At 41.5% G+C, this 135,810-nt stretch overlaps 2 protein-coding genes across 4 annotated transcripts; one reads left to right on the forward strand and one right to left on the reverse strand.

The window, feature by feature from the left end:
• The first annotated feature begins 829 nt into the window (after positions 1 to 829).
• On the forward strand, positions 830 to 61,918 carry LOC129703565 (rho guanine nucleotide exchange factor 4-like). 2 transcript variants are annotated; one of them, XM_055646153.1, is made up of 9 exons: positions 830 to 1,412; positions 5,521 to 5,730; positions 18,346 to 18,525; positions 29,063 to 29,295; positions 31,782 to 31,911; positions 32,833 to 32,964; positions 35,111 to 35,357; positions 44,651 to 44,722; positions 59,272 to 61,918. In XM_055646153.1, the coding sequence occupies exons 1-9, from the start codon at positions 1,380 to 1,382 to the stop codon at positions 59,496 to 59,498; spliced, it is 1,464 nt and encodes a 487-aa protein (XP_055502128.1). In that variant the 5' UTR covers positions 830 to 1,379; the 3' UTR covers positions 59,499 to 61,918. The 2 variants fall into 2 exon arrangements, with proteins under 2 accessions (XP_055502128.1, XP_055502127.1); XM_055646152.1 differs by having other exon boundaries at positions 830 to 1,021.
• An 8,982-nt stretch (positions 61,919 to 70,900) lies between these two features.
• fam168b (family with sequence similarity 168 member B) lies at positions 70,901 to 111,742 on the reverse strand. Of its 2 annotated transcripts, none has more exons than XM_055646155.1 (7): positions 111,553 to 111,742; positions 90,694 to 90,778; positions 89,641 to 89,721; positions 85,834 to 85,976; positions 82,601 to 82,778; positions 79,043 to 79,174; positions 70,901 to 75,794 (listed from the first exon to the last, which is right to left on the reverse strand). In XM_055646155.1, the coding sequence occupies exons 2-6, from the start codon at positions 90,761 to 90,763 to the stop codon at positions 79,062 to 79,064; spliced, it is 585 nt and encodes a 194-aa protein (XP_055502130.1). In that variant the 5' UTR covers positions 90,764 to 90,778; positions 111,553 to 111,742; the 3' UTR covers positions 70,901 to 75,794; positions 79,043 to 79,061. The 2 variants fall into 2 exon arrangements, with proteins under 2 accessions (XP_055502130.1, XP_055502129.1); XM_055646154.1 differs by having other exon boundaries at positions 89,641 to 89,724.
• Positions 111,743 to 135,810: the final 24,068 nt, after the last annotated feature.

Consider the following 135,810-nt stretch of genomic DNA (forward strand, 5'->3'; position numbering starts at 1 on the left):
AGGACATTGGTTCAAGGTGAAGGAGAAGATATTTAATCGGAATCTGAGGGGTAACATTTTCACATAAAGGGTGGTAGGTATATGGAACAAGCTGCCAGAGGAGGTAGTTGAGGCTGGAACTATCCCAATGTTTAAGAAACAGTTAGACAGGTACATGGATAGAATAAGTTTGGAGGGATATGGATCAAATGCAGGAAGGTGGGACTAGTGTAGCTGGGACATGTTGGCTGGTGTGGCAAGATGGGCCAAACTGCCTGTTTCCACACTGCATCCCTCTATAAGAATGTAGCCCAGTAAATCTCTTGCTACCACTGAATTAAAAAAACACACTCGAAAAGTTGATATGAGAAACAAAAATACACCAGAGAGATGAAAAATCAAATTGCTTGGTCAGAACAAACAGACAATGTCAAAGCAAAACATCATACACTGTTGTCTATGACATCATTAGAATTTGACTATAGGAAATATGGTTTGCACTCTATTTCAGACTGTTGTGTGATTTATTGCATGCTACAGCTAAACAAACTATTTTTGGTATAATTCAGCTGATAAGCAAATAATTTTCTCAAGAAACTATCATAGGACAAAAAAACAGTTGTGTCATTATGCAAAATTAAATTCCTGTCCCCATCAAGAAACATTCTTGGTTTAATTGACTTGTTTAAAATGTGTGAAATATAACCATTGCTGAAGTATCTGTGCTATGATGATAAAATGTCCTACACCTGGTTACAGAAGTGACCTACCCACCAGTCATTGTATGGTACAATTATGACAACACAGGGTGGTATAAGTGCAACCCTGAGTGAATGATTTGCTGCTATAATGTATACTTACAGTCAGTGCTGGCATTAAGCAAAGCTAAAGCAAAGCTGTTTTGGTCATGTCAACTAGTTGGTCACTTGATTAACATCCAAGAGCCTAATGTGGGAAATTGGAGCCTTTTCAGTATTCATTCTGACCACCACTTAGAATGACCGGAGCTATAGGCTTTGTCAAGTCGAGGTTAAGTTCATTTGTAAGTACTCTTAATTGTGAAATGTGATTCTGGCTTGTGAACCTCTCTTTGTGATACGCTACAGGAGGCTCAGAATTCCCCAATTCTGCAGGAGGAAATATCATGTTAGCATTTGACAAAGCATAAAGGCTCTCAAAAGACAGCTTGGAGATACACTCACGTGTGTGGTTTCCTGTGGAAATTGGAAGCACGTTTTAGTGCCATAAATTACCTGGGTGGTTGGTCATAGTTGAAGGGGGCAGAGAGCCACAGCTTCCTAATTATTCCCTGGGCATCTTTGTCGTCCTGTGCCCCTCCTTGGTGCCAGTTGCCAACCAGCAAAAAAACAACTTTTGATAGACACCAGAGTGTGTGGACAATGGCAGCTTTGGAACAGAGGGGAGCTGGAAAGGTGAGGAGAATGAACATTCACTGGGCTCTGGCAAGTCCTTTGAGAAAAAATGTTTGCAATTTTTTGAGATATGTATAACAGTTTGTGCATGTCTATTAGTGGATAATAATGGAAGATATCAAACTGTAAGATTTTTGAGATCTGTTGCTTTCCCTTCTACACTTTAGAGCATAGAACATAGAATAGAGATCAGCACAGCACTGGTACCGGCCCTTTGGCCGAAAATGTCTGTGCTGGACATGAAGCCAAGACTAAATCTTACACGCCGCCACAAAATCCATATCCTTCCATTCTCTGCTTATTCAAAAGTCTCTTAAAAGCCACCATCATATCTGCCTAAACCAGCAGTGCCTTTCAGACATTCACCACCTTTTGTGTAAAAAAAATTACCCTGCATATCTCCTTTAAACGTTGCCTCTCTCACTAAGTTATGCCCACTTGTATTTGATTTTTCCATCCATGGAAAACATAAATGCAGCAAATCCAACAATTATCCATGTCCATCCATTTCCCCCCCTCCCCCCCCCTACCCCTCCCTTTTCCCAAAATTTAATTTGCTTTTCCCATTTCTTATCAATATTTTCACCTTTCCCTATTCCATTTTAGCGATAAACTATTTGAACTTTTTTTAAACGAAAAGACTGAGTATTGTGGAAACAAAAACAACAAATACTTAAAATGCTCAGTGGAACTCATAGTTTGAATGCAGAGAGAACAGAGTTAATATTTCAGATAGATTATATTTCATCAGAGCATTTATTTGCCTCCCTTCTGCTGAATTTCTTTTGTTCTCCCCATAACCTCTCATGCTTGAGAATAGTGGTCAATATGGGCACAATTTTCCCATTGATCTCCTCCCTTAACCCGAAGCACTTTCTTTTTTTACCAGTATCAGTCCTCTTAGGCTTGGAGAACTTTATAGGATTAAATTAAAGAATGTTTAAGATGCCTTTCATACTCAGGATGTCTCAAAACAATCATACAACTAATGAAGAACATTTGATGGTTTCCTACACTATTACAGCTTAAAAACACTTTAGAGCATTGAACTGGTATCGAATATGAAAGAGTGTTAAATAAAACATGGGTGAGAAATTATAAATGAAAGGAGAAAAGGGAGGGCCACCCACATGGTATTTTGGTATTTATTTTATTTATGTATTACGTTTTCAAAGGTTTGTCTATGTTCCCAGCAAACTTCATTATTTATTCTGCATTTAAAACAATTTATGACAAGCAATTCCATGCCTTTAAATTAAAATGCAAAACCTGTTATGGTCCACTGGCCTTGGTTGTTAATCCTGTCATGGTGAGTCTCCCATCATCTTCCTCCTCACTGAATGGTTTCACCAGTGTGCTTGCCATCCAACCTATTTGCCACCATATTCCACCTCCCCTTTCCCTTCTTTTTCACCCATTCTCTGCTCCCTCCGCTCATCTCACCTCTTCCTTCATCCCTTTTCTCCACTTGTCCAGCTCTTCTACTCCTCCTGCCCTCCATGCTATTCTAAATTCTCTTTCCTCACTGTACCTCCTGTGTTCCTCCTCAAGACACTTCCATCTCTCCATCTTTTCTCTTGGAAATTAGATAAATATTTATACAACAGAAGCAATTGTGGGTGAACTCCTAATAGAAAGGAGGGAGGTGGGTACATGCAGCGATGGGGCAGGGTTTGGAATTGTGAGAGCAGGTGTGATCGCAAAACACAGTCTTGAGTGATGGAGGCGGGGGGGGGGGGGGGGGGGGGGGGGGGCAGTAGACTATAATCAGGAGATACATTTTTGGAGGTGACTCACTTGTGCAGGTACTCGAGTCTCTAACCTGCTCCTGTGAACATTATATTTACCTGACAAAACCAGTTACGTTTCTAGTCAATGGTGGCCTTAAGATATTGACAGTTCAATTCCAATTCAATTCCATGCTCATGAAAGTTAAATGGACATTCTTACTGAAAGAAGAAAGGTCTCGGCTCAAAACGTCTCCTATTCCTTCGCTCCATAGATGCAGCCTCGCCCACTGAGTTTCTCCAGCTTTTTTGTCTACCTTTGATTTTCCCAGCATCTACAGTTCTTTCTTAAACATCCTTGCTGAAAATGGTAATTCCCTGACACTTTCACAGAACAATTTTAATGTTTAACATTCTATTATAGTTATTTTCGGTCATAGACAATAGGCTATAGACAATAGGTGCAGGAGTAGGCCATACGGCCCTTCAAGTCAACACTGCCATTCAATGTGATCATGGCTGATCAACCATAATCAGTACCCCATTCCTGCCTTCTCTCCATATCCCCTGACTCTGCAATCTTCAAGAGCCCTATCTAGCTCTCTCTTGAAAGTTTCCAGAATATGCCTGAATATTCTCTGGGTATTGCTGTGCGCAAGCATGTGCTGCTTTACTGTTCTCTTGCTTATTACCTTGTTACAATATGGAATTGCTTGGCACTAGAAGGTTCAACTTACAGGCAGGAACTTCACCTAAGTATGTCTATATAAATATATTTTATTGATGATTATTTTGTGTTAAGTGCAGGATAAGGTAGTGATATTACATTAATAGTACCTGTATATTAGTTTGTGGGTTTTTTTCTGGAGTATCAGAGTTTGAGGGCAATCCTGCTAGAAGGATATCAAATTATGAGAGACATACAGTAGTTAGGGTAGACGGCCAGAAACTTTCTCCTCCAGGTGGAAATGCCAAAGACTAGAGGGTGCAACTTTAAAGTCAGAGGGGGAAAGTTTAAAGGAGATGTGCAGGACGTTTTTACACAGAAAGTGGGATATTGCCGAGAACATGCTTCCAGGGGTGGTGTTGAAAGCAGATACTCACATGGTGTGTAAGAGGCTTTTAGACAGGCACATGGATGTGCAAAGATTGGAAAGAAATCAATCCACGTGCAAGCAGAGGAGATTAACTCGGCATTATGTTCGGCACAGACATTGTGGGTCGGAGAGCCTATTCCTGTGTTGTACTTTCCTTTACACTCTCTGTCAAGAAACAAGAGGAAATCAAGAGTCTTTAATTGTTATATCTACCAACAATAGAACAATTAAATTCTTACTTGCGGCAGCTTAATAGGCCTGCAAATGGAACATATGTAATAAACAAAACAATTCAATTAATTAATAACCACAGTACTACAAGAACTCAAAATCCTTAGTGCAACCAGAGAGTCCATAAAAGTTCATAGTTAAGGTTAGTGTTGTGCAGTGTGCAAAAGCCTAATGATAGTTAGGAAGAAGCTATTCTTGAAGCTAGTGGTCATGGTTTTTAGACTCCTGTATGTTCTTCCTGATGGTAAGAGACGAGATCATGGTCAGGTATATATGTTTCAACTTTAATTAAAGTGATGATCGAATGCCAGGTCTGAAATTAAACAGAATGTGAAACATTAAATTTCCTGATCTGACCCCTTGTTTATCTACTCAACTGAGGTGTAATGCTAAGACTTTATTTGGCACTGGTCAGACCGCATTTGGAATATCGTGAGCCCCATTTTGGCCTCATATCTGAGGAAGGATGTACTGGCTTTGGAGTGGTCCCAGGAGTTATTGGGTTAACATATGATGAGCGTCTGACCGCTCTGGGCTTGTATGAATTTGGAAGGATGAGGATGAGTTTCATTGAAACCTACCGAACAATGAAAGGCCTGGATAAGAGTGGATATTAAGAGGATGTTTCCACTAGTGAGAGAGTCTAGGACCAGAAGGTGCAGCCCCATAATAAAAGCTTGTGTCTTTAGGAAGGAGGTTCTTTATCCAGAAGGCGGCAATTCTGTGGAATTCATAGCCACAGACCAAGACTTTAGGTATTTTTAAAGTGGAGATTGATGGGGTCATGATTTGTAAAAGTGTCAAGTTTTACAGGGAGAAGGTAAGAGAATGGGTTAAGAGGGAAAGATAGATCTGCCATGATTGAATGGTGGAGTAGATGGGCTGAATAGGCTGGGCTGAATAGCCTAATTCCACTTCTGTAATCTTATGAACATGAGCTGGTGCAGGAAATAACATTATAATCGGTATGAGTGTATTCTTGTTATGGACTTGGTTTTTAGAAGATTTTGTTCATTTAAGATGTTAAAATAGTTTTATTTTATGTTCTTGAAGTTAGGATACGATGCAGAAAAGGACGACTACGTTTTCTACGGTGAATACAGTGAGAGCCAGTCTGTCGATGTAACACCTCCACCTCCAACTTCACAAAAGCAGCTGAGTACCACAGACCGTGAAAAGAAAAATCGTCTGAGAAGCAATGTCGTCAATGAGATCATAAACAGGGAACGAGACTACGTCAAGAACCTAAAGGACATCTATGAGGTATATGTGGGTGTGATGTGGATGGTGCTGGAGAGAGGGGAGGGGGGAAGGGGGACTATATTATCTTTGGGATTGTCCTCGTGAATTTTTCTTCCTGACAGATTTTCTGCCACAAAACAGTACTGGAATATTGTCCTGTTACTGTTTTAATAAAAAACCTAAATGGCTAAACATAAAAAAAATAATTGAAGGAATAACATAATTCTTGGTATTTGTTTATTATTGTCATATGTACCAAGATACAGTGAAAAAAATTTGCTTCACGTGCTATCCAGGCAATTATACATCACACATGTACATCAGGCAGTGCAAAAGAGATCAAAAAACAGAGTGCAGAAAATAGTACACAGCTACAGTAGAAAGTGCAGATAAGAAAAAGTGCAAGGGCAGCAACAAGGTAGAATAGAAGATCAGAAATTCATCCTCAGAATTCAGATGTCCATTCAACATTCTGATAACAGCAGGAAGAAGTTGTTCTTGAAACCGATGGTACTTGGTTTCAAGCTTTTGTATCTTCTGCCTAATGGCAGAGGGGTGAAGAGAGAATGATTGTGGTGTGAGTGGTCCTTGATTATGTTGGCTGTTTTCCTGAGACAGTGTGAAATATAGATGGAGTTGATTGGGCGAGGCTGGTTTGGGTGATGGACTGGGCTGCATCCAAAATGCTCTACAATTCCTTGTGTTCTTGCACAAAGGTGGTTATCACACCATGCATTAGATATCTACTCCCCACAACACCACGAGGACTAGCATTTGGATAGGATGCTCTCTATGGTGCCAGTAGAAATTTGTAAGTCATTGGAGACAAGCCAAATTTCCTGAGCCTTTTGAGTGCAGGTCTTGGCTGCAGCATCAATACGGTTGGATCAGGAGAAATTATTAGTGATCTTTACAGCAAGGAACTTGAAGCTCTCAACCATCTCCACTTCAGCACCACTGATGTAAACTGAGGCGGTTCCTACATTCTGCTTTACGAAGTCAATGACCCACTCTTTAATTTTGTTGACATTAAGGATAGAAGTTGTTGTCCTGATACCATGCTACTAATCTCTCTTCCCTCCCTATAGTATGTCTCATCATTGTTTGAGATCTGACCCACTAAGTTCGTATCATCTGCAAACATAAGTTAAATTACAGTAGAATTTGGCCACACAGCCTTGGGTATATAGAGAGTATAACAAGGGACTATGGCCGTAGTCTTGTGGGGCATTGTCAATTATCACGGAAGATGTTTTGACCCCTTAATGATTGCAATCTATGGGTCAGGTAGTCAAGGATCCAGTTACAGAGGTCTAGGTCTCAGAGTTTGCAGATGACTGTTTAAATCAGATTCCCAATGCAATTATAGTTTTAGTGCAAGTACCAGACTCAGTGGACAATTCTTCTCCATATTTCTGTGCATGTGACGTATTCATGTTTGTGGCAATATTTTATGCACATGGATGGTACCAACCCTGTAGGCAATACTCATATTAAGGCTCCATGCTGAAATTCTACCACATATATCTGTTTCTTGCACAATTTTAGCTACCAACAGGAATGGCGAATTTTACAGCACCATCAAACCCTGACTTTGGACTTTGGAAGCAATCAATCAGCCACTTGCACCTTTGAAAGGGAGTTGAATGCAGGTCAGCCCAAGGAATGTTGCTGTAAATGGTGTGAGGAATGTGGGTGAGACCTGAACAACACTCTGACCTTATTTCTTCTTTGCTATGGGCGCTTCAGTGATGATCCTTGGATTCCAGCACAATAATGTGCAGAAGTAAAGGGTCAAGAGTCAACTCAGACCTCCTGTAGGACATTGGAGAAGAGGGGAGAAGCAGGTGTACATAGGGAAACCCTATTCCTTGTATCTATATGTGGCCATTGCTTATATGGTCCTCTTGGCTGAATATACATCTAATCACATAACACTGAACATTTTATCAAATCGCCTTGTGTTTCCTGCTTCGTATTGCTGTTCCATTTGCTTTTGCCTGCCTCAGCATTTCTCCCTTATACACAAAGGCTCAGCTGAGTTGGTGGATAGTCGTGTATGAAGGAACCACAGATGCTGGTTTACACCAAAGGTAGACACAAAATGCTGGAATAATTCAGCGGGACAGGCAGCATCTCTGGAGCGAACGAATGGGTGATGTCTCGGGTCGAGACACTTCTTCATACATGTCAGGGGGAAGGGAGATACATAGATAAGGAAGTGTGAAGGTCAAAGGGAATGGAGATCAAGGAAAATGTAGAATAGATCATCATTAGCTGGGAGAAGGTAACAATAAAGCAAACAGATAAAATGTAATCGGAGACAGTAAAACTAGTTGGTGGATTGGGAAGTGGGGAGGGATGGAGAGAGAGGGAAAGCAAGGGTTACTAGAAGTTAAAGTCAATGTTCATACCGCTGGGGTGTAAGCTGCCCAAGCAAAATATGAGGTGCTGTTTCTCCAATTTGCGTAGTTGTGTCCTTGCAGTCATGGAGATTGCAGATGTTTGTGAAGGGAAACAAAGCTGTTCTGGGGCTAGACGGCCCTATTCAGACTGCATCATCTGTCGATGAATGTGTACAGATTGAGCTAGCTTGCTGAGGGGAAGAGTGCCAGTGGTGGGACATAAATGTTGTTGTCCTGAGAGAGACCATCTGATTATTCCTCCACAACTACTGGCACTCTCTAAGGCCAGGGAATCACACGATCTTGCAGTCTGCTGGAGAACGGATCATAACACTATTGTTCAAAATTTGAGACCACTGGCAACAGTGGAATGCAGGGACAATTTGGCAGTAGGCTGCACCCTGCTACAGAACACTGCGCTTAGCTGGCAATAAGCAACGACAGACTGGTGATAAGCCTTGCTTTGAAGGTAGCAATCTGAGATTCCATTGAGATGGGTGTTGGGCTTCAACTGTGCTGCAATGCCAGCTGAGTGTATCCAACAGCTGCCAGCTGGTATGTGTATGGAATCAGATAGAAAAGCTTACATCTTTGAATGTAACTAAACATTCATTGACCTCTACTGACTTATCAGTGTATATGAGTCCCCAATGAGAGTTACACTGTATAGTAAACCCTCATTATAACAGACCATGGGGGCATGTGGAATGGTATCGATTATTGCCGATAGACTGAATTGAATTTCCTTTATTGTCATTCAAACAAGTTTGAACAAAATTTCGTACAATGCAGTCATGACAGAAAAAAGCAACACAACACACAATGAACACAATTTAACACAAACATCCATTACAGTGAATCTGCTGGCACCTTCTCACTGTGATGGAAGGCAAAAAGTCTTATCTCTTCCTTGCTTGTTCTCCCGCGGTCGAGGCTTTGTTGAGGCTCCTGATATTGAAGCCCTCGCCGGGCGATGATAGATCCCATGGCGATATTGAGCACTGCGAACAGGCCGATCCAATCTCTGCATTTCGGGGTGGGTGAAGCTGCTGTTGCGGGAGCTCCTGAAAATCGGTCACCAACCAGCGACCTGCGAGCTCCCGATGTTACCGTCCACAGGGCTCGCGGCTGAAGCCTCCGAAGCTCCGAAGTCAGGTCGCAGCTACAGCGCCACCACAGCCTCCAAAGTCAGCCAGCTCCATGATGGTGAGACCACAGGCTCTGCGACCGGAGCCCTCAAGGTCGATTCCAGTTGGAGGCCGCCAGCTCCACGATGTTAGGCCTCAGCGTAGACATAGATACAAGGAAAAGGTTGCATCCCTGTTGAGGGAAGACATTTTTAAAAAGTTTCCCCCACCCCCCACATATACACAACTAAAAATAAGATAAAAAGAAAACAAAAAGAAAGACATGGACTGCAGGCGAGCCGCAGCTGCTTGGGCAGTACCGCCACTTCTTGGGATTACTGAGTAATAGAGTATCATTGTATCTGTATATCACTTACATATACACCTCACGCAGGCTGGACAAGGTCACAAGCATAAACAAGGGTGAGTCGCTCCCCGGCCACTTCCTCCCCTCGTCTCTCCAATCAGGCAAGAGGTATAGGAGTGTGAAAATGCACACCTCCAAATTCAGGGACTGGTTAGCACATGACAAAAGCTTTTCACTGTACATGAGATAATAAACTAAACTAAACCAAACCAAAAACCAAACAGTAATAGAAAAAGAACAGCAGCTGCTGGTTAATACACAAAAGGGCACAAACTGCTGAAATAATCCAACAGGTCAGGCAGCATCACTGGAGAACATGGATAGGTGACGTTTCTGGTTGAGACCCATCTTCAGACCTTCGGGATCTGTAACAGGGCCTGGAATCCAGGTGAGTTGAGGGCCCTGACCTGTTGGTGGCCGGGGGAGAAGTGATGATCGGCGGAGCCAATGGTCGTGGCCTGTGGCCGGATGGAGTGCAGGTGGCAGAGGTGGAAGAAGGCGCGACCTGTAAGTGGCCAAGGAAACTACGGGCCGGAGGTGACGGCTTCTTCTTCTTGCCTATGGCTTGCACAGCCTAAAGTTGTATGACAACTTGTTCTATTTGATCTTATTTGATTGTGCACGCCAGGTTGATTGCGAAGGTCAGTAGATCCATCAACTATAACCGAAATCCATTATAAAGAGCGCCATAATAACGAGGGTTTACGGTACTGTTCACTTCTTTCATGTTATAGAGAGATGCAGTGCAATGTATGTTCAATAGCTGTAAGGTTATGTTCCTTTAAGGACGGGGAAATTACAATATGTTACATGGTTCATTACTGAGAGATTGATAGTACATTGCTTGCAGATCTAGTTGGACACTAATTGATGAAACCGTTTTTAACTTGACACTTTGTGTGTGAGAGAGTGAATGAATTAACCCATTGTGGAACAGTTCAGAAGAACCCAGCACACAGTACAACTTTTGGGAACATGCGCATCTAATAAGGACACACTCTGCAGCCTAGAGAACCCGTGCACAATGTAAATAGCTGCAAGCAATGCATGGTGAAGAGGAAATTGAAAGTCACCAGAATGGATTAAGTTAGCTATGCAGAGATGAAAACAATGACAGCAAATGCTACCCTAACACTTTAAGATGTTATTTAATGAAGTAATCCATCCATTAGTTTAAACACCAACTATCTTCCAGTTTCTTACAAAGAGATATTGAGTTGGGTTGCATAAGTGTCAGCAGCATGAGGGGGCAGTTGAAAGATCAGGAGGTCAACCTAACTGAATTGGATTCTCAATAGACATCTGCTCAGCTATAAAATTAAACCTTGAAGTGAAGGTGATCTGACCTTGCCAGCTGAACCCGTCCCGAGCCTGATGGTTACAATGTTTCCCAGACCCAGCCTGACCACCATGTTAATATAAGAATCTTACAGATGATTTTCATTTAGCAGAATATCAAACAAATCATCCTCATGGGATGAAGTACTGAGCTGGACATTTAAGGAGCTCCCTAAACTGGCCTGAGACAAAGATGGCACATATGGCAAGTGACTGAAGTATCAGCATGGGAGCAGTTTGTGATCAGTGACTGTAATTCTATTAGTTTTATTGCTGTAGTTATGGAGTAGGAAAGGACTGGCCCACAAGTTAAGGTCCTAAATTGTGGCAGTGCTGATTTTGGAGGAATTAGACAGGAACTTACAGAGGTCAATTGGGAGAATCTGTTTGCAAGTAAGAGGACAGCCGGCAAGTAGGTGGCTTACAAAAATGAGATAGCAAGAGTACTGGGATAACATGTTCCTGTTAGGGTAAAGGGCAAGGTTGGCAACTTTAGGGGGGACCCTGGTTGAAGTGAGACGTTGGGCCTCTGGACAGAATTAAGAAGGAAGCTCACATCAGATTTAGGCTGCCTTGATCAGGCAAATTCATCTGTGAGAAAATGAAGTACATGAGGACACTTACGAAGGCAATGAGGAGGGGGAAAGAGGAAATACAATTAATCTGGTAGGCAAGATAAAGGGAAATTCTGAAAGATTATATGGCTATATTAAGATTAAAAGGAAGGCAAGGGAAAGGATCTCACTTTAAAGATCAGCATGGCCATCTTTGTGTAGAGGCACAAGATCGGGGTGTTATTAACTGAATATTATCATGTTTTAGCTAAGGAATGGAGATAAATAAGTTGTGATGTCTTAGACCATATACAAATGACCAATGGAGGGTATTGGTGGTTTTAATGTACATTAATGTGGATAAATCCACATGGCCTGACCAAATGCATCCTAAGGCCCAGTGGGAATAAAATACAATACAATACAATAATACTTCATTAGCCAATTGACTAATTGGGAGTATAAAGATGGAGGTAAAGGGGATGTGAGTACAGGAAATGTTACAAAAGACTCCCGAATTAATGGTAAGGAAAGTTCAAGAAGGGATAAGAGAGTAAGGTCAGGGCCAATAGTGACCGGTGTGAGAGGGGAGGTGTCAAAGTGTTGTATATGAATGCACAAAGTATAAGAAATAAAGTGGACGAGCTTGAGGCTCAGTTAGAAATGGGCAAGTATGATATTGTGGGATTTACAGAGACGTGGCTGCAAGAGGACCAGGGCTGGGAACTGAATATTCAAGGGTATACCTCCTATCGAAAAGGCAGACAGGTGGGCAGAGGGAGTGGGGTAGCTCTGATGGTGAGGAATGAAATTCAGTCCCTTGCAAGGGGTGACATAGAAACAGGAGATGTGGAGTCAGTATGGATAGAACTAAGGAATAGTAAGGGTAAATAGACCCTAATGGGAATTATCTACAGGCCCCCATACAGTAGCCTGGACATAGGGTGCAAGTTGAATCAAGCTAAAATTGACATATTGTAAAGGTAATGCTACGGTTGTTATGGGAGATTTCAACATGCAGGTGGACTAGGAAAATCAGGTTGATACTGGACTCCAAGAAAGGGAGTTTGTGGAATGCCTCTGTGATGGATTCTTAGAGCAGCTTGCACTGGAGCCTACCGGGGAAAAGGCAATTCTGGATTTAGTGTTGTGTAATGAATCAGAATTGATAAGGGAACTCAAGGTAAAGGAGTCATTAGGAGGTAGTGACCATAATATGATAAGTTTTAATCTACAATTTGCGAGGGAGAGAAGTGTAAATCGGAAAGTGTCAGTATTACAGTTGAACAAAGGGGACTATGCAGCCATGAGGGAGGAGCTGGCCAAAGTTGACTGGAAAGATACCCTAGCTGGGATGACAGTGGGACAACAATGGCAGGTATTTCGGGGAACAATATAGAAGGTGCAGGGTCAGTTAATTCCATTGAGGATGAAAGATTCCAAGGGGAGTAAGGGACCACCCTGGCAGACAAGGGAAGTCCAGGACAGTATAAAAATAAAATAAAGTATAACATAGCAAAGATGAGCAGAGAAAGCCAGAGGATTGGGCAACTTATAAAGAGCAACAGAAGATAACTTAAAAGGCAATATGGGGAGAAAAGATGAGGTATGAAGGTAAGTTAGCCAAGAATATAAACGAGGATAGTAAAAGCTTCTTTAGGTATGTGAAGCGGAAAAAAATAGTTAAGACCAAAATTGGATCCTTGAAGACTTGAAAAGGTGAATTTATTATGGGAACAAGGAAATGGCAGATGAGTTGAACAGGTACTTTGGATCTGTCTTCACTAAGGAGGACACAAACAATCTCCCTGTTGTACTAGTGGCCAGAGGATCCAGGGTGATGGAGGAACTGAAGGAAATTCACATTAGACAGGAAATGGTGTTGGGTAGACTGAAGGGAATGAAGACAGATAAATCCCCAGAGCCTGAGTTGTAGACGCATTGGTGATCATTTTCCAATTTTCTATAGATTCAGAATCAGTTCCTGTGGATTGGAGGGTAGCTAATGTTATCCCTTTTTTAAGAAAGGCGGGAGTGAGAAAAAAGGGAATTATAGACCAGTTAGCCTAACATTGGTGGTGGGGAAGATGCTGGAGTCAATTATAAAAGATGAAATAGCGACACACTTGGATAGTAGCAACAGGATCAGCCCGAGTCAGCATGGATTTAATATGGGAAAATCATGCTTGACTAATCTTCTGGAATTATTTGAGGATGTAACTAGGAAAATGGACAAGGGAGAGCCAATAGATGTAGTGTACCTGGACTTTCAGAAAGCATTTGTTAAGGTCCCACATAGGAGATTAGTGGGCAAAATTAGAGCACATGGTATATGGGTTTGGATGCTGACATGGATAGAAAATTGGTTGTCAGACTGGAAACAAAGTGTGGGGATTAACGGGTCCCTTTCAGAATGGCAGGCAGTAACTAGTGGGGTACCGCAAGGCTTGGTGCTGGGACCGCAGCTATTTACAATATACATTAATGATTCAGATGAAGGATTAAAAGTAACATTACCAAATTTGCAGATGACACAAAGCTGGGTGGCAGTGTGAACTGTGAAGAGGATGCTATGAGGATGCAGGGTGACTTGGAAAGTTTGGGTGAGTGTGCAGATGCATGGCAGATACAGTTTAATGTGGATAAATGTGAGGTTATCCACTTTGGTAGCAAAAACAGGAAGGCAGATTATTCTCTAAATGGAGTCACGTTGGGAATGGGAAAGTACAACGGGATCTGGGGGTTCTTGTTTATTAGTCACTGAAAGTAAGCATGCAGTAAGGAAAGCAAATGGCATGTTGGCCTTCATAACAAGAGGAGTTGAGTATAGGAGCAAAGAGGTCCGGCCTTCTGCAGTTGTACAGGGCCTATGTGAGACCACACCTGGACTATTGTGTGCAGTTTTGGTCCCGCAATTGAGGAAGGACATTCTTGCCCACTCCCCCAGATTGTGGATGATCAGCCATGATCACATTGAATGGTAGAAAGGGCAAAATAGCCTACTCCTGCACCTATTGTCTAATATGTTTTGCAACATACGAGGAATTTCATTTGCCAAGTCAGTCATACAAATAAAAAGCAACAGACCACACAAAATACATTTTAACATAAACATCCACCACAGTGACTCCTCCACATTCCTCACTGTGATGGAAGGCTTTTTTATATCCCTCCAGTGATATCTTACTGCCCGAGCCATTTTATTGGCACTATTTTCTGTCCAGTCCATGTTATTGGTTTTAATGGATTCAGCAATGGATTTGACCTTACATCCAAGATTTTGGCCAAATCAATTTGTTTCTGAAGGGTATTCGCAAGGTTAAAACAGCCTCTTCTCTTGCACTATTGTCTGCTATTATATTTGCTAGAGCTTTATGTGGCGGATGTCCTAGAATTGTTAAGAATCTGGTGTGTTCGGTTGGGGTCATTATTTGCTGGATCACTGCCCATAAATCTCGTGAGTCTGCGTGATATACGCGCATTGTAGTTCTTAGATGATCCACAAAGGAAGCAGGTGATTTTCTATGATCGGGTATTTGACTTAAAATGGCCATCATCTCATTGGGATTCCATGGGGTATCAACTCTTATTGTACGGGGATTATTTACACTCACTAGATTGGCTGGATCAAAGGAAGGATTAGGCATTTCCCTGACAGGGAACTGTCTACGGGTTGCTTGTTTTGTTTTTGTACTTTCTGCCATATCAAGATCTATCTCGGTATCTTCAATGTTGTCTCACCCCCAGACTTCACTATCTTCCCCTTCACTAGGGGGTTCACGGTACCTTCTAAATGACTCCCTTTCGTCTCTCGCTACTCGTCCAACTCATCTAGGTTTAAGCTCGCAGGAATACCCTGGTCTCTATACTCTTCCTCTACCTTCTTTGTCCTTGACTTCTTGAATTTTCTTTTTTGTTTTGCTTCTGGTAGCGTGAACTCTCGTATTATTTATTATTAATGGAGCGGTCGGGGTTAAAGAATTCTGTGCTGCAGAATCTGACTGACTATTTCATTCACAAGCTACACAATGCATATTTGAAGTGCTGGGAACGCAAGAAGAATAAGGTGGTGGCCGTGGATTTCTAGTTTTAACACTTTCCCAATCTTCTAAGTACTCATCATCGTCCCACCCAAAACTAATGCCAGCTGTCGGATCCTCATGCTCGAGACCTACTGATGCCAATTTCCCTTCCCCGCTTCTCTCTAATACATCCATGCTCCTCTCTCAAGATGTCTCGAAGGTCGGTACGCTTCAGTATCCTCCAATTCTATTCCGAGTTGCTTCCTTTCAACTTGCCATTCTTTCAGTTTCTCCACTCGCCTTCCGTTCCACACAATAATTTTTCAACAATCCAATTAACTTCTTTGCCTCCTCACTATCGCTACATTGCCAGATAATTTGCTCAATGTACTTCACTCCCTTCAATGTACCCATGCCTCCCTCGGGCCATAATTAATCCCCTAATTCTTTATTTAATCCCCCTGAAAGGGTTTTCAATTGTTCAGCTCTTTGTGAAAATTTGCTGCATTTTAATTGCAACAGACATTTGGAATCGGCAGTCATATCTTGTTCCACGTGATTTTGATTCCCCATGTTTCTAGACAAAGGATGCAACTCCTAAGCCACTCGCACCTTCTTAACAATTCAGTCCTGCAGCTCGTTTCCTATACCTAGAACAACCTTAATTCAGACACATGCAACTGAACTCCAAACATGCAAGCAAAATTGTACACAGACAAGAAATTATACTAATTATTATCATACACAACCACAATCCTATAAAAACCGCAAGCCTTTGTCTAATATCGCACTTGCTAACTGTACAGTTCCAAAAACAAATCACAGTATATTTTAATCCCTCCTCATTGTGTGCTCAACCAACGGAACAATCCCTCCCCCGACAAAGCGATCGGAAGGATACGAACCCTTGGCCGAACAAGTGGGCGACAGATAGCACAATGGGCTAAGAGTTCGGCTGGCAACCGGAAGGTAGCCGGTTCAAATCCCGCTTGGAGTGCATACTGTCGTTGTGTCCTTGGGCAAGACACTTCACCCACCTTTGCCTGTAATGGAATGTACGGCGGCAGGCGCGGGCACACCGCGACGCCCTGTGTCTCCCTTTCAAGGGAGATGCTAAAAATGCATTTCGTTGTCTCTGTACTGTACACTGACAATGACAATAAATTGAATCATTTCATCATTTCATTTCATTTCATTTCATTTCATTTTCACAACCACGAGTCGGACTCCAATTATAACAACGGTCCCAAACAAACTATATCCCTATATAGTCAATTCAAACTACTATTACAACAGTGTATCTAACATTCAAAATTTAAATCAAAGGAAATACACAATAAACACAATGCAACAACAGCAGTCTTAAATACACTTTAAACTACTACTTTGAAGTTTTATTATAAACAGATTAATCTGGAAGAAAATATGTACACTTTAAATTGCCCAGGATCTCAATGTGAGATTTTGAATATTGGCAAATTTGACAAAAAATTTTCAGCTCGTTCTTTCCTATCTAATTATTTTTTAGTACGTAAATTTGACGTAGGCAAATTTGAATTAAAAATTTATAAGTAGACGTCTTTGGGGATATGGAATTCTCAGATTGATTAAAGTATTTTCAACCAATTTATACTCTAATCACTGAGTTCCCGATAGCTTTACGAGACTCCTCCCCCGTATTTTCAGAGATCCAGATACCCTCACACAGGCGGGGATTCTAACCCACATAGGCTCACCTTATCAAAAAGGATGTTATTTTCCACCTACTTGGTATCGGGTGGCAACGTGTAATCTCTTCACGCTGGCAGTCGATGCCGATTTTTAGAGTGCCTTTCCAATCTGCGCTCCCAGCAACAATGCAGTGCTTTGCCTCTTAGCACTGTGTAATACCCAGTTTTGTTTTCCAAAATCCAGTCAATCGGATATCCAATTCTGGGCAGGGCCTTTAACCCAGTTTATCGAACAGATGGTCTTAGCAGCAGCTGTAGCTGTTGACTCAGTTTAAGTTTTATGGGCCTTTAACCTAAAGGAGAGGGACTTTAACCCAATCCTAAGAAAGGGTGCTTCTAACCCCAAAGGCACGAATGCCCCCAGTACCTGCTAGACTATCTATTCTATGATCTCGTTGGGACCCTTGCCCAAGTTCGCGAATGATCGATCTAGTGAAGTGGGGAAAACCGATGCAAAGACCACATCGTGCTGCCGATTTCTCCCCTCGCGATCTGGAACAGCTCAACACCCTTGATCGCAAACTTGTCAATTATACATATCGATTACATTAAAGTATTATTGACAGTCCCCCAACCCAATTGCAAAGAGTCCCAAACAATGGTTCTCCAGAAGCTTCTGGAAGGAAGTCAGTCAACTGAATAATGCAACATTTACCCTGGCAGTACAAACAATTCAGCCTGGGCTTCCCACTTCGGTCAATCAGCAAACAGCAGAGCAACAGTCTTGCAACATTATTTACATTATTTACAATCCCTTTGCAGTAATCCAATCAAACCCATGCATTTATAACACCTTGAAGTTTCTTTGCAGGATTCCCATACATATTATCAATAGAGAGGACATCTGGATCTTTCCCCATCATCTACAGGGCTCAGACTGGCCGGCGCCACCCACAACCTGTAATTTTCCACAGACAAAGGTTAAGCAAATGTCACAAATGCAGGAATCCTCCATTTTATAATGTCTTCAATTTGGCCAATATTAACACCTTTAATAAATTGCTTGTAAAAATTCACATGTAAATTCACATGTAAATTCTGCTGTAGTATAAGAAATTTTAATTTGGATCCTTGCTGTCTATTTTTATTCCAGGGTTACTACAAGCAGTGCAAAAAAAGACCAGACATGTTCTCAGAAGAACGACTCTGCATTCTCTTTTCAAACATCGAGGAAATTTACCGATGCCAGAAAAAGTTTCTGAAAGCTTTGGAGAGGATGTACAACCCACAACATCCATATTTGAGTGAGTTTGGAATCGTCTTCGTTCAACAGGTGAGTTATTATTTGGTCCATCCAACTGACAATGCCTTTAATCTCTTTAATCAAAAGATTTGTTGAGAAACCTCGCAATTAACCATCAAATTTAATGGCCTGAACAGAATTACAATGAACAGGGAAACATCCAGGCTTTTACAGGATTGCACATCTCTGGAATGTGGAATTTCTGAGTCAAAGGAGACCACAATTCAGTATTTTACATAAGAAGGGAGAGATAACTGCAACACACTGACTGAACAGTTGGGAAGAAATAAATGAAAATAAGGCAACTTGACTAACATGTCCTTTTATTCAACAGATCATCTCACAAATTACTCTGTTTCATTCAATCTTCCGAGCAAAAGTAGCTACAGTCTGTACAAATGTCTCTCATCTTTATAGTCAATTAAGTGAATCTATTGTTATACCAATCCATGACATGAATTACACCCGGCATGCAAGAGGGACCTGGCATGAGTGGGTGGGGGGGGGGTGGTGGGCACTGAGAGAACAAAGACGGTCCCGGTGTGGAGGGGTTCATTCATTCATATTTTAACAAGGTATCAAAGGGTACTTGTCTAGCATTATATTTGTCATTATATTCTTCAGTAAAGACATAAGGAATGCCTTTATTTTATGATCTATTTTTATTTATTGAAATAAAAACAATTCTAATTCTCATGGCCAGTGAATATGTTAGTTACTTACTTCATACTTTGCTTTGTTAAAACATTAATTGCACATCATATGTTTAGAGGATTAAAGTTTCATAATAAAATACATATTGATAGATAAAAGTTTGATTGCTCCATAACGGGAGCATTAAAAATTGCAATCTATTGTCTCATGCTAGAATATAATTGCAAATAATCGAATGTGAGCTTTCATCAAGATAGACTTCCAGAAATCCAAAGAGTAAATATGCAAATATTCTTTGGTTATCAAAGGACTACTAACAATTAACCGTGCAGCAATCACCTAAGGGCTTCTTCCCTCAGAAGCACATACCCTTGGCAGCCAACAGCAGCAATGGTGAGAGAAGGGCAGCCAGTGAGAAAGGAGAGAGTCCTCCATATATATTATTGACCTTGGTGAAATCTATGTCGGGGACATGCAAATTTGCAGAGTAGTCAAGGAACTCTCAGGACAGAATAGCAGGAGGTGTGCCAGTCAGGCTAGCAATCCAGAAAATAGACACAAAATGCTCGAGTAACTCAGCTGGACAAGCAACAGCTCTGGAGAGAAAGAATGGGTGATGTTTTGGGTCGAGACCATTCAGGTCAATGCAGAAAATATAGCATGATTTCATGAGGTATGCCAGGCAGGTTCTGACATTAGAAGGTTGTCTTCCTCAAGGATTCTGTTCGCAGCAGCAAGATTCACATAAACCTGGGCACATACTTCCATTCTTACTCAACACCACTCACCCCCACCCTATCTGCATTCATAAATCCATATACATTCCCACCAATTCTAGCAATATCATCAGTTTAGATAAATTGTTTGCTCATTCTCTTTCCGCCAAGGTTACAGATAAGTGTAGAGAGGGCAATGAGGCATGAGAAGGCCACTGTAGTGCCCAGCACCTCACAAGACTGAAGGGGATGGTTCTCTTCCAATGGACACTGCGACTCCCCAATTCCAAGTTGAAGCCAGCGTGATGGAGGCTGGTAGTTCAGAATCAGAGAAAGAAATCTCCGACCGTCAATTCAACCATCTCTGATCATTGTGCGTTTCATGTGCACTTGATCATAGCTACAGAAGCACTGTGCACAAAGCTTATGTGTTCTCCTCTATTGCTATTTATCACCACAGGATATCCTGAGAGTCTACCTTGTTTACGATCTTACAAGTTCCTCCCCATTCCAGCTCAGCCACCACTACTGGATCGGAACAACGAGGAGGAGGTGGAGCAACAGGTAAAGGAGACCAAGAAAAATGATACATTTGCAGAGGAATAGAGTACTACATCATTACCCCTGACACTGCCCTAAACATTGGAATCCGAAGAAGGGTCGCGACCCAAAACGTCACCCATTTTGCTGAGTTACTCCAGTACTTTATGTCTATCTTTGGCATCAGTGACACAGATAAGTGGCTGGAATGGTGTGGGGTATAGAGAGAGACATCTGATATGAATAGGCTACAGTGAGAAAGCAGGCATAGGGAAACAAGTGTCTGCACACCAGTACTGTGCCAACTGGTTTGGTATAGGATGTACGACCAGGGTATGGAACCATTTGTATGTGAACATTGCAGTGTAATATATGGTGGCTTATTGTAGGGTTGGCCTGACCCAATGTAAGAGATGGGATGAAGCATGGAGGAGCCTTTTCCCTTCCTCTCAAAAGTGATTGTGCAGAGCCAACAAAACATCTCTTGTGATCTGGAGATGAAAGACATTATCATGCAAGACAACAATCGCTGTCCATATCATCTACTGAGTCAGGTGTCATTGGCCATAAAGACCCTGTGAAGATCATTCAAAGTGTCAGTGCCTTCATACAGACTGAAAGCGGCTTTGTCGCCACAAGGAGTTTCTCCTTCAGGAACAGAGAGCCGCTGCCTTATCCATGGGAAGATGGAGATGCCACGCCTGAACAGACTGCTGATCTACATGAACAGAGAGATGCCATCTGTACGCAGATTGCTATTCTGCAGAAATGCAGAGATCTCACGACTGCACTGTTCTCCCTGATCCATGAATGGATCCTCCCTACGGTCTGAGTAGGTTGTCATTGATCCTAGAACAGAGAGATTACTCCCAGGGGAGTACTGGAAAATCCTGGGATGTGAATTGGAATTGGCATGGGCCTACAGGTTTTAACACTGTAAAGGACCTCTTGGTGAGAGCAGAGGCCCATTCCCGTTGTGGAGCCTCTGGAAGTCAGCATTTCCTCCATCCCTTGCCTCAGGCAGTACACTTGCCAGCGCCCATAGCTACCACTCCTAGAAAGTTAGCCTGACATCGGTGGTGGGGAAGATGCTGGAGTCAATTATAAAAGATGAGATAGCCGAACATTTGGATAGCAGTAACAGGATCGGTCTGAGTCAGCATGGATTTACGAAGGGGAAATCATGCTTGACTAATCTTCCGGAATTTTTTGAAGATGCAACTAGGAAAACGAACAAGGGAGAGCCAGTGGATGTTGTGTACCTGAATTTTCAGAAAGCATTTGATAAGGTCCCACATAGAAGATTAGTGGGCAAAATTAGGGCACATGGTATTGGGGGTAAAGTGCTGACATGGATAGAGAAGTGGTTGGCAGACATGAAACAAAGAGTAGGGATTAATGGGTCCCTTTCAGAATGGCAGGCAGTGACTAGTTGGGTACCGCAAGGCTCGGTGCTGGGACCGCAGCTAGTTACAATATACATCAATGATTTGGATGAAGGGATTCAAAGTAACATTAGCAAATTTGCAGATGATCCAAAGCTGGGTGGCAATGTGAACTGTGAGGAGGATGCTATGAGAGTGCAGGGTGACTTGGACAGGTTGGGGAAGTGGGCAGATGCATGGCAGATTAAGTTTAATGTGGAGAAATGTGAGGTTATCCACTGGTAGCAAAAACAGGAAGGCAGATTACTATCTAAATGACGTCAAGTTGGGAAAAGGCGAAGTACAATGGGATCTGGGGGTCCTTGTACATCAGTCTATGAAAGTAAGCATGCAGGTACAGAAGGCAGTGAAGGAAGCGAATGGCATGTTAGCCTTTTCTAACAAGAGGACTCAAGAGGACTCAAGAGGAGTAAAGAGGTCCTTCTGCAGTTGTACAGAGCCCTAGTGAGACCACACCTGAAGTATTGTGTGCAGTTTTGGTCCCCTAATTTGAGGAAGGACTTTCTTGCTATTGAGGGAGTCCAGCATAGGTTTACAAGGTTAATTCCCGGGAATGTCATATATTGAGAGAATGGAGCAGCTGGGCTTGTACACTCTGGAGTTTAGAAGGTTGAGAGGGGATCTCATTGAAACATATAAGATTGTTAAGGGCTTGGACACACTAGAGGCAGGAAACATGTTCCCGATGTTGGGGGAGTCCAGAACCAGGGGCCACAGTTTAACAGGAGTAAGTCATTTAGAACGGAGATGAGGAAACATTTTTTCTCACAGAGAGTGGTGAGTCTGTGGAATTCTCTGCCTCAGTTTAACAATAAGGAGTAAGTCATTTAGAACGGAGATGAGGAAACACTTTTTCTCACAGAGAGTGGTGAGTCTGTGGAATTCTCTGCCTCAGAGAAGGTGGAGGCAGGATCTCTGGATGCTTTCAAGAGAGAGCTAGATAGGGCTCTTAAAAATAGCGGAGTCAGGGGATATGGGGGGAAGGCAGGAACGGGGTACTGATTGGGGATGATCAGCCATGATCACATTGAATGGCGCGGTGCTGGCTCGAAAGGCCAAATGGCCTACTCCTGCACCTATTGTCTATTGTCTATTTTCTAATGCAGCATCACATGGTAGTCGAACCTGGCGCATCATTGGCAAAAAGCCACTGGTTTTTACCTTTTAGATGTACATCTTTTAGATGAATAAAACAGCAGGAGCAGAGCTGATGGGCCGGCATTGTAGTGGCAGGATATCCAAACCAATTCAGAAAACATTTGTGAATGAAAGAAGGCGGAGGTGGAAGAAATGACGAATGGAAGGTGCAAACGAAATGATATTTTATGTAACGTTTTCTTTTGTTCGTGTGTTCTGTCAGGCTAATTAAATTGTTACCTTCAAAGTGGCTCACTTTTATTCCATTTATACTGTTATATTTAAGAATAACACAAAGTAAACCAGTCATTTTACAGCAGCACCTAGAATGTCACATTCTCTGCTCACTCAGGGGTTTCCTTTCAGCCAAAAAACATTAAATTGGAAAGTTTATTAAGTACCAGATTTTAGAGTGCATTATTTCTCCACATTCGCCCACCACTTTCTCACAGTTACCAACTATTCTGTCCTACTATTGATGCAAACCAACTCCGGCCATTGGCCCATTTCCACCCAACCATCTCTTATCCTGAATCACACCACCAGCACTCCGCTAACAACTGGCCCTTTTCCCTTTCCAAATTTCCTGGCCAACTCAAACAAACCCCCCTCTCTCATTTTCCCCTCTCTTCCGTGTGGGGCACTGGGTTGTTCTTCCATGTTCCAGCAACAGGCTATTAAACAAGATACTTGTTGGCCTCTGCAAACCAACCTTTTGATGCACATAAGTGTGTTCTCTTCAGCTTCTGAACAGGTGTCTTCAGCATTGACTAAAACTTCGCTTTTTAAAATTCATGAAGGAATATTAGAAATAACAACCACATGCCTGGTGTTTCACTTCTCAACTTTAAACGTCTCGATCATGACACATAACCAAATCCATTTGTGCTCATTCTGTAAGGTACTATGTGATTTATATTACCCATAATTAACTAACTTCTTCGCATTTAATCTAGTAGGGCTCCATTTTATAATTTTTCCTACATTTTTATGTAATCTAATTATAATGTAAAATACCACAATTATTTATGCCATACCTGAATTTTAACCTGTTTTAACCTATAAAGTTTAATGTTACTTTCCATCTAGGCTACATTAAAAATTAACCTTGTGATCCATTTCCAACAAATCTTAATTGACTGACTAACATCTTTGCATCTAAGACAACAGGTTCAACAAGATCTAACAAAAGCCAGATAATCAAATCTAATGAGCTTACTTATCTGATTTTTATCTCTACTGATGCCTTATTTCATAGCAAATATTCTTCATCTGAAACAAGAGACAACATGAGGAAATATATTTTACACAGGGGGTTTGTGATGTTTAATCTACTTCCTCAAATGCTGGTGCGAGCAAGTACAATAGTCATTTGTGAGGAAAATTACATAAAAACTTTGAGTCAGTTGCAGGGCATTGGGTGGGAGGGGTGGGGGGGGGGGGGGGGGGAGAATGGAATGGTGCTAATAGGAAAACTCTTACAGCTGGAAACAACAGACCTCTTTGATACTATATTATCCATTGATAATTTCTACTGTTGTTAGCACCATGTGAAGTTCCAGTGTTACTCACACAAAACTAAATTTGCCATTTGTCTTGTTTCAAATGAATAATTTATATGTTAGCAGTAGTGTTGCATTTCCACAGATGTTCTCTGCTCTATTGTGAAATAACATTGACAGTAAATAGATGGATAATGTTGTGTGTGCATTATACACCATGCAAACTCAATGCACCTTACAAACACATCCTATCAACTTGCTATAAATATTATAAATTTAAGCTTTTGGGAGCAGTTTCTTCCCTTGCATTGAAGACTATTCCATAAGCAAATTTTGTTTGCAGCTCTTCAGAACCTATATCAATTCGCAGTCCTCAGCAGATATGTGCAACCGTAAAACTTAGTATTACTCTGTTTACATTTAGGACAGAAGTCAGATGTTTTGAAGACTGAAGTGACTAATATAGCACTGGAATTAATTCCAATTCTGGCACTGTTGTGTACCCGGATGGGCACCAGAACTGCCCACCTGGGCATCCTCCAGCAGGCCCAGGCAAGCCCGCCATGGACCGAGGACATTCATCAAGAACGGAGGACCCACCCGGTCAGCCCGGCTCGCCCATCGCAGACTCCGAACGCAGCCCCGAGCCACCGGCGTTGACGGGAACTGCGCCGCCAAGAGCGAGGAGGGACCCACAAGCAACTTCAGAGAGCGTAGGTGGACCATTGAGAGCGAGGAGGGCCATTGAGAGCGTGGGAGGGCCATCGAGAGCGTGGGTGGGCCATCGAGAGCGTGGGTGGACTGTCGAGAGGGAGGTGGATCGTTGAGAGTGAGGAGGACCACCGAGATGGGCTACAAGCCCATCCCCCGCCCTGCTTTTGGGAAGGCACACCACTGTTCCGTCATACAGGCAGAAACTAAAACAGGAAAAAAACAGTTTCCAGGGACATTTACAAATGGAACAATGAGGCTGATGAGGTCTTGCAGGACAGCTTTGACAAAACTGACTGGCAGATGTTTGAGGATGCAGCAGAAGGCAGCATCAACGAATACACAGTCTCTGTCTTAGGCTACATAAGTAAGTGCATCGATGATGTTGTTCCAAAAGCCACCATCTGCACTTACCCCAACCAGAAACCCTGGATCAGAGGGGAAATTTGTGCCAAACTCAAAGCACGGACTAGATATGACCTCCGGAAGTCCATCAGGAAAGCCAAGAGAGCCTACAGGGACAAAGTGGAATCTAACTACTACAGCTCTGACCCCAGACGCATGTGGAATGGATAATATTGCATCACGGATTACAATGGGAAAAACAGGAGCACTGTCCAGCCTACCGGTTCCCTCCCGGAGGAGCTTAATACCTTCTATGCCCAGTTCGATGCAGACAACACAGCACCCACCATGAGTCCACAGGTGTGCAGGGGGACTACCTCACTGACCCTACAAACGGCAGACATGAGGAGGTCCTTCAAAAAGGTCAATGACCGCAAAGCTCCAGGGCCGGAAGATATTCCAGGGCGGGCTCTCAGGGTGTGCGCTGGTCAACTGGCAGAGGTGTTCACCAACATCTTCAACCTCTCCCTGAGTCAGTCTGTGGTTTCCACTCTCTTCAAAGCATCCATCATTGTTCCTGTTCCCAAAAAAATATTAATCTCCGGTTTAAATGACTTCCGTCTTGTCGCACTGACATCAGTCATCATGAAGTGCTTCGAGCGACTAGTAAAAACTCACATCTGCTTCTCTCTCACTGACACCTTGGACCCTCTTCAGTTTGTGTATAGGCCAAACAGGGCCACGGATGATGCCATCGCCATGGCAACTCACACTCCGTTCACCCACCTGGACAAAGGGAATACATATGTGAGAATGCTCTTCATTGACTACAGCTCGGCATTCAACACTATAATCCCTCAAAACTCGTCCCCAATCTCCTTGATCTTGGACTGGAGACCTCCATCTGCGGCTGGGTATTCAACTTCCTGATGGGCAGGCCCCAGGTGGTGGGAATTGGCAGCCACACCTCTTCCTCACTGATCCTCAACACAGGCGCACCACAGTCTTCTCCTGTACTCCCTGTTCACGCACGACTGTACTGCTAAGCACAGCTCCAACATCATCTTAAAGTTTGCTGACGACACGACCATCCTGGGCCTCATCACAGAAAATAATGAGACGGCCCATAGAGAGGAGGTAAAGGCACTAAACAGCTGGTGCCAGGAAAATAACCTTTCTCTCAATGTCAGCAAAACTAAAGAGATGATCATGGACTACAGGAGACAGCAGGGGAGTGGTCACCTCCCCATCCACATCAGTGATGCTGAGGTTGAAAGGGTCAGCAGCTTCATGTTCCTCGGTGTGCACATCACTGAGGACCTCTCTTGGACACTGCACACGGACACAATAACTAAGAAAGCCCGCCAGCGGCTCTTTTTCCTGAGAAGACTGAGGAAGTTTGGCATGAATGCCAGCAACCTCACAAACTTCTACAGTTGCACCATCGAGAGTCTGTTGACGGGCTGCATCACAGTCTGGTACGGGAACTGTTCTGCCCACAGCCACAAATCGCTACAGAGTGGTGAAGGCGGCACAGCATATCATTGGCAACTGTCTCCCAGCCATTCAGGACATTTTCCACCGGCGGTGCCTGCGGAAGGCATCATCAAGGCCAGCATCATCAAGAACAGCATAATCAAGAACAGCATCATCAAGGACCACAGCCACCCAGCACACAGACTGTTCTCCTTGTTGCCGTCAGGCAGACGATATAGGAGCATGGCTGCATGCACCACCAGACTTAAGAACTGTTTTTATCATCATGCCATCAGGCTTCTGAACTCATAAACACATCATATATGTTGATTATTTTATTTATTATTGTGTTTTGCCTACCAATGTCACTTTTATCTTATCTTTTTTTTTTAACCTTCATTTTATCCCTGTAATATCATTGCTGAGGTGACCCATTGTCTTGTCAAACACATTTCATTGTACCGGTGACCCTGTGTTAACCTCCATATGACCAATAAAACTGAACTGAACTGAGTTTGGAGGACCACCGAGTGTGGCGGACCACTAAGAGCGAGGAGGTCCGCTGCGAACGAAGAGGGGTCCTGACGGGGAAGGTGGGTACTGGCGCCAAGAACGATGGGGGACTCGGCGGGAGGACACCTGCTTCCACGTGCGGCGGCAGGCCACTGGTTCGCCACTGCAAGCAGAAGACAGGACTGTTTGGTGAAAGTTGGTAACTTTGTTGGCACCAGTACTTGGTGACAACCGTGCACTGTCTAGGTGAGGTCTGCTATATGATTTTACCGGGTTGTATGAAAGCACCGCATTTTATTGTACCTAGGTACATGTGACAATAAAGTATAATTGAATTGAATCATTGAATTATTGTCAAATACTAGAAATACTAAATTCTGGACCAACAATATTTCAATCTACAATCAGAGGACATTACTTAATAGGGATGAACCTGCATTTAATCTGTACACGTTGATGATGGGAAGTGATGAAAACCATATCAGAGTCATGCTGTACATAAGCAGGCCCTTCGACCCACTGCAGTTGTGCTATCATTAAGCACTATCAAAAATAATCTCCTTCCCTGGCATCAGTTGCCATGGCACTTCAAATGCTCACATAAATTCTTCTTAAACCTGAGAGGTTATGAAATATTGTTAAACTACGCATGTCAATATGGCATATACTAGTGTTAAACCTCCATCGTAGATTGTAATTATAAGTTCATACACCAGCTAGTGTTTACTGTGTTGTTGGTTGCCTTAGCACATTGGAATGTAATTCATCAGAGCTTCCTCTGGGGTGGGAGATTGCAACCTTCACGTGGTCCGCCCTGTTCCGACTAAATGCAATCAACCCGGTGTGCACAATCAAATAAGATCAAATAGAACAAGTTGTCCTACAACTTTAGGCTGTGCACACCATACGCAAGAAGAAGAAGAAGAGCTTCCTCTGATTAAACCGAGCCATCCCCTCTTCTTAAAGAGGGGTTTCATTATGACTGCAACAGATAATGTTGGGCACTCCTGAGATCGCTGAAGCCTGCCGGTAAAGTTGAGATGATACTGGCAAGGGTTATCACCTTAAATTCCTGACACAGAATAAGAGAGAACCAGGTGAATAATGTTGAGTGTGGAATTCTCCGCCTCAGAGGGCGGTGGAGGCTGGTTCTCTGGATGCTTTCAAGCGAGAGCTAGACAGAACTCTTAAAGATAGCAGAGTTAAGGGATATGGGGAGAAGGCAGGAACGGGGTACTGATTGTGGATGATCAGCCATGATCACATCGAATGGCGGTGCTGGCACGAGAGGCCGAATGGACTACTACTGCGTCTATTGTTTATTGGCAGGATTGAATCCAGATCTCTCGCATTATAATGCAGCAACTCTACTATTGCGCCACTGTGGCACTGTGTAGTTTTATGGTGTACGTAACATTGTATTTTGCTCTCAATTTCACATTTCAACGGCAGCTATAATTGTAAATGACGAGCAATTCCCTTACAATTGTGTCTTATTTCTGTTCATGGCTTGAATCTTCACTTGCAGCATGAAAATTTTCTGATCTACTCCGAATACTGCATTAACCACCCCAATGCTGCAGCCGAAGTCACAAAACTCTCAAACCTGCAAGACTATGCTTTGTTTTTTGAGACCTGCCGACTCCACCAACACATGACCAACCTCTCGCTGGATGCATTTCTGATTATGCCAGTACAGAAGATCTGTAAATATCCTTTACAGCTCTTGGAACTTCAAAAGGTCACTCTACCCTGCCACAGGTAGGTACCAAAATACCACCCAGTCTCTTGCCACAGGGACAATAATCCAATGGTGTGGCTCACAATTTAATCTAATAATTATTTTTTTGTATCGTTTTTTCCTTCTAATCATTTTGAAGGTTTATTATAGTTGTTATTACCCAAAACACTAGAATGCCAGATTATGCTTGTAAGAAACCCAATTACCAAGATTTTCCATTTCTCTGATCAGCAATTTCTTGATTGTAGCCTTATGCCCCTGTCCCACTTAGGAAACCTGAACAGAAACCTCTGGAGACTTTGCGCCCCACCCAAGGTTTCCGTGCGATTCCCGGAGGTTTTTTGTCAGTCTCCCTAGCTGCTTCCCCTACCTGCAACCTCCAGCAACCACCTGCAACCCCCAGGAACCGCACGGAAACCTTGGGTGGGGCGCAAAGTCTCCAGAGGTTTCCGTTCAGGTTTCCTAAGTGAGACGGGGCATTTACTGTCAACGATCTTCAAAAGAGGGATCTGGGTGAGTTTCACCTCAGCTCCTTCCTGTTAAAGTTGTAGCATGTAGATTTCCAGATCCCAGCTTGGGATACAAGATGACTGGTTAATCATGGTTCTTTTGATTGGTGGCTCCAAGGATTGCTTGAAAATAGAGTAAGAAACACATTGCCTTGCCATGTGGTTTTAGCTTTAACACGAGAGAATAGCCTCATTCCATCGTTTACTTATTCAAATATGAGTTGGAATGTTTTTGTGAAGGTTCACAATAAAGCAATGTGGGCATGCCTGGTCACTGCAGGCCTGGTACAATCAGCAACTGGTAAATAGTGCCAGAAGCAAACATAACATTTATGTATGACTGGAAAACAGATTATTTTGAATATTCTTAGATGACAATCCCATTGTTGTTGCTTATGGCATGTGACATTATGGCATATCCCCCCCCCCCCCCCCCCATCACTCTGGTGTATGCTGCCCACATTAAATGGATAGCAGTCCTCTTTCACAGCATGTGCAGTGGTTTGGATTGTCTTTCAGAGGAGGTCACCAAGAGAATTGTTGATGCAATGGCAGTGAACATTGTCTATATGAACTTTAGTAAGATCTTTCACAAGGACCCGCATGGTAGATGAGTATGGTGGGATAAATGGCATGAAATCCAAGGTGTGCAGGACAATTAGATTTAAATTTGGCTTGGAGGAAGGAGTCAAAGGATACTCGGAAGGTTGACTTTCTGATTGGAGGCATTCTTCTTATTGTCCACACACACAATTAGAAGTTGTTCTGCCACACACTGCAAACAATGGTGTCTTGTCTCTTCTTGTGCATGGTGGTGGAATGATTGGTGGAAACAGGGCCGCGACGTGAACGGTCTTTCCTTGACCCCATTGGAGGCCTAAGACCAGTGGAGTGCCACAGAGGTCAGTGCTGAGTCCACTAATGTTTATTATTTACATTAACAATTTTGATGACAATGTAGTTAGCATTGTTAGTAAATTTGCAGATGACACCAAAATTGGTGTTATAGTGGACAGTGAGGAAAGATGTCTAGATCAGTTGGGGAAGATGGACCAAGGAATGGCAAATGGAATTGAACTCTTGACAAGTGTGAGAGGTTGCACTTTGGTATGCCAAACCAGGGCAGGACTTATACAGTAGGACCCTTGGAGGTGTTGCAGAACAGTGAGATTGGGAGTGCGGGTGGATGCTTCCCTAATGTGGAGAGTCAGGTGGACAGTGTGCTGAAGAAGGCATTTGGCATGCTTGCCTTTATTGGGAAGGGTATTGAGCACAAACGTTGGGATATCATGATGCAGCAGTGCAAGTTGTTGGGAGGACCACACTTGGAATACTGCAGTTCTGGTCGCTCAGCTATAAGAAGAATGCCGTTCAGTTGAAAATGGTGCAGAGGACATTTAGCAGGATATTACATGGGGTTGCAGGCTTGAGCTAAAGGGAGAGATTGGATAAGCTGGGACTTTTTTCTCAGGGGTGTAGAAGGTTGAGGGGTTCAATAGTACTTTGATGTGCTTTTTATAAGGGGTAACTTTAATGAAGTGATAAAGATCCTGAGGAGCATTAGTCAAATGCTTCCTGGGGAAGGCGATTCTAAAAGTAGAGGACATAGGTGAGATAATTAAGAGGTACCTCAAGGATAACCTTTTCATTCAGAGGGTAATCTGCGTCTGAATGAGCTGCCAGACCAATCTACAGAAGAAGATTCAATTATGACTCTAAAAGAGGTGTGGACAGATATATAGATAGTCAAGGTTCAGAGTGCTATGCTAAAGGCAAGAAAATGGGACTAACCCAGTATGCCAACTTAATTTGCATGGTCAAGATGGGCTGAAAGACTTGGTTCCATGCTGTGTGGTTCCATAGATCTATGACTCTTATGCCATGAAAAGCAGGGCAGGTCCGAATTGATTCCTATTTTAATCTTTATGCTTTAATAGCGTATTTACATTCAGTATTTATATGGCAAAGTTATTAACTTACTTCTTTCATTCATGGAGGGATTCCAAAAATGTGGATGCTGCTCTGATTGCCATGAAGAATATTGCCAACGTGATCAACGACCGCAAAAGACGAGTTGAAACCCTTGATAAAATTCCAAGGTGGCAAAATGCAATTTTAAATTGGAAGGTATTCTTCAGGCTCTTCTGTCCAGCATAGTTTTCTCTGTTAATTGACACAAACGCAGGACACGCAGATGTGCTTTACTCTAAATGGCCTACATAAAGCAAATTGTTACATCTCAAGACGGGACATGAGAAGCTATATAACACAGCATCTGTAGAAATGAGCCAGGCCAGATGCAACATTTTTCCTATTATTTTCCATTTTGGCTAGTGACCTGTTCCCATTAAATCCTTTTTCCATATTTTCTACTGGAACTTTGGCCCTTTGCAACTCGGCCTGCTCAAGAGTCAAGTGTTTTATTGTCATATGCCCAGAAAATGAGAGATTAAATTCTTACTTGCAGCACCACAAAAGATATGTAAACACAGTACTCTGTAAACACCATAAGTAAACAACAAAGTAAAAAAACAGACCAACCCCTTTCCCCATTTATTTTCCCTATAACCTAATCTCCCCAACTACCAATCATCTACACAACAGGGGAATTTACAGCAGCCAATTAATCTACCAACTTGCTCGTCTCTGGGGTCTGAGAGGAAATCAGACCACTGGGGGGAAAACCCACACAATCACAGGGAGACATTGCAAGTTCTATACCACTAGCACCAGAGGTCAGGATTGAACTTGGACTGCTGAAACGGTGCAGAATCAGCCCTCCTGGCAATGTCATAGTGTTTCCCTTTTGCAACACATTGCCTCACTTTTATGAGTGGTATCAACAAGCCCTGTTGACTGATCCCAATTAGGTCCCGACTCCTTCCAAATGTAGCTCCTTAGACACACAAATAGTTCAAAACTTATTTTTAATGTCAATATTTACCTATGCGAGTTAAATTTGGTTAAAGCTGCTTCCTTCTCCACATTGAAAATTTGATACGTTGTCTACTGGAATTTAAGGTAAAGTATTACTTTTTTTTTTGTCAGGGAGAAGATCTGTTGGATCGTAGTACAGACCTTATTCAAAGTGGGGACTTAATTGTGATCATGAAACCGCAAGGAAAGAGCAAAGACATGCTTTTGCTCCTCTTTGACCATCAAGCAGTCTTATGTAAGAAGGTAATATTACAGCCAGCCTCTAGTCACTATATAAAATACATTTCTAACATTGATGCCATTTTATAAAAATTGCATCCGGGAGAATAATAGAATTCTGCTACACTGGGGACTCAGATATTAAAAGGAGTGTTTCAGAATTTTACAATTTGTATGTCCTATTTTAGCTTGCATGTTATTTTATTTGCTTTAACACACTAAAAATGAAGAGAGTTCTACAATGAAGCTTCCTCTTGTGGTAAATGTTAGTGGTCAGAGGTTAGGACAGGCTGTCTCCAGAACCCTGCCATGTTTTGCTCAAGACACCCACAAAGATCAGTTTAGAGTTCTATATTTTGGATGGAAAATAGATCCAGTGATGGAAAGAAGCCAAAATAACATTCTTGTTGATTGATCACTCCCAAATTAATAGGTCCACGCTTCCTCCAACAGCATGCTTAATTAGCAAAACATTGGGACTGGTGGGATGGGGGGGGTATTTGACGCTCTGAAAAGGATATAGGAGTTCATGGCATTTAGGCAACATCATGTGGGCAAACTAATGAGAAAAATGGGCAATTTGTTCATGCCATGGTCGAAAATTCAAACACAGGCAGCTTCTAAGTGCCTTTTCAAGTAAATCTTGCTTTGAAACTCTGTTCGGAAATCAATATGTAATCCGGTACTCCTTTTTCCAGAGTTGCAATATTCCCAGCGAACTGATCATAAGACGATAAGTTTAACATGATTTAATCCCACTGGCCATCAGGATCAATACTGTACTGGTTGTTGACAATTAAAAATAGACAAAGACAGAGGTGCAAAGGGACTTGGGAGTGCTGGTGCAGGATTCCCAAAAAGTTAATTTGCAAGTTGAATCGATAGTAAGGAAGGCAAACGCAATGCTAGCATATATTTTGAGAGGACAAGAATACAAAAACAGGGATGTAATGCTGAGGCTTTAAGAATCGCTGGTCAGACCGCATTTAGAGTACAGTGAAATCACTATTTAGAGTATAGAGAACAATTTTGGGCACATATCTGAGGAAGGATGTGCTGGCGCTGGAGAGGATCCAGAGAAGGTTTACGAGAATTATCCCAGGAATGAGTGGGTTAACATATGATGAGCGTTTGACGACACTGGGCCTATACTCGGCATCATTGAAACTTACCATGTAGTGAAAGGCTTGGATAGAGTGGATGTGGGCAGGATCTTTCCCCCAGTGGCAGAGTCTAGGACCAGAGGTCATGCCTCAAAATAAAAGGACGTTTCCTTAGAAACGTAGAAACATAGAAAATAGGCGCAGGAGTAGGCCATTCGACCCCGTGCCTGCACCGCCATTCAATATGATCATGGCTGATCATCCAACTCAGTATCCTGTACCTGCCTTCTCTCCATACCCCCTGATCCCTTTAGCCACACGGGCCACATTTAACTCCCTCTTAAATATAGCCAATGAACTGACCTCAACTACCTTCTGTGGCAGAGAGTTCTGTGGCAGAGAGTGGCAAACAACTTAGGAAGGAGATGAGGAATTTATTTAGTCAGAGGGTGGTGAATCTGTGGAATTCACTGCCACAGAAAGCTCTGGAGGCCAAGTCAATGGATATGTTTAAGGCAGAGATATATAGATTCTTGATTAGTATGGGTGTTACGGGTTATGGGGAGAAAGCAGGAGAATGTGGTTGAGAGGGAGAGATAGATCAGCCATGATTGAATGGTGGTGTAGCTGATTGGGCCAAATGGCCTACTTCTGCTCCTATCACATATGAACATTAAATCGTTCCCCCTCTCACCTGAAATCTACGTCCTCGGGCTCTTGATTCCTCTACCCTGGGGTAAAAGATGCTGTGCATTCACCCTATCAATTCACCTTATCATTTTATGCACCTCTATAAGATCACCCTTTAACCTCTCAGCTTGCACTACAGCTCAGGCCCTTGAGTTCTGGCAACATCCTCGTAAATCATCTCCGCACGCTTTCTAGCTTAATTACATTTTTAAAAGCTAAATTGTGGAAAAATGGAAGCACAGGTGGCTCTAGCAAAGGTATGATGTGCTGAATGATCTTTCTGCAAGATTCTATAGAATTTTGAAGAGCTCAGATGATGGCCACCAGATGTTAAAAAACAATATTCTTAATTATGATATGAGATCCTTTTTTTACAGGATCTACTACGTCGTGACATCTTATACTATAAGTACAGAATAGACATGGACTGCATGCTAATGGTAGACGTAAAAGATGGCAAGGACTGGGAATTCAACGTCAAGGTCAAGCACGCTTTCAAACTTCAAAACAAGCTTGTAGATGATGAAGTACACCTATTTTGCGCAAAGAAAGCATCAGACAAACTGTTGTGGGTTCATGCCTTTGAGGATGAAAGAAAAATGATAAAAAATGATGAAGACACAGGTAAAGATAATGCTTATATTATTATATATATATATATATATATATATATATATATATTTCAAAATACCTATATGGTGGATTGCTACCAACAAGTATTTTATACAGGATATCTTTGATTTATCATTTAATGTGCTCAATATATGGGGAAATTTGGGATTTGGAATGAGGAGGCACCATTGCCTGCTTCTACATGCAATGAAAGACGCTTTTTCAGGTTGCCAGTGACGAGTGGAGTTCCGCAAGGGTCGGTGCTGGGGCCGCTTCTCCTCACATTGTATATTAATGATATGTATAAGGGGACTGAAGGCTTTGTGGCCAAGTTTGCAGATGATGCTAAGATAAGTAGAGGGGCAGGAAGTGTAGAGGAATCAAGGACTCTGTGGAAGTACTTGGATAGGTTCGGAGAGTGGGCAGAGAAGCAGTAGATAAAATTCAGTATAGCAAAATGCAGAGTCATGCATTTTGGTAATAAGAATAAAGGCATAGATTATTTTTGAAGAGAGATAATCAAAAAATTAGAGGTGCAAAGGGACGGGAGTGCTGGTGCAGGACTCCCAAAAAGTTAATTTGCAAGTCGAATCCGTAGTAAAGAAGGCAAATTCAATGCAAGCATTTATTTCAAGAGGACTGGAATACAAAAACAGAGATGTAATGCTGAGGCTCTATAAGGCGCTGGTCAGGCCACTTTTGGATTACTGTGAGCAAATTTGTGCCCCATATCTGAGGAAGGATGGTGTTGGCTCTGGAGAGGGTCCAGAGGAGGTTTACAAGAATGATTCCAGGAATGAGTGGGATAGCAGATGATGAGCATATGACAGCTGTGTTTTACTCACCGGAGTTTAGAAGGTTGAGGGGGGGGACCTCATTGAAACTAACAGAATAATTAAAGGCATAGATAGAGTGGATGTGAAAAAGAATGTTTCCATTGGTGGGAGAGTCAAGGATCAGAGGTCATAACATCAGAGTTAAAGGGCACTATTTTAGAAAGGAGGTGAGGAGGAACTTCTTTAGTCAGAGGGTAGTTGATCTGTGGAACTCATGACACAGAGGACTGTGGAGTCCAAGTCAGTGGGTATTTTAAAGGCGGAAATAGACAAATTCTTGATTAGAATGGGTGTCAAGGGTTAAGGGTCAAGACAAGACAACTCAGCCATACAGGTATATTAATGTAACATAGCGAGAACACAGCAGGAGCATTTCTCATCGATTCCAACATATTGTTCCATGATGGGACAGGCTCCCTTGTCAATTGTCAACTGTGGGATCACTGCATCCACTTGAACCACCAATGGCCGACCACTTTTGTGGTTAGTATTAGTTATGCAGGCAGTAGGAATGTTGGGCTTTGCACAGAAAGTATTACAAAATTGTGATCAGCATAGATAGAATATTCCTGTCTTAGAAAAGTCTATATATGAGGGCAATTAGTTTATACCTAAAACTAAACAGATTTCAAGAGGTTTCAGTTGTCAACCAAATAGTTTGCAAAATGATTAAACTGGAAGACAGTGGTCCAACACAACATCCAAACCTTTTCTTCCAAGTGCATTATAGAAGCAGCACTGCATGGATACAGTGTACGATGTATTCCCGTTTGGGACTCTTCCCAGAGGACGCAGGTGAAATTAGACCTGACAGAATGTGGCAGGCATTGCAGGATTGAACTTGCTCATAGAACAAGAAGCTTGATGTGTTTACACGGCAGTGTCACATATTTGGTCAATTACCTGCTTACTTTTCAACTTTACAGCACTTTCAATGGTCATTGAGCATTTCCATGCTCCAATAAGATATGCGTTTTATGTGAAACACATAATTGCAAGTCTTTCACACAGGCATTGTCACATGCAATGCCATATTATGCACAGCCATTTATTGACGCTAACTCTGGCTTATGAAATGAAGGCATATATATTGCTGTGTGTCTTCAATTTGCTGTACCTTAAGGAATTTCAAAGCTTCCACTCATGACATTCAAATTGGAGGACAAAATTATTTGCACTTCAACCCCTTTTTCTACTTCTTCGCAGGACATCTTTGTCCATAGAAATGTCAAATTAACTGGGTAATTTGGCCGATGGAGTCCACCTTTGGACATAGGTTACGTTTCTTCTTTCTAACACACATGTGCAGAATCATAGACACATACAAAGGGTATTTTGTGAGGTACTCCAGCACTTTGTGATTTGCCACTGATCTGGATGCACCACAGTTAATTACAGTGGCTTGCCACTATTCACGTCAACTATGGAAGATGAATATTTTATAATGTCAATGAATGGCCATACAATATAGAGGTTATGGATATAGTAATTTTATTAATAGAAATCATTCTCGATTCATGTTCAGTGCTTGGAACTTGACTTAGTATCATATTTGACACAGACTCTATGGGATGTAGAGCTGTTCCTGTTCTGAACTGTTTTATGTTCTTCTATGTACATAAATCATTGTAAATTGATGAGAACCTAAATGAAGATGCATTAGTTGCATCAGCTTCAATGTGAAGGCATGCTCATCCATTGTAAATCCTGTTTAAAAATATAAACAAATGGTGTCTTTGAAACATCAAAAACTGTTAACTTTTTATAATGTAAAACATATAATATCAGAATCAGAATCACACTTTATTCGCCAAGTATGTTTTGCAACACACGAGGAATTTCATTGGCCAGGCCAGGTCAGTCATACAATTAAAAGTAACAGATCACTTCAAAAACACATTTTAACATGAACATCCACCACAGTGACTCCTACACATTCCTCACTGTGATGGAAGGCGAAGTAAAGTTCAAGTCCTTCCCTTAGTTCTTCCTTGGTCGTGGATCTCGAGCCCCCGTTGACGGGATGATCTTAACTCCAGTAGCCGGCGGCGTTCAGGCCCTCCGCGTCGAGGCGATCTGCTCCTGCATCGGGGGGATGTCAGCTCCCCCACGCTGGACAATCAAACCTCGCGTCGGTGCTGGTGAACCTTCCGCGACGTTGGAGCTCCCGACTCAGACTCACCCGAGACTGCGAGCCCTTGATGTTGATTCCGCTGTGGTTGCGATCGCAGGCAAGGGATCAGCTCCGATGTTAAGTTCACGCCCCACGGTGGTGCTCATGACAGTCCGAGGAGGCTTCCAGCTCCATCGATGGTAGGCCGCACAGCCCGGAGAATGTGATCCGAAAATCAATCACATCTCCGGGAAGGCAAGAACCTGCAAAAAAGTTTCCCCCGATCCCCTCCCTCCCACATAAAACAAATCAAAGAACATGAAAACATAACTTTTAACAAACTAAAAAATAACAAAAAGAGTGAAAAGACGAACAGACTGCTGGCAGGACAGCCATCGCCCCGGCGCCCCTGGTGGTTTTGCAAATTATTGAAGAAAAATGTTTATTGCAATGCAAAGGTTGGAACAAAATTGCTCTTAACAGTTCCCTCAATGAAGATAAATGGCACATTAACCGTTCTACAGCAGGTTCATGCTTGAATATTATTCTGTGCTTTGCCTTGTGCTTTGAGGAAGGCTGCTGATTCTCTCTGTACTGACATCCCTGTAGTTGCAGAACAGTGTCCTTGCATATTTTAGTCCTTGGCGTTGGAGCTCTCTCCCATTCATTCTATTTTGCTTGGCACAGCAGCAGAGAGCTCTGATGGAATACCTCTCTTGCAGAAAGCCTGTACATGCTACCTGTAGAAATGTGATGACTTCCAGGCAGCACCATTAAGGGCTTTTTTTCTTCAGCACCCACAACATTCTGCTATTGATCAATTAGCCCTTGAAAGATGACAATGGCAATGGACAACCAACTATGAGTATCAGATGACTAACGACTAATGGCAATGGACAACCATGGATGAGTATCAAATGCAGATGTGGAAAGGTGTGCAAGAACAGCCGAGGCCTGAAGATTCACCAGACCCGGATGAAGTGTTTGGAGGGAGAGGGAGTGTCACATCGCACAGGCATTTTATCTGGTGAGACGCAGGAGGAGCCAGGCCAGGAAGCACCCCGAAGCCTCCAAGTGGCGCAACTAGTCCCTTAGAACAGACCTCCGGAGAAGGTTCGAGTCAAATAGCCACAGGCCTGCAAGATGGCAGTCTGGCATCAGTTCGACGAGGACGTCGACAAGGTGCTAGAAGCAACTGCGAAGGGAGACGTGGACCGAAGGCTGCAGACGATGACGACAATCATCATCAGCCTAGCTGTGGAAAGGTTTGGAGCAGTGGAGAAGAAGGCGGCCAGAACACCTTTCACCATGAACCAAAGAGCAACAAAGATCCAGAAGATCCGGCAGGAGCTGGTCCCTCAAAACTCAGTATAAAGAGGCCAGCAAAAAGCAACTTGGCTGAACTCCGAAGCATTATGAGGAAGAAGCTGCTGATCCTCCGTAAAGCTGAGTGGCACCGAAAACGGCGGAAGGAAAGAGCCATGAAGCGAGCATCCTTAATAGCCAACTTCACCAAACAACTGCTAGGGTAGAAGCGCAGTGGGAGTTTGGCTTGCTCCAAGGAGGAGGTTGACCGGCACATCTAGACAACCTACAGTGATCCCGTCAGGCAACAGGAGCTGGGCCAGTGCAACATCCTGATAAAATCACCTCTACCCATCCAGGAATTTGATAGTAGAGAGCTACTCCTGAAAGAGGTCCAGGACGTTGTGAAGAGAGCAAGATCTGGCTCAGCCCCTGGCCTGAGCGGAGTTCCATACAGGGACTACAAGAACTGAAATGGCTGTGGAAGATCCTGAAAGTTATCTGGAGGAAAGGGAAAGTGGCACAGCAGTGTCAATTCGCTGAAGGAGTCTGGATCCCAAAGGAAGAAGAGTCCAAGAAGATCAATCAGTTCAGGATCATCTCCTTGTTAAGCGTTGAAGGCAAGATCTTCTTCAGCATAGTGGTGAGGCAACTGACCAACTTCCTCTCCAGCAGTGGCTACATCGACAGCTCGGTGCTAAAAGGAAGTTTATCTGGAGTGTCGGGGTGTCTAGAGCACACGGGAGTGGTGACCCAGCTCATCAGAGAAGCCAGGGAGAACAAGGGAGACCTGACAGTGCTCTGGCTTGACCAGGTCAATGCCTACAGCTCCATCCCACACAAGCTGATCCAGACAGTCATGGCCATGCATCATGTGCCGGGCCAAGTGGCAGATCTCATCCTGGACTATTACAACCAGTTCAGCATGTGAGTCTCAGCAGAGTCAGTAACATCAGAGTGGCCTACCAGAGATGCACCTTAAATTGACCAGTCCCATCATCTATTTATGGATGTTAAATGTGAGTAATTTCAGGAGTAAAACAGCTCTCTTAAAGGGGAAGTTGCAGATGAAACCAACCATGGTCAATTATAACAGCACTGCACACCAACCATAATTAGGACAGCAAAGAAACAAGTGTGACATTCCACTTCATGCCTTGCAAAGTATGGGAGAGTATGCTAGTCAGATTGCCCAGGAGCTGGCTGCTTGCAACCACTATTTAGATGAGATAGGGCCAATACATCTACTGAAACCAATAAAGGAGCATTGTGTAGCGGAAGAACAATAGGAAAAGATACATGCAAGGCAGGCATTACAGGAATGCACAAGGATGATTTGCTAATCATTTTGTTCTTTGGCAGCTGTATAATAATAGTCTTGGTTTTCGGGATTTGTTGAGAAGACAACATGCATATCTCTGAAGATCTGTCCTGGGCCCAGCACATGGATGCAAATACAAAGAAAGCTCTTCAATTTCTTAGAAGATTGAGGATATTTGGTGTTTCAACACATACTTTATCAAACCTCTACAGGTACACAGTAGAGAGCATATTGACAGGTTGCATCACGGCCCGGTACGACAATGCAAACTCCCAGGAACCAATGAGACTACAGAGAGACACTGCTGGGGCCCATCAGAGATACTGACCTCCCTACGATTGAAGGGATCTACACTGTTGGAGGTGCACCTCAAAAATGCAGCAAATGTCATCGAAGAACCGTGGAAGTCTGGCCAAGCTCCCATTTCACTATTACCATTGGGTAGAAGGTGCAAGATCCTGAACATAGTGACAACAAGATTCAAGACATCTTCTGAGGTTCGATCAGGCTCCAGGAAACCACACAACACTAATCTCAGCACCAGAATCTTCTATAGACTGTAATGCATCTCAGACTTTGGTTTTGCACTACAGGTGCACAACCTTTGATCCGAAAGCCTTGGGACCAGACACTTTTCGTAATTCAGAATTTTTCGGCTTTCGGAATGGAAGATTTTTAGCGTAGATTTTAACGGCTGGCTCAGTGGTAGAGTGCTCGACTCATATCCGCAAGATCGCGAGTTTGCGCCTAGATCCCGGCAGCTACTCGATCACGAGTTTGAGTCTTCAATGTAGTTTTTTCTTGCAGAATAGGGGAGAATAGGGAGGGTTAGGCTGGGATCATTCTCTGCGAGATGATCTTAGTGCGGGAGACAAGTGTAGGAGAGGTGTACTGACTGTGTGGGCAGAACTTCGGAAGTGATTGCCCACCATTCTCAAAAGCCGCTGTGTCTCCCTGTCCCTCCAACTCCAGAGGAATCCGCTCCCCGATGGGCCGCTACAGCGACAAGTGGCAGTTCGCCCACAGCCCGAGCTGCGCCATCCCAAGAACAAGACGTACCTTGCACACCATCAGCTTCTGCGTGTTCCTCTGGAGTTGGAGCGGGGTTGGGCTAGAGTTGCTGCTGGCTGTGAGTCTCTGGGATTTCCGTGCTTGCAGTCGGTGTCCCGTTGGTCCTGACGTCTCCGGCCACCCCCCTGGAATGGAGCTGAGACTGGGAACTGTACCGCCCTTGCCCCCTCCCTCTGGAACTGCAATCAACCCCACAGTTCCCAGTCTCAGCTCCTGTACAGGGGGGTGGCCGGAAACGTCACAGCCCGAGCTGCACCGGCTCATCCGCAACCCCAAGACCAAGACGTACCTTGCACACCATCAGCTTCTGTCCCTACGGGGAGCGTGTTCCTCTGGAGTTGGAACGGGGCTGGGCTGCTGCTGGCTGTGGGTCTCTGGGGTCTCCGTGCTTGCAGTGGGCCTGGGGGCCGGTGTCCCGTTGGTCCTGACGTCTCCGGTGACTGGCACTATATGCTGGCATCGCCAACGTGAAGACAGTGCAAAGCCCCTGCGCCGGTGCAATGGGCGGGGAGCTGGAGAGGGGAGGGAAGGGGTCACACACATGGCCGGGAAGCAGAGGGGTGTAGGTGGGGTGAAACTGAAGGGAGAGACAATCTGCTGCTGCCTGCCCGCTGAGTTTAAAAAGTTCCCACGCAAGACTCACGATACACTGTGTATCGTGAGTCTACCTTGGGAACTTTTTAACTCAGCGGGCAGACAGCAGCAGATTGTCAATTATTAACCCTCCCGCGCAATATACCCTCACCTTCTCTTTTACGAATGGGGATTTAGTTCCCCTTTCTTCGATGACCGACCGGAGGTTCCGCTGTCACCTCTGCGGGCCGCCCTCGGTGAACATCTTCAAGGACCTTTCTTCAAGGACCGAAAAAATGTCCGCTATTCGGAGCTTTTCGTTATTTGGAACCGGATAAAAGGTTGTGCACCTGTATTATAGTTACCCTAGTATTACGGTGATTAATTTATTGTATTTTTGATTGGTATATATTCTGTGTTATTGTGCTGACTGGCTTGTTAAGCTGCAATAAGTAGGAATTTCATTGCTCCATTGCAAGAACAAATGACAATTAAACACTCTTGGCTTGAGACACTTAGATGCTTAGTAATAGGGAGATGGCATTCTTTGTGGGTTGTGTGGATTTAAGCACTAATGGTGGGGAATTTCAAGCTAGCTGCTTTGACATGAATGGTGGTTTTAGAATTCCATACATTCAGCAAGTGGAGAGTGGTTGACCACATTCCTAATTTATATGTTATGGATGGTGAAAATACTTTGTGTTGTCAGAGGGTGAGTCACTCACCTAACCCCTGTTGTTGTATTCTTACACTCATAACATGTTAGAAGACTAGTCCAGTTGAGTTTTTTTGTCGAAGGTGTTGATTAATGAAGCTGGTGGCAGGAGTAATGGGCGGGGGGGGGGGGGGGAGATAGTAATGCCATTAAATATCACGAGAAGGTAGTTAAACTTTCCCTTGTTGGAGATTGCAAATGCATGACATTTGTGCAGTGTGGATGTTCCCACTCATCTAGTCTTATCATGTGCAGATATGCACTCGTTCACCAGTTGCACGTGGAATGTGACATTATGTACTCATTAGCGAACATCCCCACGTCTGAACTTATGGTGGAAGCAATACCATTGATGAAACAGCTGAACATATTTGGCCTTGGAAACTATGCTGAGAAGCTCTGGCAGTCTGGGATCGAGTCTGGGATGTTTGACATCCAACAGTCATAGAAACATAGAAACATAGAAAATAGGTGCAGGAGTAGGCCATTCGGCCCTTCGAGCCTGCACCCTGAAGCTCAGGTCATTGCTCCAACTGTGACCCAGACTGGGTGTGGTGGGCAGGTGAGTACGTGCCACTTGTTAACACTGTGAATGCTCATCACTTGGCCGATGAATGGCTGAGATGAGGGGGCAATTAACATACTGGATTTTTCCTGCTTTTGATGAATAAAAGTGAATGACATAATTGGTATTTTTTTCACATTTATTTCTCATATGGGTTCATTCTCACCTGCTGCAGGCACAGTGTCTTAGCAGTGTCATTCAGCACTTTAGCATCTCAGTTTAAAATGGTGCAATGAAGATAGTCATAGTGTTGGTCATTGATGTTCCCCATCTTGAGTTCATTCTGTGTCTTCACTGTGATGGATTTCTGCCTTAAAGCATGTTAGATTATCCCCTCAGATCATATTTTGTGGGCTGCATTATGTGTCCTTCACATTAAACATGAATTTCACAGGAGAGGTCAATTGAGAATTATTGTCACCATTGTGTGCTCTGCACAGTTTGCATATATCTATGTTACACACATTCTCGATTTGGAACAGTCCAAATTTACTTTGTGGACCACATGTGTTGTCAAAACATGATCAATTTTAACCTGTAATTTAACTGAATACTGCTAAAAGCATACAAAATGTATGATGTTCCCTGTTAGTAAACAAGCACAGTACATTTCCCAGGATATTTTTATCAAATAAACATTCTTTATCCCTCACTTTCTAAAATAGTTTAAATATCTCATATTAGAATGCTTCGAGTATACGGTTTCAATGTGATTTCTTTGCAATTATAGAAAAATGAAATGAATTACAATATAGCTCTGATTGTTGTAAACTGTGCTAATATACCACATTATGCTATTTTTAAAGGCTTTGTCATCACCGAAGCACAAAAATACAAGGCCAAATTGCTTGCACGTAAGCCAGTAAAGAAGAAAAAAGGTGATTTTGATTATGCTAAATATTTAATTCAGAAGCAGCCATTCTGGAAAAAAAAAAGATAAGACATGAAACGGGAATTAAATCTATATTGTGACATGTAAATTTATGGACCTTATGGAAAAAAAAGTTCTGATCTGTGCACTAATGATTAAAATGGTAAGCATGCCATGCAGAGCAGATTTATGACTTTTTAAACAACAGAGAAAATCATCTTATCGAGAGCATTTGAGAAATTTATGCTCTAACACTTGCAAATTATTCCATTAATTATCTCATTTTCGTGTTTTATAGTTTGTACATATAATAAGTGTATATAAGACAAATCAACTTTTTACCATCGTGCCATGTTTTGATTGTTTGTCACCATATGGTGAAACACATCAATGTAGAATTCTATGAAACACCTATAGGCCGAAAATAGTGATAAGCGATAATATCCGAGAACTAAGACGTGAGACAATGGCTAAATTTACTTGTGCAAACCTATTTTAACAGAAGTCATGACCAAGGGTTGCATGCAAATAAAATGGGTATAGAAGCTTGGATATGTAATATGAATTGGCACCCATTTTTAAATCATGCATATCATGCATATATAATCATTCACACATGAATAAAAAATTATATAGAGTTTAGGAATCAATAACATTATGGAATCAGTAGGTTGAAAGGAAATAGTAAAAATTGTAAAGAGCCATGGTTTTCAAGGGAAATTGGACACTTGGTTCGGAAAAAGAGAAAGATCTACAATAGATAGGCAGCATGGAGTAAATGAGGTGCTTGAGGAGTATAAAGAATGTAAAAAGAATCTTAAGAAAGAAATTAGAAAAGCTAAAAGAAGATATGAGGTTGCTTTGGCAAGTAAGGTGAAAGTAAATCCAAAGGGTTTCTGATAGCAAAAGGATAACGAGGGATGAAATTGGTCCATTAGAGCGTCAGAGTGGACAGCTATCTGCAGAGCCAAAAGAGATGGGGGAGATATTGAACAATTTCTTTTCTTCGGTATTCACCAAGGAGAAGGATATTGAATTATGTGAGGTAAGGGAAACAAGTAGAGTAGCTATGGAAACTAGGAGATTCAAAGAAGAGGAAGTACTGACACTTTTGAAATATATAAAAGTGGATAAGTCGCCAGGCCTGACAGGATATTCCATAGGACATTGAGGGAAGTTAATGTAGAAATAGCAGGGGCTATGACAGAAATACTTCAAATGTCATTAGAAACGGGAATAGTGCCAGAGGATTGGCGTACTGCGCATGTTGTTCCATTGTTTAAAAAGGGTTCGAAGAGTAAACCTAGCAATTACAGACCTTAAATTAATGGAAAGGATACTTAGAGATAATATATATAAGCATCTGGACAAACAGGGTCTGATTAGGAACAGACAACATGGATTTGTGCCTGGAAGGTCATGTTTGACTAATCTTCTTGAATTATTTGAAGAGGTTACTCGGGAAATTGATGAGGGTAAAGCAGTGGATGTTGTCTATATGGACTTCAGTAAGACCTTTGACAAGGTTCCTCATGGAAGGTTGGTTAAGAAGGTTCAATTGTTGGGTATTAATGGTGGAGTAGCAAGATGGATTCAACAGTGGCTGAATGAGAGATGCCAGAGAGTAATGGTGGATGGCTGTTTGTCAGGTTGGAGGCCGGTGACTAGTGGGGTGCCACAGGGATCTGTGTTGGGTCCACTGTTGTTTGTCATGTACATCAATGATCTGGATGATGGTGTGGTAAATTGGATTAGTAAGTATGCAGATGATACTAAGATAGGTGGTGTTGTGGACAATGAAGTAGATTTTCAAAGTCTACAGAGAGATTTAGGCCATTTGGAAGAGTGGGCTGAAAGATGGCAGATGGAGTTTAATGCTGATAAGTGTGAGGTGCTACATTTTGACAGGACAAATCAAAATAGGACGTACATGGTAAATGGTAGCAATTTGAGGAATGCAGTTGAACAGAGGGATCTAGGAATAACTGTGCACAGTTCCCTGAAGGTGGAATCTCATGTAGATAGGGTGGTAAAGAAAGCTTTTGGTGTGCTGGCCTTTATAAATCAGAGCATTGAGTATAGAAGTAGGAATGAAATGTTAAAATTGTACAAGGCATTGGTGAGGCCAATTCTGGAGTATGGTGAGTATGAGGAAGGATGTCAACAAAATAGAAAGAGTACAGAGGAGATTTACTAGAATGTTGCCTGGGTTTCAGCAACTAAGTTATAGAGACAGGTTGAACAAGTTAGGTCTTTATTCTTTGGAGCACAGAAGGTTAAGAGGGGGGGGACTTGATAGAGGTCTTTAAAATGATGAGAGGGATAGACAGAGTTGATGTGGATAAGCTTTTCCCACTGAGAGTAGGGAAGATTCAAACAAGGGGACATGACTTGAGAATTAAGGGACAGAAGTTTAGGGGTAACATGAGGGGGAACTACTTTACTCAGAGAGTGGTGGCTGTGTGGAATGAGCTTCCAGTGAAGGTGGTGGAGGCCGGTTCGATTTTATTATTTAAAAATTAATTGGATAGTTATATGGATGGGAAAGGAATGGAGGGTTATGGACTGAGTGCAGGTAGATGGGACTAGGGGAGAATAAGTGTTTGGCACGGACTAGAAGGGCCGAGATGGTCTGGCAAGCGTAATGCCCTTGGGCGAGGCTCCTAGTGCAACCTGTTAAAATGTGCCTGTGTGATACAGGTGCTTGGCACAGGGAGCAGGCGGGGTCTTCTCCGAACTTCTGCTTCAGGTTCTGGGGTGAGGAAATAATGTCATAAATGGCTCTGATGACAAAACTTAGCCGAGATCCCTCCATTTGCCAGATGTCACGCCAGCTGAGTTTTCTCTTTTTCAGGCTATCCCAGTTAGTCCATTGGCCCTGCTTGGCCATAGAGATGGCCTTGGCGTGTCGTTCTGCCTCCTCCTGTCTTCTCACCTCCTCCACCACGTGCCGTCTCTTTTGCACTGATGTTGCCTTGTGCCATTGAGGAGTTTATGGGACGACCCCGAGCCCGGCTCTCCTGTGTTGGGCTTGACCAACCACATCCTTGAAATGAAAAGCAGACTTAGCACTGAATGGCTTCAGGTGTAGTCCACTTCCTCCCCGGGAGGCCACTGTTCGAAAAACAGTATCTTCAGATTCAGTGAGGGTCATGACCAACCTTGCTTTAGTTAGGTATGTTACAAAACTTATCTTCAGCGGCGCTGCAGTTCTGCCACTGCCCGTGTGCGCGACTTTGGCGCTTTTGAGAGGGGGCCGGGTTTAAAATGCAATTTTTCTGCAGCCTGTTCAAATCGATCTCTGTCAGGCTGTTTAGTTGCTAAAGAAAAATCGCTTTTAGTCCCGTTTTATTAAGTTTATTAGAATTAGCGCTGGATAATTTAATTGTTGGAGTAAAATTAAAATCATCTTCAAATGCCGTCAATGCCGACAACGGGACGGATCTCACGTAGGAGACAAGGCATGCCGTTTATTTATTTCATATAAACTTACTACTTAGGATACCTTTAATAAAAATTTCACGTTGTGAAAATGTGATTATGTAAATATATGAACCGGCAGTTTTTTTCCTGCCGATATGGGGTTTAAATTCACTGCAACTGCAACGTTCCAAACCAGCACATTCCACAAAATCCCACTCGCAAGATGATTCAAATGGCCATTAATTTACAGGAATTAAACACTAAATTCCTTCCATTTGGCCAATAAATTCATGACAATGAGACTTCGTGCTTCCTTTTGAGACCCATGCACTACAATATTGTAAATTCTTGTGTGAATGTTATTTGGACACTTAGGCTTTTTAAAAATGTTAACCTTTTCTTAAGAAATGGATAGATGTTTAGATCTAATAATTGAATTTTGTAATTAGCTACAATTGGGTAACTAACTAATTATATGCTTTAATTTCAGGTCATCCAAGTAAGATTGTTTCATATTTGTTTCAGAATGCTTCAATCTATAATAACTGAAAATTTCATTCAGTTCTCTTAATTGTTAAGAAAGTTATGGGCTTTTGACTGTCCTTGATCACAGCTTTTGTGTTAAGTCAATGGAAAAGCAATAGGGAACAAGATGCTAATTTCCGAGTATGAAAATGGCCATAACTTTTTTAATACTGAAGATGTGAAAGTGAATTAGGTGTCAAATTAAACTTCTTTTTATGCTTTATCCAATGGGATAAATTGCAGACTTGATTTTTAAAATCTCAACATTTTGTAACATTGCTACTTTAGTGCATTTGAACTCTTCCACAAGACTTAACAGAAGTCAGGATCAAGGGTTACATGCCAATAAAATGTATTTAGAAGCCTGGACATGCAATATGAATTGGCACCCATTTTAAAATAATTCATATCACACATACATAATCATTCACACATGAATAAAAAAATCATAGTTTAGGAATCAATAACGTTCGGAATCATACAATAATACAACAATGTCAGGCATTTCAACCCATCATGTCCATGCTGATGATCAAGTACCAATAAATACAAATCCCTTTTTCTTAGCATTTAACTTATAATTTTCTATGTCTCTGCGATTCGTGCTCAATTAGATACATCTTTAGTATTAAAAAAGGAGTCTGATGATACCAGTCTGAAGAAGGGTCTCGACCCGAAACATCACCTTTTCATTTGCTCCATAGATGCTGCCACACCCGCTAAGTTTCTCCAGCATTTTTGTCCACCCACTCAAGTGAGATGTTCTAGATTCCAACCACTAAATGGGCGAAAACAAACTGCCTTTTAAATCCTCTGCAACTCACATTAAACCAATTACCTCTAATTTTAGAATCTGCTATGGAGAAACATTTCTTACTCACTTCCTTGTTTACACCTCTCATTAGTTTGAATACTTCAATCAGAATCTCTTTCAGCCACCCCTGCTCCAAGGAAAATTAACCCACCCTGTCCAGACTCTCTTCATATCCAGACTCTCTTCTGTAGACCAGTTAAATTGAAAGATTTCCTTCCATGGTGGACTTTCGTGAACCAGATGGTGGTGGTGTGGAGGAGAGGGGTGGAGACAACCTGGTAGTTTCATTGTTAAAGTTCCTGAGACCAAATTTATGTTGAAATCCATATTTAATTTAATAATTTGAGTTTGAATTTGCAAGTTACCACTGTGGGATTCACATTGACATTCCTGCTCTAGCAGATCCTCCAGTGAGTAAATACCATGAATGAATGTATGAATAAGTTTATTGGCCAAGTATGCACATACAAGGAATTTGCCTTGGTGCTCCGCCCGCAAGTGACAACATGACATAGTGAAAGTTATGAATGACTTACAAAATTCTTAATGGGTTGGACAGGCTAGATGCAGGAAGATTGTTCCCGATGTTAGGGAAGTCCAGGACAAGGGGTCACAGCTTAAGGATAAGGGGGAAATCCTTTAAAACCGAGATGAGAAGAACTTTTTTCACACAGAGAGTGGTGAATCTCTGGAACTCTCTGCCACAGAGGGTAGTTGAGGCCAGTTCATTGGCTATATTTAAGAGGGAGTTAGATGTGGCCCTTGTGGCTAAGGGGATCAGGGGGTATGGAGAGTAGGCAGGTACAGGATACTGAGTTGGATGATCAGCCATGATCATATTGAATGGCGGTGCAGGCTCGAAGGGCCGAATGGCCTACTCCTTCACCTAATTTCTATGTTTCTATGTTTCTAATGACACATTAAACCATGCCACTATAGTGAATAAATGGTATAAAAAAAAATAAAGGTACAATGGGTTTGTGCACTATTCATGGGAATGCAATAGGGAAGACTGTCGGCTTACAAATAAAATAAATAACCTTTTGGCATTAAGTATAAATTGGATATGAAAGAATGAAAGTAATCAGAAAAAATGTGTAGATAGACAAAATGCTGGAATAACTCAGTGAGGGACAGGCAGCATCTCTGGAGAGAAGGAATGGGTGATGTTTCAGGTCGAGACCCTTCTTCAGGCTGATGTCAGGGGAGAGGGAGTTACATAGATAAGGAAGAGTAAGGTGAAAATGGGACAAAGGCAATGGAGATATAGGAAAACGTAGAGTAGATCATTGTTAGTTGGGAGAAGGTAACAACAAAGCAAACAGAGATAAAATGTAGTCAGAGACAGTAAGACTGGTCAGAGAACTGGAAAGAGGAGGAATGGAGAGAGAGAGAGAGAGAGTGAGAGAGAGAGGGAAAGCAAGGGTTACTTGAAATTAGCAAAGTCAATGTTCATACCGCTGGGGTGTAAGCTGCTCAAGCGAAATATGAGGTGCTGTTCCTCCAATTTGCGCTGGGCCCCACTCGGAGAAAGGAGGCGGCCCAGGACAGGAAGGTCCAGGACAGGAAGGTCAGTGTGGGAATGGGAGGGGGAGTTAAAGTGTTTAGCAACCGGATCGGGTAGGTTTAGGAGGACTGAGCGGAGGTGTTCAGCGTAACGATTGCTGAGCTTGGTCTCGCCGAAATATAGTTCACACCTGGAACAGCAGATACAGTAGATGAGGTTGGAGGAGGTGCAAATGAACCTCTGCCTCACCTGAAAAGACTGTCAGGGTCCTTAGACAGAGTCGAGGGGGAGATATAGGGACAGGTGTTGAATCACCTGTAGTTATAGGGGAAAGTACTTGGGGAGAGGGTGGTTTGGTTGGAAGGGACAAGTTGACCAGAGAGTTGTGGAGGGAACGGATTCTGTGGAAAGTGGAAAGGGGTGGAGATGGGAAGATGTGGCTCGTGGTGGGATCCCATTGGAGGTGGCAAAAATATTGGAGGACTATGTGCTGCATACGACGGCTGATGGGGCAAGGTGAGGATTTGGGGGACTCTATCCCTGTTACAACTGGAGGGAGGGGGAGCTCCCTCTCCCACTCCCACACTGACCTTTCCATCCTGTGCCTCCACCAATGTCAGAGTGAGGCCTTGCGCAAATTGGAGGAACAGCACCTCATATTTCACTTGGGCAGCTTACACTCCAGCAGTACGTTCATTGACTTCTCTAACTCCAAGTAACCATTACCTTCCCTCTCTCTCTATCCCTCTCCCTTCCCAGTTCTCCCACCAGTTTTATTGTCTATTTTATTTTATCTCTGTTTGCTTTGTTGTTAGCTTCTCCCAGCTACCAATGACCTATTCCACATTTTCCTTGATCACCATTCCCTTTGTACTATTTTCACAACCTATATTTCCTTATCTATGTATCTCTCTCCCCTGACATCAGTCTGAAGAAGGGTCTCGACCCGAAACGTCACCCATTCCTTCTCTCCAGATATGCTGCCTGTCCCGCTGTTACTCCAGCGTCTTGTGTCTATCATCTGTTTAATCCAGCATCTGCAGTTCCTTTCTACACATATATTGGAAATGAGATTTTACAAATGTTTATATGACTAAATCACTATGGAAAAGTTAAATAAGGAATGCAAAGGGAAAATACTGCGTGCATACTCAGACTGAATATTGACAACAATCTGCTTTTTAACATTAAATTAAACCATTCAGCAAATGCGATTTTGCAATGAAAATTCTATATATTCAAAGGCGCCTTGGAATTTGGGTGATATAAAATCAGGAACTTCTGAAAGAAGGGGGACATGAGATTGCTTTGGTAGTGATTCTGCAGTAAATTAAATGGAAAAGGGTAATTAGAGATAGATTAGAGGCCCTTAAAGATCAGAGGTCATCTGTGCGTGAAACCACAGGAGACGAGTGTTAAAATAATATTTCTCATCTGCTTTTACTATGGAAAAAGACATGGGTGATATAGAATTTGTGTAAATTAATAGCACTATCTCGAAGAGAGTCGACATTACAGAATAGGAGATGCTGGAGGTCTAAAATCACATTAAGGTTGATAAATCTCAGGGAACTGATCAACTGTCTCATGGGATATGTTGGGAAACCAGGGACGAAATTGCAGGGTCAACGACAGGATAATCTCTATTATCAATAGCCAGGAGTGAGGTGCCAGAAGACTGGAGAGTGGCTAATGTTACACCTCTATGTAAGAGAAGCTGCAAGGGAAGCCAGTGAGCTGCAGACCAGTGAATCGAACATCAATGCTGGGTAGGTTATAGGAGGAGACTCTGAGATAGGATCTGCACACATTTGTAAAAGGCAAGGATTGATCAGGGATATTTGGCATGGCTTTGTGCATGCAAGATGTCTCACAAAATTGACTGCGTTTTTTCAAGTGTTGACCAAGAAGATGGATGAGGGTAGTGTAGTAGACATTATCTACATGGGTTTTGTAACCCTAAGGCTGCATTTGGGGACTGTGTAGAGTTTGGTTACCCAACTATAGGAAGGATATCATTAAACTGGAATGGGGGCAAAAACAAAAATTGACGAGAATGTTACATGGTTTGTAGGGTTTGAATTAAAAGGAGAGGCTGGATAGCCTGAGCCTATTTTACTTTGGATTGTACAAGGCTGAGGAATAATAATCATAGAGGTTTAAAAATTCATGTGGGGCATACTGTAGATAAGATGAATAGCCATAGTGTTTCGCCCAGGATAGTAGTCTCAAACTAGTGTCTCACCTTAAGGTGAGAGAGGTACATGAATAAGGAAGATTTGGAAAGGTATCAGCAAGGCTTAGGCAAATTGGTCTGGCTTGGTTAGACAACCTGGTCAACATGGACACTTTGGTCTAAAGGGCCTATTTTCATGCTGCATAGCTCTGTGACTCTCATAATATTGTGATAAAATATTGACAGTTTTATGAACTGCAGGCAAGAAATAAACATTAAAGTAAATATTGTAAGAACCATTCCAAAATGGTGTACTTAATCATTATTATCTCTTAGTACAGGTATTTGACGCCATTTTTACGCACGTATTAAGTGTAAGAGTATCTAATAAAGCTTATGGGACTAATTTAGTCAACTGCATATCATTCAACACTTTGGATAGTACAAAATCAAATCAAATGGGAACGGCCATTAAGCAGGTATAAAACAGTCCCAGCAGAGATTTATATCAGTAAATTGCATATAATGAATTAGAAATTGTGATGCACCTGAACCAATACGCTTCCAACCGGTTTCTGTGACCGATAATAGAAAATAACCCATCCAGTTTAAGATTTCCGTCCAACTTCAAGAAACTGATGGTTCTTTGTTGTCCCCCACTCCTCATCCTGGTCTTGCTGACAATTTGAAGTGGATGAGTTGATGTCACATCTCTGTCCTCTTGATTTCATGAATTAGCTATATATCCTTCCTCTGAATGATTTGCAGTACCACTTGCCATATATCATATATCCATTTGGTAAAAAGGAGACCCAAATTGAATATAATATACCAGGTATATAATAATTACACTTCTTCCCACCCTGCTTCCTGTAAGGACTCCATCCCCTACTCCCAATCCCTCCGTCTAGGCCACATCTGTACCCAGGATGAGGTGTTCCACACCAGGGCATCGGAGATGTCCTCATTCTTCAGGGAACGGGGGTTCCCCTCTTCTACCAGAGATGAGGCTCTCACCAGGGTCTCTTCTATATCCCGTAACTCTGCTCTTAATCCCCATCCCCCCACTCGTAATAAGGGCAGAGTTCGCTTGGCCTCACCTTCCATCCTACCAGCCGTCACATACAACAAATAATCCTCTGTCAATTTCTCCACCTCCAATGTGATCCCACCACTTGCCACATCTTCCCATCTCCTCCCCTATCTGCATCGGCAGAGACCGCCCCCTCCGTAACTCCCTGGTCATTTTGTCCCTTCCCACCCAAACCACCACCTCTCAGGACACTTTCCCCAAGAATTGCTGCACTTGTCGCTTTACCTCCCCCCTTGACTCCATTCAAGGACCCAAGCAGTCTTTCCAGTTGCGGCAGAGGTTCACCTGCACCTCCTCCAACCTCATCTACTGCATCCACTGCTCTAGATGTCAGATGCTCTACATCGGTGAGACCCAGCATAGGCTTGGCGATCACTTCGCCGAACACCTCCACTCAGTTCGCAATAACTAACCTGATCTCCTCACCACTTCAACTCTCCCTCCCATTCCAAATCTAACCTTTCTGTCCTGGGCCTCCTCCATGGCCAGAGTGAGGACAACCATAAATTAGAGGAACAGCACCTCATATTTTGCTTGGGCAGTTTGCACCCCAGCGGTATGAACATTGACTTCCCTAATTTCAGGTAGTCCTTACTTTCTCCTCCCCTACTAAGCTCTCCCTCAGCCCTCTGGCTCCACCCTTTCTTCCTCCTACCGCCCCCCCCCCCCCCAACCTCACATCAGTCTGAAGAAGGGTTTCAACCCGAAACGTTGCCTATTTCCTTCACTTCATAGATGCTGCCTCACCCGCTGAGTTTCTCCAGCATTTTTGTCTACCTTTGATTTTCCAGTATCTGCAGTTCCTGCTTAATCATTTAAAATCACTCCTTTTGATTTCTAGCACTCATTTCTGACTATAGATTATAGCATTCTGTTTATATTTGATACCAGACAGCTTCTGAACTTAATGAACACATTTCCCAAATCATATTGATATCATTTAAAAAAAGATTCCTGCATACTATGTACTTTGTACTCCATCCTTTGCCATCTCTTATCACTTGCTAACTTTCATCGTTGCTAACTTCCATCCACATCTCATTGTTGATGAGCCTAATTTATCAAATCCCTCTGATCTATTGAATCAGCTAGCTTGATTGATCGCTGCAACGTGTGATGCTATTTTATATTTCATCAACATTCTACCCTCAGTTAAAAAGTTATAAACAATTTCAAAACCAAATTCTTTGAAAATTTGGTGGTGACTTAAACACTTCCAAATGTACATTTTCCCTTTGCTGTCTGCATTTCACATTAGTCTTCCATTGAGTTGCCTCCATACAGATAATAGTGTTCATAAACCTTAAAGAGAATTTAGTGCAATGAGAGCCAGGAATTTTGAAACAGAAAGCAGCAGCCAAATAGCACACAAACAAAAGCTTTTCACTGTACATCGGAACACGTGACAATAAACTCAACTAAAGGGCCTGTCCCACTGTACGAGGTAATTCGAGAGTTCTCCCGAATTTTTCGAACTGGGAGAATTACGGTAATAGCTGCTCGTAGGTACTCGGGGCTTTCGTGGACATTTTTCAACATGTTGAAAAAGCTTCACGAGCATACCACATTTCCCGAGTACCTGCCGTTAGCATTACGAGCCGCTAAGAGACGTCCCGAGCTCCTATGTACCTGCTACGTACATTCTACGTACTTACCACAAGTTTGATTTTTTTTAAACTCGGGAGAGGTCTTGGGTAAACTTGTATGGTGGAACAGTCCCTTAAGTTAAACATCTGACAGGAGATACAGAAACCCCAGGTTCAGGAACAACTACTATCCAGCATTTATCAGAACTGCGCAACCATAATCCTACCACAGCAAGAAAAACCCTATTGATAACCTCGTGCACCTCCAGGGACTCGTTTCCTAATTGTGTATTTTCACACTCTTTATTCTGCAGACTTTCTTTTCGCTTTCTTGGAGAATTTATGTGCAATTTCTGTGTCATTTATGTTTTTGTGTTGTCTGTCTATCTACCAGTGGTGATTGATGCTGCAAGCCATTTTTTCATTGTATCTGTACCTCACTATACTTGTGCATATGACAATGAACTCGACTTGACTTGAAATAATTTAGTTACAATCATCACAAATAGTTATATTTCTCTGCCATTTCTTGCTGATTAAATATATCCATTCAAATCAGTGTGTCGTCTCCTTCCATATAAATCGGAGGTTTTGGATACTTTATCTTGGGTAAAGCTCTTCTCTGGCAACTTTTCAGATCTGTTATTCCTCACAACATTCTCAAGAACTCTTTTCCATCCTAAAATAACGCAATATTTTGGCTTTATGCCTTAGAATTCCTCTATGCAATGCAATCCATTTGGATTCAACCTCAACAGGACATAGATCATATATTGTACATTTCCAAAGCAAAATCCCTCAGTCTTGATCTTGCCATAAATTTTCCCCAATTATTTCACTGTTTTACAAAGTTAAAGCTAGGAAATTCTCATTTACTCTAGATGAATTGCAGAACTTCTTTTGAAGATACTTTTTATTTCTCATCCTTTGTTTCTTAGTCCTGAGCATTATTTATAAATTCATTCCGGTTCCTGAGACTTTCAAATAATGTCAAGATGCTCGTCAAATGGAAAGAAAAGCAGATAATTTTTGGCTTAGTATTTCATCATCTTGGTACTTTTACTCAACTTGTTCATTGGGATTGGGTTTCTGAATCTCACCATCTCCATCACAGGAAACAAACTATTGACTGACTTCTACTACAAACCTATTGACTCCCACAGCTATCTAGACTACACTTCTTCACACCCTGCTTCCTGTAAAGACTCTATCCCCAACTCCCAATTCTTCCGACTACACCGCATCTGCACCCAGGATGAGGTTTTCCATAGTAGATTATCAGAGATGTCCTCATTCTTTGGGAAACGGGGGTTCTCCTCTTCTATTATAGATGACTCTCACTAGGGTCTCCTTGATATCCCGCAGCTCTGCTCTTGCTCCCCCACCCCCGACCTGCAACAAGGACAGTCCCCCTTGTCCTCACCGTCCACAACAGCCATCACATACAGAATATAATCCTCCAACGCTTTCATCACCTCCAACGGAATCCCACACCTCCCCCCCCTTTCTGCAAAGACTGTTCCCTTCACAGCTCCCTTGTCAACGCGTCCCTTCCCACCAAACCACCCCCTCACTAGATACTTTCCCCTGCAACCGCAGGAGATGCAACACCTGTCCCATTACCTCCCCCCTCGACTCCATCCAAGGACCCAGACAGTCTTTTCAGGTGAGGCGGAGGTTCACTTGCACCTCCTTCAACCTCATCTACTGTATCCGCTGTTCTAGGTGTCAACTTCTGTACATTGGCGAGGCCACAACCGCAGGCTCGGCGATCGTTTCGCTGAACACCTCCGCTTAGTCCGTCTTAACCTACCTGTTCTCCCGGTTGCTCCAGCATTTTGTGTCTACTTGTTCATTGGGATTTCTGCTCTTGCTTCACTATTCTTACTAGTTCTCCAAAGTTGTAATATTGTCCTCGATCTTGGTTAATTTGCCCTGGAATAATCCAATCTGAAACTTGCTACAAATAAGATATTAGGCACATTGAATGACAGCATTTTGGACATCACTTCCAGCTCTTAAGAATTATATCCGATGAACATGCTTAATGTATTAGTAATGGTATTAGTAATTATTAACATTATTTATTATTTTTGTTATTATTAAAATATTTAAGAATTATATCTGATGAACATGCTCAATTTCTTAAACCGTATTAGTAATTATTCTTATTTTCTGTTACTATTAAAATATTAATCAATAATTAAACTTAAGCTATCTCTCACTGGAAACCAGTTTTTAAGTAATGAATTCTTGAGAGCACGAGGCTTGGAGAAATAAGCAAGCCTACGTTGAATTAATTCAGTTCAGTTATATTTTCAAGGTCAGACTTTGTTCAGACTTTTTCTCTGCTGTTTTAGTATAAATTGAGTAACTCAGTGTAACAAAGTTAACATTGGAAACAATTGGAGTTTGGACTAACCTAATCTTAATCTGAATTTGTAATCATTATTCAAAGAATATATATTCATATGAATAATAGCAGACATATTGCATGTAAAATATTCCTATTTGCTGTTTTAGTATATAACAGATATAAATCATAAATCTAATAGTATCAAATTATTGTATAATGGGGTGATTAACAGTAATTTATGTGGATGCATTAGCTGGTGACAGAGTACATAAATTTACAGGAGTTAAATTATTACAATGATGCTGACTTGGGCTACTACTGTATGTACAATTCTCACCTCTGTTTTATAGGAAGGGTAAAACTGGCATCAAGTGTACAAGCTCATGCATCAGGAATTTGCTTAAAAGAGCTGCAGAAGAAATTATCCTTAGTTGGATGTCCTAATTCACGACATAGAAACCCTTTTGGTTTATACTCAGCTTCAGAAATTTGCCCCATCTGATTTCAGTGGAACCATATATCAGAAGTGCAGTACCATGTGTGATGGCTACATGATGCCATTTAACGTGGAAGCCTAAGGGAGAAAAGCAAGGATATTCTTAGGAAAAGGAGGAAAATTGTAAGAGACCTAATTGAAATGTTCAACATTTGAATCTGTGAGAACCTGAATAAAGTCTTCACCACCGTGTACAGACATATTTCAGTTTTTAAAAGATGAATCAGGCAGAGTATTTATATTGTGTTTAAGAAGGAACTGCAGATGCTGGAAAATCAAAGGTACACAAAAAAACTAGAGAAACTCAGCGGGTGCAGCAGCATCTATGGAGCAAAGGAAATAGGCAACGTTTCGGGCCGAAACACTTGAAGAAGGGTTTCGGCCCGAAAATGTGCCTATTTCCTTCGCTCCATAGATGCTGCTGCACCCGCTGAGTTTCTCCAGAGTATTTATATTGCATGAGGAGGGCAAGTTGTAGATTGTTCCCAGAAAAAAACTAATTTTGAGGGATTACAAAGCCAGCAAAGAAGGTTAGTTGATTGCTGACACTAATCAGCTTCTTTATATCTTTCATACACAGCAAAAGCCACCTGTATGTACACGTGTGACTCACAACGCGAATGCGAACAAGTACCAATAAAGAAACCACCAACATGTGCCAACAGACAACAAAGACATCCAGTAATGACCCCGCTGCCCATTTCCTCCAGTTCCTCATCAAGCACAACCACGGATGAATCAATGACATCGGAAGACCAGGAAATGGAATCAGATGTAGTTTCATGTCGCAGTTATTCATTAACTTGAGGAGCTTTTGCTTTGCTTTAAAAAAAAACAACGGCAAATTCTTTGCACTGAATGTCTGCCTCTGAAACGTTAATCTATGCAGATAAACGGGGAAAATGCGAAACAGTACATGGGAACCAGCTACCTCAAAAATCAGAACGGCTTACGGGTGTGTAACATGTCTTTGAACTAAGTGGACGTAACTCACTCCGTGCTCTTCAGCAGAAGTAGTTTATCTTATTTACCCTCTGCTGGTAGAAACATCTTATGCTCAGCACTGCCTTTGTGCATACATCTTAGCTATCATATAGTCCTTTCTTTGTTACCTTTTATTAGCATTGCTTTCATAGACACATATATCGGTTTTAATTAACATCAATCTTTTTTGACAATTTTAATTCTGTAATTCTGATCTCCATGCTATGGAGATGTTACAAACAGGTTGGGCTCCACAGATCCTTCAAGAATATTAAAAGGAAATATATTTTAATGTAAATCAGAATAAAAGGACACAACTTTAGAAGGAGATGAGGAGGAATTTATTTAGTCAGAGGGTGTTGAATCCATGGAATACATTGCCACAGACGGCAGTGGAGGCCAAATCATTGGGTAATTTTGTTTTTTAAAAGCGGAGATTGACATGGTTTTCATTACTAAGCGTGAGAAAGGTTACAGAGAGAAGGCAGGAGATAAAGATTGAGAGTGAAAGATAGATCAGCCATAATTAAATGGCGGAGTGGACTCAATGGGCCGAATGGCCTAAATCTGCTCCCATGACTTATAATGGATCACATATAAATAATGCTTTGCCTCTTAGAGACAGTTTGGGAGCCGATTCCCTCCGCACAAATGTCTACTCCACTTATGTTGAGATTGGGAAGTGGTGCAATTAGAAATCATGAATTTAGTTGGAAAACCCCATTTTAATTATTTATTATAAAGTAACATTTCCGTGTTAGTCCATTTCCATTATTACATATGCTTAAGGTGTTAAAATGTATTTCTTTCTGTAACCACAAACAAAAATCCAGCTTGATATATTTTTCAGTTTTACTTGATTTATTTCTGACTGCTAAACTATCTCACTGAAATGTTGCAAACTTAAAGCACTGCCAAGAATGAAAGCCACTGCACCTCAGGCTTTGGCATCAGTGATCAAAGAGTCAAAATGGATACATATATACATTACATCCACGCACATAAAACAAACAACTAACAACCAAAAACAAAACCAATGTCCCCAAGTCAATGATGTTCAGAACTTATTTGGAGATTGTAGTGTTTAATAGCTGCTCTGGAGGGTAGAAGCTGTTCCTGAACCTGGACGTTACAGTTTACAGGCTCCTATATATATCTTCTTCCTGATGGCAGGAGTGAAATGAGTGTGTGGCCATGGAGCTGTGGGTCTTAGATGATGCTGGCTGTCTTTTTGAGGCAGAAACTCCTGCAAAGGCAGTGACTCCTGTAAATCCCTTCGATAGTGGGGAGGTTAGAACCAGTGATGGACTGGGCAGTGTTCACCACTTTTTGCAGTCTTCTTCGCTCCTGGGCATTCAAGTTGCCAAACCAGGCCATGATGCAACTAATCAATATGCTCGCTACTGTACACCTGTAGAAGTTCAAGAGAGTACTCTATAACATAGCACATCTCCTTAATATTCTCAGGAGGTTGAGTCTTGGATAGGCTTTCTTTATAATTGCATCAGTGTAATGGGTCTGGGTGTTATGATTGAGGGAGGCTGATCTTGAAGTCATTGGAAGAAGTGAAGAGATTTAAATGTTCAGAGGTTAAGGGTTAGGCAGTTACAGTATAGTTGGTGGGATGAAGGAAGGAGGTGATACACAGTACCATACCTTAATCATCCACTTTGTCATGGATGCTCCAAACTGGCAAAGTTCACCCAAATGAAGCAGCCTGTTTCAATTGAAGGTGAAGACAGGTTGGGTTGATCAGATATAATAAAACATTAACCTTTCTTTTGAAAGTATCAAAGTACTGCGACAAACCACCCACATCCTTAATGGCTTTTTTAAACCATACAACATGAAGGAAGATCATTCTGCCCATCTATGCCAACTCAAGGCAATCTCATCAATCCCATTCCCCAACCATTTTTTCCCCAGTAACTTAGTCCCTCTCTCAGAGTTGAACATAGGTCACCGAAGTAATGAAGTAGCAACATTACCTGCTTCACTTCCACCATTTCATTGCTGTTTTTTATGGCTTCATCCAATCCTTATTTTTGTTTTTTCATAACAAATGATCTCATGGAGGTGCTCTGACATGAAAAGTCCAGTTCTAAACTATTCATCTACACCAGCATGAGAGGAAAATCTCCCATTTGGTATTTGTCTATAAATTATGTTATCTCCTTCCTACCTTCGAAAGTTTTGACAGCTTATTTAGTATAAATAGCTTTTTATTATGTTATGTGTCCATGTACCAATTACATTTGATAAGTTAGCATCAACATCTTCTTCATATTAGGTTTTTAATTATTGATGTAGCTTAATCAAACCACAAACTACTAAGAAAATAGGTTAAATTGTTTGTGTATTTTAAGATCTCCACAAATAGCAATATGATAATGACCAGATAACTTAGTTTTATTGATGTTACACAAAAAAGCTGGAGAAACTCAGCGGGTGCAGCAGCATCTATGGAGCGAAGGAAATAGGCAACGTTTTGATCCGAAACCCTTCTTCAGACTGATCGGAGGGGGGGGGGGGGGGGGGGGGGGGGGGGGGGGGGGGGGGGGACAAGAAGGGAAAAAGGAGGAGGAGCCCGAATGCTGGGGGATGGGAGGAGACAGCAGGGGGACTGAGGAAGGGGAGGAGACAGCAAGGACTAACAAAATTGGGAGAATTAGATGTTCATGCCCCCAGGATACAGACTCCCCAAGCGGAATATAAGGTGCTGTTCCTCAAATTTCCGGTGTTGCTCGCTGTGGCCATGGAGGAGACCCAGGACAGAGAGGTCGGAGACGGAGTGGGAGGGGGAGTTGAAGTGTTGAGCCACCGGGAGGTCAGCTTGGTTATTGCGGACCAGGTGGAGGTGTTCGGCGAAACGATCGCCCAACCTCCGCTTGGTCTCACCGATATAGATCTGTATTAGTTTTATTGATGTTGTGATTAAAACTGGGCAGGACGCAAATGATTACATGGAATCTTTTAACATACATCTGTGAGAGCAAATTACGGCTTTAATTTATATTTATATAAATGGGAAGCAAATAGAGAAAGCTAGTAGACAGTGTGTGAGGCAGGAGGCAGAGAAGGGAAGCACTTAAGACACATGTAGGGGAGAAAGAAGAAAAAGCTAATAAACAGAGAATAAGAGGTGGTTTCCTAAATGTGTATATTTTAATGCTAGGAGCATTGTAAGAAAGGCGGATGAACTTAGAGCCTGGATTGACACCTGGAGTATGATGTTGTGACGATTAATGAAACATGGTTGCAGGATGGCTGTGATTGGAAACGAAATATTCAAGGATTTTGTTGCTTCAGGTGTGATAGAATTGGAGGGGCAAGAGGTGGAGGTGTTGCATTACTTGTCTGGGAAGATATTACAGCAGTGCGTTGGCAGGATAGATTTGGGTTCCTCGTTTGGGTGGAACTGAGAAATGAGAAAGGTGTAGCAACACTTATAGAGGTGTATTATAGACTGCCTAATGGGGAGCGAGAATTGGAAAACCAAATATGTAAGGAGATAGCAGATATTAGTAGTAAGCACAAGGTAGTGATTGTGGGATATTTCAATTTTCCACACATAGACTGGGAAATACATTCTGTAAAAGGGCTGGATGGTTTGGAGTTTGTAAAATGTGTGCAGGATAGGTTTTTGCAGCAATACATAGAGATACCTACTAGAGAAGGGGCAGTGCTGGACCTCCTGTTAGGAAATGAGACAGGTCAGGTGACGGAGGCATATGTTGGGGAGCACTTCGGGTCCAGTGATCACAATACCAATAGTTTCAATATAATTATGGAGAAGGTCAGAACTGGACCAAGGGTTGAGATTTTTGATTGGGTAGCTATGGAAGCTATGACGATCAAAGAAGAGGAAGTACTGACACTTTTGAAAAATATAAAAGTGGATAGGTCTCCAGGTCCTGACAGGATATTCCTGAGGGAAGTTAGTGTAGAAATAGCAGGGGCTATGACAGAAATATTTCAAATGTCATTAGATGGGAATGGTGCCAGAGGATTGGCGTACCGCGCATGTTGTTCCATTGTTTAAAAAGGGTTCGAAGAGTAAACCTAGCAATTAGAGTCCTGTTAGTTTGACATCAGTGGTGGGCAAATTAATGGAAAGGATACTTACAGATAATATATATAATCATCTGGATAAACAGGGTCTGATTAGGAACAGTCAACATGGATTTGTGCCTGGAAGGTCATGTTTGACTAATCTTCCTGAATTTTTTGAAGAGGTTACTAGGGAAATTGATGAGGGTAAAGCTTTGGAGCGCAGAAGATTAAGGGGGGACTTGATAGAAGTCTTTAAAATTATGAGAGGGATAGATAGAGTTGACGTGGATAATCTTTTGCCATTGAGAGTAGGGAAGATTCAAACAAGGGGACATGATTTGAGAATTAAGGGACAAAAGTTTAGGGACAACATGAGGGGGAACTTCTTTACTCAGAGAGTGGTAGCTGTGGAATGAGCTTCCAGTGGAAGTGGTGGAGACAGGTTTGATGTTATCATTTAAAAATAAATTGGATAGGTATATGGACGGGAAGGGAATGGAGGGTTATGGTCTGAGTGCAGGTAGATGGGACTAGGTGAGAGTAAGTGTTCGGCACGGACTAGAAGGGCCGAGATAGCCTGTTTCCGTGCTGTAATTGTTATATGGTTATATGGTTATACTCTCATCTGATAATGCAATGTTGTCATATTTGAATCGGAGTGTCATCCTGGATTTTGGTGCTCATATCACAGAGTTTTGAAACATGAACTAGAATTGGGTAGGCATGCTACGATCTGAGCCACTGTTATTATGCAAGTCAGAGATAAATAAGCCCTGGCTATTGTTATAAATTTACTAATTCACATCTGGCAGCCTCATTCACAAAAGAGGTAGCTGTTAACCCCACAACTAAAGAACTAAAGAAACTAAAGTTTGCATTCTCTCTCTTCATTTACTGGGGGTGTGGGCGTGGGGTGTGTGTGGGGGGGGGGGGGGGGGGGGGGGGGGGGGGGGGTGGGTGTGGGTGTGGAGGTGGGGTGTGGCTGGGTGTGGGTGGTATGTGTGTGTGTGTGTGTGTGTGTGTGTGTGTGTGTGTGTGTGTGTGTGTGTGTGTGTGTGTGTGTGTGTGTGTGTGTGTGTGTGTGTGTGTGTGGAGGAGACAATTGACATTTAAAGTCTTAAATATATTTATTAATTAAAAAGTTTCTACAACAAAATTGAACCATCCTGTTAATAAAACGTCAATCCATTTGGCTGGAAAAATAAACTGTGCTGCAACTTGCCGTCATTTGACCAAGTTGAACGAGTTAGGTCTTTATTCTTTGGAGCGCAGAAGGTTAAGGGAGGACTTGATAGAGGTCTTTAAAATGATGAGAGGGATAGACAGAGTTGACGTGGATAAGCTTTTCCCACTGAGAGTAGGGAAGATTCAAACACGAGGACATGACTTGAGAATTAAGGGACAGAAGTTTAGGGGTAACATGAAGGGGAACTTCTTTACTCAGAGAGTGGTAGGTAGATGGGACTAGGGGAGAATAAGTGTTCGGCACGGACTAGAAGGGCCGAGATGGCCTGTTTCCGTGCTGTAATTGTTATATGGTTATATTTGCGGGTTGAAAATGTAAAAAACAATGACATCCAGATCCAAAATAAGTCACCCAGAAATATAAACTATTTGAACAGGGCATTGCTGGCAAGGGGCTTGACCGGACTTTGACTCCTTTCAGGTCATGCATCCCTATTAGTTTGACTTGCAATTATTATCAGATTGTGGTGTTTCATCAGGCAGGTCTCTAATCTTGAAGCACTGAAGAATAATCCATGTAAAACATTCAGATTTCTCAGTGATCTCCCCGACCAAAACAAGGTCTGTTTAACAGACGCATCGTAATTTACATCAAATCACCCATTTGATGCAACTGCTCCATGCTGCTGTTAATGCTCCACACAATCATCCTCCCATCTCATACTATCCATCTTTCCTTCCTTGCCACCTCCAGGTTTTTCCCTTGCTTTCATCCTGGTTATTTTTCCAAATGTTGAATGTGGTGATGAGTTCAATGTTGTAACCACTAGGAGTAAATAACACATTACCTCTCCAAATTCTGAAAGTCAAATTGCTCTTCCCTTGACCTTCACCGCAGAACTTGATTTATCATTTACCTTTACATCATTCTACCGTTATTTTTGGAAGTACATGACATTTCCTTGCACAGACATATTTCACCCACTTATTTTGTCTTTTTGTTAACAAGTTTACTTTCTTACCTAAAATGAGTCAAACTTCCAGCTATAAATTGGCATTTACTAAATTATTCATATTTCCATTGAAAGGCAGGTCTATTCTGTGGACAATAAAAAAAGTAATTGTTACCTGTGACAGAGAATAGTAACCACGACTCCTTTATGATGTCACCTAGGTTTGGATATAAACCTCTTAGTTATGAACAATAATATACAAAACAAGCTAAAAGATGGAACAATAATGCTGGAGAAACTCAGCGGGTGCAGCGGCATCTATGGAGCGAAGAAAATAGGCAATGTTTCGGGCTGAAACCCTTCTTCAGACTTGCAGTTCCTTCTCCATAGATGCTGCTGCACCCGCTGAGTTTCTCCAGCATTTTTGTGTACCTTCAATTTTCCAGCATCTGCTGTTCCTTCTTGAACAATAATGAGTTGTGTGCAGGGTGCATATTCTAACAAAAAGATACCTGGTCACCACTAATCATAAAATAAATATAAGATTGATGTTGGCATTAAATGGTTTATGGGTTGTGATTGGAAGCTACTTATCAGTTTTGGGAACTTGAGATTGAGGAAAAGATTTGAATTTCATTCTACATTAACACAAAATCCCACAATCATTAAATATATTTAAACTGCTTTAACAAATTTTTCTTGAGGATTGTCCAGTGTGCCACAGTATAGGAAATTTAAGTTTGTTCTCCAACCTACCCTGCAATTAGTTGGCCTTTTGGATGGATACAATACGATAGAACTTTTATTTATCTCAGGAGGGAAATTCGTCTGCCAACATTCATAAAACACAAGATACGTGAACCATGAAATTAAAGTGACGAGTGGAAAGTCCAGGATTGGGGATGTGCAAAGATTTGTGAGGGGGTAGGGGGAGAAGGGGAGTCAGTTCCATATTACAACATGAGATTCAAGATTCAAGAGAGTTTATTGTCATGCGTCCCAGATAGGACAATGAAATTCTTGCTTTGCTTCAACGCAACAGAATATTGAAACATAGAAAATAGGTGCAGGAGGAGGGTATTCAGCCCTTCGAGCCAGCACCGCCATTCATTGTGATCATGGCTGATTGTCCCCTATCAATAACCCGTGCCTGCCTTCTCCCCATATCCCTTGACTCCACTAGCCGCTAGAGCTCTAACTCTCTCTTAAATTCATCCAGTGACTTGGCTTCCACTGCCCTCTGTGGCAGGAAATTCCATGAATTCACAACTCTGGGTGAAAAAGTTTTTTCTCACCTATGTCTTAAATGACCTCCCCTTTATTCTAAGAATGTGGCCCCTGGTTCTGGTATCGCCCAACATTGGGAACATTTTTCCTGCATCTAGCTTGTCCAGTCCTTTTATAATTTGATATGTTTCTATAAGATACCCCCTCATCCTTCTAAACTCCAGTGAATACAAGCCTAGTCTTTTCAATCTTTCTTCATATGCCAGTCCCGCCATCCCAGGGATCAATCTCGTGAACCTACGCTGCACTGCCTCAATCACAAGGATGCCCTTCCTCAAATTAGGAGACCAAAACTGTACACAATACTCCAGATGTGGTCTCACCAGAGCCCTATACAACTGCAGAAGAACCTCTTTACTCCCATACTGAAATTCTCTCGTTATGAAGGCCAACATTCCATTAGCTTTCTTCACTGCCTGCTGTACCTGCACGCCAACTTTCAGTGACCTGTGCACAAGGACGCCCAGGTCTCGTTGCACCTTCCCCTTACCTAACCTAACCCCATTGAGATAATAATCTGCCCCTTGTTTTTGCCGCCAAAGTGGATAACCTCACATTTATCTATATTATACTGCATCTGCCACGCATCTGCCCACTCACTCAACCTGTCCAGGTCACCCTGCAACCTCCTAACATCCTCTTCACAGCTCACACTGCAACCCAGATTTGTGTCATTCACAAACTTGCTAATGTTGTTCCTAGTTCCCTCTTCCAAATCATTAATATATGGTAAACAGTTGTGGCCCCAACACCGAGCCTAGCGGCACTCCACTCGCCACTGCCTGCCGTTCTGAAAAGGACCCGTTCACTCCTACTCATTTTCTATCCATGTCAACACCCTACCCCCAATACCAAGTGCTCTAATTTTAGTCACCAGTCTCTCATGCGGGACCTTATGAAAAGGCTATCTGAAAGTCTAGATACACTACATCCACTGGCACTCCTTCATCCATTTTACTTGTCACATCCTCAAAAAACTCCAGAAGATTAGTCAAGCATGATTTCCCTTTCATAAATCCATGTTGACTTGGACTAATCTTTTTACTGCTATCCAAATGCCCCATTATTACCTCTTTAATAATTGACTCCAGCATCTTTCCCACCACCGAAGTCAGGTTACCTGGTCTGTAATTCCCAGTTTTCTCTCTCGCTCCTTTCTTGAAAAGTGAGATAACATTAGCTATCCTCCAATCCACAGGAACTGATCCTGAATCTATTGAACATTGGAAAATGATCACCAATGGGTCCACTAATTCTAGAGCCACCTCCCTGAGGACCCTGGGATGCAGACCACTAGGTCCAGGGGATTTATCATCCTTCAGTCCCATTAGCCTACGCAATACTATTTCTCGCCTTATGAAAATTTATTTCAGTTCCTCTACCCCCTTAGATCCTCTGTCCTCCAGTACATCTGGGAGATTGTTTTTGTCTTCCTCAATGAAGAGTTCCGAAGTACCTATTCAACTCTTCTGCCATTTCCTTGTTGCCCATGATAATTTCATCCGTGTCTGCCTTCAAGAGACCCACATTTGACTTTGCTACTCTTTTTCCCTTAAGATATCTAAAGAAGCTTTTACTGTCCTTCTTTATATTCCTGGCCAGCTTCCCTTCGTACTTCAACTTTTCAGCCCGTATTGCGATTTTGGGGCTTGCATGTAAATCTGAAAGTCCTGAACTTGGTATATTTTGTTGGACTTGTTTTAGTCCTGACCTTGTTGTATCCTACATTGATGCTGTGGAATCCATTTTCAGATCTTGCCCCAAGCTAGACTTGCAAAATCCACAAGCACATCGTGAACAAGCTGTACATGAACCTGTTCGTAGAGCTGTTGGTCCACTTTCTCTGCTGCACCATCAATGTGGTAGCGGCAGGATAAATTGTTGGTAATACGTATGCCAAATGGGGTTCTAATAGTGTGGAATTTGTTAAGTGCATCCAAAACAGTTTTCTGAGACAATACGTATATATTGGACTCCTGAAATATTCGGCTATTTATCCAAATATTGCTTTATTATTTAAGGTTGTTCCTGTCATTGAGGGAGCAAATATTCACCTGCTTCCAAAGATGGCGGATTGACCATACAAGTGGGGAATAGCAGTCTGGGGTGGTATTCTTTAGAACAGTGGCGCAGTGGTAGAGTTGCTGCCTTACAGCGTTTGCAGCGCCGGAGACCCGGGTTCGATCCCGACTATGGGTGCTGTTTGGACGGAGTTTGTACATTCTCTCCGCGACCTGCGTGGGTTTTCTCCGAGATCTTCGTTTTCCTCCCACACTCCAAAGACATACAGGTTTGTAGGTTAATTGGCTTGGTATAAATGTAGATTGCCCTAGTGTGTGTGGGATGGTGTTAATGTGCAGGATGGTGTTAATGTGCGGGGATCGCTGGTCGTCGCGGGCACTGTGGGCCGAAGGTCCAGTTTCCAAGCTGTATCTCTAAACTAAACTAAAAGTGATCCCATCAAAACTTATAAAACTCTTTTAAGAGGCCAGATGGATGGAGGACGTTTTCACCAACTGAGGTGTCTAGGACCACGCACAGACTGAGACAAGGAGACATTTCTTCACTCTACACGTGCGTGCTGAACCTTTTGAGTTCTGTACCCCAGTTATGGTGACAAAGTCATTATGGTCATTCAAAGCAGAAATGGATATATTTTGGGGATTTATAAGAATCAAAGGATATGGGGGATATGCTATAAAATGTGGAAGATAAGCCACAATCTTAAAGAATGGCATAGCTTGTTCTGCCTGGATAAAGGATCTCAACCCAAAATGTCGGCAATTCCTTAACCACCACAGATGCAGCTTGATTTCATCCAATAATGTTTTACTTCAGATTCCAGCATCTGCTTTGATTTTGTCTTCTTACATGCTTCTAAACTTCCTCTCCTTGACAGTCTAACATCCCATTATCAAGCTGTTTATGAATGTATACTATCTTTGTTTGCACTTCCCTCACTCAACTGACTGCGAAGATTAAATTTCTCACAAAAGACAAATCTAGCAATGAAATGTTAATTTAAAAGCCAACAGTATCAATCAAAATTGTTTCCTGAAGTGTTCATATAAAGTTATGCAATTGTGTCAGCACTTCATACATTGGCTGATTTTCTATCATTCCGAACTGATGAAACTTGCATTGGACAGAAAAATAGCTCAGTCATCTGCAGCAGCCAGTTAACAGAATCTAATGGGAAAACCTCTCAATGCAACTTTTCCCAAAAAATATTAAAGCCCCAACTCACCGTTATCCCATTTTTGAATGTTACATGATGCAGGTCCTCCATAGTTTACAGAGAGGCTTATGTACAGCTAGTTCATAAGCCTGAGCGGGATGGAGCTGCCGGCTGCTATGAACAGGTCACAGGGATGGAATCCTGCCACAGCCTGGGATCACCTGCAATTTATTTCAGTGAACCAGGAGAGTTTACGGAGAGTAAGAAATAGAACCTGGTGGGGTTCAGCTTGAATAGTTCAGCCCACAGACTGCAAACCTACCCATGCTTAAGACCACATACCCCAGTTCCATCAACACATCGCTACCTGCACTCCAGACTCTGGTCTCGCACTGTGGACTAACTGTAGCAGATGAATATATGTCAAAGCAACAGGATTTCTAAAAAATTGGATAGTTAAGAGCATTAGTGTTTAACCGTACTGCAAACAATGAAGTATTCTTCCTTTAAATGTGATCTAATGACATACCATATTTTTTTAAAGTATAAATATTTTCACACCAGTGATGTAAGCAACACAAGTCAATCTTTATTGAAAACTTAAGTATTAATACATAACAATTCTTGTTACAATAAACATGCCTTGAAGTTTCTTTTTTTGAAATCTGAGCTCACCTACTTGTCAGATTGCTTTAAAAAAACAATGTATGAATTTACACATAATTGAACTGGCTCAGAAAGAAAATGTCAGAATTTCTGGTTTATATTATCCAATGTAAAACGGTGCTTTGCTTTTAAAACTGATTTTTGGAAGACAACACTGACCTAGACTAAATGTGTACCAAAATAATATGTTTATATTTATTAAGCAGAGTCATTTTTTAAAAGAAAAAAAGTGTGCCTCTAACAAAAACAATCGGGGGTGATTTTGCTGTGCCCATGTGTTGCATCCGATTAGGTTATTTTGAACAGAAAAGCTGTCATACAGCACACCAACGTACACAAATCTACTCAGTCACTAACATTTTGCAATTCACAATTGCAACCTCTTAAGACAGAGAAACATTTTGGATCAAGTCCATCTCAAATGCAGCGGAGTATATTGGCTCTGCTAAGAATATGAACAGGAGCTGGATGGATGGTGCGATGAATAGATATTCTCACTATATATTCTGTTTTATAATCTAATAATTCCTTATTCTGCTTCTCGGTTGATGCTCACAAAGCAGAAAAAAGGGAGAGAAAAGGAAACCCTCTGCATCACCATCATACAAAGAATGAATGAGAAAAGTAGCATCCAGTTGCTTGGCAGGGATCCAACATTTTGGAATGTGTCAATCTAACTGTTAAATGCTTTCATACAAACATATGTGCATATACCAAATGCAGAAAAATATATATTTGCCAAGGAATCTATATTGACTTTTTTATTTGTCCCAATCCAAGTCAACTGCAAATTATTTTAACCAAACACTGAATATCATTGAAGGAATACATGCAACCCATTTCAAATTTAAGAACTGCTGAGGCATTAAAGTTAATTGGAAAATAGACTTCAATTAAAAATTATATTCATGAACCAAACAAAATATACTCATTCAACACCATATGTCATTTTCAATCAGTTAGTCTCTAAGCCAAGGCATGCATTACACAAGCAGCTTGAACATATTTCAAAGTCTCAAAATTGCATGAGGCTAGCACACTTTGCTGTAGCTTTTAATATCACAAGACATTTAATTAGCTACCCCGAATAGAACCTTTAGAAGGTGGAATAGAATTAGTCTGTCAAAATTTCATATTCCTTTCAAAAGTTCAACAATGGCTCAGAATCAGTCTGCCTGCATTCCAAAGTGCAGCAAAGTTACTTAACTGTTTGCAAATTTCAAACATAGCCCATGAAGAGTTTCTGGATGCTAAAGAAAATCAAGTTTTGGATTTCCTTCCACCCACGCTTTAAAAATTTGACTCAACGAGCACTCACCAAAATGCAAGTAGGAATGTGAACACCAAATGAGAGCGATTTGTCATAATTTGTGTAATAAAGCATAATTTGGTCTGCCAAGTTTTAAAAAGAATGCCAAACTCTGCATGAGTGCAGTGTTATATGAAAAAAACTCCCAGATTTAAACAGTGCTTTATATTAAACACCACCCTCGACAGGCTTCCATGTTTTTTTTTCTCATCAGTATCCATTATTTTCTCCTTAAAATATACATTAAAGAAAAGGAAGTGTACAAGCTGGTTACAAACACTGCCTGAGAAGCTCTGCACTGTTAATCAGTCTCCACGACCTGTTCATCTACTAACCATTGGTATGCACCAAATACTACAGAAACTACAAACAATTCCAAATCACCATTGCAGAAGCGAAGACTGCGTATTTGAAAAACTACACTGAAATTTTCTATTCAGCACTCGGGTACATTGCCTACATTCATGCCACCGTAGAAATGAAAGCAACATTTCAGTATATATCAGTTTAGTTGGTGGATTGAAATAAAATGAGTGGAGATACATTTATTTCAATAAAAGGGAAAATAAAGCATTAGTCCAGTGTATAGCGTTGGTTTCAAGTTGATAATTTTTGGTTCATTTTTTATGTAAATTTTAATTTGTAAATCTTTAAAAGAACAAGCACCGAAAACACTATTTTTTAAAGAATCTTGCTATGCTGGTCATGTCTGTAAATGTTATTAAAATCAGGAATCTTTCAGAAAGTCTGTACTGTGAATGTTTTAAGATTAAAAAGCCACAGTACAGTGCTATGAAATAATGATCACTTTGTTTAGTCACATTTGTTTCCAACACCTGTAATAAAACAGGTTAGAAAACAGCCTGTAAATCCCACATTGAAAAATGAGCAAAGACTTCATTATCTAACTCACATCAAACTGAAGAGGAATCAAGAATACAATTACAATTTAAAAACTACTTTCTTGTTTGTGCCATTTTAATGCAAGGTTTGTAATAGAACCTCCAAAGTCCCAGCTAAAAGACACACTGCCCTTCCGAAATGCAGCTACATAGGAGTCCTGCATAATTCCATTTTCTGGCGTCTGCACAACTGTATGTTAAATTTGAGTTCAGAACAAACCATTAAGATTCATAATGCTCTACTTCCAAAAATTAAATTCCTTAACAATTACTATTACCAGCAGCAATGCGCTGACTATTCAGAATTGAAGAACTGGTTTTGGGAGAATTTTAAATATGAAATTAACATACATGCTAAGTCCACTATAAAATTTCAATATAGAAAAATGGAATAGGAAAGATTTGAATCTAAAAGTTGTGTGCTTGTTCCCCTTGAATACTTCCTTGCTAGCTACTATCAAAACAATTCTGATTCATCAACTGACTAAATCCTCTACATAAAATGGTATCCACAACTATTTTTCTCCATTTGTGCTAATTTAGGTAGAATCTGACAAGAGTTCAGAAAGTAACAACCCCATAGAATTTGGATCCTTTATGCATCAAGTATGATACCAGCATCAACCTGTTAAAGTCCCTATATCAATCAGATATCACATACAAGAAGACAGCGGTATACCCTCAACTGCACTGCAAGACAATTGTAAACCTTGGACAATTAGAATTTGCTATAGTGTAGGTATATTTCTGCAATGACATTTCATGATAAATTAATGTTATGACCATTATTGATTGCTTAGAGGGCACCATTTTACTTGGCCATAACAATTTGTTTCTTGATGTTATATAACAAATATCCTTTAATTGAAACTTTTAGGTCCTATGAAATATATTAAAAAACTCAAAATAACCTTTCATTTTCAACGGTCAGTTGTACTATCCAATTTACCAACCGAGCCCATTAGATTCACACAACTGATTTTTATGTTGCAAATCAAAATAATGCAAGCAGGACTCAAAGATTTTTACATTGGATACTATAAATTAAGCTTCTTAACTTCTGTTTTCCCTCTAAATCTTTGTCCGAAACTGTTGGGTCTAGATTTTAGCCAAGTCTTCTGTGTAATGCATTTAGCCCAAACAGGAAAAGCTGGCGGGTCAAGCTATTTTATACCATTCATTTTATGGTCCGAAAGAAAGCTCGATAATGACATTACCAGGGCATGGAAACAAATAACGCTCTACTGCAGCGATTTGGGTGAAAGCTTTTAACAAATGCTGAAAAACTATCTGCCTTTCTTATCATTATCAGTGAAGCAGTTTTTAACTGCAACAGTCTACAGATCACAATTAGTGCAGAAACTAGCATGCCCTGCAGAAGTCATATTACAAATGGATGCAATGGGCAGATTCCTTAAACCAGCAACAGGAAATGTACTTCCTTTATTTTTATACTAGTGTGAATATTTGCAAGCATGAAATCATTTATGCCATCAAAGATGTTATTCAAGCTTGCTTAACCAACTAAGCCATCCTATGCAATACAAAACCTGGAACAAATCAAAATAATTCAAATTATATATGAAGATTGAAAAAAAATGTCACTTTTGTTATTTTTGCCATTTTTGTAACCATGGAAGGATTGTTATTAAGCACTGGTAATTTTTTATTTTTTTTATTGCCCAGTGATTTTGAATTTTACAAAAAAGAACTTAGACATGAATAAAATATGAATGTAAAGATTGCCAAATTCAAAAACTACAAATCATCAAGTGCCATGATTGTAAGTCAGAGGCATACTGAAATATTAAATCAAAGATTATAAAAATACTTTATTTTACCATACTACTGCCCATTTCAGATCCTTTTAAAAGTTAATACATTTCCTTTATCCATCTTGTTTTAACCCCTACAATTGCCTCTCCCTAACATAACACCGAATCTAATGCAGTTATAAATGAAAAAGGACTGTTAAGTCAATGCCTGTAGGCTTCATGTCATGCTTACCAGAACACCATCTCCAGGTGATGTGCTGTAAATGCACCAGTTGCTCAAGAAAGTAAATTAACATACTGGTTAAAGGAATTTGACTGTTCCCATTAAAAAAACAAATATAACAGATCAGCCAGTAGTTTTTCTATCTGTTGTACAAATTCACTTGCACATTTTTTTTTTTAAGATTACATACATAAGACTCTGCATTATTGAAATTAAGTTGCAAAACATTTTTGAATCTCAGTTCCTTTGGATTTTGCATATGATGGTTTGCATCAGTCATTGCAGGTAGATTTGAGCAAGCATTTTGTAACATGCATTGAACTAGATATGAATCCAAATATACTTATACTCCCTTTTGTATCATGTATAAAATTGCAAGACAGTCCACAAAACAGGTTTTCATGACTTGAGTACTGCTGAGTTCCAAGATGCAAGATATGCAGCCACGATAATCTTTGTGATATTTTTGGTAGTGTTTGGCAAGTAGAGAGCATTGATGAACTGGAAGGAAGGATCCTGGTTGGAGGCATGTGGGAATCAGCACCAAGTGTTAAAACTTGTTTGATTGCATATCTCCCACCTTTCAACCTGTGAAAGAGTGTTTTAAATATTTAGTCTTGAATAATTTTCTATCATTCTCCATGCTAACAATAAGCTAAAACTACAGTTACCTACCAAAAACAGGTGATTTTTGTAATATATATTTTGTTATATAAGTACATAATAAAAACTTAAAGGGTTGATTTATACAAAAATGCCCTCAGTGAGAGAGAACTTATACAAACATTAGTTGCAAAATTATGAAAAAGTATAGATTTATAGTGCAATGCAAATGTGCTTAATATGGAAAAAATAAAGTAATTGGGTGTAGTCAAGGTATACAACAGCAAAGTAATGATAAACAGGACTGACATTGGAGCTAAACTCCCATCAAAAATGGCCTTGGCTGGGAACTTTGTTTCTGATGTTGATAGCTACCAAACATCAGTTGAAAGGAGACCACTGGCCTCCAGCAATTGTGATGTCAGCACAATCGCTGAGCTACCAGTCTCATGAAAGAATTCTCAGACAAAGAGAAAAGCCAAACTTTAATTTTAAATAAAGACTGGAATACACAAATATTTTTGAAGTAGAAACTAAACTGACTTAAAAAAATCATTCGATTTTGAAATAGTTATCAGGAATTTACACCTCACATTCAAATGGACTTTTAAGACACCTTTTATGAGTTTGTTAAGCAGTACCTATAGTTTGTTATGCTATTCAAAACATATTTTGACCGTTGGGCAATTTAACATTTTCTGGGGGGTTTTTTAAATAAGAAAAAGTTTGGGAATAACTAGCAGATGTTAATTGCAGTGATTTCCCAACTATTGAGAAGACTTGGAAAAATAATGAATCAACAGAAATTTTGGGATTTACACATTAAACTACATGTGCAGATATTAAACCTGCTGTGAAGTTTCACGGTTTAATGACCAGCAATTGTTGATATTATTCCCATGATTTACAAATTCATAATCTAGATTCTAAACTACAAAATCAGGATTTCTTACTGGTGAACTTTTGCCAGAAACATGCTCAAGAACAATAGGGATTTATCAATTTGACAAGCTGCACGACAAAAATATCAAGTGATGAAAATGTCAACTAGTGGAGTTATTGAGGCAATACATTAATTATATCTGTAAATCGTTACAGATATACAGAGAGTGGTGAATCTCTAGAACTCTCTGCCACAGAGGGTAGTTGAGGCCAGTTCATTGGCTATATTTAAGAGGGAGTTAGATGTGGCCCTTGTGGCTAAGGGGATCAGAGGGTATGGAGAGAAGGCAGGTACGGGATACTGAGTTAGATGATCAGCCATGATCATATTGAATGGCGGTGCAGGCTCGAAGGGCCGAATGGCCTACTCCTGCACCTAATTTCTATGTTTCTATGTTACCCCCCGCTAATGGTTTTTGTTTGTAACAAGTTAATTTCAGCAATCCAAAAGCCTATTCTCCTTAAAATATGGATATCCAATGTGTTTAATTGGACGGATGCTTGAGTAAACTTGCCCAAAATCTAATCTTGAACCCACATTAGAATAACTCAACTATTTTTTTCTGTCAGCAGTAAATTAATATTTCATTAGTTTTCTAATGTACACTTGTGATTTTCCTGTGTACATTAGGAAATACCAAAATGAAGGAAGGCAATGCTCAAAAGGCATTTAGAAAGTGTACAACTAAATAACTCCGATTTTGCATTATAGTGAATAACACACAAATTATCAAATCTGATCTTAGTTTTGTCATTTGCCCTGAAATTTCAAATTCAGGTGATGGTGGGAAGAGGGCTTATGTGATTTAATTATTAAAAAATTATATTCTGTAATAATGTCAAACATGTGACCACACTTTCTGTAAACAATCAATAGTTTGTTACCATTGGCAAAATATTGGAGTCCAACATAAACACACACAGGAAAACTATAAAAGATAAAACATATGATGCATTTCCACACTTTTGCTAAGAGTTGTGCTGTGCATATTTCTACAATTCTCAGGCTTTCCACTGGCAAATCTCTAACTGCCACCTAGAATATCTCTATCACTTACTAGTCCAGTTGTAAAAGGACAGCATTTTCCAGCATTGATTTTTGGCCCTAAATGTTATCAGTTCATCAAGTGGAGTGATCCAATGCTCCAGTTGCCATCCTGTGCCTAATTTAGCAGAGAATGCATTTGGATATATTAAAGTGAAAATGCTAGCAATCAGAAGGGGCATCATGGAGAAAAATTACCTATCAATTATGATTCTGAATATATGAGTGTAGTTGCACTAATTGCTTATACTTGTTCTGGTTTACAAAAGTTCAATTTGCTTTGTGAAGTTTGCACAAATCCAATAATCAAGTTAATTATTTTTCTTTCTAAAGTTACGTAAACATCTGGGATAACAAGGACAAGCATATGTGGCTACAGATGTCCAAGCTAACTGAAGGCTTGTAAATTACAATTGCAACCAGATGGTAGGCAAATTTATTTCAAAACACTTCCTGCACTTTGCATAGGCATGTATGTTAAATTCAATGCAAGCTCTGAGGGGAATAATTATCTAATAACTCAATTCTCTGATATTGTTGCCTTTTTCTTTCAGTGATTTAACTATTTAAACAGATTGATACACTATGTTAGCAATTGACATGCTAAGGAACTAGCGATCTATTAATGGGTAAAAATGTTAAATAGCCAACAAAAATTAATTCTATTTATCAGAAAATATCGCACTGCCTCTCCCAAATCAACAGTCCTATTCTCAATCATAAAGCGGTAGGCAAGACCAATGGAAACTGGATATCACAATTCAATTTATTTGTAATGTGGCCAAGAAAATTAAAATGTCGCTCCACTGCGAGTTGACAGGAAAGCAAAGAGCATGGTTTGGCGAATGCAGGATCTCTCAGAATCATAATTGATAGGTCCGGAGCTTATTTTCCTAAAAAAAAAAACAAGCCTTCCTCATTTGTTACTTTTTAATGGAGGGCACACTAACATGCCCATCTTTCCAGTAATTAAAATAACGTTTTTAAATAAAAGGACAACCACTAAACGGGATTTTAATCAGTTCAATGCCTGAAAGTAGTGGCAATTCCATAATTTAGTCCATTCAGGAATTGCGCACTACTAAATCCTGTATAGATCTGGCTTACTGAGTTCCTCCGATATTGAATTGCAGTAAATTCCATACACAGTTCTCATTTATTATCTTGCACAGCAAATGCATTTCTTTATCATCTGTGTTGGTTGAAATACTAAATGGGAACTACTTTACAACAAAAGAAGACTTACATTTCCAGTAACAGCTTGATCACCACTGCGAGGGTACATAGTTGTAAGTCGGTGTTCCTGGAGTCCTATAAGCTGGCATGGAAACAGGATGAGTAGCTACTGGCGTTGGGGAATGGGTTGTCAACAAAGTGCCTGCAAGGAAGAATATAACACAGTCAAATCTCAGTTACATTCAGTTCTGAATACTGAAAGGTAGAAGGCAAAATCATCAGAAAACCTGAAGCACTAAATAAATTTACAGTAAGATAATTGACTATTATATGCAACACAGAAGTAGTCATCATTTTTGTATTTTAATTTCCTGCCAAGAAATTCAAACAAAATCTGTGCGATATCAACATATTGTTGGTCTACTTGAGCGTAGAAATAAAATGCTGTTTTAGCCGAGAACTAAAATGTAAGAAAATTAACTAATTTGAAGGGAAATCAACCATATACTCAAAAATGATTGTTTTTTTTTGTTTTTTTAAAAATAATAAAGTGAGCGATTCTCTATCTTCAACTGCAATTTTTGTTCCAACAGAAGCTGGTTCAGCTTCCGGGCACAACTGGCCACACACGTCTAAAACAATCAAAAACTGCTTAACTCAAGCAGTTGATTTAGCATTTGATATTAGAAACACATGGAGACATACAATGATGAAGAGATTTGACAATAATAGAGCTTTAAGATAAGACAGTATGTGACTAACACCCAAAGCAAGCTAAAAAACACTTGCATGAGTGCGCTAGTTGGGATATGAGTAAATGTGCCTTGGATGCTCTCAAGCTTATAGAAGGGTTAGATTGAGATGTTGGCACAGAGTACTAGATAAGTCAAGTCCGGAAGTAACATAGTTACGGGTAAAATATTCAGCAATATGAGCTGTGGCAGAACAGCATTGGCCAGTGGAATCATATATGTGGTTGGAAGCTCATCTTGTTATATTTTGATTAAGCTTCCAATTACAATACAATTTATTTTATTGTCATTTGAACCTCAAACACGAAGTTCAAACAAAATTTGGTTTCTGCAGTCATACAACAAGAAAAGAACCAAGTCACACAACCAACACAATTTACACAAACATCCAAGTTTTGTCTCTCCCGTGTTCCATTCTTCTCCCGATGTTAAAGCCCCCTGCGAGCGATGGCAAGTCCCGCGGCCGTTAAGGCCGCGCCGGACGATGTAAGGCCCACGCTCCGGGTCTTAATGTTGGAGCCCCCGGCGGGCGATGGCAAGTCCGACGTCGGGCGATGTAAGGCCGTCTGGGTCTTAATGTTTGAGCCAATTATTGAGCCAATTATTAATGGAGAGAATCAGATTTGGAGCAAAGGGAGGATGGCATTGGTCTTCGCAATATCTAATTAAGGGAAGTTATTAGTTATCCTGCACTGGATGTCAGAGAGCAACATGATGAATCAGGTAGTGAAAGATTAAAGAAAGATGGAAAGAGAGCATCATTAGCATAAAAACAGGAAGGGTCAATAATAGAGAAAAAATCTTTAAGAATCAAGAGGTATGCATGGAGTACGAATAGGTGTATTGCAAGCAGGCACTTGCCGTGAGTGATTACTCAGGGTAGGCAGTCAGTCGGCATTTAAAAAAAAAACTTAAACCGCGCATGTGCAGATAGTGCTCTCCTTAAAAAAGAGAATGGGTGGGGGATGAAGGGTGATGGCAGGTGGAAAGATGATGGGGGAAAAACGGGAGCACACCGGGACAAGATGAATCAGTTGTCATCTGATTGAATGACAACACTTGTTCAAGGGACCAATTGGGGGGTAAGAGTTCCTTTCACAGCATGTGGGGAGTCTGACCAGGGGTTAAGTTGCAGGGATGGCAGGAGTGTTGAGAAGGAGGTGGTCGGGGATCACGCCAGTAACTCACTCACCGCTGCTGCGGCGCTCCGGTCGCAGAGCCACCACAAACTGGCCGGGGAGGGAAGCAGCTCGGGTGGCTGCGAGCGGGCACCCGGACCCGACAGCAGAACTGGCCGCCACTTCAGCGCCTTCTGCCGGCCCGCTCACCTCTGGCAGTGCTCTCCGTCTGAACACCTGCCGCTCGCCGACTTAGCTCATGTCACCGTTTCCTGCAAATCCTTAAATTTCCACAGCCGAGTAACCTCAATCGTGTTGTCGGAATTTAAGGATTTGCGGGAAGCGGATGACATGAGTGAGGCCGTCGCTCGGCAGAAGAGAGGTTATTAGATGGAAAGCTGCCAGAGGTGAGCGGGGGCTGGCAGAAGGTGCTGAGGTGGCAGCTGGTTCCGCTGTCCGGCCCGGCAGCCGCTCGCAGCCACCCAAGCTACTTCTCCCCACTGGCCTCAATGTGGTGGCTCCGTGCAAGGAGCGTTGCAAGTGGGTTACTGGCATGATCCCGATCCCATCCTTCACAACGCTCCTGCCCTCCCCACAACTTTATCCCGGGCCAGACTCCCCAAATGCTGTGAAAGGAATCCCCCCCACCCCGGGAAATACGGTATTTAAAAACATATAGCACCAAGAAATGTACTTACCACATTATCGTTACACTAACTCCATTCTTCTCTCTTTGTTTCTTAAAATACGCTCAAGATAATAGCAATCCATATTTGAAAAAACCCGCCAAGAAACTAGCGCTACGTATGCGCAGTAGGCTGCTACGCCTGCGCAGTACTGCAAAGGCAGAATTTCAGTTGCGTTCAGCCCCGCTTGTCATTGATGGCTTCAAGCAGCGCTGACGGCACATGGGCTGCACAGACCTTCGCGTGTTGCAAGTACTGCGGATGAAAGGCACAGAGAATTATGCCTACCTAAGGGATCGATCTCTTAGATAGGCATAATTCTCCCATGCCTTTACTGTTTATATTTAGTGATTACCATTTTATAATTTTAGTCAGGGTAGGCAGTGCCTATCTTGCCTACCCTGACGGCATGTGCCTGATTGCAAGCATAGTCTGAAGAATGGTCTCGACCCGAAACGTCGCCTATTTCCTTTGCTCCATAGATGCTGCCTCACCCACTGAGTTTCTCCAGCAGTTTTGCCTACCTTGCAAGCATAGATAGTAAGAATGAAACCAGACAAGGGAATTCCCATTCTGTTTGAAGAAATAGAGCAGTTCTTGGAGGGAAAGGGTCGGGATCAATTGTGTTAACAGTTGCAGACAGTTGAGAAAGTTGAATGAGATTTTGCCTTGGACAAAGCTATGGGATTTTCATACGAGTTTCACCAAGGCTGTTACAGGAATTGGTGGGGTAGAAAATGATTAGATGGAATCAAGCATGGAATCATGAGAGAATTGGGGAATGAATTTGAGGGGTGCCAATTCAATAAATTTGCTATTTTGCTCAATACTAAAAGTCGTAAAACAAATTTACTACTGTTACTCCTATTAATGGAACTTAAATTTTCTGGCTAGGAACTAAACTGATATCTGGATCACGTCATTTTTAAATGCAATGTTCTGTGAACAACTTGAACTATATAATATCTGCCTTACTCCCTTTTCCAATCTACTGTATTTGTGGCATGTTGTCCATTAGATATCATTGATAAGTTAAATGCAGAACATTTATCTCAAAATAACTGAAACCCACCTGCTGACATTGCCATGGTGGTCCCGGCTACCATTCCCATGGCAACACCGTTTGCTCTGGGTGATGGAATTGGTTGTGGGTACATGGCAGCAGGCATTCCATTTGGCTGGACAACCGTGGTATGATGAATTACATGAGGTGGTGCTGCATATAGTGGCTGTGTGTAGTAAGTGCCTTGCTATTTAAAAAGAAGTGAAAGATACTGTTGAGGGATAATCAAAATAAATTAGAACATCTATAGAAAACACAATAGGAATCTTCAAATTCAAGCCAAACTATATAATATTTTTAAAGATCTTACAATTTCACAAAAGCAGTTGAAATATTACAATAGAGAATAGGTGCAGGAGTAGGCCCTTCAGCCCTTCAAGCCAGCACTAGCATTCAATGTGATCATGGCTGATCATCCACAATCAGTACCTCGTTCCTGCCTTATCCAGAGAACCGGCCTCCACTGCCCTCTGAGGCAGAGAATTCCACAGACTCACAACTCTGTGTGAAGAAGTGTTTCCTCATCTTCGTTCTAAATGCCTTACCCCTTATTCTTAAACTGTGGCCCCTGGTTCTGGACTTCCCCAACATCGGGAACATGTTTCCTGCCTCTAGCGTGTCCAAACACTTAATAATCTAATATGTCTCAATAAGAACCCCTCTCATCCTTCTAAATTCCAGAGTATACAAGCCCAGCTGCTCCATTTTCTCAGCATATGACAGTCCCGCCATCCCAGGAATTAACCTTGTGAACCAACGCTGCACTCCCTCAATAGCAAGAATGTCCTTCTTCAAATTAGGGGACCAAAACTGCATACAATACTCCAGGTGTGGTCTCACTAGGGCCCTATACAACTGCAGCCATTCGCTTTTTTCACTGCCTGCTGCGTCTGCATACTTACTTTAATTAACTAATGAACAAGGACCCCTAGATCCCGTTGTACTTTCCCTTTTCCCGACACCATTTAGATAATAATCTGCCTTCCTGTGTTTGCTACCAAAGTGGATAACCTCACATTTATCCATATTAAACTGCATCTGCCATGTATCTGCCCACTCACCCAACCTGTCCAAGTCACCCTGCATTCTCATAGAATCCTCCTCACAGTTCACACTGCCACACAGCTTTGTGTCATCTGCAAATTTGCTAATGTTACTTTGAATCCCTTCATCTAAATCACTGATGTATGCACTGGGGACAGTGCAGCTTAGCTATATATACACACAAACACACACACACAAGTCTATAACCACAAACTGTTCAAATAAAGCTGCTTCAACCAGGAAAACAATTATCAGTAAAAATTATTACAAAATGGAGAATGGTTAAATGTTTAATAGACCAGGCAGCATCGTGCAGATAGAAACGGGTCTTCAGGTCAATGATCATTCACTGGAACTGAGAAAATCACAAGGAAAACAAGTGTTGAGATATACAAGAAAGATGGTGGAAGAGGATTTAAGATATATTCATGAATAAAATATGGATTTGGAAGAATTGTAAATTCGACATAGACAAATATCTGAAATGTTCGGGAGAAAACATAATGGCCGGTGCTAATATAGAATACAAAGACTCGCACTGCTGATTATTTGAAATTACTTAACTAAACCCGAGTTAAATATTGAGCCCAGAATGTTGTATTACATCTAGCTGCAAAGTGAATTGTTGTTCCTCAAGCTTGCCCAACCTTTGATATAGGATGACAATGGAAACATTGCAAATCTTGAGCCTGCCTAAGTGTAATTTAGTATTCCCACATTCCTGTACTTAAGTATGATTGTGCCCGTATACAATATGACTTTTACTGAAATGTATGCAAAACAGAAATCTCATTGGATCACTGTGTCATTGTATCACTGAAATTCAAAGTATCACTGAAATCACTGCACAGACCAGATGGCAGGAGTATTCGGACATCTTTTATCTTTCCCTACTCTACTCTGATGTTCCCACATGATTTAAGACCACCAGAATCATCCCAGTTCTAAAGCAAAGTGTGTAATGATTATTGAAGAGTGACTATGACATCCACCATCAGGAGGTTCTTCTTGAGGTTGGTCATTGCACACAATAACTCCAGCCTCCAAGGCAGTCCAGTCGCTGCAGACCCATGACAGACACCATCTCCCTGGCCCTTCACTCATCATTGGAATATCTGGATAACAAAGACACCTACGACAAACTCTTTATTTAACTAAAGCTCTGCCTTCAACACCATAATCTCAACCAAATTAATCTCCAAACTCCTGGACCCAAGAGTCAGCAATCCCCTCTGCAATGGTATCCTCCACATCTTGACACAGGCTACAATCAGTGAGGTTTGTTGACAAAATATCTGCCATGACAATTGTCAATATTGCTTCATCTGCAAGTTTGTGTTCTCAGCCCTTTACTCCATGTGCACTTATGACTGTGCAGACAACGTAAATACATTATATGCTTTCAAGCACATGGTCCAGACTCTCCACCACGGAGCATTTTGAGAAAAATGCTGGCTTATTACTCAACACTGCAAATGCAATTGGTTGACAATATCAGATCCTGCATTGGTTGACAATATCAGATCATCCATTTAGTACCACAAATTTCAATGATGCACAACGTTAAACTTATTTATAAATACAAACCCATGATGTAATCCTTGCTATATGGAAGAACCAAATTTACAGATTAAATATTCCAGAATTTTGAAGTGCTGTAATGTAAGCATAGGGTTGGAAAAATGCTTTGTGGAATAGTGTTTGGCGCATAACTCGAATGTCAGAACAAACCATTTATCAAAGAAGTACATGACATTCCATGACATTTTATTAATCAATTTAAAACCTGTGCAACTGAAACAAACATCTTTGACCAACATTCATATTGTTCAAATTCAAAAGTGGCTAAAATGTAATATACAAATCGGTTTACATTTTGCAAATTCTGCAACAACAAATCTGGTCCATTAGGTAGACAAAAATGTTGGAGAAACTCAGCGGGTGCAGCAGCATCTACGGAGCGTAGGAAATCAGAAGGGTTTCGGCCCGAAACGCTGCCTATTTCCTTCGCTCCATAGATGCTGCTGCACCCGCTAAGTTTTTCCAGCATTTTTGTCTACCTTCATAAACAACATACCTGGTCCATTAAATACCAGGTTTTTTTTGCTAGTCACATTTAAAGGAACAACACACCCTCAAAAAGACATCCATTAAAGACATGCACATTTTTTTTTACTGGAAATGGTTTAATTTCTAACCTGTGCATAAGGATTCTGTTGTGCGTAGGCACTTCGAACTGGGTATACAGCAGCCTGGTATGGGTTGGGAGAGGAGGAGTAGGGTGGTACAGCTCCACTGGTCGGAGAACATGAGACTTTATACGGTGTGCCTGGTGTATAACCTGAGAAAGCAGAATCCAAGAATGTCAGAACTACCATTTATCAGGGATGATTCACAATGATACTAAATGGTGGGGATACAGTGGAATGGCTCTTCCATTTCTGGTTCTAAAGCAAGCAACCACATTACTTTCACTGCAAGCATATAAATCACGTTTTACCTAATTGAATAAAAACTGGGAATAAGTAGTTATACCAAATATTAATCATTGCAATTGGAGAGGGAGAAGGGTAGATCGCAGGTGTCAGTGTTTCAGTTGAATAAAGGGGACTATGGGGCCATGAGGGAGGAGCTGCCTAAAGTTGACTGGAAAGATACACTAGCAGGGATGACAGCAGAACAAAAAATGGCAGGTATTTCTAGGAATAATACAGAAGGTGCAGGATCAGTTCATTCCTAGGAGGAAGAAAGATTCCAAGGGGAGAAAGGGATGACCATGGCTGACAAGCGACGTCAGGGACAGTATAAAAATTAAAGCGAAGAAGTACAACGTAGCAAAGATGAGCGGGAAGCAAGAGGATTGGGTAATGTTTAAAGAGCACAGAAGATAACCAAAAAGACAATACGGGAAGAAAAGATGAGGTACAAAGGTAAGCTAGCCCTGAATATAAAGCAGGATAGTAAAAGCTTCTTTAGGTATGTGAAGAAGAAAAAATTAGTTAAGAACAAAGTTGGACCCTTGAAGACTGAAAAAGGTGAATTTATTATGAGGACCAAGGAAATGGCAGATGAGTTGAACAGGATCTGTCATCACTAAGGAGGACACAAACAATTTTCCTGAGATAGTAGTGGCCAGAGGATCTAGGGTGACGGAGGAACTGAAGGAAATCCACATTAGGCAGGAAATGGATAGACTGATGGGACTGAAGGCTGATAAATCCCCAGGGCCTGATGGTCTGCATCCCAGGGTACTTAAGAAAGTGGCTCTAGAAATTGTGGATGCATTGGTGATAATTTTCCAATGTTCTATAGACTCAGGATCAGTTCCAGAGGATTGGAGGGTAGCTAATGTCATCCCACTTTTTAAGAAAGGCGGGAGAGAGGAAGCAGGGAATTATAGACCAGTTAGCCTGATATCGGTGGTGGGGAAGATGATGGAGTCAATTATAAAAGATGAGATAGCCGAACATTTGGATAGCAGTAACAGGATCGGTCCGAGTCAGCATGGATTTACGAAGGGGAAATCATGCCTGACTAAATTTCTGGAATTTTTTGAAGATGTAACTAGGAAAATGGACAAGGGAGAGCCAGTAGATGTAGTGTACCTGGACTTTCAGAAAGCATTTGATAAGGTCCCACATAGGAGATTAGTGGGCAAAATTAGGGCACATGGTATTGGGGGGGTAGAGTGCTGACAATGATAGAGAAATGGTTGGCAGACAGGAAACAAAGAGTAGGGATTAACGGGTCCCTTTCAGAATGACCGGCAGTGACTAGTGGGGTATCGCAAGGCTCGGTGCTGGGATCGCAGCTATTTACAATATACATCAATGATTTGGATGAAGGGATTCAAAGTAAAATGAGCAAATTTGCACATAACACAAAGCTGGGTGGCAGTGTGAACTGTGAGGAGGATGCTATGAGAATGCAGGGTGACTTGGACAGGTTGGGGGAGTGGGCAGATGCATAGCAGATGGTTTAATGCGGATAAATGTGAGGTTATCCACTTTGGTAGCAAAAACAGGAAGGCAGATTACTATCTAAATGGCGTCAAGTTGGGAAAAGGGTAAGTACAACGGGATCTGGGGGTCCTTGTACATCAGTCTATGAAAGTAAGCATGCAGGTACAGGCAGGCAGTGAAGAAAGCGAATGGCATGTGGCCTTTATAACAAGAGGAATCGAATATAGGAGCAAAGAGGTCCTTCTGCAGTTGTACAGAGCCCTAGTGAGACCACACCTGGAGTATTGTGTGCAGTTTTGGTCCCCTAATTTGAGGAAGGACATTCTTGCTATTGAGGGAGTGCAGCGTAGGTTTACAAGGTTAATTCCCGGGATGGCGAGACTATCATATGCTGAGAGAATGGAGCAGCTGGGCGTGTACACTCTGGAGTTTAGAAGGACGAGCGGGATCTCATTGAAACATATAAGATTGTTAAGGGTTTGGACACGCTAGAGGCAGGAAACATGTTCACAAAGTTGGGGGAGTCCAGAACCAGGGGCCACAGTTTAAGAATAAGCAGCAAACCATTTAGAACGGAGACGAGGAAACACTTTTTCTCACAGAGAGTGGTGAGTCTGTGGAATTCTCTGCCTCAGAGGGCGGTGGAGGCAGGTTCTCTGGATGCTTTCAAGAGAGAGCTAGATAGGGCTCTTAAAAATAGCGGAGTCAGGGGATGTGGGGAGAAGGCAGGAACGGGGTACTGATTTGGGATGATCAGCCATGATCACATTGAATGGCGGTGCTGACTCAAAGGGCAAAATGTCCTATTCCTGCACCTATTGTCTCTTAATCACCATGTTTTCATCTTAAATCTCCCCCAACTAATAAAGCAAAAATAAGCTTGAATGTGGGATTGCTACTGATCTTCAGAGAGTGGTCCTGGAGGGTATCCCATTTATCTACAGAACGATAGTTGAATATTCAACAGGCAAATTGAAATTTTGTTTTCTGCTGACTGCAAAGGGGTATGACTCCATAAGACCACAATTTAGTTCTTATTTATTCACAATCTTTATTCATGACAGACAAAGGAATTGAGTACACAACAGCCAAATTTGCTGATAGAAAGATAAATAAAGCAAAGGTAAGACACAAAATGCTAGAATTACTCAGCGGGACAGGCAGCATCTCTGGAGAAAAGGGATGGGTGACATTTCAGTCGAGACCCTTCTTCAGATAAAGCAATGCGTGATGAGGACACAAGAGCTTGTAATGTGGGCAAATATTTGGCAAATGAATACAAAATGATTAAATGAAGCTGTTCATTTTGTTTGCAACCAGAATACTGTTTAAATGGATTGAATACAATTTTCTGCATTACATAGGAATCTGGTTGTACATCAGTTAACTGGCATATAGTAAACTATTAGGAAGGCAAACTGAATGATGGGATTTATTCCAAAAGAGTTTGAGTATACACCATGGAAGTCTGGCTTCAACTGTACTATGACTTAATGATACCCTGTAGTATCGGACTTTGTGAGATCACCCAAGTCCAGAGCCCAGGTTTGATCTCCTAATCATGGATAATGGAGGTCTCTCAGAGAAGATTCACCAGATTGATTCTTGGGATGAAGAAGTCATTTTATGAAGAAAAAGTTGAACAGCTTGAGACAATACTCATTAGTCTTTCATTAAGAGAACGAGGCATAATATTTTGAAATAAACACATTTCTAAGTTTTTGATTTCACTCAGCTATATTTGGCATCAAGTTAAATGTTAAAGGAAAGTAAAGGCATCTCTGATATCTCTCAACTTAATTGTCTTGTAAATTCACTTTTTCTGCCTTAAACGTATTAAAGATTTAAATGAATTAAAGATTTATGACCACTTTCTCATCAACCAACTTCTTTTTAAGGCAATAACATTATATGACTATATTACAACACTGAGCTTTAGTCCTTATTAATATATTAAAATATATTAAATCAGTTAATGCTGCACGAGTAAAGTTATTTTTGCTAATCACAAGGTAGCATATAACAATCAATTAGGTGGTATACCTGTCGGGAAGGCTGGATTGGTACCAGCATACATAGCAGGAGAAAAAGCAGGAGCAGCCGCTGCATAGCCAACTGGGAAACCTGCTTTGTTCAAAACAGATCAAACAATCAAGCCCAAAACGTTAACATCCAAAAAACAAACAAAAATTACACAAATCCATTAGCACATCGAAACCACTTTTTAAAATATGAAAGTAAGTGTATTGTAAAACTTGTTTGAGAATCACAACCGAAGAACCAAAGGATTAAAAATAAATTTTAGCTTTTCTCACCAAATACCATTGATTGTCAACTGACTTTCCCATTACTGATGACACGATGAAGTCGCGAAAACAGAGTAGAAATCATTAAAATCGACAACTCACAGAACATTTCATGTACATGACTACAGGATGGTACACTAAAGAAACAGAACCATAGCTCAATTTAAGAGTCCCAGAAATTGTACTGTTCAAGCATATAACATTCATGTCTTTCAAAGTAGTGAAATGCAGTGCTATTGCTCTTACTACTTCATATTTTCATACTTCATATTCACCAAACACCTCCGCTCGGTTCACAATAACCAACCTGATCTCCTGGTGGCTCAGCACTTCAACTCCCCCCTACCATTCCGAATCTGACCTTTATGTCCTGGGCCTCCTCCATGGCCAGAGTGAGGACCACCGTAAATTGGAGGAGCAGCACCTCATATTTCGCTTGGGCAGTTTGCACCCTAGCGGTATAAACATTGACTTCTCTAATTTCAGGTAGTCCCTAGTTTCTCCTCCCCTTCTCAGCTCTCCCACAGCTCACTGGCTCCACCTCTTCCTTTCTTCTTCCCGCCCCCCCCTCCCCCTCACATCAGTCTGAAGAAGGGTTTTGACCCGAAACGTTGCCCATTTCCTTCGCTCCATAGATGCTGCCTCACCCGCAGAGTTTCTCCAGCATTTTTGTCTACCTTCTTACTACTTCATATTGATTTTTCTTTGATCCTCATTCCTTCCCCTCGTAACCACCTTCCACACAACCGACCATTTTTTCTTAACTTAGTAAATTCAACTAATAGTTTACCTGCGTATCCAATTCCTTTTGGATTTGCATATGGAATCCCTGAAGCACCTGAACTATAGACTGGATTCATGGTTTCAATGAGGAGCTGTGGAGTAGAATATACATTAAAATTAAAATTTTAAACTGGAGCAAAAAACTATATTTTTCATTCTTCCTCATATAAAGGAACTAATTACAGGAAGCAGTGAGAAAATTTCAATGTAACGCAAATTTTTTTTGCAGATGAAATCCACTGGCAAAACAATCATCTGTTGAGAGCCAAAATAACTTTGCTAAACTTGAATGAGTTTCAGATTTTATCCATTCCCAATGTTGGTACAAACCAACATTGCGAAGGGCCTATGGCACACATTATTGCTCACAAGTTGCAGCAAACACTCACCAGGCCCACATAATCATTACACTCAACTGGTTTGAAAAATACAAGTTTCTGTAAATTATACAGACTGATGTAGATTAAATTTGTTGAAGGCTATTTTGGCACGAGAAATTGCAGATGGTAGAATCCTGAGCACAAAACAAAAGGGTGGAGGAATTCCAGTCAGGCATTATCCAGAAAAGTCCAGTAAAGAGTGTTGGGTAGGGCAAATCCTGGAAACTGATAGTGGATATAGGTACGTGAGTGTACTTGGTGGATGGGTGGAGTAACTGACTAGGTGAAAAGACGACAAAAGGGCGCCAGAGGTGAAATATAAAACTGGAGGGATATAGGTGAAAGGAGACATGTGGAAGGGAAGCGAGGCGATAAAAGCAAAATATGGAACTCGCAATGGGAGATGAAAGAGGGGAAAAGAGCAGGGTTACTAGGTGGTGGGTGAAATATGCATGCACTTGGTTGGGTGGGGGTATTTATTACAAATTGAAGACTTCAATGTTCCTATCATTATGTTGAAAGCCAGCCAAGTGGAATGTGAGGTGCTACATAGATACATAGACAATAGGTGCATGAGTAGGCTATTTGGCCCTTCGAACTAGCACCGCCATTCAATGTGATCACAGCTGATCATCCGCAATGAGTACCCCATTCCTGCCTTCTCCCCATATCCCTCTGCTAGCCCCAAGAGCTCTATCTAACTCTTTTTTGAATGCATCCAGTGAATCATCCTCCACTGCCTTCTGAGGGAGAGAATTCCACAAATTCACAACTCTCTGGATGAAAAAGATTTTCCTCATCTCAGTTCTAAATGGCCTATCCCTTAATCTTAAACTGTGACCCCTGGTTCTGGACTCCCCCAACATGTTTCCTGCAGCTAGCGTGTCCAATCCCTCAACAATTTTATAAGTTTCTATAAGATTCCCTCTCATCCAAGCCCAGTCATTCCATTCTTTCATCATATGACAGTCCCGCCATCCCTGGAATTAACCTCGTGAACTGACGCTGCACTCCCTCAATAGCAAGAATGTCCTTCCTCAAATGTTCTTCTAGTTTGTGTGTGACCTCACTTTGACAATGGGGGAGGCCAAAGGCAGAGGTTGGAATGGGAATGGGGAGGGAAGTTAAAATGACTAGCAGCTCGGATCCCCAGCTGACGTTGTTAGACAGAGTGCAAGCTTTCCCCGATGTAAAGGAGGTCACACCGGGTGCACCAAATGCAATAGATAATGTCTAGAATCTTCAAATCAACATATTATACATTCAAATATTCTATAGCATCCCTTGTATTTTAGGGCCTTTGAGATTTTCACATATGCTGGTTGACCAGGTTACTCCACTTAGTGTAAGCAGAGGTTTTTCTGCCATACTGCCTTTCAATTTCAGCACCCATGAATTTTCCAAGGGATTCCTCTCACAAGATTTGAAAATAAATGGTGTTAATGCCACCTGATTAGGCATTAAAACCTAGCAAATCACAGCTGATATGTCAACAAAAATTATCCTATTAATTTGGCTCATTTAACTAATATGGGGGGGGTTTTGACAAAAAGGATAATCGAAGCCACAAATTTTCCAACAATAATCTCAACTGATTTAACAAGTCATCTTTAAGATGGACCAACATTATGATGCACAATTAGTTTCAAATGCTCCTTTGTGGAAAAAGGTCAAGTTCAAATAAAACTAAAGCAGAATTTCATTCAATGGATATACCTACGGAACTGGGGGCGGAAAGGTAGTTGGTTCAAAGAAATGTTGAAATAATTTTGGAATTCTTGTGAATTACAAGATAGGTCAGGAGGTGAAAATTACAAAACAGAATCACTGGTATTATTGCTGCACAGGAAATCACCATCTGGTCCATAGATCTACATTGAGAGCAGATTAACTTTTTGGCGACAGTATTTTGACAAAATTAGATCAAGTTCTAGGAGCCCGGAATAGCGTTGATTTGCTATGAAAGCAAATTGTTTCTTTTAAATACATGACAACAAAAAAAAAAGTCACATTAACTCATTGTGTAAAATAATTGATTTCAGAGCCAGGAATTAAAAACACAACATATGATGTATCAATTTTCTTGGGACAACCATAACCAGTAAAGAAATTCCAAATATAAACAATTAATATTTTATGTTTCAGGTTTAATTCTCTTTATTAGACTAGAAGAAATGTACTATTTCTTGATCCTTACTCTTTGATTCAGTATTTTGACAATTAATATTATAAATTAATCCAGCTCATCATTTGCAATATACAAAATATGAATCAAATGCACCAGTCCAGGGCAGGACTCAGATTGATCTTTTCCAAAAAAAATACATGTGGATGACTAATTTATAGGCACAAACTGATTTGGAAGCCATTCACACAAAATTTGAAATTGGGCTGCAAATAACCGGCAGTACAATTGGAGCAAAACAGAAGGAAGCATGCACAGCCTGGTCTGCTTTCATGGATATTCAGCCATATTGTACTGGTTTGAAGGGAATAAAAGTACATTTGTTTGTCTTCAATTATCACAATGTGGAATCGTAAATGTACGTCCTAGACAGAAATACAGCATACAATTGTTGTACTGTCCCTTCCAACCACCCAAACTTTACAGGACTATCAGTGGGATTGTTTTGCAAGGGTCAATTGATGATGCAGCACTAGAGCCGTGATTAACATTCAAAATGTGCCGGTACAATGAAAAGGATGGTGGTGGCCAAAAAGCACAAAAACTAAGCCCCTTCTCTTAAGTGAATATGAATTTCATACCAAGTGTTGGCATAAAACGAACTGCTTCTCACATGCAGAAACATATGCAACCGTTGCATTTGAACATTTGGAGTCCAATGATTAGACTTTTGACATTGAGTTCACAGATTAAAAGGCGAAAAGAAAATTATATAACTTCATTCAAGATCACTGTGCATTTCCCCAGGCAGGTGGAGCTTATTCCATCACACTCCTGGTGTGAATTGTCGATGACAGAACAGCCTTTGCGAGTCTTACAACACTGTCCTGGGGTCCAGATGACTGGCGTCCAATAGCCTCAGACTTTCCTTTGCCAAAGAATGACTGGCCAGTATAGAATCTTTGCATTAATTCTCACAATAATTCTCTTATTTATACCTTCTTCATGGCAATAGACAATAGGTGCAGGAGTAGGCCATTCAGCCCTTCGAGCCAGCACCGCCATTCATTGTGATCATAGCTGATCACCCACAATCAGTACCCCGTTGCACACTTGATTTATAAAAAAAAGTTATGAATAAAATTAGATTTTGTAATGCTAGTGTTTTAATTCCATTCCAAATTTCTCTTGAAATAGCCACAAAGACAATTCATCAGTCGCATTGTCGTGGGTTTAGAGACACATGTATCGCAGACTGATTAAAAACAATAGATTTCATTTCTTTCAAAGGTTTTTACAAAGACGGTTAAATTTGGTAGATTTATGTGAATTTAAAATTCCCCAGCAGCTGTCGTAGTATTTCAGCACATATCTACATCATTAGTGTGTGCTGATGGATCACTAATCCAGAACCCTCTCAAGCTATCATAATTTGAAGCTGAATATTTGGATAATTAATTGTCTGAGCAACATGTTTATTCAGTGGAATAATTACAAACACCATTTGGAAAAAAATGAAATAAATGACAGGCAAATTTGAAGCAATCAATAAAGATCATGACCAAAAATCATTACTAAGACAAGTTTTGAGAAGGTTGGACTAAATTAAACATCAAAAGATAATTCAAGCCGCAGTGGTTTGAATTATTAATTTATTTTTTAAATAAATTTTTACTACACATTAATGTTACAAAGTATTGCAAGTATTAAACTTTGAAGCTAGCATTGGTTACCAAATTAACTTCCAATATTATCGTCTTTACATGGTTAATTCTCCTATTTTTTAACTACATGGTTTATAGTAAAAGACCCAAATCAAATGATTCTGAAACCCATTTTTATTTTAACCATTTTAAATTGTATTCCCATTCCGACTTTTCTGTTCGGGGCCTCCTCCATTAGTGAGGCCATATACAAAGTGGGGGAATCCTATTCCAGGTAGCTTACAATAATGAACATAAAATTCTGCATTTTTTGGTAATATCCCCTTTTCCCCCTCTCTTCCCCAACCATGATGTCTACCCAGTTCACCCACTAACCTGCCCCTTTTCCCATTCCACCCATGTTCCTCCTGTCTTCACATTTCATTCCACTTTTCCTTACCTTACATCCCTTTTGTCCCCTTTTCATTGCTAACCTATTGTCTCTTTTGTATTCCTTGTGTATCTTTTGTCTTTTTTTCCCCATTGTTAATCTATGTCCAATCATCTGCTATTCCTCCTATCACTAGCCAGACTTTGGTCCGTCCCGACCTCTTCTCCAACTTACTGCCTCCTCTACAATAAGTTTGAAGAAAAGCCCTGATGGAATGCCTACAATGATAAGCATTATTTCCATATTTAGTTTAGTGACGCAGCTTGGTAACTTATTTACATGTTCCCCAACCTTATCGTGGTCGGGGAACATGTGTGTCTCAGTGACCTCTAGAGCTATGCCAGCGGGAGATTTGTCTCCTGTTAGGGTCTCCCATGCTGGACAGGTCGAAGGGTAGAGGTGAAACGAAGAGCAATCCACTGGTCCTCCAGGTTGGAGGTTGAGCACAGGGCTAACAACCCTGTCTCGTAAAACAAATATGTTACGGAAACAGCAACTGAAGGAATCAACACTACTGCGCGTGATGGACTTTCGCGACTATCGACAGATGCTAGGATGAATGTAAGAGAACCAGACAGCATCCCAAGAATAGCCCTGCACTGGATACCGGAAGGGAAAAGGAAAAGTGGGAGACCCAAAACCACCTGGTGTCAAGCTGCAAGGGAGGAAATGAAAACAATGGACCTGACCTGGCGTAGTATCCAGAAGCTAGCCCAGAACAGACAGGAGTGGAGGACCTTCATTGCTGCCCTACATGCAGGAGGCATAATTGGCAGTAAGTAAGTTGTTAACAGGCTCTTCGGCCCACCAAGACCACGCCGATCATTGCTCACACGTTCATTCTCATACTATTCTATCTCACTTTCTCATACACTGCCTATACAATAGGGACAATTTACAGAGGCCAATTAATGTACAAACTCACACATCTTTGAGATGTGGAAGGAAACCAGAGCATCCAGAGGAAACCTACGCGATCACAGGGAGAATGGTCATTGTGCGACAGCAGCTCTACCTCCGTTCTACTGTGCCACCCAAAAGGATCAAAGTAAAAAAATGTAAACATTGAAAGACAGTCTGATAAGAGTACTGGAAGAAAGCTCTTTGGTTGATGGTCGATACACACACCCAAAATGCTGATGCAGCTTGATCTACAAAGATTACCTACCTGGATGTCCTGACATCTGATCTAAAAAAGGTGAAGAAATTAAAATGTCAATCCAGCTCCAATGAACTGCACATCTGATCTAGCTCTTTGGCTTGAGAAGTAGCAGCAAAATGCAAATAAGCAATATTTGCTCTGGCAAAATTACCAGATCTAACAAACTGCGCTTTGACATAGTACTTTACAGTATCTATAAATCATGGAGAATTTATTTCCTTTCTATTGGTATTAAAGATTTTCACTTGGTCCTTGAGAGTTCACTAACACTGGAAAGTATCTAATATATTTCAGTACAGCTCAAGAGCAATTTACATTAAAGATGGACTGAAATTTTATAATTAAATTTGAGAACCTATTGTTGGACCTATTCTGATCAACTTTTGCGAATGAATATCCAGGACCCCAAGATGCAGACTCTAATTTGTCACTTAACAAGATATCTGCATGTTAACATTTTCAAATTCAACGCATGAAAAAGCAGAGGTAGCAGTTGAGTCTGGTATTGATCGTCAACCATTCTGGACAAAATAGAGTGAATCTTCACAGGGAGATGGGTTCAGATTTCAAAATGAATCCAAATTGTATTTATATATTCTGAATGAGATGAGTGCAGCAAGTGGTAAAAGACACAGAGTTTTAAAAAAAAAATCTATGAAATGCTGCTTTGAGCTGGAAAAAGTAGCAAAATATTTCTGTCAAATGCAGGGTATTCAGATGAAATTCATTAAATAAAATGCTTAGTATAATTAATCTTTGACAGTGATATAAACTCAGATATAAATTTAGCATCAATCACACCTCAATTTTGAGTAGAAAGTCACAATTCATTGAGATGGTATGCTGATGATTCTGATTCTCAAGGATCAAACTTGAAATGTTTAACACGTTAATAGAAGGGATCCAGCATCATTAAAAAGCAAGTGAAGCAAAGGAACGAATAACAGGGATATGTGCATCATATTTTCCTCCTTTCTTTGACTGCAGCTATGGTGCAGGGGAGCTGAAAGACCATTAATGCTTCAGAAGAGGGAAGAGTGAGCAAATATAGGGTTATCAGCTTGGCAAAGGTGGTGAACAAATTATTCCCAGGGGCACAATAAATAATTATTTATTAAGGCACAGTTTTATCAAAAGCAATTAGCATGGAGGTGTCATAGGAATAACGGACTTAAAATGCAAGGATCATTATCAAGAGCAATGCAGAAGAAATCAAAATTGGCAATGTGGGTTATGGTAAGAAAATTGCAGGTAACAGGAAAATTTCAAATGGGCTGTCAAGTGGGTAAGAAGAGTAAAGGATGCTGAAAGAAAGGGGAAGCAAGGCAAAATACATGGTCAGATTCAGAAAAATATAAATTAATAGAGGATCATAGAATGAATAGATAAGGACAGGAGGTTATGATTCAAATATAGTACAATGTACATCTGGTCACCATATTACATGAAGGATACAATAGTATTGGAAAGGACATAGAAGCAATATACAGAGCGTTACCTGGGCTGCCAAATTAGAGTGAAGAGACAATGACCACAACAGGTCTTTAGAATTAAAGAAAACTGGGGAATTTTATCAGTGTTGGAAATTATAACAGAATTATAACACAGGAAGGACTTACTTCTTTTAGCAGAGAAGCTGAAACTTTAGTTTAGATACAGCGTGGAAACAGGCCCTTTTTTCCCACCATGTCTGCGCCGCCGACCACTGTACACTAGTTCATTCCTACACAATAGGGACAACTTACAGCAGCCCATTAATCTACAAATGTGCATGGTTTTGGAATGTGGGAGGAAACCGGAGCACGCAGAGGAAATCCACGCGGTCACAGCACAAATGTGCTAACTCTCTACAGACAGCACCCGCAGAAAGGATTGAACAGTGTCCAAAGGCTAGGGATTAAATGTAACTAGTAAAAAGTTAAAAGGAATGATGAAAATCCTACTCTCTACCTAGCCAAAGACTCAAAGTGCTTCTGTAGACAAAATGTTGTGAGTTAGATTAGTCAACAGACCGTTACCAGCCAGCATAGATGTGATGGACCAAAATGGTATTCATACAATACAGAGACATTTCCTACCCATGTACCTGTCCGTGCCTTTTAAATGATACTAGACTAAGTGGGACCCGTTTCAGTCCCAGCATCACACGGTAGGGCTGGTACTCCAACGCAATATTCCACCTCTCCACCAATTCCAATATTAGCGGCCAGAGGGGGGAGGGACTTTCTGGAGCGCCAGTATGGGTGTTGTGGGCTGAAGGGACTGGTTTCCGGTAGGCTAGTATGGACATTGTGGGCCGAATGGATTCTTGGGCTGGAGGCTCAGTCACTCAAGCCTGTTGCGCTGGCAGCTCACTCACTCACGGTTGGTCAAGCCTCAAAGTTACCAATAGTTGGTGAAATTGTTTGTGCATGAATCTCCCTCCTATAGAAGGTTATCAGACACGATTAAGATAGGCTTATGCTTATTGGAGTTTTGAAGAATGAGGGGGATCTCAAACAAACCTGCAAAGTTCAAACAAGGCAGGACTAATTAGATGCAAAATGGATGTTCTGAATTTTCTGTTATCAGAGAATGGTGCATCTGAGAATTCCCTATCACAGAAAGCAATAGAAGCCAAATCATTGAATATATTCATGTGTAGGAAGGAACTGCAGATGATGGTTTCCACCATAGACACAAAGTGCAGGAGCTCAGCAGGACAGGCAGCATATTTGGATAGAAGGAATGGGTGATTATTGGGGTCGAGACCCTTCTTCAGACTAAGAATCAGGGGAGAGGGGAACACAGATAAGGAAGGGTAAGGTGCAAAAACAGGACATCAAAAGAGATGAAGTTCAAGGAAAATGTAGAATAGATTATTGTTAGCTGGGAGAAGTTGACAACGAAGCAAACAGATAAAATTTAATCGCGGACACTCAGATTGGTCAGAGAATTATGAAGGAGATTAGAGGTGTCAATAGTCATACGGCTAGGGTGTAAGCTGCCAAAGCAAAATATGAGGTATTGAATAGAATATATTAAATTCATTAAACTCAATAAAGACCTTAAAAGATAAAGGTAACATTCCCTTCCCTCAAGATAAATAAACATTAATGATAGCTACAGATATCAACTTGCCTTGCTCTATTCAACATGGAGACCAGAGAGCTTTGAAAATATTCACCTAAATGGCTTGGAAATACAATGCAACTGTCAGGTTTTAAAAATTCACTAACAGATCAACTCTGATGTTGCTGGGTCAACTTAAATTTTGCTAAATCAATATGCACAAGTAACGATGGGTAAATACTTTTAATGGAAATGAGTTAACTGAAAGTTGAGCTGATTTGAGATTCTGAGTCTGATCTTGATCCTATGATAAAGTGTTAGATCATCCAATGCAGAATATATAATTTTCCACCTATTTCCAATACCAAAGTCAAATCTGTTCTCACTAAACTAGCACTGAATTGCAGCATTGTGACAACTCAGATAATGTGATGCTTTATAATGGAAGCAGTAAACAAAACACAAAAGGAAAGTGTCAACACAAATTAAGTATGAAATTTAGCCGGGCACCCAGGCTTGGGAGTCAATTTTCAACTGACATGTTTTGTATGAAAATTGTAAAATAAGCAAAACTGATAACCACAATCACCTATGCATGTGCTTCTTATAAATTGAATGAGAAGGCAATATATATTTGCCCATTCTTTTGTGTGATGGACTTATTTTTCAGGATGAGGGCTTAGTTGGCAAGGCTAGAATATATCATTTTATGAAATTTCCCAAATGGAGAGGAAGGGCAGATTTCCTTCCCAATGGACCCAGGTGAATCTGAAGGATTACAACAATCCAATAGTTTAGTAATCATTAATGATTCATAGTGAGATTTGAACTATTACCTCAGCACTATGCCCAGTGGATGTTGCCACTGCACCACTACCTTAAACCTATTGTGCTGAATGCACATAATTCAAGCACATAACGGAAACCACACACTAGCCAAATTACAAGTTTTGCTGGTTAACCATTTTGCATTTAGTCATCATTTTCTGTGTGGTATTGGCCTTGAACAGACCAACTCTGATTTTAATGATTTACTTTATAATTGGATGGATTTTGTATGAAATAAGGAAACAACATTGTTATTTTCATGGAAAGTTGGAATCTGTTTGCATTAACCAGTTCCAGATATTCTTGAACATAAGAACAGAAGTACTTTCACACCTTTGATTCTATTATGTTATTCTATTCAATCTGGCTAAATTATATCTTGACTCAATCTACCTACCATAACATTTACCAACACAGAAGTTCAAAGTTTCTGACAGCAATTTTCCAGCATTTTGTGATCCATTCTGGTCTGAACATTATGAAGAACATGGAACACAAAGTAATTAGATTGGAGAAAATTGTTCAGAATGGCTAATGCAGAAATAACTAAGCGCCTAGAGTATTTTATTGGTATACTGTACTGGAACGAAGCACTGACTTGTGCAGCACAGGTATGTAAACACAGTACTCAATAGGTAATGTAATAAACAAACAAAAAATGTTCAATACATTAAAAAACCCCAATATAGTGCAAATTACAAAACAAAGCCTGATGTTTCTGGTGCAACCAAGGCAGTTTGTAGTTTAGTTGGAGTTCATAGTGTTCAATAGCCTGATGTTTTTTTGGAAAAATATGTTCCTGATGTTACAGTTCTCAGTCTCCTATATCTTCTTCTTATTGGCAGGAGTGAAACGAGAGCATGGTCAGGGTGGTGTGGGTCCTTGACGATACTGGTTGCATTTTTGTGACAGTGCATCGTATAGATATATTCGATGCTGGGGAGGTCAATACTGGACTGGACAGTTTTCACCACTTTTTGTAATCCCTTTTGTTCCTTGGATTTCAAGTTGCCATGATGCAACCAGTCAATATGCTCTCTGCTGTACACCTGTAGAGGTTCAAGGGAGTATACGTCGATGTTCGTAATGTTATCAATCTTCTGCGAAAGTAGAGGTGTTGATAGGCTTTCTTTATCATTGTATCAATGTGCAATCAAACTTATTCCTATATCAATAGTGAAAGTTGGTGGCCAGTCGCTGACGACTAAACAGGGGTCAATAGCTTCCATCATTCCTTTACACAGATCTGTAAACTTTTTTAAATCACTGACAGTTGCTAGCTATTATTTATAATATTCTGATTTAGCTTTCTTATATTTGAAATACAAGATCGCATATTTCACCATGATGAACTCCACCTCATTTTTTCACTTCTGACTTAAAAATTAATGTCCTTTTGCTCCCACATACATCATTTTGCCATACAAGATGAAACTGTCAGCAAATAGATTTGTAGGGATGATTTTTCTTAATCTAACTTATTTATAAATACTGTGACATAACCTCTCTTCATCAATTGGCTAGCGAGTTTCAATGGGCCAGATTGTCCAATAACCAACCAGCAGTTGTGAAGTACATGCTTGTATTTATTCACTTTACTGATGGGACCACACATTGATCGATAATCTTCAAAACATCCCGTAACAATCCAATGCATCACTGAGCTCCTGTGGAGTTCAGAACCCTCAGTCACCAGATTGCTTTCATTACTGTGATCCATGCAGTTGGACAAATGGTATGATGACGAGGCCTTTAGAAACTGCAAAAACCCACGAGCAACACCACTGTTGCTGTAAGCATGCAGAAAATAGTTGATGAGTGGAGGATGATGTGATCCAATAAACTGCCTTTAATTTTATTTCTGTCCTTTTGCTAATAGCATTAATGCACATTTTGGTCGAAAGTCTTCCAAAAATATATGCAAACATCCAATGATTGATTCCCTTGTCTACCACAATAGTTCCCTCCCCAAAAACACGTTACCACGTTAAATGTACCTTGCCAAAACAGTTCAATACTAATTTTCCTGATTAGATTATATTTGTACTCAACTGTAGACACTAGGAATCTGAAAGAAAAACAGAAAATCATGGAAACATTCAGCGGGTCACATGACATCTGTGGAAGAGGAATTAATGTTTCTAGTCAGATACCCTTTGATTTTACTGGGAACAAGATCAAAAAGGTAGTTTTAAGTTGTAGAGCTGGGGTCAGAAATGTATGAATAAAATGGAAAGTCCGTGTTAAGGGAAGAGCAGAATTCAGCATATGCAATCTTTATCACTCCAATACATATTTGATCGTGCAAAAAACATTTATATATTCAACTGTCCACTTTACTCAGTTTGGACACGAGGCTGCAATGGAAATCAAGTATATATTTTGCTTGCTATAAAAATGAACCGTTCATTCCTCTTCTCCAGTAACATTCTGAGTTTGGCCTATTTCTGCCAATTTTGTTGTAGAGAGCAGGCCAAATGCATGCTCAGCATTGATTGGTATCTTCTAGTAAGATCTATAGCATTGTGCAACAGGGAAAAGCAATTAATTGCAAAAACATTATTTTCAGAAAAGGGACATTAATAAATTAGGGCTGAAGATTACTATTGCACAATACCATTTCATTAAAGTACTAATAAACTAATAACATTCATTTTTCAAGTAAAGGGATTCTACTAAGATTTCAATACTTTTGTGAATTTTAAGGTAGGAAGGCAAGATTATCGTGTTTTTTAAAAAAACATTAAATTAATGTAGATGCAAAAGAGTTGAGGATCCAAAACTCAATTGGAAACATTATCAAAAACTAACAAAAAGTTTTCTCCTTTAAATTAAATAAAGCCAATATATCCTCAAGAATTTATGGTACTGGAACACTCTGTTGTGTGCATCAATATCAAATTTCAATTTTGGCGAGTGGTAATGCCGAGTCATAATTGAAAGCTGTACCAGCGTAAGTAATGTTCCTATACTGACATCAGCTGTAATCAAACAGTATAAGATAGGAACTGCAAGGAAGCATTCCATTCAAGAGTCAAAAGTGTTTAACTGTTATATGTACTGACGAATGAACAATAAAATTCCTACTTGCTGCAGCTTAACAGGCCCACAAATAACACAGATAAATATATAATAATCAAAAATACAATACATTAATTACCATAACGCTAATAATGCAACCATGGTAATGCAAAACATGAAGTCCACTGTGAAACAAAAAAATCGTACAGAGGGTCATAGTTTCTGAGGTTAGTGTGTATTTCTTGAACACGACGATCAGTTTTCAGGCTCCAGTACCTGCTTACCAATGGTAATAGTGAAATCAGAGAATTGCACAGGTGGTAGAACACAGAACACTACAGCACAAGAACAGGCCCTTTGGCCCACAATGTATGTGCCGAATATGATGCCAGGACTATCTCAGTCTGAAGAAGGGTCTCAACCCAAAACGTCACCCAGAGATGCTGCCTGCCCCGCTGAGATAGCTCCAGCTCTTATCAACCTGTGCATAATCCATATCCCTCCATTTCCTGCATATTGCCTTTCCTATTAAATCCCATGAGACGATTGCCGAGCCTGCACTGAACATCACCGCTCAGTCCGCCTAAACCCACTTGATCTCCCGGTTGCTCAACACTTTAACTCCTCCTCCCATTCCCTCACTGACCTTTTTGCCTGGAGACTCCTCCATTGTCAGAGTGAGGCCCAGCGCAAACTGGTGGGACAGCACCTCATATTTCGCTTGGGTAGCTTCTCGAAATAACTGCCAAAAACCGAGTGAGGTGGAGGACATTTGTCAATGGCCTATGCTCCCTAGAGAAGCAAAGGGCTTAAGAAGAAGTAGCTTACACCCCAGCTGTATCCAACCACAAGTAGCCCTTGCTGTCCCTCTCTATCCATCCTCACCCCCTTCTCAGTTCTCCTACCAGTCTTAATGTCTCTGACTTTATCTCTATACGGCCCACTCCCCTGACATCAGTCTGAAGATGAGTCTCGACCCCGAAACATCACTTTCCTTCTCTCAAAAGATGCTGCCCGAGTTACTCCAGCATTTTGTATCTTTCAATTTAAACCAGCATCCGCAGTTCTTTCCTACACATCTAGCTACTTGGGTTGCCACTTTCAGGAAGCTATGGACTTGGACCCCAAGATCCCTCTGTACATCAATGTTGGCGAGTGTCATGCCATTAATTGCATAATTTCCCCTTATATTTGACCTACCAAAGTGCAACATCTCACACTTGCTTAGATTAAACTCCATCTACCATTTCTCCAGTGGGACTGATGATATTAGCTCCTTTATTTGAGGAAGCACCTCCTATCGACCTCCTCCCTTCAATGGTGGGGACGTCAATATCTGTGATGTACTGAGCAATGTCCACCACTCTCTGTAAGAGAGTGGGTCTTCCCTTTGCCGAACCAGGCCGTGATGCAATCAGTGAATGTGCTCTCTACCATACCCCTATAGAAGTTCGACTGAGTATTTATTGACCTACTGAATCGCCTCTATTTCAAATTAGCATCTAAACTTGAACTTGGTACAAGAGTCATACGATATTCAGCTAATGTTCTAACTCACATCCTTCCTAGCTCTGTTGATAAAATACTGCGATTATAAAGGTATTGGGGTTGTTCCACTCTGAGGCTTCAGCATATAAACCTGCACAGCAACTCCTTTCTAATGCAGTGGGAAGAATGTTTTGTCATGAATGCAGTCCTTCAGAAGAGCAATTAAATTGAAGCACTCATCTAATTCCCTGGGTGCATGGACAATGCCCCAATGTAACCATTTTGAAAACCAATGAGCAGCTCAAGTCTTGATCAAGTATTGTACCTCATTCAGAGTTACATTGAAAGGGTCTTTTTTTTAATTAAACATTGTTTCCTGTAATTCAATAACGATTACAGTTCAAAAATTGCAAAAGCCCAATGGAGTCCTTTGAGACACATTGAAAAGAAACAAAACAAAATTAGGATTTTTCAGCAATAATACAAATCGGAAAATGCATGTTTAATTTCTCAGATAAAACATATATTTGAAACATACAGGCATTTCCTGTAACCCTGTCAGCTGGTGAAATTTTCCCAGTGAAAAAATGATTAAAATTTCTAATTTGATAGTTCAAAAGTCATCCACTTATATAATTAACATAACATATCTGAAGAAGGGTCTCGACCCGAAACGTCACCCATTCCGTCCCTCCAGAGATGCTGCCTGTCCCACTAAGTTTCTCCAGCATTTTGTGTCTACCTTCGATTTAAACCAGCATCTGCAGTTCTTTTCTACACATATATAATTAACATATTTTAGCTGTGGTCTGTAGGTCAGAAATACACATTTTGGATTGACATGACACAGAATCATGCTACAAGTTTTAACCTGATTTAAATGCTGAACGACTAAAAAAACAACTTTTACACATTTACTTTCAACTGATGCTGCCAGCTGATCCTAAAAGAGGTAGAGGAAACAAGGCTGCTAATCCGACTCTCCACACAAATGCTGTTGAACAGACAAAATATTGTCCACATTATTTTCATACAAGACTAATTTGTTCTCCTTCAGTTTGCTACAAAGCATATGATCATTACAATGGATGGTCATTATATTTAGAACCGGAATATAAAAATGTTAAACTATTTATGACCATCTTAACAATGTACGTTCATAAAACACAGCATCAAAAAAACTGTTTTTGAAAAATATATATTGAATTTTTGAATAATTTGGGGTAAGAGGAAAATTTGGTCCAAAGAAAGCATATGCACGTCTAATCTTCAAAGCAACATCACAAGTTAATCTACCACTTTGCTTTCCAAGCCTCATACAAAAGAAATTTCTGCTAGTCAAATAACAGGTTCTCAATTTAGCACCAAATAAACTTAGAAAAAGAATATAAATGGTTTTTTTTACCACAAATTTCATAAACTGCCACTGGATTTCTAGTAGAGAATGATAGTGCTTGCCATTTTATCTACTTCAACTTGAAAGGGGTGGAATTTATTTCAAGAACAAACTTAATCATGTAAAATAAAGATGAATCAATGATTATAAGAACAATATGCCCAATCAATATGCCCAAAAATAAGAGAAAATTGACATATCAAATAAGCACCTGGTACACTAAATTCATTATCTTATGGCCAGACAGTAAGAACTTGCAATCTTGAAATGGGGGGGGGGGGGTTATTTTTTAAAAAGGGAAAAGATAAAGAAATAGGAACCAAAGGCAGATAAATGGAATTGGAATACAGATCAGCTGAGAAATGGCATTTTAACTCCATCAAGCACACACTTCCGAAGCCCTACCGTGAACTTCAATTTTCATTGTAAATGGGGTGGCCAAAACCTTGATGTTTTCAGATTGAGGGCATTCTAAACTTTCTGAATTTTCATTACTGCTGTTTATATATATATATATATACACATATACACATATATACATACACATATATATATATATATATATATATATATATACATATACATATATATATATACATATACATATACATATATATATATATATATATACACACACACACAAAAGAATTGGGCTTTATTAGTCAATTTTCATCATCTTACAATGTTCAATTTAAAAAGGTAAAAAAAGAATGCTCTACTCATGAATATGAGATTTTAGTGTTTCCAGATGCTTCACATTTTTTTATTTATATTAAAATTAGAAGGAAATTCACCCCTTGTTCCGCTCTAATATTCAAAAAGATAATGAAGATCAAATACTTCACTAACACTTTCGTGCACTAAACTGAAATTCTAAACCCATATTCTTCATTTCCAATAATCTAGATGCCTTCAATATAACCAATACTGAGGTTCAACACAACCTCTTAGGTTGAAATTACCAAATATTGTGTGAAGAAATGTATTTTGTGTGAAGAAATGTCTTCTCCGGTCCAGAGTAGCCAACATCTTATTTTGAGGCTAAAATACCTGACCCCACGGCACCACAGCCAGAAGACTGATTCTTAAAAATATCAATGACACCTAACAGCTCTAATCTATAAACCATATTTAACAAATCCCTCTACATTACATTATCATTCAAGCTACATATCATTATCATTAAAATCTGCCGTATAAATTGATAATATAAATGCAATTTAAAAGATCCACAGTAGAGAGCAATTACATATCAGATCTCTGTATTTAATTAAATAAATAACATTATTTACACTCATTGCTCCAAACAGTCATTTTTAAAAGTCACATGCATTACACATTTTTAAAGCGAGAATGTGGTGATAGCTTAAGGGCCTGTCCCATTTGGCCATCATTCGCGCGCCATTAACGCGATCTGCTAGCGTGTGGGTAGCGCGGGACGGGCGCATGGTGTGGAGGAGTGTGGAGTGACGTGGAGGACTGTGGACTTCGTCCTGCACGAAATCTTCACGCGCCACCGGCCTGTCGCGCAACTGATGGCCAAAGTGGGACCGGCCCAAGACTCTGGCGCGGCGCAACATCTCACCTCCAACAGCAGAAGCAGGCAAACGATTGCCGAGCTCGGCCTGGGCCTCACGGATGTTGTAGATCCGGATCCACCACCACTCCTACTCCCAGAGCGGAGCCAAGACGATTGGAGATAGACACAAAATGCTGGATCTCTGGAGAGAAGCAATGGGTGACGTTTCGGGTAGATACCCTTCTTCTGAATGAAGAAGAGTCTCGAACCGAAACATCATCCATTCCTTCTCTCTAGAGATGCTGTCGGTCCCGCTGAGTTACTCCAGCATGTGTCTATCTTCAAATGACGTCACGCGCTCCAGACGGCTGCGCAGACACACGATGACGCACGGGACTGTCGCGCGTCAGTCACTACCGGCCTGTCGCGTAAATGACGGCCAAGTGGGACAGGCCCTTTAGCACTGTTCTGCCCCATAATTAATTTACTGCATAAATCGTCAACATTGTTTAACCTGGTATGAATATATAGGTCTCATGGCAAGTTATTTTACTTCATTTTCATGATCTGGGACAGCTAGCAATGCCAATATTAACTGTCCCTACAGGCATTTCAGAAGGTGGTAGGGACTCATCTTGAACTGCTGTAGGCCTTTTGGTGATTTAGAATTAGAGAATTTAGAACCCGCAATGATGAATGAACATCAAAACATTTCCAAGTCAGGAGTGGAATCTGAAGGGGGTAGGCTTACCTTGCCTTTTACCCTTCTTCGTGAAAGGTCACTAATTTGGGTGGTGCTGTCAGAGTTCCCTAGGTAAATACCTGCACTGCATTTTCGAGTTGGGACACACTGCAGCTACAGATTACCTATAGAGGAGGGAATGAGTTTTCATGACATCAATTACTTTGATTGGTATTATTGGAACCACAAAGTGATTGGTGCTGGATTGCATTGAGCATCAGGAGTGTTGCAGCTGCTGTGTACTCAACCAGGCAAATACCAAGTAATCCATTACATTCCTGATTTATGCTCTGTAGGTGGTGAAAAGATTTTGGATTTGTGGAAGCGAGGCAATTACTGCAGAACACTCAATTTCCAATCTCCTTTGCTGCTCCAGTACTTATTTGGACAGTCCATTTTATTTCTGCCCAATGGTGGCCCCAGAATATTCATGTTGGGCTCAGAATAATGCCATGAATGCAAAAGGTAGATAGCTAAACTTTCTCAACAGTTAGGGTCATTTGCCACTTCTTAGGTTATGCCTTAATGTTCTTGCATACAAGGGTAAACTGCTTTATTTGCTAAACAGTTGAATGGTACCAAACATTGAACAGTCGTGAGCACAAACACTCTTGACCATATAATGCCATGAACACCAATGATGAAACAGTACATTAACTCCTTTTCTGCCAGGATTGACCAACAACTACCATCCTTTGTTCAAGGCATGACTCCAACGATTGGAATGATTGCCCCTGATGGTTAGTGGCTTCAGTTTTATCATAGGTCATCCGATAGTAGCTTATGTGATAGTAGTGTGATATCAAAGTAAGTGGTCTTAAAATTGGTGGAAATAATTAAATGTTTGGTCGTGGAACAATCAAGTCAAATCATGTCTTCATCAGCTTCAGGATATTGTGGGGAAAAATTCCAGATCATGAACAGTTCCACAGTTTTATGTTCACTAAATTGTTAGCTCAGGTCTCTGAATTACTAGTCCAGTAAATTAACTTCTATGCCACGACAATGCCAAGCCATTTACTTCCTTTTAATTGAGATGATTGGAGTATATCTAAATTAGGTTTTAACAGACATGGCTGCAAAAAAAATGGATGGATTGGTTATAACGTGCCAAAATCCCCAGGATTCTAGAGAGATTCCAGGGAATTGAAAACCAAAAGATAAATGTTATACCATTCTTGAAGAAGGGAGGGATACAAATATTATAAACCTAACATCTGCCATTGGGAAAATGCTGGAATATGTCACTGAAGACATATTCCTAAAGATATTTAGAAAAATCACAAAACAAATCACAGAGCCAACATGGTTTTATGAAAGGTTAAATAGTGCCTTACAGATGTTCTGGAGTTTGTTGGAGATGTAACAAATAGGGTAGATGACGTGGAAAATAGATGTAGCATATTTTGATTTCCATATCTTTGCGATTATTGTACAAGATTGTATGTAATATTGGCATAAATAAGGGAATGGCAAACAGAAAACCTAGTAAGGATAAAGGATTAATTTTCAATTGGCCATCAGTAACTTGTGGAATGGCATGGGGATCAGTGCTGTGGTCTCCATTATTTGCGACATTGATGGTTTGAATAAAGAAACCAAGTTTACAGCAATAAAATATATTGATAAAAAATAAGTGAGCTTGCAAGTTGTGAGGTTGATACAGGAAGTGGAAAAGGTTATAATGTGTAGGAAAGAACTGCAGATGCTGGTTTAAATCGAAAGTGGACAACAAATGCTGGAGTAACTCAGCTGGCCAGACAGCATCTCTGGAGAGAAGGAATGGGTGACGTTTCAGGTCAAGACCCTTCTTCAGAGTTATACAGCATTTTGTGTCGACCTTGGAAAAGGTTAGTTTGACTAAGCAGCAGGCGAGAGGTTGGGAGATGGAGTATAATGTGATACAAGATTATCCACTTTGGTAGGATAAAATTAAAAAAAATAATAATATTTAAGAGCAAGGCAATAAATTATTGCAGTTGAAATGGATACAAAATACTGATAATATGCAAGTGTGAAGGCTAATGGAAGGAATATGGAGTAGAAAGATTGGGAATTTTTCTTTGATGCAATTTCATTTAAATATAAAGTTCTCAGGGAGATTGTCAATGGAGTTCCTGAGACATTTCTCCCAGAATCGACATCTATAAGGAGATGCAAATTTTCAGAGAAAGATCAGTCCTTTTGTACAGATACCAGGAGGAATTGCTCTCACGGCCATGAATTTTCAAAATCCTCTATAATGGCAAACGTGGAGGTAGAATTGTTGAATACACTTCAAGACCAACCAATACACTTCAAGACCTTTAAACCACAATGCAGTCAAGGGCTATGAAGATAGCAAGAAAATAATACTGATGCCAAAATTCGATCTGTCACATCTTATTCAATGGTGGAAAAGGCTCATGGGGCCAACCCCTAATCTTGTTCTTGTATTCTTATGAGCAGATTTTTTTAAATGGGTATATTACATATTCTAAAATATCTCTACTCAGCTTTGGTATGTATTCCAAGACTAACAGATTTCGTAATCAATGTTAAACCAATTTTAGGTAAATAACGATCGCCGCGGTTTAATTTTAAGCTGAAGACATTTCTTACATTGGAACGGGCCTGTTGACAGTACTAACAAATTAAGGGTAATGAAAAGTAGTAATAATATTCAATTCCGCTTCAATGGGCCTACAATATTCGTACATTTAATTGTAACCTCCAGCGGGACTGCCATCATCAATGTGACAGGGCAACCATCAGCGGCTCTCGGGGGAACAGGTAACAGACCTGCAAAACGAACCACCAAACCTCGAGCGTTCAGCGGCGCCTCCCAGCACAGCGGTCGGTCGCCCCCTCCCTCCTACAAACCGCGCTCCGTGCCCAACAGTGCCGCAGTCCCCGTCCCCGAGCAGTGTCGTCGTTCCCGTCTCCCCTCCCCCCCGGGCTGGGGCGAGGGCACGGATCGAGAGCCCGAGGCCTCCGCACACAGCAACAATAATAAAGCCCGGGCCCTGTGCGGAGGAGGCGCTGGCTGAAGGAGCGGGCCTCAAGCCCTCACAGACTGACCGATCAATAGCGATGTAGTCTCGGTTCGGTTCTGTTCTGCTCTGTTGTGTTCTGCTCGGTTGGGTTGGGTTGGGCTCGGCTCTGATCTGCTCCACTCTCCGGCGTTGACGATCTTTGGTTGACACCGCGGCTCAATCTCTCATCAGTGGCGCTGCGCAGCAACTCCTACACCAACACCACTTCCGGCCCCACTCTGGCGTCGTCACGCAGGGGGAGACGACGGGGACGTAATGATGTAAGGGGCAAGGGTAGCGTGATGGCGTCATTGGTGGGCGGGGGGAGGTTAAGAGCTGTTTAAGAAGGAACTGCAGATGCTGGAAAATCGAAGGTTCACTGAAATGTTGGAGAAACTCAGCGGGTGCAGCAGCATCTATGGAGCCAAGGAAATAGGCAACGTTTCGGGCCGAAACCCTTCTTCAGACTGATGGGGACAAGATCTGGTTTGGTCTGAAGAAGGGTCTCGACCCTAAACGTCACCCATTCCTTCTCTCCAGAGATGCTGTCTGCCTTGCTGAGTTGCTCCAGCATTTTGTGCCTGTGTTTGGTCAGAAATGCTCGCCCAGGTTCTCCAGATCTTCTCTGTAATCAAATAGATGCAACCCTTAAAGGGGGAAAAAAAAAAAAAGTGCATATAGGGTGATTTCGGTACATGTTAGTGAATGGGAAAACACGCACTTTCCCACCCGTTAAAAACATAGAAAACGGCCAGTTTTTGATCTGCAATTTATTGTGCCAGTTGGGGTGACCGTGAGGCACAGCTACCTAGATTTACAGTAAAAAAAAAAGATAGAAACTAAGGTAAATTAAAGAGGGAGCTGAAGGTGCCAATCCAGTGGAAGTGAACAGCGGACATTTGCCGTGGAGATTTAAAGGTCCAAAATATCGGGAATTATCGCGTTTGCTCGCTGAATTTCATCAAAAGTAAGGCATTATTGACTTCACATATATTGAAATCACCCTATATGTTTCAGGTTGGGTAATTCCAACTGCACATTGGTTCAAAGGACAGTCTTTAACCAAAGTGTGGTGAATGTGTTGAATTCATTGCCACCAATTGCTAACTTCTTGATTAGTAATGGCGTCAAAGATTACAGGAGAAGGCAGGAGAATGGGGTTGAGAGGGATAAATAGGTCAGCCACGATCAAATGGTGGAGCAGTCTCGATGGGCCGAATGGCTCCTGGAGCAAAAGTAGGTTCTTTATGATCTTATGGTGTTTGCCCTGACTTGGGTGTCCAGAACTAGGCCATAAGTCTCATTTCTTATTAGCTATCATGGAAAACCTAGGGGTTGGTGAAATGGATTGACAGCTAATAACAAGCTGCTGTCATTGAAAGTTATCCAAAAATGATCATAGTAATCACTTCCATGTATGACAATTTTCTGCTGCTGGGATATATCAGAAGAAGCACTGTAGTACAGGTATTAAACTGAGTGGTTAGTAGAGATTATTAGGCTCATTAGGCAGGAAATGGCGTTGGGTAGACTGATGGGACTGAAGGCTGATAAATCCTCAGGGCCTGATGGTCTGCATCCCAGGGTACTTAAGGAAGTGCCTCTAGAAATCGTGGATGCATTGGTGATAATTTTCCAATGTTATATAGACTCAGGATCAGTTCCTGTGGATTGGAGGGTAGCTAATGTTATCCCACTTTTTAAGAAAGGCGGGAGAGAGAAAACAGGGAATTATAGACCAGTTAGCCTGAAATCGGTGGTAGGGAAGATGCTGGAGTCAATTATAAATGATGAAATAGCTGCACATTTGGATAGCAGTAACAGGATTGGTCCGAGTCAGCATGGATTTACGAAGGGAAATCATGCTTGACTAATCTTCTGGAATATTTTGAGGATGTAACTAGGAAAATGGACAAGGGAGAGCCAATGTAGTGTACCTGGACATTCAGAAAGCATTTGATAAGGTCCCACATAGGAGATTAGTGGGCAAAATTAGGGCACATGGCATTGGGGTTAGAGTGTTGACATGGATAGAAAATTGGTTGGCAGACAGGAAACAAAGAGTAGGGATTAACGGGTCCCTTTCAGTACGGCAGGCAGTGACTAGTGGGGTACCGCAAGGCTCGGTGCTGGGACCGCAGCTATTTACAATATACATCAATGATTTGGATTAAGGGATTCAAAGTAACATTAGCAAATTTGCAGATGAAACAAAGCTGTGTGGCAGTGTGAACTGTGAGAAGGATGCTATGAGAATGCAGGGTGACTTGGACAGGTTGGGGGAGTAGGCAGATGCATGGCAGATTAAGTTTAATGTGGATAAATGTGAGGTTATCCACTTTGGTATCAAAAACAGGAAAGCAGATTACTATCTAAATGGCAGTTGGGAAAATGGAAAGTACAACGGGATCTGGGGGTCCTTGTTCATCAGTCTATGAAGTAAGCATGCAGGTACAGCAGGCATGGCATGTTGATCTTTATAGCAAGAGGAGTCGAGTATAGGAGCAAAGAGGTCCTTCTGCAGTTGTACTGGACCCTAGTGAGACCACACCTGGAGTATTGTGTGCAGTTTTGGTCCTCTAATTTGAGGAAGGACATTCTTGCTATTGAGGGAGTGCAGCGTAGGTTTACAAGGTTAATTCCTGGGATGGCAGGACTGTCATATGCTGAGAGAATGGAGCGGCTGGGCTTGTATACTCTGGAGTTTAGAAGGATGAGAGGGGATCTTATTGAAACATATAGGATTGTTAAGGGTTTGGACACTCTAGAGGCAGGAAACATGTTCCCGATGAGGCCACAGTTTAAGAATAAGGGTTAAGCCATTTAGAACAGAGACGAGGAAACACTTTTTCTCACAGAGAGTTGTGAGTGTGGAATTCTCTGACGCAGAGGGCGGTGGAGGCCGGTTCTCTGGATACTTTTAAGAGAGAGCTAGATAGGGCTCTTAAAGATAGCGGAGTCAGGGGATATGGGGAGAAGGCAGGGATGGAGTACTGATTGGGGATAATCAGCCATGATCACATTACAGGGGTGCTGGCTCGAAGGGCCGATTGGCCTACTCCTGCACCTATTGTCTATTGACTATTGTGTTTAAGAAGGAACTGCAGATGCTTGAATAATAATAATAATAATAACTTTATTTATAAAGCACTTTAAACAACTGCAGTTGCCACAAAGTGCTGTACATGAGAACTCATGGACAAGAAGTTATTACAAACCATTAAAAACCGTAAAACAAAGGACTATAAAACAGTAAAAATTAAAAGACATTAAAAGCACTAAAAACAGGAGCAATGTCTCAGCCAGTGTCGAAAGCCAGAGAATAAAAATGGGTTTTTAGGGTGGATTTGAAGATGGACAGTGAGGGGGCCTGTCTGATGTGCAACAGCAAGGTGTTCCAGAGTGCCGGAGCAGCAACAGAAAAGGCTCTATCCCCTCTGAGCTTCCGCTTAGACCTTGGTACCTCAAGGAGCAGCTGATCAGCTGACCTGAGGCACCGGGCAGGAGCGTATGGGTGGAGCAGCTCAGAGAGGTAAGGCGGGGCGAGCCCATTCAACGATTTAAAAACATATAAAATAATTTTAAAATGAACTCGAAAGTGAAAATCGAAGGTGCTCAAAAAAGCTGGAGAAACTCAGCGGGTGCAGATGCATTTATGGAGCGAAGGAAATCGGCAACGTCTCGGGCCAAAACCCTTCTTCAGACAATAGTTCACACTGACTATTGTCTATTATGGTGGTTTGTTGAATGCTGCCCAAAATCTTTACCATGTAAGTTACTTGCTGAGCAACTGAGAAGCAAGAGGATTCAAAAGAGGCAAATAAACTAACTGCATTGTGTCTGAATTAACTGTAAAGAACTCAAGTTCAAAATAAGGCCTGAAGAAGGGTCCTGACCTGAAACGTTGCTAGAAACGTCCAGATGAGACCGAAAGTTTTTTAAAAGCCTCTTCCATCCTTCATTGGCTTTGTGAGGTTTTTGCCAAAGAGCAGTGGGTCTGGCTCAGTGGCTGGGGTATACACAACCCCGCAAATTTAGGATGTTATGGCAGGTTTTATGATTTGTTTACGAAGTTTGTGGTCATCTACGTATTTGTCCACGGAACGAGCAAACAATATGATGGCTGACGTCAGGAGCCTGAGGATCCGCTGCAGTTTTCTAAGGCCTTATTGACCACCTCTCCTGTAGGGGCGTGTTGGAGAGGTGGTTAATGCTGGCCGCTGGTTTGGCCTTTAATGGCCTCCTGCACGTGGGGTTGCCACGTAGTGGTCCACCACACCTAGCAGCTCTTCCTGTTCCTGCACCCCTTGCATACTCCCGAGATCTTCAGCCATTGTCCCCTCTTCTTGACCAGCCCAGTCCTGGTCACCAAAGCTACCCTCGGGTAAGGAGGAAGCAATGGGCAGTGCACAAGGCACTGTGGAGGGAGTGCCTGAACTCACCCTGCGAGAGCGCCCCTCAGGAAGCACGTCTCACTGGAGCTCCTGCTTCACATGGAAAAATGAGGAGTTTTTAATGTGGAATATGTAATTATAAAATGTTTACAAAGGTACACATAGGGATGGGCAATTTCTTCCAGCGAGTAAATTGCTCAGAGTAAGAATTGCATATGGAGGTAGCAGTGATAAGATTTTCCTCCTCCCAAAATATGCAGAGGCTGCCTGATATTCACCATCAGACGGCGTACTACTGAACTAAGTTATGCTATTGCATTTTTCTTTGGAGAACATGCAGAAATGACTTTTTAAGCTTGATTTCTAATTTCAGCTAAATTTACATAAATAATTGTACAGAAGTTGGGCAGAATGTTTTCAAGAAGCATGGTCTCAGACCATGTGTGTAGTATACCTCGAGGTCAGAGAAGTAGTGAAGGTCAGGGGCCACTCCAACTGACTAAACTCTGTGTGACTATACTCGTGTTGTGCCCCCTATGGTGGAGCAGTAACTTGGAGAGGGTCTGGACACATTGCATCCTGCCATCAGTGTTTTGTCAGATGGAACTGACGATCAGAATGTAACCTGTGTATTTGAATGGATTTGTTGTCCCAATGGGAAATGTGCTTCTCTTATTTTATCCTACTGCAAATTCATTATTGTATTTATTTATGCTTTGATTTACATTTAATCAACTTTACAGATTTTGTTTAAAAAAAATGATAACACTTAAATCTAGATGAATAATTTTAAAATGGTTCACCTTCGTGGGCCATCACAACAGTTGGATACAAGTGTCAGAGTGAGGCCCAGCGCAAATTGGAGGAACAGCACCTCATATTTTGCTTGGGTAGCTTACACCACAGCGGTATGAATATTGACTTCTCTAACTTCAAGTAATCCTTGCTTTCCCTCTCTCTCCATTTCTCCCCTTCCCATTTTCCAACCAGTCTGACTGTTCCCGATTACAATTTATCTTTGTTTGCTTTGTTGTTAGCTTCTCCTAGCAAACAATGATCTATTCTACATTTTCCTTGATCTCCACCCCCTTTGATGTCTCGTTCTCACACCTTAAACTTCCTTACCTCTGTATCTCCCCCTCCCCTGACTCTCAGTCTGAAGAAGGTTGTCGACCCGAAACATCACCGTTCCTCTCCGGAGATGCTGCCTGTCCCGCTGAGTTACTGCAGCATTTTTTTTGTCTATTTTCAGTTTTAACCAGCATCTGCAATTCCTTCCTACACAGCTGGATACAGGTAGTCTGGAAGAAGTGTGAGCTGGAGTGGACAGTGAATAGCAGGTCTGGGCAGTGAGCCACAGCCAAGATAACCTAGCACCACCGTGACTGTCATTAGGCTCACTACGTGACAAGGAAGATATTGTTTTAGTCCTAAAAAAATAGGATAATAAGTAGAAAAAATACATTTTATAGTGCTCCATTTGAAAGCTTATTTCCTCAAAGCAAAAACTTAATTTTTCAAAATAATTCTTCATAGTTTTTGTTTATAATTTTGAGTTAGGTATGAGATGATCATATGAACTACAATACATTTGCTTAATGAATCCTCATGACAATAAACAGTTTTATTTAATCAGTTTTTTTGCTTCACAAAGGCTTTGTTTACCATAATGAAAGGTGGGGAACAAATTTCATTTCTCATGAAGTTAGACAAAAATGCTGGAGAAACTCAGCGGGTGAGGCAGCATCTATGGAGAGAAGGAATAGGCGACGTTTCGAGTCGAGACCCTTCTTCAGACTGAATCACTTCTCATGATGTAACTGGGCTCAAATGAACTCACTGCACCAGGCAGCAAGCTGTTAACTTGAGAACAGTAGGCGCAAGCTCAATGGCTTCAGGTGATGAGGTCTACTTAGGATTCACTTTGTAGGAGCCGCCTCAGCTGGAGGGCTGTGCGTTTCCACTCCGTCAAATTGGATAAGCAAATGCAACTGATGATCACGGATTGGTGAACCAGATTTGTTCCAAAATGTTATCTTCTCCCTTCACCATTATCTACCTAATGCTAGATACCAAACTAAATATTTTAAAGAAAATAATGGAAAGCTACCTTCTTCTTAATGCTGGAGTAATTCATCAGGTCAGGCAGAATCCCTGGAGGACATGGATAGGTGATCTCTCAGAATGGGAACCTTCTTCAGACCCAACCCAAAAGGTCACCTAACCAACATGTTCTCCAGGGGTGTGCCTAACCACTTAGTTACTCCAGCACTTTGTGTGTTTTTTTGTAAATCAGCATCTGCAGTTCCTTCTTTCTCCATTTTGGCCACTCCACTGCAAAATCTCCTCAGGTTATGCCTATGTTGAAGACATTCTCTTCCTCACTGACGGGAGCTCTCCGAGACCCTCTCTCACTGCACCCCCTCTGTGGAGTCCGAAGAAGGGTCACGACCCGAAACGTCACCAGGGATGCTGCCTGACCTGCTGAGTTGCCTCAGCACTTTGTGCTTGTCTTTTCCACGCAATTAATTTTCACATAATGAAGGGTGCTTAAGGAATATTATCCCATTGTTACCCAGTGGAAAAAAACTCTACTTTCAGAAAGACCTCTGAAACGATACCTTTGGTCTGAGATTGAAAAACATTTTGGAGGTGGGTTGGGTGGGGGAACATTTGTTGACAATGATGCTGCGCATTGCCTTTTCTACTTCTTCCAGTATTACATTCCATCTGCCCCTTGAGTGCATGTTTGTTCTCTTGCAGTACCAACAATCTTCCTCACTGCTTACTACACTTCCATCCACGCTGCATCTTGTATAGATTTGGATACTTTACTTTGTACATAATACTACATTTCAAAAATGGTGATTTTGCACTGACCTTCCGGAAAACAATGTCACCCCGAAAACAACCGTTACTTTTTATTTTGCCTTGAAGTCAATTTCTCAGCCACATTGCCATTGACCTTTTAATTCCATGGATCTGCATTTTGCTGCAGCAGATTCATAATGGCACAGATCACATCCTGGAACCTTTAACAGCTTAAAAACAAAATAGTATTTTGTCAAACATTTCTGGCAACTCATGACAGGAGGAGGCCATTCGGCCCTTCGAGCCAGCACCGACATTCATTGTGATCATGGCTGATCGTCCTCAATCAATAACCCGTGCCTGCCTTCTCCCCATATCTCTTGATTCCACTAGCTCCTAGAGCTCTATCTAACTATCTCTTAAATCCATCGTGACTTGGCCTCCACTGCCATCTGTGGCAGGGAATTCCACAAATTCACAACTCTCTGGGTGAAAAAGTTTTTTCTCACCTCAGTCTTAAATGGCCTTCCCTTTATTCTAAGACTGTGGCCCCTGGTTCTGGACTCGCCCAACATTGGGAACATTTTTCCTGCATCTAGCTTGTCCAGACCTTTTATAATTGTATATGTTTCTATCTGAGATCCCCTCATCCTTCTAAACTCCAGTGAATACAAGCCTAGTCTTTTCAATCTTTCCTCATATGACAGTCCCACCATTCCAGGGATCAATCTCGTGAACCTACGCTGCACTACCTCAATCACAAGGATGCCCTTCCTCAAATTAGGAGACCAAAACTGTACACAATACTCCAGATGTGGTCTTACCAGAGCCCTATACAACTGCAGAAGAACCTCTTTACTCCTATACTGAAATCCTCTTGTTATGAATGCCAACATTCCATTAGCTTTCTTCACTGCCTGCTTTACCTGCACGCCAACTTTCAGTGACTGGTGTGCAAGGACACCCAGGTCTCGCTGCACCTCCCCCTTACCTAGCCTACCCCCATTGAGATAATAATCTGCCCCCTTGTTTTTGCCGCCAAAGTTACCCCCTTAGATAACCTCACATTTATCTATATTATACTGCATCTGCCACACATCTGCCCACTCACTCAACCTGTCCAGGTCACCCTGCAACCACCTAACATCCACTTCACAGTTCACACTGCCACCTAGCTTTGTGTCATCCACAAACTTGCTAGTGTTGCTCCTAATTCCCTCTTCCAAATCATTAATATACATGGTAAACAGTTGCGGCCCCAACACCGAGCCTTGCGGCACTCCAATTGCCACTGCCTGCCATTCTGAAAAGGTCCCGTTCACTCCTACTCTTTGCTTCCTGTCTGCCAACCAATTTTCTATCCATGTCAACACCCTACCATGTGCTCTAATTTTAGTCACCAGTCTCCCGTGCGGGACCTTACCAAAGGCTTTCTGAAAGTCTAGATACACCACATCCACCGGCTCCCCTTCATCCATTTTACTTGTAACATCTTCAAAACATTCCAGAAGATTAGTCAAGCATGATTTCTCTTTCATAAATCCATGGTGACTTGGAATAATCATTTTTACTGCTATCCAAATGCCTCATTATTACCTCTTTAATAATTGACTCCAGCATCTTTCCCACCACCGAAGTCAGGCTAACTGGTCTGTATTTCCCCGTTTTCTCTCTCGCTCCTTTCTTGAAAAGTGGGATAACATTATCCTCCAATCCACAGGAACTGATCCTGAGTCTATATAACATTGGAAAATGATCACCAATGGGTCCACTATTTCTAGAGCCACTTCCCTGACGACCCTGGGATGCAGTCTATCCAGCCCAGGGGATTTATCATCCTTCAGTCCCATTAGCTTACCCAATACTATTTCTCGCCAAATGAAAATTTATTTCAGAACCCCCACCTCCTTAGATCCTCTGTCCTCCAGTACATATGGGAGATTGTTTGTGTCTTCCTTAGTGAAGACAGATCCGAAGAACCTCTTCTGCCATTCTTTGATAAACCGGCTCTCCGGGTATCAGCTAAAATCTGTCCATGTTTCCACTAATTATTATTTTTAAAAGCTTCCCCACAACCAAGCTTAAACTGATGATCTGGCATTTCATTCCGTGGGTGTTACATGTGCATTTTTCCAGCCCTTACCTGTGTACATGGACACAAGCAAATCTGTAATGGTTTCTTCCCCACATCAAGACATGAGGCCCTGAACCAAGGGCATATCTGGCTCTTTTAAACTGATGCTCACCCCTATCACATTTGTTAGTGGGCCAAAACCTCTTGTGTCCAAGCAAACAAACATCTTCCTTAACATGACAAAGCTGGTACATAATGGCATGGCCCATATCCTGAAACTCTTTCCAACCTTGAGGCAAAAGGTAATTGGTGACATTGAGGATATTGGGAATACACATAAAAAAAACAACTTCCTGTAATTTCTTGATGATTAAGTGTGATTATAGGTCATTTTGGGGAGGTGGAATTTGGAATAGATTCTAAATAAAACTTTGCCCAGAAACCTGCTTTGATAAGGCATTTGACAAGGTTCTTCATGGTAGGCCGGTCCAGAAAAGTGAGTAACTTTGGATTCGTGGTAAATTGAATACAAAATAGTGATGCAAGGGTCTTTTCTTTTCCTGAATGGAGTCCTGTGATCTGTAATGTTCCACTATGACCTTGGTTGTTTGTGATATATATACAGAGGTGATCTGATTAGTAAATTAGCCATTAACTCAGAAATTAGTGGTGTTGTGTATTGTGATGAAGTTAGTCAAAGGATATATCCGTTGGTAATTTGAGAAGAAAAATGACAGATTAATCCGGACAAGTATAAGGCGATGCGTTTTGGGAGGACAAATGCAAGAAGAAAATATGCAGTAAATGCTGGGACCCTAAGGAGTATTGATGTATAGAGAGATTTGGTGTGTGTCAATAGCTCCCAAATGTGGCAACAAATGTGGACAGGTTGGTGAAGAATGTATGTAACATGCTTGTTTTCATTGCTTGGGGCATGAGTAAAATACTTGATATGTCATATTGCAACTATACTTTGACAATAGGTGCAGGAGTAGGCCATTTGGCCCTTCGAGCCAGCACCACCATTCAATGTGATCATGGCTGATCATCCCCAATCAGTACCCCGTTCCTGCCTTCTCCCCATACCCCCTGACTCTGCTATTTTTAAGAGCCCTATCTAGCTCTCCCTTGAAAGCATCCAGAGAACCTGCCTCCACCACCCTCTGAGGCAGAGAATTCCACAGACTCATCACTCTCTGTGAGAAAAAGTGTTTCCTCGTCTCCGTTCTAAATGGCTTACTCCTTATTCTTAAACTGTGGCCCCCCGTTCTGGACTTCCCCAACATCGGGAACATGTTTCCTGCTTCTAGTGTGTCCAAGCCCTTAACAATCTTATATATTTCAATGAGATCCTTCTAAACTCCAGAGTGTACAAGCCCAGCTGCTCCATTCTCTCAGCATATGACAGTCCTGCCATCCCAGGAATTAACCTTGCAAACCTACGCTGCACTCCCTCAATAGCAAGAATGTCCTTCCTCAAATTAGAGGACAAAAACTGCACACAATACTCCAGGTGTGATCTCACTATGGCTCTGTACAACTGCAGAAGGACCTCTTTGCTCCTTTGGTTATGATACATGGAGTATTGTGTACAGTTCTGCTTGCCTCATTATGGGAAAGATTTGGAGTATTTGATGAGGAAGAAAAGATTTGCCAGTATGTCGCCTGAATTTTATTAGTATTAGCCTGAAGAAGAGGTTGGACAATCTTGGATTGCCTTCTCTGGAAGGTCAAAAGCTGAAGGGCGACCCAAAAGAAGTATATAGCATTATGAGATGCATAGATAAGGTGACATTCCGAATCTTTATCTCAGGGTGGAAAAGTCAAACACAAGGTCATTGTTTAAGGTAGCAGGGGCAAAGACAAGTTTTTTATTTCACAAAAATGGGTGGGAGGGTGGCTGGAATATGCTGTCAGGGGAGGTGATATCAGATAGGATTGCAGTGTTAAAGCAGCATTTAGATGGACACGTGGACAGATTGGAAATGGAGGGATGATTGACCATATACAAGCATATGGAATTAGTTTGATTGGCATCATGGTCGTCACATACATGGTGCGTCTAAGGGCTTATTGTTGTGCTGTCCTATTCTATGTTCTATGCTTCATCTGCTGGTCAATCCGTGGTAAATTTAAAATATTTTATGCCTTTTAAAATATTTGTACAGATGAAACAAGAAATTCCAGTTACTCAGGTTAGCAAGTGTGTGATTAATGGGTCGGTATAATCTTCCTCCATTTGCGATTTTAACAGAACCAGAATAGCAGAGTGAGAGAAATTTCATTCAGACAGATTAGGTGTTATCATCTAAAGTAATACCTTACAGCTTGATCCTGTGGGGGGAAATGATTGTTCTTGTGCCATAAATAAACATAATACAGTTTGCAATACTTAAAAGAAAAATCAAGTGCACCTGAAAATAGAAACCATTATGAGTTTTGTGCTCTCAGGAAGATTTAGCTGACAACGTTTAATCTGAGTCTGCAATCAGTGGTACTGTTATTGATTACAAATGCCATTTCTCATATATAGTATTGTCATTGTTGTACATGTACATAGGCTGAGTACACTATTCTGTATATGGCATTGTGGCAAAGCGATATCCACAAGCAGTGCACAGAAAATCTTAAATGCAAACAGTAAAGTAGCAGGTCAGAACTATTTATTCATTTAAAACACTACACATCATTCAACGCAATTCAGAGTTGCAAAGTAATTACAGCCATATAAATGTACATGTCCCCCCCCAGTTGGCTCTATAATGGTACACCGAGAATATGATTGTAACATTTTGAGAACTCAACATACTTCCAGTATTAAAATGGGGTAATTCAAAGAAGAACGTGTTAACAATTTCCGAATATTAATTGGGGATTTTGGAAAGTTTATTACTACCTGTACTATTATAATGTGTAGGAAGGAACACAGGCCTCTGGTAAGGAAACTGCCGTTCCAGGTTTCCCAAGCCGCTGTGAGGATTCTCCCGATGCTGGAGCACCATCATCCGGCGAGAACGGCCTGGAACATCGGGCCTCCGTAAAGGCGACTGCAGAGGCCTCAATAGGCCCGACTATGGGTGGACATGGGGATGGGGACCGGACTTTGTGCCTTCCCTCATAATGAGAATTGTGGGGGGATGTTTTTTATGTTAAATTTCTTTATTATTGTTATGTTGTTTTCTTTTTTTATGTGCTGCAATGGCAATACACATTTCACTACACCAATTGGTGCATGTGACTGATAAAGAACCTTTGAACCTTTGAGATGCTGGTGTACACAAGATAGACACAAAATGCTGGAGTAAACCAGTGGGACAGGCTAAGTTACAAGGACAGGGATGAGTTAACCCATCAATCTCCACCCCTTTCCACCTTCCGCAGAGACCGTTCCCTCCGCAACTCCCTGGTTAACTCATTCCTTCCCACCCAAACCACCCACTCCCCAGGTACCTTCCCCTGCAACCGCAGAAGATGCAACACCTGTCCCTATACCTCTTCCTTCGACTTTGTCCAGGGACCCCAACAGTCCTTTCAGATTAGGCAGAGGTTCACCTGCACCACCTCCAACCTCATCTACATCCGTTGTTCAAGATGTGGACTCTTTGTACATCGGTGAGACCAAATGAAGACTGGGCGATTGTTTTGCGGAACACCTTTGGTCAGCCCGCCTGAACCTACCTGATCTCCCGGTTGCCGGACACTTTAATTCTCCATCCCATTCCTACACAGATCTTTCTGCCTTAAGTCTCCTCCATTGTCAGAGTGAGGCTAAACACAAATTGAACGGACAGCGTCTCTTATACTACAGTCTGAAGAAGGGTATTGACCCGAAGTGTTGCCTATCCATGTTCTTCAGGTTTGCTTCCTGACCCACTGAGTTACTCCAACTTTTTGTGAAGGACTTTGCTATTGACATTGAGAACCATGATGGTATATGCTCCAGTCAGCATCAGTGGTGCCAAAGTGTAGGCAGTCAAGAGCTTCAAGTTTCTAGGTGTAAATATCACCAACAATCTGTCCTGGACCAACTGCATTGAAACTATGACCAAGAAAGTAAACCAATGCCTCTACTTATTCAGAAGGCTAAATCGGTTTGGCATGGCTCCAACAACTCTTACCAATTCTACCCAAGTACTGCAGAAAGCATCCCATCAGAATGCATTGCAGCTCGGTTTGGCAATAGTTCTACTCATGACCGCAAGAAATTGTGCATGTTTCCCTATCACACAAAACTAGCCTCACCATCAACTCCATGTATAGTAAGTTCATGCTGCCTCAGGAAAGCAGCAAAAATTATTTTACACCCAGGACGTTCCTCCTTTTTGGTGGTGGTGGTGGTGGGGGGGGGGGGGGCCCATTCCCCCCTCCTTTCCTGCGAGGCTGAAGACACAAATGCTTGAAAGCACATACCACCAGATTCAGCAACAGCTTCTTCCCTGCTACAGTCAAATTACTGACAGACATGGCATAAGCCAAGGATCTAGTTCCCATTTCCCAATCTCATCGCTTACACTTTCTCTGCAAGCTTATGCTATAATGCCGCAACACCATATTCTGCATTCTGGTATTTTCTCTTTGCACTACCTGTTGGAATTATGGCTTGATTGTACTCATGTATAGTATATATTTTTTGGGTCTTTTTTTTTTTTTTTTGTCTTGTTAAATTTTGTCTTTGATTCAGTTTTTATTATTTTTTTTGCTGGGTATATGTGTGGGGTGTGGGGGGGCTGTGGGGGAAACTGTTAATCTCTTCCCTGTGCGGGGACCCGACTATTCCCTGTCTGGTCTCGGATGTCATTGGGCCTAACATCGTGGAGCCGGCGGCGACCTCCGGCGGGACTAACCAGTTGCAGAGGCTGCGGAACTGACATCGCGGAGCTGGCCAAGTTCGGAGCGGGAAGAGCTGTGGTGGCGTGCGGCTGCGACCCGACTTTTGGAGTTCGGAGGCACCGGCCGCAGACCCGGTGGACGGGAACATTGGGAGCTCGCAGGTCCCCGGTGGGAGCGCTTTTCCGAGCTCCGCAACGGTGACTTCTCCCGCTGGAATCGCGGGTTTAAGGACATGGAGCCGGGGCCTAACATCGCCCGGCGTGGCTTAAATGGCCTCAGGACGTACCATCGCCCCCGCCGGGGGCTTTAACATCGGAGCCCCAGTTTGCCTCGACACTGCAGTTGGACTGCTGGACCGTGGGAGAAGGAACAAAGGACTTTGCCTTCCATCACAGTGAGGAGATGTTGGAGACTCACAGTGATGGATGTTTATGTAAACTATGTTAAGTGTGGGTCTTGGATTGTGTTTGTAATGTAAAAAACTGTAGAAATGGAATTTTGTTCAAACCCAGGTTTGAATGACAATAAATAGCATTCTATTCTATCCTATTCTATTCTATATTTAAGTGGACAGCATGGGGTGCAGAGAAACCAATGCTAATTTAGCAAATTCATCTGGAGAAGTGGGGGCAGAGAAGGAGAAGTGAAGAAAGAGAGAGCGAAGTGGAACCACATGTAGCAGGACTCGTGGAGTAGCAGTAGCTCTAGCATGTATTAGCCGAATACAGCTGAAGCCATATCCTGGGGCGAAGCAAGAGAGAAGACATAGCATGAGTACGACCATCCTGCAGGCCTGGTGGTAGCGTTGGATGGGCAGAGACATGGAGAAATTGTGTCAGCATCACCTAAGCAGGATCACATAAATGCGGTTTCATGTGTCCTCTAGAGAAGCTACTGTTCAATGATGGTGGGTAGAGACTTTCCCAACTTCATGGTGGGCAGAGGCTTTCCCAACAAGAGGCTGTACAGCTAGCACAACTGCATGCATTGTAGCTCAGGAAATCTTCTCCAGGTGTGGCATGTTTCTGGTGTGATTACGGGTTTCGGCTGAATCAGGAGTGTATAGAGATAAAATGACCCAGTCTATGAAATACCTTCGTAATCAGCTTGAGATGTTGAGGGACCAAACACAACAGCGGCAACTCATTGCTGATCAAAAAGAGCCAGAGGCAGAAAAGTAATGCTATAGCAGCTCAGCGAGCAAGTAAATTGTAAGAGAGCTCGCAGCTGAATAGGGCCACAGGTGATGCTACTGAAAATGACACCTTTGTTTATGTGAAGACCCTGCAAGGCAGCTAGTGGAAACACTGGACTTTATGACTTACCTTGTGCACACCAACACACGCAGACTGAGGAACCATATCTAACAATCTCATTACAGAGGATTTAATTGATGAACGCCACCCTCCTATTTCACATCTGACCACTCCCGATGTAAGCAGGTCCACAAATGAACAGGAGTGGAAACACAGACCCTGAAAACATGTAGAGTTTATCAGCAATCCATGAGGAAAGTGGTAAAGTGTAATGGTAGAAAGAAGGAACAACAGATGCCAGTTGACAAAAAAGACGATACAAATTGTTGGTGTAATTCAGCGGGTCAGGCAGTATCTGGGGATATATGCCATTTTGGGTCGGGAAGGGCTCGGTAGGATACAATCCAACAAGATGAACATTGAATTCACCAATTTTAGGTAACTACTAGACTGTGAGACCCGTTGGGTCCCAGTCACACGGGAGACCTGGTCTCCCAATGCAACCCGTTCCCCAACGCAATATTCCGCCACTCACCCATAGCCCCTAACTGCGCAGGTGCAGCTCATTTTCTCTCATTCCCAGCAATTCCCAGGTGATGTGGGGTGGGAGGGGAGGGGAGGGGGGAGGGAAGGGGTCATGTGGCAGAGGGGGTGTGGGTGGGAGGGGAGGAGGGTGTATGTGGGCGGGGTGGTGTAGGAGGGGGGGGAGAGGGGTGGCGTGGGGGAGGGGGGGTGTGGGGGAAGGAGGGGGTGTGTGTGGGAGTGGTGTGGGAGGGGGAGGGGGATGTGGGAGGAGGTTGTGTAGGGGGAGGGGGTGTATTGGCAAGCCAGGCTGTATTGCCTTTGGTTTGGAAATGCTAAAGATATGTTTCCTTTGGTTTGGAAATGCTAAAGCTGTGTTGCCTTTGGTTTGGAAATGCTAAATCTGTGTTGCCTTTGGTTTAGCAATACTAAATCTGTGTTGCCTTTGGTTTGGAAATGTTAAAGCTGTGTTGCCTTTGGTTTGGAAATGCTAAAGCTGTGTTGCCTTTGGTTTGGAAATGCTAAAGCTGTGTTGCCTTCGGTTTGGGAATGCTGAAGCCGTGTTGCCTTTGATTTGGAAATGCTAAAGTTGTGTTGCCTAAGGTTTGAAAATCTAAAGCTGTGTTGCCTAATTAAAGTTGCCTTGCCTAATTAAAGTTGCCTTGCCTAATTAAAGTTGCCTTGCCTAATTAAAGTTGCCTTGCCTTCTATATAATTAAAAGTCTAATGTTGACCACTTCCTGTTTGCGTTTTATATTGATTTTAGAAAAAACGCTACCATGTACGGCTGTGATTTTTGGCCATCTTACTCAGAATCCTACTCTGCTCATCAGGTGCCGAAGATTTTTCCCATCGATGAAAAATAAACGAGGTATTAGTGTTTAAAAAATGTTGAGATTCTCTCTCCTGTCAATCACGCCATGAAGGTCACGCCCTTTCTCGTGGGAGGGGGAGGGACTGTAAAACCCAGAAGTGTGGTTGTGGCTCAGTCGCTGCAAAATGGAGGAGGGAGAGGTCATGACTCGCTGTCTTTAGTGGCCTTGCACCCTGCTTGAAATGGTATGAAACTGCACTTGAATTTGGTGGCCTTGCACCCTGCTTGAAGTGGCAAGAAACTGCACTTGAATTTGGGGGCCTTGCACCCTGCTTGAAATGGAATTTCAAGGAATAGCCGTGAGTCAACTGCTAGCCCACCAGCCGTGAGTGAGTGAGGTGCCAGCACAACAGGTTTGAGTCACTGAGCTGCCAGCCCAAGAATCCATTCGGCCTACAATGTCCATACTAGCCCTCTGGAAACCAGCCCCTTCAGCCCACAACATCCATACTGGCGCTCCAGAAAGCCCCCCCCCCCCACTGACCACCAATATTGGAATTGGTGGAGAGGTGGAATATTGCGTTGGGGGACCAGCCCTCCCGTGTGATGATGGGACCCAACGTGTCCCACTTATTCTAGTTAGATTATAAATCATTATCAAACACTGAAGAGACTCCAGAATGTACACGTCGTCATGTAAAATGGGACTAACCAGCTCAGTATTACATACATTTCCTGCATTTTTCTGTTTGTTAAAACCCTGCGGCAATTAATGAAAGATTTAAGCGTATGAATGGAAGTTGTGATTTAACAGCCGTAATCTTTCAGTAACCAGGCTGTCATTTGGAATTACTTCACGTTCAGATGCAGTGATCTAATATGACGCAATCTGCTTTATAACATTTAATCCAAGAGACATGATTTGCGCTCTGACTATTCATGTTCTTTGAACTTGTGACTTCTCTTTATTCAATCATTGGATGCGGTCACTGTTGGCAAGACTAACATTTACTAACCACCATAAAAGCCTTTAAGAAGGTGGCGGTAGTGAGCTACTATTTTAAAATGTTTAAGAAGAAACTGCAGATGCTGGAAAACTGAAGTTAAACATAAATGCTGGAGAAACTCAGTGGGTGAGGCAGCATCTATGGAGTGAAGGAATAGGCAACGTTTTGGGTCGAATTCCTTCATGAAACAAGTCCAATAGAATACATTTATACATGATTTAAAATGATGATAAGACTCTTGGTGATTATGGAGTGCACTTCTGCAGGAATATGAAAAATATTTCAGAAAATTCTTCTTATGATTTATAAAAGAACGGGAAAAGGTTTTGGAAGTCAGAGGGCCAGTATCAGCTTCTGAACCACTCTTGTAACCACAAGAAGGGTTTCGTCCTGAAACGTTGCATATTTCCTTCGCTCCATAGATGCTGCCTCACCTACTGAGTTTCTCCAGCATTTTTGTCTACCTACTATTTTTAAATGCTGTATTCTATGTGTTGAGCCAACCCACCACTCCGAGGTAGTTTATTCCAAAATTTTAATGCAGCAACAAAGAAGAAATTGTTATATATTTCCAAATCAGTAAAGTTGTGGATTGGGTAAATTGTTTCTTCTCATCAGGTGCTGGATAAAGACTATAAATATGTGGGTAAAGATTTGGAAGCTGATGACTTATGAAATGTGTGTCTTCCTCTTCCAGATAGTGTAGTCTGCAATTATGGTATATAATGATGGAGGGTCTAAAGATTTAAGATGAGTACCAATCAAGAAAACGACATGGTTGAAACTGATGATAAGACTCTTAGTGATTATGGAGTTGCACTGCTGCAGGAATATGAAAAACATTTCAGAAAATTCTTAACTTATAGTTTATAAAAAAGTGAGAAAAAGTTTTGGGAGTCAGAGGGCCAGTAACAGTATCGGCTACTGAACCACTCTTGTAACCACAATGATAACATGGAACATTGAGTAAACCATTTGGTGAAGAGCGTTTTGAACAATGTTGATGGTGAAGAATTCAGTAAATTATAGAAGTGCATTAAATGCCAACCTGATATGTTATATTTTCTAATTAAGCTGTCCCATTGTGAATAGCAAACATTACTTGAAACCTATCAGGCCAGGCCAGGATGTGGTTTATGTCTTACTGCACATGAACACAAACCATACATTGGTAACCTTAGTAAAAATTCAATATAGGCAGCAATGGAAGTAAGGATGGAACCTTGGGCACTTGAGGTTGTCCATAATGCTGTAACACTTGACCACATATCACCTTGATATTAAGTACATTCACTCTATGATCAACTCTGGAATTCTGAGACATTCACTTCTAAAAATAATAACTTACCGGTATCTTATACAGTAATAATCCAATCGGCAATTCCTGAAATTGCTGATTATCCTACATGGATTCTGCATGAAGCAAAAGCCCCAGTAAGGATAACGAACCCACCCCATTCGGCTTTCCAGAGACCACTGTCTCCGCAGCTCCTTGGTTCAATTATCCATCCCCACCCAACCTGCCCTTGCCCCAGACACTTTCCCATGCAGCTTTCAGGAGATGTAACACCTGACCCTATACCTCCTAGTCGTCCTGCTCCTTTCCTCTCTTCCATATGCCCATCTCTCATTCCTGAGTCCCATATTTCCCTTTTACCAACCCCCCCCCCGCTTTCCTCTACTCGCTATCCCTCCTTTCCTTATCTTACAACCTGTTGTCCCCTTTTTACCTGTACCTTTTGCCATTTATCCTACCCCCATCTGCCAATCAATTCCCCTGCTGCTCACCTCTATCCACCTATCATTTGCCGGGATTTGTCGTATACCCATCTCTCTTTTCCAGCTTTCCCCAATCCACTCAATCTGAAGAAGGGTTTCAACCTGAAAGATACTCTGTCCATTCCCTCCACAGATAATGTCTGACCTGTTGAGTTCCTCCAGCACTTTGATATTTGCTCACGATTCCAGCATCTGCAGTTTTTTTTGTCTCCAACAAACACCGTCTTTGGCAATAGCAGCCAAAATTTAAACAATCATCATTGATGTTTGTCCTGGATGGGAGTGTCATTAAGCTGTTCTGTAAACAACTGATATTTACCTTGTGCTGATGTGGGAGGAGGGAGAAACATGGAATAGGGTGTGTAGGAAGGAGGGAGGAGAAAATAATAGGTTTGCAAACAATCCCACACTAGTTAGGATGCGCTGTGTTAAGTTGGAAATTGGCTTCCCTGTTCAGTTTTGTGTATCTGATGTTTTTGTTTTGCCTATATAATTGAGTACTGGCACGCAGACTTACAAAGATTGAGTCCTGGAGTCATGCAACCATCGAATCATAGAGTCTTACAGCCATATAGCACAGAAACAGGCCAATTGGCCAAATCTATCTATGCTGACCAAGATGCCCTATTTCAGATAGTTCAATTTACCTGCTTTGGGCTCTTTTCCCTCTGTAGCTTTCCGACCCATGTACCTGTACAAATGTCTGTGAAGTTATTATTCCACCTGCCTCAACTACTTCCTCTGGCAGCTCGTTCCATGCACCCACTGCCCTCTGTGTGAAAAAGTTCCTCTTTAGGTGCCTATTAATTATTTCATCTCGTATCTTAAACCTATACTGTCCAGCTCTTGATTCCCCAAACCTGGCAAAAGACTTAGCTGAATGATTTTTGTTAACAATTCCAGGTGATGAGTCACTCGGCAGTCACTTGGGATTTTACTGCTAACACTGCCAATTTGTCACATCTGAAATAAATTGAATCTTGCCTCAGATTGATCCTCGTAGCAGGCATTTCCAAGAATAATCTAATCCTTCTGACAAATTGGAACGCTAATTTAGAGCATTAGTGAGATGTCCCATACTGACCAGTCGATGTTCACACCAAAATGACTTCCCTGTGCAGATTATCGGATAGGTACCAAAACAACAGTTTTTCACTACTTTGCCGATTTGCTTTTCAAATACACATAATATATAAAATAGTCAGGCCATTTGATTTCACCTGTGTCTGCGAGTATTTATGCTTCTCTGGGTTTCTTCCCACCTTTGCTTACCTAGAACTACAGCTGATATTCGACAAAGGGTTCCAAAACATTAACTCTGATTCTCTTTCTACAGATGCTGCCTGACTTGCTAAGTGTTTCCAGCATTTTCTGGTTTTATACCTATTACCCCTCTCTCTTAGGTGTGTACTGCTTCCTCTTAACTACATCTGTAAAATTTGTTGCAGGTCCCATTCCACAACTCACAACTGGGTAAAAAATATTTAAAACAATCCCTTATTGTATTGCTGGAAGACTGACATTTATTTATGGCCTCCAGTTGTGCAGGTTATCACAAGTGATAACATTCTGCCTGTATATGTCACCATAACCTTTAATTATGTAAAGGTTAATAATTACATAAGCATCTATAATTATAAAACTCTGATCTTGGATGTAGATTTATTTATTTGCATGTTTGTCTGTAATTCACATCTCGTCTAAAACACGACGCGCTAACGGTGAATTGTTTACATATTCCGATAGAGATTAACGCCATGATGTCAAAAATCGCCTTACATGAAAATTGGATTAATTATTTCTTGAGTTATTTATTAAAATTGTTCACAAATCTGAAATCTTTTTTAAAGTTAATGAGCTGATGACGTCACAATGGCTCTGCTCCTCGACACTGTTTTCGACGCTTGCTCCTCGGGTCGGGTTTCCCGAGAGCACCAGAGCGCTTTAGTGGAAGCACGCCCGCAGCCCGCCCAAACTGTTGGGGCCAACCTGCGCTCCTTTGGTCGACACTCGTCCCTCTCCCTCTCCCCCCCCCCCGCAACGACTAGTATAATTGTATAACCTTTTATATAATAATTTATATGATTGTATAATTATTCACACGATTATAGAAAATAATATTTTTTATAGAAAGAAACAACATAGCCTGGCTAATTTTATAAAACATACAATGGATAGGAAAGGTTTAGAGGGATATGGGCCAATGCCGAAAGGTGGGTCTAGTGTAAATGTAGCAATGTTACAAAATTTTGAGATTTAAAAAATCAAGTCTGTAATTTATCCCATCAGATAAAGCATAAAAATAAGTTTAATTTGACACCTAATTCACTTTCATATCTTCAGTATTAAAAAGGTTATGGTCATTTTCATACTCAGAAATTAGCATGTTGTTCCCTATTGCTTATCCATTGACTTAAGCTGTGATCGAGGACAGTCAAAAGCCCATAACTTTCTTAAAAATTAAGAGAACTGAAAGAAATTTTCAGTTATTGTAGATTGAAGCATTCTGAAACAAATATGAAACAATCTTACTTAGATGACTTGAAATTAAAGCTTTTAATTCGTTAGTTACCTAATTGTAGCTAATTACAAAATTCAATTACTAGATCTAAACATCTATTCTTAAGAATAGATCAACATTTTTAAATAGCCTAAGTGTCCAAATAACATTCACACAAGAATTCACAATACAACATAATTTTTAAATCTCATTGTCATGGATTTATAGGCCAAATGGAAGGAATTTAATGTTTAATACCTGTAAATTAATGGACATTTAAATCATCTTACGAGTGGGTTTTTTTGGAACGTGATCAATTGGAACGTTGCGGTTGCGGTGAATTTAAACTCCATATCAGCAGGAAAATACTGCCGGTTCATATGGGGAACAAAAAATCACATTTTCGCAACGTAAAATGTGAATTAAAGGCATCTTAAGGAGCACTTTTATACATAAAATAAACGGCTTTCATTTACCTGTCCCGCACGTGAAATCCATCCCCGTTGTCGGCGTTGACGGCTTTAGAAGCTGAGTTTAAAATTACTCCAGCGCTGAACTATTCGGGCGATTATAAAAAGGTAGGAGAAACCCGCGTTTTAACCCCCCCCCCCCCTCAAAGGCGCCAAAATCGCGCACACGGCCAGTGGCAGAATTGCAGCGCTGCTGAAGGTAAGTTTTGTAACATACCTAGTAAATGGAGCAGTTTTGGTCTCCTAATTTGAGGAAGGACATTATTGCTATTGAGGGAAGGCAGCGTAGGTTCACCAGGTTAATTCCCGGGATGGCAGGACGGACACATGATGAAAGAATGGGTCGACTGGGCTTGTATTCACTGGAATTTAGAAGGATGAGAGGGGATCTTATAGAAACATATAAAATTCTTAAAGGATTGTACCGGCTAGATGCAGGAAAAATGTTCCCGATGTTGGGGGAGTCCAGCAACAGGGATCACGGTTTAAGAATAAGGGGTAGGCCATTAGGACTGAGATGAGGAAAAACTTTTTCACCCAGAGAGTTGTGAATCTGTGGAATTCTCTGCCACAGAAGGCAGGGAGGCCAATTCACCGGATGTTTTCAAGAGTTAGATTTAGCTTTCAGGGCAAAATTAATCAAGGGATATGGGGAAAAAAAGCAGGAACAGGGTACTGATTTTGGATGATCAGTCATGATCAACACATAATCCACTGAAATTTCCACCACCTCCAACAGGATCCCACCATTTTTTCATCTCCACCCCTTTCCGCCTTCCACAGAGACCGTTCCCTCTGCAACTCCCTAGTTAACTCATCTCTTCCCACCCAAACCACCCTCTCCCCAGCTCCCTTCTCTGCAACTGCAGAAGATGCAACACATGTAACGATACCTCCTCCCACAACTCTGTGCAGGGAGCCCGACAGTCCTTTCAGGTTAGGCAGAGGTTAACTTGCACCTCCTCCAACCTCATCTACTGTATCCGTAGACACAAGATGTGAACTCTTATACACCGGCGAGACCAAATGCAGACTGGGCGATCGTTTCGCAGAACACCTTCGCTCAGCCTGCCTGATCCTACCTGATCTCCCAGTTGCTGGATACTTTAATTCTCCTTCTCATTCCCACAGACCTTTCTGTCCTAGGTCTCCTCCATTGTCAGGGTGAGGCTAAATACGAACATCGAATTCTCCCAATTTTGTTAGGCTAAACTCCTCCCCTTCCTCAGCCCCCCTGCTGTCTCCTCCCAACAGCCTTCGGGCTACTCTCCTTTTCCCTTTCTTGTCCCCACCCACCCCCGCCCCCGATCAGTCTGAAGAAGGGTTTCGGTTACAGCTCCATAGTGGTGCACCCGCTGAGTTTCTCCAGCTTTTTTTGTGAGGCTAAATACAAATTGGAGGAACAGCATCTCATATTTCACTTGGGCAGGTTACAGCCCAGTGGTATTGATTTCTCTCACTTCAGGTAGCCCCGGCATTCTATCTCTCTTTATCCCTCCCCCACCCAAGTCGCACTAGCTTCTCATTTTCACGCTACAAACAGCCAACATTACTTTTTTACATATATTTAATTCATTGTCCTTTATCTCTCCACATCACCATATATCCCTAACCAGTCAGAAGAAGGGTCTCGACCGGAAACGTCACCCATTCCTTCTCCCCAGAGATGCTGCCTGTCCCGCTGAGTTACTCCAGCTTTTTGTGTCTATCTTCGGTTTAAACCAGCAACTGCAGTTCCTTCCTACACATGATCATATTGAACAAAGATCATAGAGCCGCTCTATCTATGATCTTTGATATTGAATGGCCGTGCTGGCTCGAAGGGCCGAATAGCCTACTCCTGAGCC

The sequence above is a fragment of the Leucoraja erinacea genome, chromosome 14, assembly GCF_028641065.1.
Source record: "Leucoraja erinacea ecotype New England chromosome 14, Leri_hhj_1, whole genome shotgun sequence".
Taxonomy (NCBI): Eukaryota; Metazoa; Chordata; class Chondrichthyes; order Rajiformes; family Rajidae; genus Leucoraja; species Leucoraja erinaceus.

Excerpts from the sequence above, each read along its gene's own strand:
- LOC129703565 (XM_055646152.1), top strand. The coding sequence starts at position 977 with ATGACCGGAGCTATAGGCTTTGTCAAGTCGAGGTTAAGTTCATTT. Across the intron at positions 29,296-31,781 it reads GTCACTCTACCCTGCCACAG|GGATTCCAAAAATGTGGATG; the intron begins GTAGGTACCAAA and ends TCATTCATGGAG. Across the intron at positions 44,723-59,271 it reads GCCAGTAAAGAAGAAAAAAG|CAAAAGCCACCTGTATGTAC; the intron begins GTGATTTTGATT and ends TTTCATACACAG.
- fam168b (XM_055646154.1), bottom strand. The coding sequence starts at position 90,763 with ATGAATCCAGTCTATAGTTCAGGTGCTTCAGGGATTCCATATGCAAAT. Across the intron at positions 85,977-89,640 it reads CAATCCAGCCTTCCCGACAG|GTTATACACCAGGCACACCG; the intron begins GTATACCACCTA and ends CTGCTTTCTCAG. Across the intron at positions 79,175-82,600 it reads CACCATGGCAATGTCAGCAG|GCACTTTGTTGACAACCCAT; the intron begins GTGGGTTTCAGT and ends TCTTCCTTGCAG.